Source organism: Heterocephalus glaber, unplaced genomic scaffold, assembly GCF_053883595.1.
Source record: "Heterocephalus glaber isolate CG9 unplaced genomic scaffold, H.glaber_assembly_v1.0 deba00001586, whole genome shotgun sequence".
Classification (NCBI taxonomy): Eukaryota; Metazoa; Chordata; class Mammalia; order Rodentia; family Bathyergidae; genus Heterocephalus; species Heterocephalus glaber.
The window spans coordinates 19516737-19660485 of NW_028258364.1; the positions used below are offsets into that span (position 1 = coordinate 19516737).

Here is a 143749-nt window from a genome sequence, read left to right on the forward strand (position 1 = left end):
CAAAGGCCAAGTGGCAGAGAGGAGGGCATTGCATGAGAGGGAGCATCAGCTCCAGAAAGAGCCCAAGTCTTGCTGGTCACTGACCTGAGTGTGGAGGGGAGGAGCCTACCCAGGGCAGTCCCACCAGAAAGGAGAAGGAACCCAGCCCTCATATAGCGCTGGGCAGTTTGCAGCAGTAATCAGAGAGTGAAGACAGAGCTGGGCTTGGGTGGAACCCTTGGACCACCTTAGGACCTGCCTTAACAAAACTTAAAACACCAGTCCTGAAAGAATTCATTCCAAGTAACTTCTGTGCCTGAAGAAAAATCCAATTCTGTTTATAGGAACGAAAAATGGAGCACTCAGTGTGAAATTTAAAATGCTCAGCATCCAATGAAAAATTGACCAATGTGCAGTGAAGCAGGAGAAACATCAGTTAATACAAAAAGACTCAGAAGTGACAGGGATGAGGGGGCCCATGGACAAGGATGCTAAGCAGTTGGAAAGGTGCTCCACTTGTGAAGAAAAGCCTGAGCATAGGTGTGAAATGGAAAACAAAGCAAACATTTCTGTGAGGAAAGAGCTGTCAAGCAGAGAAAGAGTGCATGTTATAAAATGGAAGAAGCTGATCTGAAAATGTTCCATACTGTCTGATTCCAACCTCATAACTTTCTAGAAAAGGCAAAGTGTGGAGACAATGAAGATATTAGTGGTTACCAAGGGTTCAGGCAGAGGCACAAATAGGCAGAGCCCCAAGGATTCTAGGAAGACAAACCTTTGCTGTCCGATGCTAACACTGGTGGATACAGGTCAGCACACATTGTGGGGACCCATACAATGCACACCACCAAGAGTGAACCTAGGGGACACTATGGGACCTGGGTAATGGTGACGGTCAGTGCAGGACACACACTTGATGTGGAGGGGCTGTGGTGGGGGCCAGCGGCTGCATGTGAACTGTCTGGTTCCAGTTCAGTTCTGCTGAGAGTGTAAAACTGCTGTAAAAATAACATCTAAACTGGGTGTGGTGGTGCGTATCTGTCATCCCAGCATTCTGGGAGGCAGAGGGAGGGGGATTCACAAGTTTGAGCCCAGCCTGGACAACTTAGGAATTTAGCAGGATCTTGTCTTAAAATAAATTTTTTAAAGGGCTGGGGATGTAGCTCAGTGCAAAGGGTTCAATCTCCAGCACACACACGTATGCACACACACATGCATACACAGAAATCTGCAGTGGGTTTTTTTTGGTACTGGGGATCGAATTCTGATCCTTGCACTTGCGCAGCAGGTGGCAAAACCACTGAGCTAAATCCCCAGCCCCAAAATCTGCGTTTTTAAAAACCATGTATCAGAGATTCCACTTCTTCCACCCAGTATTTTTTTTAATGGTAGGAAAAGAAACAAGCTCTGCAGAGTGAGTTTGGGCCAAGTAAAAGTAGGAAAAGAAGTACCCCCTATAGCATGAGGCCAGGTCATCATGCAAGAGAGAACACAGTGGCCAAAAACTCAGTATGCACTGTCCTTTTTGTATCAACCACACCTCAGGCTGATGTCAGGTCTAGGCCATCCTATTGTAAACCTGTTTGAGTTTTCACAAGCCGTCCACAGTAGGTCTTTGGGAATGCTCTCCTGGCTGGGTCGCCAAATATATTACCAGGTTTCTAGGTGCTGGAGTCTCCTTCTGGAGGTGGTTTCTAGGTTCTTTCCTGAGCAAAGAATTGGTCTAGACAAGCACAAATGGTAGCAAGTTTATTTATTTATTTTGGTACCAGGGATCGAACTCGGGTCCTTGCGCTTGCGCAGCAGGCAGTGAAACCACTGAGCTAAATCCCCGGCCTGGTAGCAAGTTTATTAAAGGTAGGAAAAGAGCCAGGTGTAGTTGGAAAGATGAGGAAGGAGGATCACAATGAGTTCAAGGCCAGCCTAGGTTAAACAGTGAGACCCTGTCTCAAAAAAAAAAAGAAAAGAAACATTATGCAAAGCAAGTAAAAGTCGGAAAAGAGAACTGCAAGGTCCCGAGTTCAATCCCCGATACCAAAAAAAAAGTAGGAAAAGAGTACAACCTATAGCAGAGGGCAGGCCACCATGCAAGAGAGAACACAGTGGCCTCCTACCCAGTTTATGTCTTCCTTCTTCCATCAATTCCAGGGCTGCCCTAACATAGCACAGCATAAACAGCAGAAACTTCTCATTTCCCAGTTCTGGAGGCTGCCAGTGTCAGCACTGATGATCCTCCACTAAATACCCATTTTCCAGCCTCCTTTACAGCTAGGAATGACATATGTCCCAGTTTTGTTTTGTTTTTTGAAACAGAGTCCCAGTACCTAGTTCAGGCAGCCCTTGTTTTATCAGTCCTCCTGCTTACCACACCCAGCTCAACAAAGTTTGTTTAAATAAGTCAGAGATAGAATGGGCATAGAGTAGGGGTTTCTACTAGCTGATTTAAGAAGAAAAACATTTATTAGAGGGTTTTGAGTAGTTTACAAAAAGTGTTTCCCTAGTATTGGGAATTAAACCCAGGAATCTTTGAGCTACATCCTCAGCACCTTTCTAAATTTTTATTTTGAGACAGGGACTTTCAGGCCTCCTGTCTCAGCCTTCCAAGTTACTGGGATGACAGGTGTGCAGATAGATAACTTGCACAACCTTTAGAAGGACATGGGGCTGAGATTTGGATTTTGTAAAGACAAGAACAACCACAGCCAGGAGAAATGCCTGAACAAACTCTGTCACTGCTGCCTCTCCACAGCACACTGACATGCACCACCTGCTGCTACCACCCTGTCCCCAGAGCTGACCGGGCCTCTGACTGCCAGCTCCTTACTCCCCTTCCAGGGGTGAGGCTGTGGGCAGCAGCAGGGCCAACTTACCACTCTGGCTGTGGAGAAGCTTTGACGCTCTGTGCAGGATTGGACACCAGGTGAAGCCCCCAGCCCTGCCCTTTGCCTGCTTCTCTTCTGGCCAAATCCCTTTTCCCTTATGCTCAGAAGCCTCCTGAGTCTTGAACCCATTTCTAGAGGCCTCATGTGGCCCTGAATGTCTGAACTGTCAGCTGTGCAGCCACCACCTTTCTTCTGAGGAGCAGTCAGATAAATTACCAGAATGCAAACTTGTCTTCCCCCTCCAACTTTTTTCTTCCTGTGTTTTCTCCAAACCTTCAGGCTCTGTTTGGGCTCCTCTTTTTCTCATCTCCGTAGTCATTAAATGCAAGCAACAACATAAACTGAATTTAGAAACAGACCTCCACCCAGTTTTATAATGAAGCATTAAATAAAACATTTCCAAAATACTCGGGAACTGTGGTGCACAGCTGTAATCTCAGCACTCAGGAGGCTGAGGCAGGAGGGTCACCTTGAGTTTAAGGACAGCCTGAGATATGTAACAAGACCTTGTCTCAAAAAAACAAAAATATTGGGCCGGGGATTTAGCTCAGTGGTTCCGCAGCCTGCATCACAAGTGCAAGGTCTTGAGTTTGATCCCAGGTAACAAACAAACAAACAAAATTACCAGAAGAGTAAAACATATTTAGTCTCATTACTTTGATTTTAAAAATGTTATCAGGAGGGCTGGGGATTTAGCTCAGTGGTTCCGCTGCCTGCCTAGCAAGCACAAGGTCATGAGTTCAATCCCTGGTACCAAAAAAAAAAAATAGCATTGTAAAAATACTATCAGGAGGTCAGGGGAAGGTATGGGGGAGGAGAATAAAGGTATGAAAGTAATTAAGGTATGTTCTATGCAAATGCCAATTCCCCAATTCGAACATCACTATCCTGTATTGCAAACTTACACTAATTATATATATGTATATAAAATGCAAATATATATGTGAGAAATAGGCTGGTGTGTGTGTGTGTGTGTGTGAATAAAGTGGCTTTTTAGGACTAACTGAAAAAGAGGTAAAATAAGAATTATTTTAAAAATTCTCGATTTTCTCTTCTCCTTTTCAATTTCTAGTGTGCTTCTGTGAATGTGGCCTTGGCTGCGGGGGAAACCACCTGTGCACACGGCGCATGCGCTGAAGGGCGTGGAGACCCTGAGTCCTCAACGTGGTGGCTGCGCATGCTCCAAAGGGCATGGAGACCCTGTTCTTCAACGTGGTGCCTGCGCCAGGGCGTGGAGCCCCTGTGTCTTCCTCACTGCGGTGGCTTGGAGGTTGTGCAACGTTGTGGCCAGGCTCCTCTGTTACATCTCCCTCCCATCCCTTGGTCCCCCTGTCTGTCACCTGTTTCCTACACGGCTGTCGTCTCCCCCAAAGCTTTTGCCATTTGAAAATCACTCCCCGCTCTTTGACAGTTTTGGCTCCAAGGACTCTTCAAGGAGAAACGCTTCATGACGCGCAGGGTGAGTCATGTTTTGTGAAAATGAGCAGTTTCTGCCCAGGACGACGCTGGGAAACAATGCACTGAGCCTGCCAGGGACGTGTGTCTTCTGAGTTTTGTTACAGGAAAGCAAGTATAATGTCACCCTGCTTTTCTCTTCCCTGCTAAGCTTAGCAAAACAGATCAGCATTTCTTCATTAAAGCGGCAGTGAACTTAAGGTGCTGAATTCATCGTCTTTTTCTCTTGCATCAGGAGGCCAAGCAAGGTCCAGCTGTGGCAGCCCCATCTCTTGTGTGCACGTGTGGTGCTAGGGATTGAACCCAGGGCCTTCACACTGTGCTATACTCCCAGCCTTTAAAAAAATTTTTATGTCGGACTGGGGATTTAGCTCAGTGGTTTTGCCGCCTTCTGCGCAAGCGCAAGGACCCAAGTTCGATCCCCGGTACCAAAAAAAAAAAAAGAAGAAGAAGAAATTGCAACTTACTGTCTAAAAACTGAATATTATGCTGACTTTTTTTTTTTTTTTTTTTTTTGGTACCAGGGATCAAACTCAGGACCTTGTGCTTAGAAGACAGGCACGGCACCAGTGAGCTAAGTCCCCAGCCCTGTGCTGACATTATTAACTGAGAAATGTTAGCATTCATAAAAACAGTAATGACATTTGAAAACAATTGGTGGTGAACTAGTTTCTTTCCCTTCAAGAATTCCCAAGCATGAGCCATACTTTCTGAGAAACTGATTACAACTTAGATGGTTTGGTTGTAGCTAAATCTTTTCAGAGGCAAAGTTATTTTTTTTGTTTTTTATTTTGGTACCGGGGATCGAACTCAGAACCTTGTGCTTGTGCAGCAGGCAGCGAAACCAGAGCTAAATCCCAGGCCCATAAAAACCTCTTTTAAAGAGGTTTCAGAGGGGATTTAGCTCAGTGGTTTCACCGCTTGCTGCGCAAGCGCAAGGACCCGAGTTCGATCCCCAGCACCAAAAAAAAAAAAAGCGGTTTCAGAAAAACTTTACTATACTGTGGGTACATTTTAATAATGTTCAATCTTCTTGCCCAAAAATATATTTTATTTTATTTGTTTTTGTTTTGGTACCGGGGATCAAACTCGGGTCCTTGCGCTTGCGAGGCAGGCGACGGAACCACTGGGTTAAATCCCTGGCTCTATTTTATTTTATTTATTGTCTTGGTACCGAGGATTGAACTCATTCATAACCTTGCACTTGTGAGGAAGGCACGGTACTGCTGAGCTAAATCTCCAGCCCTTGCCCAACAGTATAAACCTTTACATTTATTTAGGTTTTCTTTAATGTCTTTCAGTGAAGTTTTGTTTTATTTTGAGACAGTCTCATTGATATAGGAGGAATAGATGTATTTCCCAAATGTGCTCCATATCTGAAACGTGAGTTTGTATTCTCTAAAATCGAAGAATGTATTCTAGGAACAATGGAGTTTAAGAGTAAGAAACATTTTATTTTTATTTTTATATTATTTTTAATTTTTTTTTGTACTGGGGATCAAACTCAGGACCTTGGACTTGCCAGGCAGGTGCGGTGCCACTGAGCTAAATCCCCAGCCCCAAGAGTAAGAAAAATTTATTGAGAGAAGGATAGCTGCTGTTTAAGAGAGACAGACGAGGGACCCGGAAAGTGCATTACCCACCCACCCTGCTTCTCAAAGCTGTTTTATGGACAAAGCCACAAGGTGAGGTGGGTTCAAGGTGGGACAAAGCTATAGTCAACTAGTAAGATTCCAAGTTCAGGGCCGGGGATTTAGCTCAGTGGTGCCACTGCCTGCTTCGAAAGCGCAAGGTCCTGAGTTTGATCTCCAGTACAAAAAAAAAAAAAGATTCCAAGTGCAATCCCTTAGGTAGTATTGATCCAATGGGAGGGGAATATTGATCCAATGGGAAATCACAAGGTAGGACAAAAACTGTTCAATCAATAAGATTACGAAAAGTACAGTCGTTTTAGGTAATATTGATTAAATGGGGAGCCAATGGGGAGGCAAGTCACGTAGCAAGCATACAAGGAATGAACAAAGATTTCTGGTAAGGGATGGGACAGGGACCTTTCCTGGAAGGGGTGGGTTAAAATCTCAGTCCCCACCCAGGTGATTGATACCTATTTAGAATGGCAATCACTGCTCTTCACCCCTAGGGGAAACACACTTCTGGTAGTTTCTCTTACAATGCTGGCCTTCAGTGAAAGTGTCTCAACTCTCCTCCAGGTTGGCTCCTTGAGGGCCAGCCCTAACTGCCTACAATATATCTAATTGCCTCATCACACTGGGCCTGATGTCCAACCTTTTCTTAAAGATGACAGTATTTTCTACTCCTCTGGGTCTCTTTCAGATACAACTGTCCCTGCATTTTGAGGGGCATTAAGTTGGCTCCCAGGCCTCTTCCTGGAGGCCCTCCGGGTACCGTGCAGGCTTGTCTCAGCCTTGTCTTTCTCACCGCACCTCTCCTTTAGCTCTAGAAGGCAGAATGTCACAGGGAAGCCACATTTATTCACTCAACACACACAGACAGAGCAGCCCTGCAGCCCAGGCACCTCCAGGGCCCCCCTGGCAGTGGACTGGACAGAGCTGCTCCACAAGGGCTTGGGGACCCAGCTGCGAGGACACAGGCAGACTGAGGACATAGTGACACAGGGAGGAGCACCACTGAGGCAGGGTGGTCAGGAGGCCGAGGCAGGACCAGGGAGGGGAGAGGCTGGTGATAAGCAGGAGTCATGGCCCAGCCAGGAAGGCGGGGGACAGAGGGTCTGGTGGGGCACAGCATGTGTGCCAGGGACGCTGAATGGGACCGGAGAAGGGTGGGGGAGGTGGCCTGGTTCAGCCTCCTAACTGAAGGGGGAGCCACTGAGGGGCTGGCAGGCAAGGATGGGACCAGCTTTACGCCTTGACACTGTGCCACATCCAGTGTGATTTTTTTTTTTTGAGACCTAGTCCCGCTGAGTTACCCAGGCTGGCCTGGAACACACATTCCTCCTGCCTCAGCCTCCCAAGCAGCTGGGAGCATGCAACATCATGTATGGTAGCACTGTGACTACTCAGTACCTGAACTGACAGGGGCTGGAGACCGGGTGTGTGGGGGGGTGCTCCTTACACCAGGTAGCCTGTTTTCACAGTGGAGAGAAGCTCCATCGGCAGCTTCGAGGTCCATTCATTCTCAGTGGGTGACAGTATGGCTTCGCAGAGTCTGGTTAAGTGGGTCTTAACGGTAAAAGTTATCTCTTAAGTGGTGAGCTCTTTTCTCTTTGGTACTAGGAATTGAGCCTAAGTTGCTCAGATTGTTGGGGCAAAGGGAGTCGAAATGATCTTTCAGAAACAGGAAAGTTGGGTAAAACAAAAAAAGTTTATTGCCAGGCAATGGCCAACCTCAGGAAATGAGTCCTTACAGGCTGACCACGAGTTAAGACAGTGTCTCCTTTTTATACCTTTTACAGGGCAGCTTAACTTGTGGTTACACACCAGAATGTGGCAAGGGCATGAGAAAGCAGCATTAGGTGGCAAGGGCAGCATAAGTTGCAATCACAGAATGTAGCAAGGGTGTAGTACAGCAGCATTAGGTACGGGGTACTTAGATAGACACACTTCAAGGCTAACTCTAATCTCTCTGGGAGCAGGCTGCCTCCACAAGAGGGAGGAGGTCCACCCAGAGTTTCCAAGCAGGGACAATTTCACACAAGTTTCACACACAAGTTTCAAACAGGGTTTTAGCACAGAGTTCATTAACAAATATTTTATAATAATTATCTATTCCAAATTATGTTTGGTAGCTCTTTCTGCCTCAAGGTAAGGCTCCATTTTGCGATCCTCCTGCTTCAGCCTCCCTCAGAGCTGGAATTCTGGGCAGGCACTACCTGTGACTTTAAATGTAAACTCTGTAATTCTTTGTAATGAGGTGGGGGGTGTCAGTGAAATTCCACTTAGAAACAATGCTTCCTAACACTATCTCAGTCTCCTGCATATGCTGTGTATAAATGGCATCCCTTCCTTCCTTCCTGTGCTACTGGAGATTGAACCCAGTCCTGCACATGTTAGGCGAGCACCCTACCACTGAACTACACCCCCCCCCTTTAATTTTTTTTTTTTTTTGGTACCGGGGATCAAACTCAGGACCTTGTGCTTGGGAGGCAGGCAATGGAAACACTAAATCCCCGGCCCTACATTTTCTTTTTAAAAGAACTTTTTAGTGTGGAGGTTATGAAAGCACAGGGTATAAGGTAGTGAGCAGGCCCACTCTGGTTTTATTTATACCCCAAGGGCTTCCCCACTTCCTCTACTACTTTGAAGAAATCCCAAGCTCACTGATTGTTTTTAAGGTACTTTATCTCATCAGGCCCTGCAGGTTTGAGCACCACTTCTTTCTTTCTTTCTGTGGTGACTTTGGTAACTGCCGATTCTCAGGGACACGGGTGCCACTGCCTCTGTGCCAGGCCCAGATTTGCATATGTGTCTCTCTTCTCAGGAGACCAGATCTGGATCCAGAAGGAGTGGCACTCAGGAACCTGCCAGTCCTCTACCCCGAGGCTGGAGAAGCAACTGGTGGTGGGAACAGTTTCAGATTAGTAAGGTAAAGTTGGGCTTGGCCTTGGGGCCCTCCTGCCTCAGCCTCCTAGGAGTGCTGGGATGACAGGGATGTGCTGCGCCTGGATGGGAGAGGAGACTTGTAGAAAACCACATGCATTTTTCTAACACTTCCTGCCCCTGCTGGCTCTGCTTTGACAGCGGCTGTGTCAGGAGAAAGTGTACAGATTGCCAAGTGCCCAGAGTCCTGGTTCCCTGACTTCAGGCTGTGCCACTTGGCTGTGGGTGCTGGGAGTCCTACCTAGGTGACCGTGTCCTGTGCATCTCACACACTCATGCACGCCGAGTGCTCCAGTAGCTTTAATGCGTAAAGAAATCCCTACAAACTTTTTAACATCTCCATCCCAGGGGATCTTTTCAGGATGAATTTTGGGTGCCCTGGGACAGAGCTGGGTCCCCCATGTACATCCCGGTCATGAGGAGAGCTTGAGCATGACTGACTGACTTTTTTCCCTTTCCTTTCCTTTCCTTTCTTCTTTCTTTCTTTCTTTCTTTCTTTCTTTCTTTCTTTCTTTCTTTCTTTCTTTTTTGAGACAGGATCTCAAGATGTAGTTCAGGCTGGCCCTGAATCCATTGGGTAGCCCAGGCTGGCCTCGAACTTGTAGCAATCCTGCTGCCTCAGCCTCCCAAGTGGTAGGGTTACAGGCATGCACAACCATGCCCGGCTTGAATATGAATTTTGAACTCAACCTCCGTTTCCAGGTCCTCAAGACTTTCCTGTCTTGGAGACATTTTCTCCGTCTGCTGCAGATGGTGCAGATGGGAGATGGGTCTAAGAACCTAGAAGAAACTCCGAAGCTGTCAGCTGGTGAGTCTACACCCACTTCCCCTTGCTCCACCTAGTTCTGCACGTCTGAGCGTGGTTAACTGGGAGGCAGCTACCTCTGGGGAGCTGTGGTTTTCTCCACACCAGAGTGACTCATTAGAGAGAGAGGGAGACAGGTCACAGAGGGACAGGTCACCCTGCTGTAGGACTAATGATTCCAGAAGCTGTGGTCTAGTGGACAGATGCTAAAGAGAACTACATAAAGCTCTTTGGCTTGTTTTGAAAGCTAAACCAGTGTGTGAAACGTAGTTTCCCCCAGACTCCAAACACACTATTAGCCCTCTTGAAATGTGGGCTTAGTTTAAAAATTCAGAAGCCCAGAAGGGGCTGGGGGCGTGCTCAGTGGTAGAGCACTGGCCTATGACACGAAGGCCCTGGGTTCAGTTGTCAGCTCCGACAAAAGAAACCTAAAAAATAAATAAAAACCAAACCCCTGGGAATGGTGAAGCGGTGTCTCCATTCAGCTATTCATAGTTCCGCCTGACAAGAGGAAAGTACATGAGGATTTGTGTTGGGTGGTGTTGGGGAAGGAACCCGGCCTTGCACACGCTAAACACTGCTTCCCTTCACCCCTAGTCCCTTGCCAAGTTTTCATGTTCCTCTAAAAAATATTTTAGAACCGGGGATTTAGCTCAGTGGTTTCGCCACCTGCTGCGCAAGCGCAAGGACCCAAGTTCGATTCCCGGTACCACAAAAATAAAAAATTTATTTAAAAAAATATACAAAGTCACCTATTCTCCACAGCTCTGTTTTGTCATCAGAAAGTGTAAGAATAAATCCTCACCAGGAGAGGGCGCTGGACCACAAAGAAACTCGGATTGTTTTGGAGACAAAACCTGGTGTCAGCGTCAGTATCTCAGGGGCGAATGTTAGCTGCTTTCACTGTGATTCCGGTGCCCTTTGGCTGCTCGGCCCAAGGACCGCAGATTTCACCGTCAGCTCCTCAGGTGTGAAGGTGCACTCCTCCCCTGGTGTGGGGTGGAGCCCGGGGCTCACACTCGGCAGCCGAGCGCTATCCCCGCCTAGAGCGGTCACACAGCCTAAGGACGCACCTCGCACTCAGCCACTGCTCCGCGCCTCGGCCTCTGTCCGCCCCGCCACCCGAGCCCCCCACGCTTCCCGCTGAAGGGCTGATGGCACCTGTCCTTGGGACCTGCAGGGAACCTCACTGAACAAACACAACTTGGTGAGGTCGAGGCAGGAGGCCTTGAGTTCTAATCCCGCCTGGGCAATGTAATGAACGCTTGTTTCAAAATAAACACTAAAAAGGGCTGGGGATGTAGCTACCACACACAGGCACGCACGCACGCACGCACACACACGCACTCACACGGGGCTTTTTAAAAAATTAACTTTGTTATCAAACACACACACAAAATTAAAACCACTCAAAGAAGAACAATGCAAGGGGAAAAAACCTACAATAATATTCAAATACAGTAGAACTCAACCAAAACAAAACTGAAAAGTACTTAAACATTTTTCCATACAACTTAAAAAAGCATCTCAAGCACCAACAAGACACCAGAGGATGTGATTTGTTTCAGAAAGGTCCCCCAAACCAACATTGAACAAATAATGATCTGGAAAAAAAAAAACCCCAGCAGACTCCACATAAGCCAAACTTCTCCACAGGGTTTAGTTTTAGAAACAAATAATAGCACTTTTACTTCCTTTTTGACTTTTTTTTTTTCTGGTACCGGGGATCGAACTTGGGACTTTGCACTTGGGGAGGCAGGCGGTGGAACCACTGAGCGAAATCCCCCGCCCCCTTTTTGACTTTCTGTCGCACTCCAAGTTCAAGTCTGGCTTCCGTGTGGTCCGAATGCACCCACTGAAGGTCCTCCTGCCCGAGATCTCCCTGTGTCCCTGATTTCCTGCCTCCCTGGTGACCCCAGACCCAGCCCTGCCCCTGCGCCCTCTCCCTGGCCGCACCTGCTCGGTATCACCGGTATCACCGGCAATTTGTCCCGTGGCTGGGGAGCTGGACGGTAACGCTTCGGAGACACGAGCTGGATGGAGAACAAACTGAGAACATGATTCTGAAAACTAGGACCGGTGCTCTAGGTCCCCGACCCCCCCTACTCAGGGGCCTGTCCCCCAGCGTCCCCCGGCGGAGCCGGCGCGGTGAGAGGACACCGGAAGGGTGGGCGGGCAGTGCCACCTCCCTGCACAGGGCCCTTCCCGGGACTCCTTGGCAGGTGGCAGGCTGTGGCCATGCCCAGGAAGGGGGGACCCCAGAGGACAAGGAAGGGACATGCTCGCGAGCCCACTCCATGGGTCCAACGTCCAGTCTTTACTTTCTCCCCGGCAGGTATCACTGTAAGGAAACTGAGGCAATCCCTTCTCGGCCTTTTGGCTAAGATCAAGTGTAGGAAACTGAGGCACAGTGACGTTAGGCCATGCAGTTAGGAAACAAGGGGCCAGGACATCAACCGGGGATGGCTCTGGAAGCTCCCCTACCATTCCAACCTGAGACTCCAGTTCACTCCTTCGTGCATCCACTCGTCCATTCTCCATGTATTTCTTGAGTGCTTACCATGTGCCAGAAGCTGAGTGCATATTAATGAACAGAGCAGACCAAAGCCACTGTCCGTTCTGGACAGAGGAGGAAGACAACAAAAAATAAACCTGCTACCCTTTGCTTTGGCAGCATGTATCTTAAAGTGCAACAATATGCTCGTGTGGTTTGGATTGTTAGTTTTTCTGTACTGGGACTGAACCCTAGGGCCTTGCATATGCTAGGCAAGTGCTCTCCCACTGAACCGCCTCCCCAGCCCTTTGTAATTTTTACCTTGAGACAGGGTCTCAGGAAGTTAGCACTGAATTGTTGAGGCTGTCTTCAGACATGTGATCCTCCTGCCTTTGCTTCCTGTGTAGTTGTGATTACAAGTGTGTGCCACCACACCTAAGTTTGGATCTTAAATGTTCCCCAAAAGCTCACATGTTGAAACCACAGTTCCCAGTTGATGTCACCATCAGGAGGCGGTGGGAACCTTCTGAGGGTGTGTTTGTCCCAGGTCCCTCCTCTCTCTCCCGTCCACCATGAGGTGAGCAATCTTTTCACCACACCATCCTTCTAGCATGATGTCCTTGTCTTGGTGCCAGTTTACCATGGACTGAAACCTCTGAACCATAAGCCAAGTGGACCTTTCTTCCTTTAAATTGTTTGTCTCAGGTATATTGTCACAGTGGTGAAAAGCTGACTAACACAGACACAAAGGTTAGCAGGGACCTTCTTCAGGGAGGACACACAGATGGCTGCAGTGTTCCATATTTATAACATTTTTAAAATAAGCTGGACTTGGTGGCCCACACCTATAATCCCAGCACTTGGGAGGCTGAGGCAGGAGGATTGCTTTGAGTTCAAGGCTAGCTTGGGCTACATAATGACTTCAAGGTCAGCCTGAACTGCATACTGAGACCCTGTCAAAAAACCAGAAAGGGCTGGGGATTTAGCTCAGTGGTGCTCTGCCTGCCTCGAAGACCCAAGGTCCTGAGTTCGATCCCTGGAACTGAAAAAAAAAAAAAGAAAAAGAAAAAAACACATTAGGTAACCAACTTTCACAGTATGTTAGAGCATAAAAAGTAGTAAGGTAAAGGCCAAGAGGCCGGCTAAACTGGCTTGGGGATGCTGGGGGTGGAGAGGGTTGCATTTCAAGCAGGGCGATCAGTGAAGTCCTCATTTCAGTGAAAACCTCAAGGAGGGAGGTGTTTGGGCACCTGGGCCTTAAATTCCAGATCCTCCTGCCTCAGCCTCCCAAGTGCTGGGATTTAGGGATGCACCATCACACCCAGCTGCTACTTCCTAGTTCTCTGGCTGTGTTAAAGAAAGGTCCTTCACATTTCTGTGCCTCAAATTTCCCCCCTGTAAAACGGGTAGATAACAGCACCTATGCTCTATGGCTGCTGAGAAGATGAAATGGGTAACCTAAAGCACGTAAACTCAGGCAAGAAATCACGTTTGTGGAACCTCCTTCACAGCCTCCACTGGCAAGTCCTCTGCATGGGCTGGAATTCATCCAGAGCCCACTTATTTGGCTTATTTGAGGGGACTAACCTGCCTTCTTTGAAGCAGGCTGGGATGTATCCCTGGGTAGAACTGTGCAGGCATGCGAGAGGCCCTGGGTTTGGTCCCTAGCACACACCCTCTGTCCCGCCTCCCAAGAAGGAGAAAGAATAAAATCCAGGATGCAGATGAGGAGACACCAGTGATGAGCAGAGTGTGTTTCCTCTTTCTTCCCTGCTGGGGGAGCCCTGCCTTTGTTCAGGCCCTTTTTCCTCCCCACAGCCAGACGCTCACTCACATAATCTGGTCCCCTGTGGTCCTTGCCAACGACTGGCTTAAGCGTCCTTTGTGACGGGGCCCATGGAAGACTTTCCTTTTCACTGGCTGCCCACTGCCCCATGTGGCTGTAATGGGTGGATCGAGGCAGCCATGCAGCCACGTTGTGGCTGTGAGGTGAGCTGACCCCAGGGGCAAACCTGACAAGCTGAGAATTGCAGAACAGAAAGATGGAAAGAACTTGGTTGAGGTGCTGACTTAACTAACTGTAGGGCCAGCTAACACCTCTTCTTATGTGAGACACTGAAATTTTATCACTTAAGCCAAGTGAATTGGGTTTTTATATTTCTTGCAGCTGGAAGCATTCTGATACTTGCAGAAGTACAAGTGTGGTCGCAATGGAGAGGACTCCATGAGTCTCTTTCTCTGGACTGTACACTATAAAGGTGAAGTTCTGAGTTCAAAACCCTGGCTTTTGGTTTTCACAAAGAAACAAAACTTCAGGAATAGCCGACTGGGGGTGTAGCTCAGTGCAAAGACCTGGGGTTCCAGCTCCAGTATCAGAAAAACAAAGTGGTGGTGGGGGAGTCATTTTCTGCAAGATTTTGGAGCAGAACCTTTTTATTGAACAAGCCTGAACTGAAAGTAGATGTCCATATTGTGGCTTGAATGTGTCCCTGAATGTCATGTGTTGGAAACAATCCCCAAGTTCATACACTGATGGCCACTGAAGGTGACTTGGCTTAGGGTCACCAGGGTGGGGGCCTCATGATGAGACTGGTAGCTTTATGATAGGAAGAAACTGCGGTTCAATTCCACACACACACACACACACGACCGCGGTGCACACCTGTAAGCTCAGCATTCTGGGAGGCTGAGGCAGGAGGATCTAGAGTTCAAACCCAGTTTGAGTAACTTAGTGACTTAGGGGGATCCTGTCTCAAAATGAAAGATAAAGAAATGCGGGGGGAGAATGTGAGTAGCTCAATGGGAAGGTTCTAGGTTCAATCCCCAGTACCGGCAAGAAAGGAAAAGCCCTGAGCTGACCTGCACTTGCTGTCTCCCTGTGGCAGGAGGTGCAGCCAGAGCAGCCACCAACACCGTGCACTTCCACCTCCCAGCTTCCAGAACTGCCAGCCAAACATGCTGGCATTATTTTTTAATTTTTCATTTTTTTGGTACTGGGGATCAAACTCAGGACCTTGCTGTTGTGAGGCAGGTGGTGAAACCACTGAGCTAAATCCCTGGCCCCATGCTGGCATTATTTTTAAAACTGTATTCTCACTGGGTGTGGTGGTGCGTGCTTGCAATCCCACCACTCGAGAGGCTGAGGCAGGAGGATTGCCATGAGTTTGAGGCCACCCTGAGCTACATAATGAGACCCTGTCTAAAAAAAAACAAAAAGCAAAAAACTGTATTCTTAATAAATTACCAGGTCTTACAAATTTTGTCATAGCAAAATAAAAAGGATTAAAATAATCAGCCCTCTTGAATGGCTGCTACCGAGTTCTACAGGTGACCGAGGGAATCATCTCACACATATTAACAATCAGGCTGGGCAATGCAGAGAGACCCAAAGCCAGGGGGTGGTAGCAAGCATATTGTGATGACTCCTGAGACTAAGGTCTTCCGTGGGAGCTTTCTCTACAACTCTTGGGGCCACACCATCAGCTCAGCCTGTGAAAGCTGCCTGATCCTTCACTCTAGGGAGTTGAGCTTATTTATTTATTTAGTTTGGTGAGACAGGGTCTCCCCATGTAGTACAGGCTGGCCTTGAACTCATGGCGATCCTCCTGCCTCAGCCTCCTGAGTGCTGGGATCACAGGTGTGCACCACCACACCTGGCTCACTTTTGAGTTTAGCTTTTTAATTATTATCTCAGTTTGTATTAATTTGTTAATCCTGCCCCCTCTTCCCCACAAGGAAGAGGAATATTGATGTTGTACCCTGACCCCTGCCTGGACCACAGAGCTGCCTTTGAACATCTCTGTGCACGCCGGGGAGCTGCCCAACACCAGATTGGATTCTAATAATCACACTCGCGTTGGTTTCCTTCCTTGCTCAGAAGAAGTGTGGTTTGACTCAGGCCTGGGCGGCAGAGGACCTAAAATAACCCTAAGGTGGACTTGCAGCCTGCTCCTTGCTGAGGCCTCGCTCGGCCCAGTTCCCGCCCTGGCACCCGGGCACCCGGGCACCCGGCCACAGTGAGGTACTGTTTAACTCCCTGCCACTGGCCTTGGTGCCCTGGAGGGAGGGCTGGGAACCGTGGCTGTGATGTGGGGAGAGTAAGAGGTCCCCGGTTTCCTCAGCCCAGACATCTCCAACACTCCCCACATCTACCTGGTGTCTCCCAAGCTCCTCCATTTTCTTTCCACTGTGTTGGCGTTGCCTTTGCACTTGTGTATTCAGCCAGACACTCCTGGCGATGTGGGCCTTGGCAGAGTCCTGTCAGACACACAGCCAGGCCCTCGGCGTATTCGGCCCCTCCGCCGGTCTGGAATGTTCTGGAAACAGTCGCAGCTGCTACGGTTGCACGTCCTACAGGGCAGCGTGCAGTGATTCAGGTCTACAGGGAGGCACAATGGAAAAGGACCCTTACTGCTTTTCGGCCCCAGGTGACCAAAGAAAGACAGTGGCAGGTGATTGTGTATTTTGTTTAATACTCGCATTGTTTCTAGAGCGCAATTATAGCAATCTTTAAATTTACTTTTCATTACAAATATTTGTCAAGTTTTGTTTCAGAAACATTTTTCCTACTCTCTTGCACATGCACCCAGACACACTACAAAAAATTCATTCATAACACAGTAAGGGCAAACATCACTCATGTAAACGTCTTCCATTAATTTCCCATAATTAAAAAAATCATAGACTTATAGATATTGAATAAGGCTCATAGATTTAGCTCAAATTCCACAAAAGACCAAGGATGCTTGTTGACTCTGTCAGGGTTCACTTTTGGTTCTAATGAATGCCGAAAGCGGAACCCTGGCTTCCACTCCTGAAACGTAACCTCTCAACCCAGTAAATGCATTGCAGGATAAAAAGAACACAGAAAACCCAGGAGGAAGAACTTGTGGTAGGGAGCTTCGAATCATGGACGTAACTTTCTTGTGTGATAAGCAGCCATTCCGTGGTTCCTGTAGTTTCTCCATACGCAAATCAAGATTAATTCTAGTGTTACCCAAAATGTAACCGCCTAGGTTGCTTAGGATACACTGGCGTGTGTGTTCATATTGCTAGAATACACAGTGAAAATCTGTCATCATATTCACCATTTCATTATATCCAGGACCAAAGTGAAAAAAACAAAACAAAACAACTTGCTCAAGTCAAATATCATTAGAAAGGAACTTTTTTTTTTTCCCAAGAACACAAGTCAGGAGAGTTGGGAGGTATGTCGTAGGGACGCGATGGTGTTCAAATGACTTCAGGCTGTGTGTCCAGTCACTGGCAGAGGCAGCGGGGCTCTGGGACCCGAGGACGTCTCTCTCTCTCTGGTTGGAAGTCAGGTGCCTAGGTGCGTGGTCATCCAGAGCAGAGACAGGAAGTGTGCTGAGGGCGGGCCCTGGACAGCAAGCAGCTGCTCCTCCTTCCCCCTCTCTGGAGGCAGAGGGTGGTGGGCAGAGGTGGCTGGCAAGACCGTTAAGTCCCCCCCAGGTCTGGACCCCCACTCCACCGAGGGCAGCCTCCCTGCCGCATGGCTGGGCAGGAGGGTGGCAGGTGATGGTGGCCGGGGACCCAGCTCCAAGGGTCACGGCCAAGTCTGGCTTCTGATTCTGCTGCCCTGCAAAGAAATTGTGCTCCGGATAACTGCACCGGGTCTCGCACGCCTCGGATCCACTCCCAGGCCCCGGGCCTTGGGGAGATCCAGAAAGGCGAGCGCGCGCCTCCGTTAGCACCGAGCTGACTACCGGGAAGCGGCTGAGGCACTGGGGAAGCCTACGCTCTCTCCACCGGGATTGCCACCAGTCAGAGGGACTTGTAGGCTTTGATTTTTAAAAATCAGAATTGATCTGCATTGTATCTCAATAGACTCAGAGAATTCTCACCAAAAATTTTTGTGATGTGTTTAAATAGCACTGGAGTAATTCAACTTCATTTAAATATATTCATTCTACCATGAAAATATTTCATACAAACATCTATTTACATACAAACACATTAAAATTTGTGAAAAGGATTTCCACCCCTGTGGTTTGTATGGCTTGAAATAGTTTGATTGCTCTGTATATGTACGCACACAATTTGGCCAAAGAAAAGTTTGAAAATTTAGTATTTTAAAAATTAAAGCCAGGGATTTAGCTCAGTGGTTCCGCTGCCTACTTTGCAAGTGCAAGGCCCCGAGTTGGATCCCCGGTACCAAAAAAAAAAAATTAAAAACAAAACCTGACATCGCGGCTTCAAATTTCTCAAGGGGAAAAAAAATCCGAGAAAAAAAAAATCTATCCAGGTTTACCTCAAGTAGATATAAATTTAATATATTTTATGAACCTTTGATCTGTGGCAAATAAACATTATAACTATCCGTCTTGCAACATAGTTTTGCTTGTTTTTCTAAAACAAAAGATGTCTGGATTCTAAATCACTACTCAAGACAGAAACTTGAGGCAACTGATAAAAGTAGAGAACTCTATCTTCTTCAAAGATTTTAAATGCATTTTGCAGTGAGTGGTTTAAAGTTTTATTTTTTTTTAAATGACAGTTACTAAATGTGCCACATACTGTCTCACTAAGACAACCCTTTACTCACTGTTCACAATTAATGCAATTTTATTTTACTTGTGCTGCTGGAGTTCAAACCTAGGGCCTGATGCCTGCAAGGTGAGTGTGCTGCCACTGGTTATGTCCCAGCCCAGTGCAGTTTAATTGTCACAATTCAACGTCCCAGATGGTTACATTTGGCCGTGTTGGTGCTTTTTAGTTTTTTGGTGATAAGGAAATAGTTACTCAAGTGTGGTGAACTCCGGAGGACAAAGAGTTTAACTCTGGCCCCGGAGGGGTTCAAAAAGGTCTTAAAAAAGGAATTTCCTTTTTCGTTGCTCAGGGAGCCCAGGGATGAAGCAGGTTAAAATAAGAATAGGTACTACAAGACCCAAGTCCTCCTCATCGCCTATTGCCTTTTAATTTTTCATTCATTTTTGTCAGAAATTCAGTCCCTTCAGTTGTTCTGTTAGTCCCTACGAAAGCCCATCTGGGGACATGCTCTTGCCATTTAGTTCCTATTCCTAACTCTAACACAAGATAATATTTCATCATAGAAAAGATGCTAAGGAAAGATCTAGTCATGCAGGGGTCGGACTGGGACAGCTCTGTAGGAGTCCACTGGAGCCCAGGCTCTGGCTCTTCTGGGGGACAGCATAAAGTCATCTGTTTGTTCCCCACCACTGGGAATCTGCCACATCTCAGTTGTGGTTGTGATGCTGTTGAGCTGGTGCCACTGCTCAGCTGAGGGGGATGACGGTCATTCACTTTGGGACACACTGACAGCACCTATTGGAACCTACACCTGGAGACAACCCCTATCTGTCACAGTTTACAGAGCGGTCTCTTTCTACAGAATAGGAGCGATCCTATCCTGGTGCCTTTTAATCCCAATACTCTATTGAGTTCCTTTTGTGGGAGATCTGTCCGGAAGCCCTGACAACTTCCTTTCCCGGGCAGACGATCCCCTTAAGCTTTCAGGCGGGGATCTGACCGCCACCCAGCTCCAGAGCACACGGTCAGGGAGTCCTGGAAGGATGGCCTTGGAAGCAGGCGAGGGTGGCACAGTCAGGGCCCAGAGGACTGAATCTGGTCTGGAAGCTTTGAGCAGCCCTGGATCGATCCAGCACTTTCCTCAGAAAGCCTTTTAAGAGCAGTGGGCAACCGAGAAATGGCACGCTTCCCTCTGCCTGGCTTGTTCTCTTTCCCGCTCCCAGCAGGCCCTCTCCACCGTCTGCTCTGCTGCCGCGGGGAAGGCTTTTGCTTTCACGAGCAAATTGACACAGGCGACAGGTGGCACTGCCAACAGCTGCAGCGCAGAGCAAACGCTGCCCCCAGAGCTTCTGGCCCTCATGCACAAGTGGTGAGGTGAGAAGACAAAAACCATGGGCTGTGGTGAGGGTGCTCATGAAAACCCCCAAATCTCAGAACTCATTCAGAGCAATCCCAGTGATGTCACGACCTAGTATGCTAAACTAAAAACAGGGGTTTTCTCCTTATTCTGCAGCTGTGATTCTACATGGCTTGCAAAATGGCTGAAATGCTACCTGTGCTGTTGCTCTTAAACTATGCAGGTGTGAACGTTTAGCTTACAATGCTCTGCGCAGGTAAGTACTCTGAAATTACAATGATGAAGAGTGTCAGCATTAAGGTTTGATTTGTACCTAGTGATCAGTATGTTTGCCTTTATGGTATTGATTTAACAGAAATTTTTGCATTCTGCACTAGAATTCAGTTTGCTATCTGACTTGTGAATTCAATGCACTGCAGGCAAACAAGCTGGACCGCGCTAGGTTATGTACATTTAAAGTGTATCCAAGGGGAAGAAGTTACTAGCACTATTGAAGATACTGCAAAATTGCCACAGTGACTGCTGAGAAATACTAATTTTCCTCTCTTCTTTCTTCAGGTATATATTACAACTCTTCCATAACTTAATGCAGACAAAGGAAATTCATTTCTTCTCACATAGGAAAGCAAAGGTACCTTTGTTTACATGCGAGAATAATAGTTCTACAATAATATGCCGGCCCTAGGAGCCAGTACTGTATCTTAGGACACAATAATGAAATAATGAGATAGAAAGAACCGGAGAGGCCTCACAGTGCCACAGATGGAGAATCCATGGGGAGGTTTTCTCTTGTACAAGATACCTAAGGTAGGGAACAGGATCGACGAAATGACTCGAAAGTGAATTTGTGTTCACTGACGAAAAAACAAAGCCATTCTATTGCAAGATACAGATCAAAGGTTAAAAGGCAAATTATACTATACTTAGAGAATAAAGATGTAGTAGTTCTCTGCCCCGAGACGGCCCATATGCAAGTGTGATAGCCCAGTTTGCAACGGCCATAGGAAAATCATCATGGAAAAACCACCGATGAAAAATGACGGAAAAGCCCATTTCCCTTTTTCAGTCTGTCATTTGGCATCTCTGAATGCGGTACAGATTAGATGCAAATCACCAGAGAACATCACGCTGTCTGTGTCCAGGGCTCAACAACGCCTCCTGGCAGGCCGAGATTGCAAGGCTAGCTAATTGTACATCCGGTATGAGTAACGCAGTCAGACCTGTTAGTACGCGAGCAGGTGAGAAGAAGTGACGTCACAGCACGAGCAGTCCCTGGTTGCCCCGTCAGCGGGTGAATGGAGTGCATAGATCCGAGTTTCCGTTCCAGCTGTGTGGAGCCCCGGCCAGGCCTTTCACTTCTGCTGGGCGGCCTGGAAGGCCTTCAGCTCCAGCAGGTACCACTCGGGGGCTTCGGGCGCATTCTTCCCTGGGGGGCTGTGATCATAGCCATAGGCAACGGTGAGCTCCTCGTCGGCCTCCACAGCTCGCAAGGTGCGGATGCTTTTGATGGGCCCAAAACGGGGGTGGACAAACCTAGACATCAAGGTGACAAGGTCATTCCAGGGCTAGACCAGCAGGCTAGAGGTGAAGGCCAGCGAGAGGCCGGAGCAGGGGTCTCGCCTGTGTGGGTGCAGGTCCATCAGCATCACTCACTGGGAGCTGCTACACCTGGGTGCCCCGGATCCACTGGGCTGGACCCTGTACACCCCAGGTGACCGACTGGCAGGGTCAAGTTTGAAAAGCACTGCTTTTAATTTTTTTGGCAGCACTGGGGATTGAACCTAGGTCTTTCACTCGGAGCTACCTCCCCAGCCCTTTTTTATTCTGAGACCAGGGTCTCATTAAGTTGCTAAGTTGCCCAGGCTCCTCCTGCATCAGCCTCCCAGAGTGCTGAGATCACAGATTCGAACCACCGCATCTATCATGTGCTGTCTTTTTTTGAGCGTATATGGCACTCTATGTTTATAAAGCAACAATCAGGGTCAACAACAAAAACCCGTGCTTAGAGAAACCAGAACTCCTGTAGGCATCGTCACCTAGCCTCAGGGAGGTGACACCAGACTGCTTTTGGAATTATATGACAGAGCCTTGTGGACAACAGCAAAAAACTGCAATGCACTCTCGCTGTGTAAAGGAAACATTTTCTAGCAGGAAAGAAGATGAGGGCACCCTGCCGACCTGCTTCCTTCAGGCTCCCAGGGAAGCACCTAGGAAGGGAGACTGGGTCTGCACACAAGACCGTCAAGCGCCAAGGAGCGAGACCTGGGACAGCGCACTGGCCAGAAAAGAACCCACCTTGTTTTTATGCACCCCTGGCCAAATCCCTTTAGTTCATTTACAGTCATGTGTGGGGCGAAGGGCGGGTGTGGCACCGGAGGGGAAGTTACGGTGTACATATGTGTCTGTGTAAGCATGTACACATGTGTCTGTGTAAGCATGTACACGTGTGTGCCTACGTGTGTGCATGTAAGGGCACAGCATTATCAGACTGTGTCCCATAGAAAGGAAGATGCCTGTACCAGGGATTCGGGTATTCTTTCTTAAAAATCACAATTTTGTCTTTGAATCCAAATGTTTCATCATGATTTCCATCATAGTACATTATTGCCATATGAAAAAACAGTACTCCTGGCATGAGCTCTGCTAACCTTCTGATGTGTGGAAGCAATCCTGCATTGGATTCTGGGCCTAAGGCGTTTTTTGGGGGTACCGGGATTGAACTCTGGTCCTCGCGCTTGAAGGCAGGTGGCGGAACCACTGAGCTAAATCCCCGGACCCCTATGGTGTCTTCTGTCCTCTCCTACATCCATTCTCCTGCCCGTCATGATTGTTTTCAGAGAGGAGATGGTGGGTGGATTGAAAATAAAGAACCTCCACTTCCAGCGTGGAGGCCAGCAGAGGACAGGGAGGCGCAGTGGTGAAGTATGGGCCTGGTGTCCTTGCCGGGACAGTGAGTCTCAGCCTCGTGGGTTTCCGCGGGATTGGACAAGGTAACCAGAGCACCCCTGGGTGCAGCTCACAAGCAGAGCATGAGTGGCTTGGGGGAGTGTTGTTTGATTTAGGTTGAAACGTACAGAACAACACCAGTGTTTGAGAAACAAGTAAGTGCCACGAATTGGCATCTGAGTTTTATTTTTGGTTATTAGTCGAGTAGTTTTCTCATCATCCCAAACAACTAAGAATTGGTCAACTAAGGTTTGGGCTTGCAAAATGATGACAACACAAAAACAAAAACAAAAACAAAAACAAAAATCAAAGCCTGCAGAGTAGAGGCTTGAGAAGCTCTCTCGTCTCCTTGTGCGCTTCCTTGTGGTGAGGAAGGTCCTGTGTTTGCAGTGAGTCTGCAGAACAGCTCGTTTTAAAGGAGGCCAAGCAGCATTTCCGACAGTCTACAGGGCTGCCGAGCATGCGAGCCTGGAGAGCTGTGGCCCTGGAAGCCCTGTCATTAACAACACATCACTTTCACTTCATGTGACACATGGCCTCTGCCATCTCTCCCCACCCTTTAAGCGGAAGTTGCAGCTCCAGCGGTTGTTCTTAGCTGCCAAGGAGAGCAAGTTGCTCGCTGCCAGAATGACTCTGAAGCATCCCAGGGAAGCAAGAGGGAGCATTCCCAAGGAACCGCCAAGACTTGCTCCTGTTTATCCTACCGAGCGGGGTGATGATGGCCCGCGAGCAAGGCGACACAGAGCTCTCTCGGCCCTGAGCTGGTGCACTCTGGCCAAGCTGAGGGATGATGTGGAGTAGACACCCAACTGCATCCTCTAGAACCAGAGTTGAGACACTGAGCTTTGGGAAGGAGATTCCAGGGGCGCAGGAAAACTACTGAAATACTTGTAAGTAGCAGTGTAGAAGACTGAGTGCACAGGACAGAGAGAAAGAAGGTGCAGAGCTGGGTGTTACAGGGAAACCACCTGGGCTCAATAAGAGTACTTTCTAGGCCAGCATGGTGTGCATTCCCAGAATCCCAGCACTCTGGGAGGCTGAGGCAGTAGGACTGCAAGTTCAAGCCCAGCCTGGGCAACTCGTGACTTAGTGGAACCCTGTCTCAAAACTTAAAAAAGGGGCTGGAGATGTACCTCAGTGGAAAGGCCCTGGATTGAATCCCCAGTATTGCAAAGCCAAACAAACCCACAAAAACAAAACAAAGAAAAAACCCTCAAAACCTTGTAGGTGTCACAGCCTAAAAGCAAATTTCATATCTCTTTCAGCTGTGTTTGTGGGGGACAGGAAGTTCCCCACAATAGAGGTTTACAAGAAGAAATTTGATGAGCAGGTGGAAGGGGAGGCTCAAATCCCCAGAAGGGGTGGGAACATTTAGTATTTTTTCATAACAGCTTTGCTAAGGTGTAACTCGTACATCACCAAATTCACCTTTCTAAAGCGGACAATTCAGTGTTTTTAACATAGTCACAAAGTTGTACAGCTGTCACCATCATCGACCTTTAGAACGCGTTAATCACCCACAATGCAAGCCCACACCCATGAGCAGCCACTTCCCGAGGCCCCTCCAGCCCTGCACACCCACTGATTTACCTTGTCTCCGAGTTTCCCACTTGGGGTGTGTCACGGAAGTGCAGTCTCGTGACTGGATATCGCCCACTTAGCACAATGCTTCCAGCCCTCACCCATGCTGTACCAGGAACTGCGCTTTTATAGGTCTCTTCCAACACTCAGACCTCAGGCCCTTGGCTTCGGATTTTATGTTTCTCTTTTTTCATATTATAAAAGCATTTTCTAGTATTCCCTATTGTTTTTTGTTTTGGGTTTTTTTTTTTTTGGTACTGGGGATCAAACTCAGGTCCTTCTGCTTGTGAGGCAGGCACCAGAACCACTGAGCTAAATCCCTGATCCTTGTTTTGGTTTTTTGAGACTGGGTCTTGTTTTGTAATTCACGCTGAGCTTGAACTCACTATGCAGCCCAGGCTGGCCTTGACCTCATGGCAATCCTCCTGCCTCAGCCTCCAAAGTGCTGGGATTACAGCTGTGCACCACCCTGCTGGGTCTAATATTCTCCACTGTGCAGAGTAATTTCAATTTTGGGGGCATGAGGGTAACTAGGGATTGAGCCCAGGGCTTAACATATGCTAGGCAAGTGCTCTACACTGAGGTATCCTCAGTTCTTTAAAAAAATTTTTTATTTTGAGACAGGGTCTCATTAAACTGATCAGGCTAGCCTGGAACTTACAATCTTCCTGCCTCAGCCTTGCAAGTGCTGGGATGACAGGTTATCTGCCACCACTCCTGGCTCCAATTTTTACTACTATTTCAACAATGTGTCTGTCCCCCTGGGCTCGAGAGGTGGGAGCCTGGCCCCCAAGCCATCAGTGTAAGAGGTGGCGCTTTGGGAAATGGCTGGACAGGAGAGCTCTAACCCCATGGGTGAGTCTATAGTTAATGGCTCACTGGCAACAGGATTAACTGGATGAGGCTGGTCACTGAGTGTGGCTTTGAAGGTATATTTTGTCCCCAGATCCCTCCTGGCTCCCTACTCTCTCTGCTTCCTGGCTGCCCTGAGGTGAGCAGCTTTCCTCGGCCACGCCCTTCTGCCATGTTGTTTCCACTTCACCACAGGCCTAAGAGCAATGGAGTCAGCTGACCATGGACTGAAAGCTTGAAATTGTGAGCTAAAATAAATTCTTCCTCCTTTAAGTTGTTTTGCCTAGGTATTTTTTCAAGCAATGAAAAAAATGACTAACAAAACCTTCTTGCTTTGCTTCTTTCAGTGCTGGGGATTAAACCCAGGACTTCGTTCACACTGGCCAGTTGCTCTGCCCCTGAGCTATACCCCTAGCCCCAGTGCTACCAGTAAATAAGGAAACTAGGGTCAGGGATTTAGCTCAGTGGTTTCGCTGCCCACTGCGCAAGCACAAGGACCCAAGTTCGATCCCTGGTACCAAAAAAAATAAAAAATAAATAAGGAAACTAAAAGGCAACAATGGCAGCAATAAAACAGCAAGGACTAAGGATGCTACTTCACTGCCTTTCCACTCTGAAGCACATTCAGTGCCTTAGTTTGCCAAGGCCTGGAGGGGCAAAGGGGCTGTGCAGATTTTGAGTTTTAAGTTGAAACCTGGCGGCCCATGGCAGAGAAGGCCCCCAATTACTCCCGAGGAGCAGCCTTTATCCCAGGCTTAGGGACACATTTACCTGCCCCGCTGTGTCCCAGGGCCCAAGGCCCAGCCCCACCCAGTACCCGTGTCCTACTCACATGTCGTAGACGCAGTTTGGAGTGAAGCAGTGATTCGCCTTGTGTCCCAAGGAGGCACAGTACTTGGACACGCGGTTGTAGGGCTCAGGCACATCAATGACTGTGTCCTCGTCCAGGGACAGGGTGTTCCCATTCAGGGCCCAATCCCTGTTGTCAACCTGTAGGAAAGCAGAGCAGACACTGGAGGACTCGCTCTCAAAAGCTCCAAGGAGGCCAGAGACAGCCAATCATGAATCCTTAAAACTGTGGTTTGAGCACCCCGGCCATAAAAGAGACCCAGGACTCCTCTCCACTCTGGAAAGTGGAGGGTGACAGCTCAACTTCCTGTTGATTGATTTTTCCTTATTTTAAATAGGAAAAAGGATTTTGGCCTCATAAAGATACACACAAATGTGACAGATAACTTGAATTAAAAGTAGATGAAGGCTGGGGATTTAGCTCAGTGGTTCTGTCACCTGCCTTGCAAGCGCAAGGACCCGAGTTCGATCTCCGGTACCAAAAAAAACCCCCAAAAAACAAAAAACAAAAAAAAAATAGATGAGCGGGGATGTGGCTCAGTGGTACAGCATCTGCCTGGCAAGTATGAGGCCCTGAGTTTGATCCCTGGTACAAAAAAAAAAAAGGAGATGAAGCCGGGTGTGGCAGTGCACACTTGTCATCCCAGCGTTGTGGGAGGCCGAGGCAGGAGGATTACTAGTTGGATCTTAGCTTGGGTAATTTAGTGAGTGCCTGTCTCAAATTAAAAAATTAAAGGAGGGCTGGGGATGTAGCTCAGTGTGAGGGCATGGGTTCAATCCCCATGCTGCACACAGCACCACTACAACCAACAAAGAAGGGAGCAAAGGCCTGAAGGCCATGCTTTTGCTGGTGACCCCCAGCAGCCCCCGCCTGGGGTGGTGTCCTGACAGGACTCAGTCCACAGCGTCACCAGCGGGCTCCCCTCTCCAGGACACTCCCAACAGCCCCGGGTCTGACGAGGCCAGTGGAATACACGTTTGGAGCAGAAAGATCACACTGTCAGACAAACCTGTTGACAGGTATATCAACTTTCCCACCCGTACACTGCCACTGCGCTTCTATTTGTGTGTGACAGTCACGCAACAGGTACTAGGTGGTCACCCTGTGCAGGGCACTGTGCAGGGGACACAGCAGCGACCAAAAGCGAGAAAAATCCTTCGTGAGTGGGTCCTTCCCTTCCCCTCTCTCCCTTTTACTGTACTGGGGCTTGAACCCTGGGCCTTGCACTGAGCTGTGTCCCTAGCCCTTTTATTATTATTTTAAATTATTATTTATTTATTTATTTTTGAGACAGGGCCTCACTTTGTAGTTCAGGCTGGCCCTGAACTTACTGTGTAGCCCAGGCTGGCCTCGAACTCGTGGCGATTCTCCTGCCTCAGCCTCCCAAGTCCTGTGATCACAGATGTGTGCCACCACGCCCAGCTTTTACTTACTATTTTGAGACAGGGTGTTACGTGACACTGACATATGGTACTTGGTGCCATCCACCTTATGTTGCCATTGGCAGCTGTATATTTTTCACATATCGCAAACAAAAATCTAAAGCTAAATCTAAATCTGAATTTCACAAGGGTAAGGAGCGAGGCTCATTCATTGATACAACGCTGACTGTGAGTTTCAGCACGGAGCTGGAGTCCACTACTCCAAATCTTGCTTGAGCTCTGCCATTTATTGTGTTTGGGGCCTTGGGTGAATTGTTTCACCTCTCTGGACTTCAGTTTCCTCATCTGCAAAATATTAAAAAATAAATAAATCGAGCATCCCTAATCAGAAAATCTGAAATCCAAAATGCTCCAACGGTCAAAATTTTGAGGGCTGACGTGACGACTGGCAAGTGTAACACCTGACCTCATGTGACAGGTCTCAGTCAAAATAGAGTTGCACTAAAAACACTGCCAAAAAGCTACCTTCCAGGCTGGGCATCATGGTGCACACCTGTGATCCCAGCACTTGGGAGGCTGAGGCAGGAGAATTGCCATGAGTTCCAGGCCAGCCTGAGCTACATAGTGAGTTTGAGGCCACCCTGAACTACACAGTGAGACCTTGTCTCCAAAGCGGGGGTGGGGGGGGTGGCACGTGGGGATTTAGCTCAGTGGTTTCATTGCCTGCTGCACAAGCACAAGGACCTGAGTTCGATCCCCAGTACCAAAAAAAAAAAAAAAAAGCTTCAAACTTTTGTCCTTGGGCAGATGCTTAGCAGTTAATTGTAAAGCAAATAAATAAACAAGCAAAAACCTTACATGAAGTTTTGGAAATATGTCCCAGACTGTGTCTAAAAGGCCAGCAGTGATTCAACTCTTTATTGTTTTTTTGGCTCTTGAAGTCTTCCTAATAAGACAAAAGCCCTGGGATTGGTGGTGCACGCCTACAATCCCAGCACTTGGGAGGCTAAGGCAGGAGAATCACGAGTTCGAGGCCAGCCTGGGCTACATAATAAGTTCAGGGCCAGCCTGAACTACAAAGGGAGACCCTGCCTCAAAACACAAAAACAAACAAAAAACCAAACAAGACAAAAGCTTTCATGTGGCTTTTGCACCAACGGAAGTAGGGAGACTTCATATACCGCACCCGGTCCACGATCATTAATTACCTACAGACAACCTGATTGGCCCTCAGCTTTTCACAGTAGTGGCTGTGCGGTAGGACGCAGTCCCTGTCTCTCAGATGCACCGTCCCACTTTGTGTGAAGTAGTCGTGGAACCTGAGAGGGAGCTTGTTTGAAACCAATCACACAGGTTTTCACTTCTTCAACACTCACCTCCTGGTGTGTAATTCGGACTCCATTGTAAAAAGACACAACAGTGTTAGGTTCCATGGCCACCTTGGAAAACAGTCCTTCCCCAGCATTGGGAATGAGAGACTCAGAAACATACACCCTAGGTGGAAAGAAGCCAAGCAAGGACTTCAGTGTGACACATCTTTCCTTACACAACATCAAAATATTATGCTTTCTTCCTGTATCAAATATTAGTTCCTAATAATCCAACAAAGAAGGGAGGAAGAAGTTAAACTACAATATTTTAGCATAGGAAATGGAAGAAATGGTAGTTTTGTGTCTTTTAAGAGTGGTGTTCAGGATTGATTCTCTGATAAGGAGATGATGGTTATAGTATTTTCATAAAGCTACTCAGTAGTTAACACAACCTCTTTTTGGTAGGAGTGTATATAGCTAATGGTAACTTCTAGTCTTACTGGACAGGTCAAACCCTTCAAAGTTAAAGCCACACCTGCATTTGACAAAGTCTGAAAGGAAGGGAAGACTGCTTTTGTTAAACCCCATGAATCTTACATGAATAAGTGGTGAGCAGCAAGATATAACCAACAAATGCTTCTTAACAGAAGGGCTAACAAAGGCTCTGAGGCTCAAATCTGTCTTTGGCTCATTTTTGTAAATTAAATTTTCTTTGGTTTGGTTTGATAAGTCAGTCTCACTATGTAGTCCAGGCTGGCCTCGAACTCACAATGCTCCTGCCTCAGCCTTCTGAGTGCTGGGATCACAGGTGTGTGCCACCATTCCCAGCTTTGTAAATTATGTGTATGGGACACAGCCACCCGACCTAGTCAGTACTATCTAAGACTGCTTCAGTACTACAAAGGCAAAGCTAAGTAGTTGTGACAGAGGTCGGATGGCCTGCAAAGCCTGAAACATGTACTGTGTGGTCCTTTGCCAAAAAAAATTGCCAATCACTGGTTTATAAGAAGAGAAAACAGCACTCATGATTATGGATTGGATTTCACAGCAGAGCACACATTCATTTCTTCAACAAAGCTCTCAGTTCTTTGGACACCATGGCAGAAGACCCTGCAGGATCTGGTCACCTGAAACGTTCATTATGTAGAATTCATGCTTATCTCATGGATGAATTACCACTTCCCACTCTAGTCCTTCGCTATGACAGAATTATACACCCTGCCATTCTGCCACGCAGCCTTGTGATGCCTCCCTCAGAGTGGTGGCGCCTACCTCCCTGTTACGGTTTGGATCTGAAATGTCCCCCCAAAGCTCATCTGTGCAAGGCTTGGTCCTTAAGGCAGCAGTGTTTGGGGGTGGGGGCTTTGGAAGGTGACGGGTCATGGGGCACTAGCCTTATCAATAGATTAGTCCACTGATGGACTCATAATTCAATGGGTCATTGGGAGGTGGTGAGAACTTAGGAGGTGGGGCCTAACTGCAGGAAATAGGCCCTTGGGGGAGGGGCTGCCCTCCAAGGCTCTATGTTGTCTCCAGTCCTTTCCTCTTTTCCTGTCTCTCTGCTTCCTGGCCACCATGAGGTGGGCAGCTTTGCTCCACCTTGCACACCCCACTATGACATTCTGTCTCACTGCAGGCTAAGACACAATGCAACCCAAGTGACCATGGACTGCAACCTCTGAGACTGAGCCAACATAAATTTTTCTGTAAGTTGCTCTTCTCAGGTGTTTGGTCACAGTGACGAGAAGCTAATGAGCACAGTCGCTGCACTCCTGGCTTTGCTTGTGGCCTCAGGACGTGCTCTGCTAGCAGCCCCTGGGCAGAGCTGAATGCACACTGAGTCTTAGGAGTTATGCTCCTGCCAGCCTCTTCCAGAATGTCCACCAGCAGAGCAGTGAGCCGGGGCTCCCATGAGGCAGGCTTGGCATGAAGACACCTGAAATAGACCTGAACCCAACTTGAAGCCTGGAGTCTGGCCCAGTCTAGCGGGGCCTAGTCGATCTCATTCAAAAGTGGCTGAACCTCAGCCAAGCCACAGAGCCACGAGGGTAAAATAAAATGTTTGCTTTTGTAAATTGCTGATTACCTTGAGGACACTGCTATGCAGAATCATCACAATAACAATACCAGACAAGGCTGATCCACACAGCTCAGACACTTGAGTTTTGGGGCTAACAAAGAGACTCAACCCTCTCCTTTGTAACCAGGCTGGAAACTTCTGTCAAAAAAGGGGCTATTTATTCCTTGTGACATTGTGGGGCCAGCCCTGTTGGTCGGGCCAGGGAAGACGCCTGTTTCCTAGATAGGAACAGAAATAGCCTGGGAGCAAAGAGTGAGGCAAAGGGTGTCCAACCTCAGATGGCATCCTTACTCTAAGAAGACCAAGAGCGGAGGACAGAGTACTGTCACCACACTCAGGGGTCAGAAGGGAAATGGAACAGGACTTGACACTCTGGAAGTGAGACTGCAGAATCAGAGCTGGGTCACTGATAGGCTGGGATGTTTTTGTGCTTTTCCTACTTCCTTTGTTTCCTCCTGTTGTCCCTGAATGAATGAAATCACCTCATGTTCCAGGTGTCATGAGCCAGCCTGGGGAGAGATGCAGAGAGTGAAGTGCCCCCTGGAGGATAGCAAGTGATTACAGCACCAAGGGTGGCACCAGAGTCCGAAGAAAGGGGACACAGCAGGGGCCTGGCTGCCTGGCCTAGTGGTCTCTCTACCTAGACTTCATTCCAGGTCTCATTCATGAGCCGTTCTGTGCTTTCCTGTCCCTCACAGGGAGACTCTGTACAAGAATAAAAGCGCTCTTCCTCCACAGTGGGTATTTACTTGGAGGGTTTGCAAAGGAAAAGGGTGCCTCAGGGAGCAGCCTGGACCCAGGAGGTGCCCAGCCCGGGCAGAGAGGAGCAACAGGTCCCCACCAGGGTTGTAAACCTCACCTAAGCAGCGCAATTCAGACCACAAAGCAAGCATTACCTCTCAGCTTCATAAGGGTCTGGCAGAAGGGCGCTGGTAGAGATGCAAGATGAAGTCGACTTATCAAAGTGGTACACGGGACCTGGAAATTAAACCAAACGTCAGAGCAGGGGCAGAGGCAGCAAGAAGCATTTAAAGTATTTCTTTCTATTTGTGGGACAGAAAGAACTAAACGACTGACTACACGTGTTATTCTAGTTATACCAATGAAGTCTCATTGTTAGCGCTCCCATTTAGCTAGACGGTTGTGAGATTTACTCTTTGGTTTTATTGTCTGTTTGTTTTGATTTTTTGAAATACGGTATTTCCATGTAGTCAAGGCTGGCCATGTTGTCCTGGCTGGCCTTGAAGTGGCAATTGTCCTGCCTCAGCCTCCAGAGTGCTGCAATTACAGGCATGTACCACCGTGCCTAGCAGTTTTATTTCCAAGTGTTAATGAACAGCCATCAGATCTGTTTCTTACAATTCCCATGCTCTTGACTTTTCTTTCTTCAAATATTTTAAAAGATGTTTGGGTATTTAACATTTTTTTTTTTGGTACCGGGGATTGAACTGGGGACCTTGCGCTTGCGAGGCAGGCACTGGAACCACTGAGCTAAATCCCCGGCCCAGTACTTAACATTTTTAATCAAGACAATGCTTTGTCTCTTCCATATGGCCAAGCTCCAGGCAAACAGGGCACACCTTTGCTTCTTTGAATTTTCCGATCTTTCTGCTTGGGTCAAATTGAATGATGGTTTTAAAATTCTCTCTTGCTTTTCTTCATGCCAGACCCAGTCTGCAAATCTAAGAGTGCTGGCATTGGCTCCTTCCCTAAGAGTAACATTCAGCCTCACCAGAGTCAGGGAGAACAGCGCTGCTTGTGATTAAGCATTAACAAAGTGGTTTTATTTCTATTAACAGCGCTTCAGAACCCAACCAGTAATTTATTCCAGAAACTGAGGTCTGTGACCGACCTACAATTACTGTTGGCCCTAAGCAAAGGATTAGCCTTGAGAATCCTCCCAGAGCACAATGAAGACATACGATGTTCTGAAGGATAATAAGTAAAGAAATAAAATTTGGAACTGGAGGGCTTACTCCTGCAAAGTCAATTATTTGAGATATCACTAATAATCCTACTAAGCAATTCTTCAGTGGTTGCCAATGGTTACCAGGTCTGTCTTTTTGTACAACCTGTGCCTGAATTAATGCCTCAAAGTAAAAGAAAAGTCCCACTTGGCCTGTATCTAACCAGGAAATAGACCACTGAAGTATTTCAAAGACAGAGAATTTAACTCAAGGAATTGGTTATATAGGGGACGGAAGAATGGAGAAGCCAAACAGGAAGTTGTACTAGGCGGGAACAGGAAGCTGCCACCCTTGGGGGTGGGGTGGTGGTGGCAGCGCCTGCGCTTGCGCTCTGGAGCTGGGGTGGCCAGCGATGGCCAGCTTTCCTGGTGGGAGATGGAATCAGGGTGACAGCCAGGTCTTCTCTCTGCTTGCTTCCCCAACTTAGATCCATCCAGGGCCTCCCTCTGGCCGAAGATACACAAAAGCAGGCTTCTTCAGAGGCCACTTGCAATAGAAGCAGGCAGAGAAAGAGTGAGGAAGAGATCTGAGAGAGCAAATCAGTAATGGACCAGCCACAAAAGGAATTTGGTTCAAAAAAGAAAAAAAAATTTTTTTTGTACCAGGAATCAAACTTGGGACCGTGTGCTTGCAAGGCAGGCGACGGAACCACTGAGCTAAATCCCCAGCCCAAGAAAAAAACATTTTTAACTAACTTTTTTCCTCCAAGGCCTGTGCATGATAAGCTAGCACTTTACCACTGAGCTACATCCCCAGTCCTAAACCAAACCTTTGTAAGGAATCTACATTCTACTGAGTGGAAATTCTCCTATGAACTTCCAGGTTCTCTTTCCTCACAAATGCACACCGAGCGCCAACCGCGTCAAGGGGCACCTCAGGCCCGGTGCCAACACCGGTGGGCCACGGCTGGCCTGCACTGCAGCGGTGTGGTGCACCTTTCCTGATGTGTCCTGCACTCCCTTCCACTTGCCCGAGCTACAGCCAAACAGGGTGCACCTTTGCGTCCACTCTAGTTTGTTCTGTGACTTTTCCTCAGAAACTCTATTTATTTTCCCCCTGGTACCGGAGATCGAACTCAGGACCTTGAGCTTGTCAGGCAGGCTCCAGCACCACTGAGCTAAATCCCTGGCTGTTCTGTGACCTTTGATTAGAATGTGTTCATTCACTCAGCAAGCATTAGCCGTAAGGGGAGAGCCAAGACATGAAGACAGACTGGGAACTAGCTGGGAAAAGGAGTTTATGTGGAGGGGGGAAGAGGAGAGAAATTCCAGCCCGAGGCATAGACGAAAAAATCAACGTGAAGGAAAGGGAGAATGAGAAGCAGCTTGTGGCTACAAGGCATGAAGAAGAGGGACTGAGGGCCGGGGATTTAGCTCAGTGATTTCGCTTCCTGCTGCATAAGCACAAGGACCCGAGTTCGATCCCCGGTACCAAAAAAAAAACAAAAAGAAGGACTGGTGGGAAGGAAGCCAGTGAGGTGGCAGGCTGGGGAGAACTTGCTGTGCCACATTTACATTATGTGTCCATCTTCTCCCAAACCTGACCCTTTGACACCTCCATGACTCATTACTAGTCAGCAGTTTAGTCATTCTAACCAAAAGAAGTGGAGGGGACACAAAGGTGGCAGAACACTAGATCTTTGGATTTTTCCAAATGCCCACCATAGCCCTGGCAACTGACCCTTTGAGGCCTATTTCCTTAAAATATCTCACCCCTGCCAGAATCTTGTCAATAAATGCACCTTTTTCTTTTCTTTTTTGCCTTGAATGAATTTGAGGAGGGTGTTCACTATGTGGAATCAGAAATTATATGAAAAATGATCATCACCTGGAGAATGATCAATTCTCAACATCTATGTCTTCTGTCTACCAACACCAACGTAATAAGAAGAATACTTTTCATTATGGTGTTTTATGGTAGGTGCAAATATTCATATTCGATAATGAATTCTGAAAATCTAAATAACAGATTCTGAAAGCTAAATAACTTGCCTAAGATAGCCCCAATATGTAAATGTTAGAATTGAAACTCAAATTAGGCAACTCTTACATTCTGTCTCTTGCCACTAAAAATGCTGTCGTTTACAAAGTTTTAAGATTTACATCACCAGGCTGAGGGTGTAGCTCAAAGGTAGAGCACTTTCGAAGCCCTGGGTGTGATCCTTGGCACAAGAATCCATCAGTCAATCAATCAATCAATCAAATTAAATTTACACCAATTAGGACCTTCTCCTGTCCTGTGTCTCATTTCTAAATATACAACACTGTTTCCTTTCAGTACAAAGGTCAAAAGCACAAACACTACAGCTTACAGTTTAAAGATTACTGCTTCCTTTTTTTAAAAGATATCTTCCATTTTAGAATAGTTTTAGACATACAAGAGTCACAATGCTACCAGAGTTCTCACTGTTGCTCCCAATGGTAGCTTTTTACATGATACAGTACATTTGTCAAAATTAGGAAACCAACACAGACACATTACTATGAACTAAATCCTAGACTTTGTTTAGATTCCACCAGCTTTTCCACTAATGTCCTTTTTGTGTTCCAGGATCCAATCCAAAATCCTAATTGCTTTTGGACTGCTTCAGTTTTTAACTTAAGAAGTAAAATTGAAGATATTTACAGCAACCTAAGTTGGATCGAAATGTAAATTTGAGAGTTCCCATTTTTGGACAATTCCCCTTGGAGATTATCCTTCAGATTCCAAGTAGCTCAGTATTATTTAGGCCTATTACTATCTATTACTATCTATTACTATTACCTTTCTGATCATTGTTCCCCTGTAACCTGCCCTGGACCAGAAATACAAGCAGATACGGTTTTCAAGGAGTCAGACTAATTTAGCTGGTTTTCTTCTGCTATGCCACTCAAAACACAAGATCTTGAGTTTTCTTGTATATTTTCCTGATTTTCTACAAAAAGTAATTTTTTTCAGTACTGGAGATTGAACTCAGGACCTCAGGCTCAGCAAGCTGCTTTGGTTGGCCTTGAACATATGATTCTCTTGCCTCAGCCTCCCAAGCAACTGGGGCTTCGAGTGAGCACCACTGTACCTGGCTAAAACAATTTTATATCTAGGGAAAAAAATGTTTTAGTGTGATGTGTTGCGCTTCTGAAAGGAAGTACGTGTTTTCTAATAAGGGCTCTGTGGGGCGCAGGCATGAGGTGAGTGTGTGCCCCGTTTGAGAGGCTGGGCTCTCAAGAGGGGTGAGCATTGTGCATTTATCTGTCGGGTCAGAGCTCGGGCCAGACCGGCTTGACAGTGTGGCCAGCCTTGGAGATTGACCCGATTTGGTTCTTTAATAACATTAAACCACAGTACAGTGTTTTAGAGCTACTAGTCAGCAGATTTGCTAGACTGCCTCTCGTTTCTTAGTTCCTGCTCCGTATTAGAATTATCTGTGTCTACGGTCACCTGCCTTTTCAGTCTCTCCCACTAACATTCATCCTGAGCTTTTTCCTCTCTCTCAGTCGCGTCTGACTTGGCTCTGTGATTTGCTTTGGCCAATGAAAGGCGGGTGACAATGACACCGTATCAGCCCCAAGGGGCGGCTTTGCAGAGCATCACAGTGAACACCAATGCTCTGACGCCTCCACGATCCACTGGGAGAAAATCTTGTCCCAAGTTGCCACCGTCTTCAGCCTCAGCTCCATTGCTGAGACTCCAGGGCAGTGGAGCCCCTGAGGCAGCCTGGATTGCAGTGGGCAGCACACCAAGCTGTGCTGTAAGTCATCCTTGGCTTGTTGTGTCTGCAGCAAAGCTGACTAGTACACCACTGAAGCGAGCCAGACAGACCAGAAAAGAGCCTCTCTCACCCGACCCCCAGTGGCAGCCGACTCAACTTACTTCCGGGCACCATTTCAAACTGAGGTCTCCCTTCCTCGATGGCCATCAGGGTGGCCAGTTTGCCTTCGGTCATCTCTCCGTCAATGAATTTCCCATAGAGTGCAGTTTTCCCATCAGGGTACACGTACGCTATCTTCTCTCCCGTCATCTCGCCCTCTTCGTTGACTTCTCCCACAAGGCTGCCGCCATCCTGATAGGAGAAACCAAAACCCAGAAAATATTATATATAGTATTTATCTATGGGGTCTGAGTTCAAGAGATTTCTCTCCTGCACAACCACTATTAATAGCACTATCAATGGGGATAATAACAGTTTAAGAACCGTGAGCTTCTGACGAGAGTAAGAATAGGATGCGCGTCAGGTGTGAAAGGAAACTATAGCGAATGCCTAAATTTTTAAAATTAGTCCAATAAAGACATTAATTCCCCTCTAGATGCTCCCCTTGCTTCCAACACACTTTTCCTATCGTTCTTGCCACTTGCTTAAGCAGGTCTGAAGTCTTCATGTTTTTAGTTGTGCTGTTGTGGCTGCCTGGTATCCTGAATCGATTCAAAACGTTCACCATAGGGCCGGGGATTTACCTCAGTGGTTCCAGCACCGGCCTTGAAAGCGCAAGTTGCCAAGTTCGATCCCCGGTACCCAAAAAACAAAACAAAACAAAAAAAAGTTCACCTTTCAAGGTCATGTTGACTTTGGGGAAGAACCAGCAGTCACACAGTGCCAGTTCCAGTGAGCAAGGTGGATGAGGACCCCTCTTAATGCTTTCAGGAGCTGCCTTTCTGTATCACACCTTGTAAAGATACTCAGGAAACGGAACTTCCAGAACAGCTACAGAAGGAGGCAAGAGCAATGGGATAAATGTGTTCGAGGTGAGGGGCAGTATTTTGAGGGGGATTCATGGAAACGTGTCTTTTACTACAGTAAGTTTTTAATTTAAACATTCACCATATATTTTTGATCAGTCCTTATGTCTCCTTGTATATGTGTCCCCCATCATGTAACCTTCTAGCCCCACACGACCACACTGCTGGAATGTTCTATCCCCCAGCATGGGAGGCTGATCTGCACTTGGTCATCCTGGCCTAGTTACTGATACTCTATTTTGGTTTATTTTCTAAGAAACCAACATGTTACATTTGGAACATTACACTATTTAAAGGAATTCAGCTAAGTGTCACTTCTGGCCAATAGCCAATGTGATGAGGAAGGAGGCAAGGTACTACCCTGCTACTCATATGCTCTCTCTGGGTGTGGTGGTGCACGCCTACAATCCCAGCACTCGGGAGGCTGGGGCAGGAGGATTGCCATGAGTTCGAGGCCAGCCTGAACTGCATAGAGAGACCCTGTCTCAAAAGCAAAACAAAACAAAACAAACAAACAAAAATCCCATGCTTTTGCTTCCCAATATTAAATTTTGGATTTCTAGCCTGTTAAGAAAATTGTTTAAATGTAGTACTTAAGGCTGTCCTAGCTTTCCACAATAGCCCATGCTGCATTTCCCAGATGCAGCGTGTACTTTATTTTTGCTTTTACCCTCTTTTTCTCTTTACTTGGCCCCAGCTGGCTCTGTAGTGCCCGTTTCTCCCACACTTTTCACTTTTACTTTCTCAAATAAACTCTGTCACTGTCTAAAAAAATATATGGTACTTAATTTGTTGCACATCAGTAAAGACAGAGTTGTCTGTACTTTCTAAGAGATAAACAAAAGGACTTCTAGGCACTATCATTCTAAGGATCCTATACCATCACCTTTTTTTGGAGTTAAGGAAACGTGAAAATGGAACTTCTTAATCCTGCCCCTCAACAGCATCTCCTCCTTCCTGCTCTCCACGGACTGCTCCTTCCAAGCTTCTTCCAGAGGCGGAGGAGGTTTGGCTTCATTCTTACGGGTCATGGAGTGCTTTAGGGCACAGGCTATCATAGAATTCTGTATCCTGACAGGTGCCAGGGACACATACATGAGTGTGTGTGTGTGTGTGTGTGTGTGTGTGTATGTGTTAGACTGGGGTTGAACCCAGGGCTTTCACACTGAACTACATCCCCAGCGTTTTAAGATTTTGAAACAGGGTCTCACTAAATTAACGAGGCTGAGGTCAAACGTGAGATCCTCTTTCCTCAGCCTCCGAGAGTGCTGGGACTATCGCTTCTTGGCCTTTTGGCTAAGATCAAGTCTAGAGTGCTAGGACTACAGGTGCGTGCCACCACACCTGGCTTGCCTACTTTTTTAATTGAACTGGGGTTATCAAAATTAATGGCTAATTTAATGTAGGGTGCCAGGGATGGTTCCTTTTTCTTCCCCCAAAAGAAGGGCCTTGAGCCGGGGATTTAGCTCAGTGGTTTTGATGCCTGCTGCACAAGCGCAAGGACCCGAGTTCGATCCCTGGTACCAAAAAACCAAACCAAACAAAACAAAAGAAGGGCCTTATGGTATGAGATTGTTCAAAAAAATCAAAGATCTTTGTGGGTTTGCTAGACTAGCAATGCTACACCTCTAAAAGTCTGGTTAATTTCCCTGACCCACAGATCAAAGTCAGTAACGTAGGGAGACTTTTGAGTGTTTCCAAATGCTGCTCACAAAGACAGCAGAAAGAAATCGAGCCACGTACTTGATTCTATGCCTCACCTTAACCTAACTGCTCCGGTGGGAAAAAGTAAATTAAAACAACCCCCCTCCCCCACAAAAAACAAGCAAATCCCAGCATGTCTACAAAAAGAAAAATACTCGGAAGCACGCTGCATGGATGGAGAGTGCAGTAGGGCTGTATTTATTGCTCTCTCCTCCCCAAGTGGAGTCTCCCTGGCCCACACGCGGGCTGACACCTTCCGTGTGGTCAGGGATGATTACAGGTGAACACAGTGGCGTATGCACGCTGTCGCTGGCCACAGACTGACACGGGCATCAGCATCACTCGTCACTTAAAACAGAAGCATTTCTCGGGCCTCACAGCTTTTTCCTGCAATGGTCTAAAATTCTGGTTTTGCAGGAAGTGAATTAATTTCTCTCATCGATAAAACCAAAATCCTTCTATTTCCAAAAAGAGGAATTTTTTATTAAAATCTTAGTACCACAGTTTGAGAGAAATCTTTGAAAGAAGCAAACTGTTCCTACAGGGAGCTTACAAGTGCTGCAGGGAGGCAGCATTACGTTTTCCTCCCTGTCCCACTTAGCCTTCAGGTCACTGCTGCCCTTTCTGCTGCATCTGGGGCGTTGGCAGGAAGCTGGGCCTTGTCCCCCGCGCGCTCGCTGGCTCCCCCTAGCGGAAGGAGGAGTCATTCGCGGGATTGGTGAGAAGGCAGACCTGACGCCCCATTCTCTATTGGGGGTCATTAACAAGATAAAGACTGCTGCATGGTTTCTTGCTTCATTTTTTGCTGGCCCTCTCCTGGGTCCCGGGACCTGGCCATACCCGTGGATGGTGGCTCTGTTCCTCGTGTCAGTGTGGAGTGGCCGCAGCTCATTTTGGCTCTTGGTCCAGGCCACTTCCAATCCAACTCTGCCACAATGAGAACCAACTACTTGATCCCTGACTCCGATGTCTTAATGGATTCAGAATCCAGACAGAGAGGGGTGTGATCACCCCCTCAACTGCCAACAGACCCACACTCAAAGCAGGAGCCACGGACCAGTGTTGGAGGCTGTAACTCCCCACAATGTCCTTCCTGAGGCAGAAACTTCTCTCGGCATTAACAAGATGATAATTAGGGCTGTGAGCTAAAATGTAGCTGCCTTTTTAGGTTTCAAAATGCAGCTGCACGGAATGAAGCGAATCCACGCACCAACCTTAGTGCATCTTTGGTCTCGTTTTGGGACTCCAGTTGATCCCAGTCATGCATGAAATGACGGGCAGAGGGAGAAGCGGGGTGTCCCTAGTGGGCTCTCCCTCACCTGTGACTCCAAGCTTCCCTGGGCTGTGGGCCTCACTGCTCAGGAAGCCGGGTCTCAGTTGCTCTAAACCACAAGTACCTCCCTCCTTCCTGTCCTGTTTGCCTACTTTGGGGCAGTAAATGAAATGACTTTTCTGAGTCACAGATGTACCAAGAAGGTATGTAGGGGCTGGGGATTTAGCTTAGTGGCACCTTGCCTGCCTCACAAGTGCAAGGTTCTAAGTTCAATCCCTGGTACCGAAGGAAAAAAAGAAGATATGTAAATAACTAGTAATTCTCTAGGAAATGTTTTACAGTGTTCTTTTTCTAGAGTATAACTAACATATTTCCTCCCTCCCTTCCTTCGTAAGAGCTGATGCCTTGCTATGTCGCTCAGGCTAGCCTTGAATTTCTGGCCCCAAGTGATCCTCCTGCCTCAGCCTCCTGAATAATGGGACTACAGGCATGTGTCGCCATACCCAGATAAACTAATTTTTTCAGAACAATTCTGTATAAGTAAATTTAGCAAAGGCTACTTTTCTTGTTACACATGTAATAATTTGGTTTATTAATATTTTTTAATCATAAGAAGGCAGGTTTCAAGTAAGCAAAAATATATTTTAAGTTCTGGTCATGATGAAATATTTCCTAAGATCTTTTTTTCCAGAAACATTTTCTGGAAATTTGCCAACAACAGATGGGATACTTAAAATGCAAACAAAGCATCAGAGCATTAATTCCCAACCATGGGTTTTGCTGTGTCTATTTGATCTAATAAACTCCAGAAATACTGTTTTCAGGGCTGGGGATTTAGCTCAGTGGCCCTGTCACCTGCCTCGCAAGTGCAAGGTCCCAAGTTCATTCCCCGATACCAAAAAAAAAAAAAAAAAAAAAAAAAAAAATACTGTTTTCAAATACTCAAGAGCAAGTCATTTAAATCACCTGAATTTAAGCAATACAAACTATAAAACACCTTCAAAATTAGTGAGATTGTAAAATCAAGCAACAATGGTGTAGTAAATCCAAAAAAAAGATAAAATGTTGCTTAATTCAATCTTACAAATGGAAAACAGAAAAAAATTAACAGCAACAGTGCTCTCCTCCTCCACCTTTTTCTATATGCTAACAGAATCAAAAGCAACATATTTTGACTTTATTACTGGTATGATAAAACCTATTTGTCCCAATCATGATTAATCTTCTTTCCCCAAATGACTGACAATTCCTGGGGTGTGAACCCAGGGCCTTGCACTGAGCTGGATATATCCCAGCCCTTTTTATTTTGAGACAGGGTCTCTGTAAGTCACTAAGTTGTTCAGGCTGGGCTTGAACTTTCCACCCTCCTGCCTCAGCCTCCCCAGACTGTTAGGATTACAGGCATGTGCCACCAGGCCCAGCTTACATTTTATTTTACTCTTTATGACAAGGAAATAAAGTCTTGTCTTAGGACATGTTCCTTCCCCAGACAGTGAACCGTCATAGGCTTACTGGGTAATAGATCCAGCACACTCCATGCCGAATGTTATCCTTGTACTGGCCCTTGAAGATCAGCCTCCCATCCGAGTCGTACTCCTGAGCCGGCCCATTCAGCTCCCCGTCTACGTAGATGCCCTGGAGGATTCCGCCGTCCTCGTAGGTGTAGATGCCCTGGCCCTGCAGAGCATCGTCCACATAGTACCCCTCCAGGGTGCTGTGTGAGAAGAGAAACACAGGGTCAGCCAGGCTCCGCTGTCTCAAAGGCAAGGACACCGTGCTTGGCTCTGTGGGCCCCGCCAGACCCAGAGTGCCTCTGCCTTCCCCAGATGGCTGGCTGGGAAATCCCAAATTCTGCCAGAGAGCTGGGTGAGACGGGCACAGGGAAGGGGACTTAGCCATTATCTCCTCAGAGCGCTTGTCCTGCTCTCTGCTGGAGGAAAGAGAAGCAAAGAGCTACAGGTGGGAGCTGAAGACAGTGTCAGCTAAATGTGACTCCAACCTGGCCACCAGGCATTCTGCATGCAGCTGCTCGTGTCTGACTTCCCTCGGAAGTGCCCAGGCCTGGTGCAGCTCAGTGGCAGAGCGCCTGCTTGGCACATGTGTGGGTTCTGTCCCCAGACTGTCCCACAATTACCTGGTGGCTCTCAAGGGTCCTTCTGATGCCCCGTATGCATGGCTGTCCAATAACACACACAGAGTTTGGAGCATGCAAGCCTCTGCAGACGTACCTGCCTGTGTACTTTAGTTCCAAGTTATGTCATCATTGGTGACAGCCATAGTTGGTGTCCACTCAGGCAAACCCCTATCTCTTCAGTGGCTATATGGGGATTTATTTAAGTGTGTGTGTGTGTGTGTGTGTGTGTGTGTGTGGGCTACACATGTAGTCATGCATCACTTAACAATGAGGGCGGGTCCTGAGAAATGGGTCAGGCTGCTTGCTATGGTGCAGATTCGCAGTGCACACACACAACACACACATCGCACAGCTACTGCACACCCAGGCTGTGACCCTCTTACGGGACCGCAGTCACATTCCTTGGCTGCCCTGCACACTGGATGGGGAAGGCAAGACACAAGCAGACCAAGCAGGAGGCACACCGGCCATGGGGACTGAGTGGCTTGCCTGACTCAGTCTGGTGGTCTCATTTTGTTGTTTTTCATTAGTGCATGATCGCAGAACACACACTTTACAGTCCTCTTGGAGTGTGGGTACAAGTACTTGATAAAACTTGCTTTTTAAAACATCGCCCTCCCCCTTCTCTTCCCTCTCCTCCTCTAACCCTCCTTTCCCCATGTTCACTCTGACTGATATTATTAACTGTAGCTCATGTTTATAGCACATGACGTCTGCGTTCAAGATCATTAGCTTCCTGCACATGGCTTATCTTTATTCTACTTACTTCCCTTCCGCTCCCCCTCACTGCTGGCCCTTGGTCTCTCGGACCCCTTCCCATTTGCAGAGAAGTCTTATGCTAATGAATGACCGGGAACAATCTATCATTATTAAATGAGAAGCACAGCCTCAGCGCCCATAGCCTCTGCTCTTGCTGTAATCACACTCTGTCCTCTCCCAAGGAGATGAACAGTTTTTCCAGCTTTTTTTGTGCTAGTGGTGACAATGAGCTGACTGAATTCATGCAGAAAATACAGTGCACTTCAGCACAGCCCCTGCATAAAAACCCAAGTCCAGGGCCAGGGATTTAGCTCAGTGGTTCCACCGCCTGCCTTGCAAGCTGAGGACCTGGGTTCTATTCCCGGGACCAAAAAAAAAAAAACCCAAGTCCAGGACCAGGAATTTAGTTCAGTGGTTCTGGCACCTGCCTTGCAAGCCCAAGGTCCCAAGTTTGATCCCCAGTGCCAAAAAAACCCCCAAAAACCCAAGTCCAAATCAGGCTGGAATTAAGGAAGCAAACCCATCTCTAGACTTCCACAAATAAAAAAAGAAAAAATAATTTTACTGAAGGGTTAGTGATCTACTGACATGTTGATGGAACATACAGTGGAAAAAACTATTTAATCCTTTATCTTCATTTTTTGGGTTGTCAGATAAAATGCAAGTTCTCAGTTAAGTTTTCAAATAAAAAACAATTCTTTAGTGTAATGTGTCCCAAATATTATTTTATTTTTTATTTTTTAGCTGTACAGGGGATTGAACTCAGGACCTTGTGCTTGCAAGGCAGGCATGGTAGCGCCACTGAGCTAAATCCCCAGGCCCCAAATATTATTATTTTTTGAGGCAAGGTCTATGTTGCTTAGGGTGGTCTTGAACTCCTAAGTTGAGCAGTTCTCCTGCCTCAGCCTCCTTCGTAGCTGAGACCAGAGGAGTGAGCCACTGTGTCCAGCCCAAATTTTGAGTGGTACAGAACATATTTTTTGTTTGTGTGTGTGTGCGCGTGCGTGCATGCATGCACATGCACACACACACACACAAGCTACCAGAGGATTGAACTCAGGGTATTTGCACTGAACTACTTCCCAGTCCTTTTAAAATTTTTTATTTTTATTTTTTGGTTTTGGTTTTTGGAGACAGGGTCTCACTATGTGGTTCAGGCTCGCCTTGAAATTACTGACTGCATAGTCCAGGCTGGCCTCAAAGTTTTGGCAATCCTCCTGCCTCAACCTTCCAAGTGCTGGGATTACATGTAGGCACCATCACACCTGGTATCAAATTTTTTATTTTGAGACAGGGTCTTGCTAAGTTGCCCAGGCTGCCCTCCAACTTGTAATCCTCCTGCCTCAGCCTCTCACAGTGCTGAGGTTACATGCGTGTGTTGCCACACCCAGCTGAATGGTACACACTTACATTAAATTTTTGGTTGTGATTTATCAGAAATTCCAATTTAACTAGATGTCCTGAATTCTTATTTGCTAATCCTGGCAACCCTATTGACTTTGGATTCTCAGCAGCATGCAAACTATTCCTGTGTATATCTGGGTAGAATTATCCTGACAAAATAGTCTAATATTGCTCAGGTTTCTGATCAACCCCACAAGGTGCAGGCCTCACAATTCACTTAAAGAATAATATGGACCTGGACATTTCCCTTGCAGTGCTCAGTGGCTCTTCCTTTCCCCAGTGAACAGAAACTGCTATTTCCCTCTCAGCCCAACTGACTTATGGTCCACAAGTGCAAATTCCTAAGGCACCAAGGAGTGAATCCTACTGCATTATTTTATGAGCCATGTGCCTGGAGACATGGCATTTTCTTGGCAGCTTTTTATGGTAACTTGGGAAGAACGTGATGATGAAAGGAGTGTTACACACTTGAGCTGGGTTCTCCAAAAAATAAAAATGCTGTCTTTGAGATCCTGTCACTGAGGAAAGGAAGGAAAGGTTCCTCACACTGGCATTCAAGGTGCCACCTTTCTTTCTCACTTCTTCCAGAGGAGGCTGGTAAATCATGCCTCTGCCTGTTCTTGTAAATAAAGCTTTATTGAAATGCAGCCTGCACATTCCTTTCTATGCTTTTTCTGTGGCTGCTTTCACACTAGGATGAGAGGATGAGAATCAGGAACTGAACAGTTACTCTCACCCCATACAGGCAAAGTTTGCTGTCTCCTGCTCTAGGATCCTCTGCTCACATTTGTTTACTCATATATCTTAGCTGCCATATTATGTTTTTCTTTGTGTTGTCCCTTAAAACATAGGTGAGGTAGGTTTTTAAATTTTTGAGGACGCATTTAGGAAAAAAACAGTTAAGGGCTACATTTTCTTCCTCCCTCCCTCTCTCCCTTCCTGGCCCTGGGATAATAATGAATATTCTTAATCCTCTGGCACTTTTCTCTTGAAAGAAAGGAACTGATGCTATTTTGTAGCCACTAAAACATTAACACGTGGTCAGATTTGAAAAGTACAGTGGGGCTGGGGATTTAGCTCAGTGGTCGCACACCTGCCTCACAAGTGCAAGTATATGGAAGTAGTTTTCTATTCTTTCTTGCAGAAACGGAAATGTATTTGCAGTGGTCTGCTCATCTCTGCCCTGTAGAGCCTCCTGGCTTCCCAAGAGCCCCACTTTCCCACGCAGCCAGCCCTGCACTGCTACAGAACAGCCAGTTCTTTGCTGATGTTCAATTATGTCCCGGGCTGGGAGTGCAACTCATAGTACAGTGCTTGCTAGCACGTGTGAGGGCCTGGGTTTGAGCCCAGCACTGCAAAAAAAATTTTTATAAGTTTAAAAAAAATTATGCTTTACTTCTGTAGTTAGAAGATCCTTTAAGGGGACAAATTAGGGCTCATACATCCACAGATCCCTATAACATATAAGCACAGCACAATATCTATTTGTATATCCTAGGCAAAGGACTGGAAATGGAAGCCCAGAGAGAACTGGGCTGGAAGGAACAATGTTACTCAAGTGTACACTGCTTGTTTCTTAGTTGAATTAGATATGCACACGGTCTGAAAGGCAGAAGGGCTTCTTAAACACTGGTGCTTCATTTGTTCAGTTGCAAAACGAGCTACTAATAGGGCTGTTACAAGGATCAAGGGTTAATTTATGGCAGAAGCTTAGGATATGGTCTGGCAGTAGTGAACACTCAAATTAATAGCTGTTGTTAAGCACACACTTCTCATGCCTAGGAAGGCAAGCTGTCCACTGAGAGCTTGGGTCTAAAAGCATTATAAGGACAGTGGTGAGACACTGGAATAGTCAAAGAAATTTACCACAGTGCTTTAAAACTGGTGTTTGTTTTAAAGCAGTAAAGACTCCTCTGTAAGAATTGGTGAGTTGGGCTGGGGATTTAGCTCAGTGGTTCTGCTGCCTGCCTCGCAAGTGTAAGGTCCCGAGTTCGATCCCCGATACCAAAAAAAAAAAAAGTAATATGTTGTTATGATGTAAATATGAAGTGTCCCCAAAGACTCATGTATTGAGGATTTGACTCCCAGTGCAGCGATGTTCAGAGGAGGCAACTACAGAGGTGCCTGGATCAGGAGAGGAACCAATCTATGGAGGACTTCAGTAGCAGAAGGGGCAGTTAGGAAGTGGCACTTAGGAAGTTTCAGGAGGGAGGTCACTGGCCACTGCCTTTGAAAGGGTGTATTTCTTCCTGGGGTCTTTCCAACCTCTGCTTCCTACCCACCATGAAGTGAGCAGCTTTCCTCTGCCATGCACTTCCGCCTTGATGTTTCTGCTTTGGAGCCACCAGATCATGGAGTGCAACCTCTGAGACTATGAGCGAAAATAAACTTCTCCTCCTTTAAACTTTGAGTGACAGGTATTTTGTCCCACCAGTGGAAAGCTAATACAAATGTGTTCATCATAAAACAAATAAAAAACAAATCAAGCACTACCAAGTTGCAGAAATTCCTAGTCTCTTAGTCAATCTGGTACATAGCATTTTAGACTTCTTCTATCTATATCTATATCATGCATTTTTCTCACCTTTTGTTTTTGTTGTTTTAATAAAAATGGGATCATTACTACATACAATGTTCTTGTATTTTCTTAAAGTCTCTTTCAACATCTTGCCAGATTTTTTAGTGTTTTAAGAAATTACAAAAATGGCCTTTCAATTGTTTGATTTTTCTGGCACAGTATCTGAATTTAAAAACTGGAAAATATAGGAGAAAATAAAACATTAGTTTTAATATAATTTCTTTCTATTCACATAAACAGACCATTTTTTTTTTACCTGTCTTGTTTCTAATAATGCATTAAATTAGGAAATCTAACTTACAGAAAAATGGAGAAATTTTACATTTGTTTACCTAAACTGATACACTTGCATTTTATTCAAATATTACTGTATTTTCATTGAAAATTTCTCTTTTAAGAAGAATTTTAAGGGCCAGGGATTTAGCTTAGTGGTGCCGCCGCCTACTTCGCAAGCACAAGGCCCCGAGTTCAATCCCCGTACCAAAAAAAAAAAAAAAAAGAAGAAGAATTTTAATGATGTTGGCTTTTCTTCATGGTATGGAAACCGATGAGTGTTGAGCTTTATCTTTTATTTATTTATTTTTTTGAGACAAGGTCTCGCCATGTAGTTCAGACCAGCTTCAAACTCACTATGTAGTCCAGGCTGGCCTTGAACTCTGGGCTATCCTCCTGCCTCAGCCTTCCGAGTGCTGGGATTACAGTGGGCTTTGTTTCTTACAGGCCCAAATCCCCTCCCTTCCTTCAATTTGTCCCCTTCCTTTGTCAGCTATAACAATCTAGGAGCCAAGAAGGAAATTAAAAAGGAATCAAATTCTACTTTAAATTCCCACCCCTAAAGAAACTGTGACTGTTAATATTAAAGCACTGTTTTAGGAATTTTTTATGACAATATGCATTATCTTAAAATACTGAAACTAAGTAATAGGACCCAATGCATTTGCTAAAGCAACTTTCAACCAGGCAGTTCAGCTTCTTCCAGGATGTGATCAGCAGACTGAGTGGAGTGACACAAGGCTTCCTTGCGCTCTCTCCAAAGTTGCTCCTTTACCTTGTAGTAGAAGATCTATGCGTCTAGACAATCTGACTATCACAAGCCTCAAAAGACTAGTAACATATTGAGGAATAATTAGTGAGTTTAGTTTTGCTTTCTAAAAAATAAAGAGAGCAGGCGTGGTGGTGCAGGCCTATAAGACTATCACTTAGTAGGCCAAGGGAAGAGGGTTGCTGCAAGTTTGGAGCCACCCTGTGCTATATACTGAGCTCAGGGCCAGCCTGAACTACGCAGTGAGCCTGAACTACGCAGTGAGATGGCCCAGTCTCAAATAAATAAATAAATAAACAAATAAATAAATAAATAAATAAATGTCCCCCCAAACACTTTCAGAAAACTTTCTGCTCTGCACTGAATGTATGTCTCTCCAAAGTTCTCCATGTTGAAATTATAACCCCAAGCCAGATGGTGTTAAGAAGTGGGGCTCTGGGGAGGTGATTAAATCAGAAGAGCGAAGATCTCCCCGAAGGGATTAACACTGTTATAAAAAGACATGAGAACCAAGCGTGGTGGTGCATGCCTGTAACCCCAGTACTCTGGGAGGCTGAGGCAGGAGGATGGCAAATTGGACCCCAACCCAGGATATTTAGTGAGACAGGGAGACCCTGGCTCGAAGTAAAAAATATAAAAGGGCTGGAGATGTACCTCAGTGCAAAGGCCCTGGGTCAATGTCCAGTACTGAAAAGAGGGGTGTGCTTTCTCTCTCCTTCCTCCGCGTGAGGGTAAAAGCAGAGGCTGCCACCATGAGGACCAGACATTGCAGGCCGGCACTCCGACCTGGACTTGCCAGGCTCCAGACAGGACGTGTTACCGCAGCCCAGACTGACTACAGTAATGTGCCATTCTGATATATTCATCACACGCCCTCCCCCAAGCAGGCTACAGAAGCGGGTTAATGTCTCTCCTCCAGGACGGGTCAGAGGAACTACTCTTCCCCAGCCTCTCTGCTTTGGATATGGCCATAAGGAAATGCCCTGCCTTCCCTGTCTGAGAGAAGGTCCTGAGACCCTCCTCATTCCAAAGGGTCCTGCCCACCCACCACAGGCCAACAGACCCAGCCCCCAGTGGTGGAGCCTACCTGTGCAGCAGGTCGCCATAGAAACCAAGGACAGCAAGGAGGGCTCCCAGACAGCTGTTCCCGCCAGGGCCTTAGAGAGCTTTGAGCCCCAAGAGGGAACAAAGCCAAGTCCCTTCCCACACCCTACACGCCTGCCCTGTTCATCTGTACCCTCTGCAGTATCCCTGAGTCCTATGCTCTGCTCAACAAACCAAGCTCACCCGAGGAGGGCCTAGTGGGAAGAATGGGTAAAACAACCAGGGGCTTGAGAATGGCATCTAAGAGGTGCTCAGTGGGAGCCAAGCATGGTGGTGCATGGTTGTAATCCTAGCACTCTGAGAGGCTGAAGCAGGAAGATCACAAGTTCAACCCCAGTTTAGGCCACTTAGCGATTTAATCGAGAACCTGTCTCAACATAAAACATTTAAAAAGGGCTGGGGATGTAGCCCAGTGCAAAGGTCCTGAGTTCAATCTCCAGTACTGCAATAAAAGAACAAGTAAAGGGGCTGGGGATTTAGCTCAGTGGTTCCAGCGCCTGCCTCAAAAGCGCAAGGTCCTGAGTTCGAACCCTGGTACCAAAAAAAAGAACAAATAAAAATAAATAACGTGTGGTGGGAGACAGACTTGGGGATCAAGCCCTCAGCCTGTGAGATCTGATGCTGTCCCCAAGTAGACAGGACCACAGTGGGTCAGAGGACCCCAGCTGGTACCTGCTGCAGAACTGCTCACTGCCTGTGAAATCCCAACACTCTCTGAGTTCACAGAAAGCTTCTGTTAACTGTTGAGTGGAAAGAAAACAAGACACAAGAAGACACTTTGTGGGCCGGGGATTTAGCTCAGTGGTTTCGCCACCTGCTGCGCAAGCGCAAGGACCCGAGTTCAATCCCCGGTACCAAAAAAAAAAAAAAAGAAAAGAAGACACTTTGTGTTTTTCCTACACAGACATTCTCTCATCCACTGCTATCAACTAATAGCAACCATCATAAAAGGTCATCATCGCCTTCATCCTCATCTTCCGCCCCTTCCTCTGAGCACCTACCAGGTGCCCTACACAGTGCAGGATTTTTCTCATCCAATCCAAACTCTGAGCAGTAGACATATTCATCTGCATTTTGCAAATGAGAAGCGGAAGTGTGGGGAGGCCCAGTACTGAGAAGAGGGCTCTTCTGATCTGAATCCTTGAGAAAACTGCATCCACCACACTCTTACCAAGATGCTAAGCTTCCTTCCAGAAAAGAGCTCGAGTCCCCCTGGGGACCTGGGAGATTTTTCACAATGACAAGTAATGAGAGACTAAAAGTGAGACAAAAGCAAGGCAGTCAGGACCATAGCAACTTTCTTGCTTCTGGTTACAGGAAGGTAGCAAATGCAGTGAAAAAGAGGGTTAGCTCTATGGGTATGGGGGCACACACCTGTGATCCTAGCACTTGGGAGGCTGAGGCAGGAGGATCGCTGCAAGTACCTGGCCAGCCTGGACTACACAATGAGACTGTCTCACCTCCCACCCCCAAAAAGGAAGCGGATTGGCTCTAAAACTGAATGTATCTTGAATTCACCTTGGCTTGACTCTCAGCACCAGCTGTGCTAGGTGACCTTGGGCAAGTTACTTAGCCACTCTGCATCTCTGCATCTGAGTTTCTTTGTAAGTAAAACAGGATTATGAAGCCTACTTCTCCGATTGTTAGGAAGGCCAGGTGCCCAGTGCTGCACGAATGGGAGATATTCAGTTACCCATTTCCTTTCCACTCCCTTTCTTTGTGCATATTGCATGATCTTTTGTCTCAGCGCCGAATGCTCTTTAGAATACAGATGAAGTATTTGCTGAGCGAAAGCTGGACGCCTCTCGGGGACAGAGCAGGGACTTTTGCCTCTCGTGGGAGGCCGGAACACATGACTTCAAGAGTCCATTTCAACTCCAGTTTCTCTGCAGTGTGAACAGGCACTTTCTAAAAACTAAGCACAAGAAACCCTGCACGGACCTGTCACCTGGAAGACATCAGGCTTCCTCAGTGGCTCCCCAGTGTCCTGACTTAGGTTACCTGGCCAGCGAGCCAGGAGCACTTTCATCTGGACGTGGCAGGGAGCAGACTGATGGACGGAAATGACTCCGGCACAGGAGAATGGAGTCAGAAAGGAGCAAAAGCTGAAGTCCAAGGGCAAGTTCAGGAGAGGCATCAGCCTGTCTACACGCATCTGCATCAACACAGACATGTGCACAGGAGGAACACCTTGACTGAATCTCAGGCCCTTGGCCAATGCCTCCCTACTAATCCACAGCCCCAAAGAAAGCCACCCCGCTCCACAATGCTCTCTTGTTCCATCATCGGAACAAGATGTGACAAGCTCTGCCTTTGGGTCTTGGCTGAACCAAGAACAATTCTGGAAAAACACATTACAATGAGCATCTGGAATTGGGGATTGCCATAAAAATTAGAACTGTTTGGCCGGGGATTTAGCTCAGTGGCGCTGCCGCCTGCCTTGCAAGCGCAAGGTCCTGAGTTTGATCCCCGGTACCAAAAAAAAAAATTAGGAGCTGTGTCTATCAAATCTCCATACTATACCCCAGGACTCCAGCCAAAGCATGGTGCTGGCCTCCTCTGGCTCTGCACTGAAAACCGGAAGGTCCCTTTTGGCTCATGACCCAGATGCCTGTCTATCAGGACCTCAGTAGATCCTAAGAAGTCTCAACTACTTAATGTGCAGCCAATTTTCTTCTTTCCTTCCAAAAGAATGAAAACGGAAAATAACAGCTGCCCGAAAAGATGATTTTTTAAAAAAAGGGTAATTTTCCCATTCCTTCCTCATTTGGGGGAAAAGCCATCTGATCAGGAGGAGTGGCCTGACTTCAGGTTTCCAACTTAATAAGCAGTTCAGGAACTTTGCTTTTCCATTTTCTACATTTTGTCACACAATGACAGAAAGGGCAAGTTTTGTTACAATCTCAAAACTGCAAAGTGCCTGAAGTAGAAAGCAGGTGGGTAGTGTGCATTCTGGCTACTGAAGCTGAGGAAGAGACAAGTCACTGTTGCTGCATTTTACTTCTACCACATGAGGTGGGGATTAAAAACACAAACAAAAACAAGGGGCTGGGGATTTAGCTCAGTGGTTTCGCCGCCGCCTGCGGCGCAAGCGCAAGGACCTGAGGTTCGATCCCTGGTACCAAAAAAAAAACACAAACAAAAACAAAAGAGCCAGGCATGGTGGGTGGATGAGGCAAGAGGATCACAAATTCAAGCCCAAACTGGGCAACTTAGAGAGATCCAGTCTTAAAGAAAAATAAACAAAAAAGAGGCAGGGGTTGTAGCTCAGTGTGAAGGCTCTGATTCCAGCCTCAGTACTGGAAAAAAAGGAAGCACTTTCACTTTTTAGTATTTGTGTATTTCTTGGTGCTTTTTATTCCACCAAGCACTTGGTACATTTGCAATTTAAAAACAAAACGAAACATTCTGCTTCTGTCTAGGAATGTGGTTAAACAATTTAACAGGGCCAATTCTCCTGGTAGCTTGGATATTTAAAATTCTTATTCAGATTTATCATAGTCCATGTCATGGTAAAAGTTGATTTTAGAATTTTCTTGTCATAATTCATATTTATTTGAATGCTTCTCTTAAATCACACACCGGATACAAGTTTAACATAAGATTAGAATGCACTGGACCGAATCTTCTGTTACTACACCTTGTGATTTTCCTTCTTCCAAACACAGGTTTCCACTCTTTTGAACAAGTCCTTTGGTGGGGATACAAACCAGCACTGTAGGGTTAAGTGACTTTCTTTAACAAAGCTTTTGTTTCTATACTTTTGTTTTAAAACCTGGATTTCAGACTTTTGGAGGAAATTTTTCCAGACCAAAGGTACCAGCTTGGCAGTGAAGGCATAGGGTTCCCATTTAATTTTATCCAATGCATCAGACAGTAACAGGGAAGAAAAATTAATAGACAAATATAAATAAAGGTGCTGCATCCTGTAAAAAAAAAAAAACCCTGCCTTTTCCACGTTCCGCTTAGAAAGACTTTTTTTTTTTTGGTACCAGGGATTGAACTCAGGACCTTGCGCTTGTGAGGCAGTTCTGGCGCCACTGAGCTAAATCCCCAGCCCAGAAAGACATATTTATGTCTTTTGCATTTGCACCCCTTTTTTTCTAGTCATAAGACCTTCTCATTAATTTTTACAGCAAATTCTTTTAGCAGATGTACCATAACATGATCGGTATTGGGCCTGTGAAAGATGACAATAACTTTCTGAGGTTCTGTCCCAGCACTGGTCCTCCTGTGTAAAGAAAGCAATAGTAGCCTCCCCACCCCAGGGAACCCCCCATAAGAGGACCAACCAGGTCATCCCCGAGACCCTCTCTACCTCCCCCATTCTCAGGTTCTTCTATTTGACCTCTGTTTCTACAGGTGCTTGAGCGACGGTGTAAAAAGTCATGAATTGATGCCTTTTCACAAAGGGGGGAAAGGACAATGGATTTATTTTCTGTGGTTCCTGGGCTTGTGCTTTGGCCTGGCCTGGGGCTTGTTCATGTCCTGACATGCGCGGATGAATGCATTTGTGTGGCACAACTGGGTAAGTGGAGGAAGCAGCCTGGACTCAGCGAGCAAGCTTGACTGAGGCAGGGAGGCACTCGGGAGGTTTCGGGATAGTCTCTGGAGTCACATGGAGCTCATTCTGGCACACTGGCTCAGAAATCCCGTCTAACCATTAACATTTGTGGGTCAGGTCTGTGAAACCTAAGGTACCCAGCACCGGATGTAACCAAATCTGCAGGGTGGTTTTCCCAAAGAGCCAATCAATTACTGGCTAAAATGATAGAACTACTAGACTTAAAGCATGAGTATATGTGCAGGGAGGAGTGTTCTGGGTGAACTGTACTCTCTTTTCCAGCTCCTGTACCCATTCAGTGAGAACTTTATTATTCTTATTTTAGAATCAAATTAAAGAAAAGTGCTATGAAGCATCATAGACGTAACAGTTAAAGATTCTGCCATTAAAGCTCTGTTCTTGAATACAATGGGGAAATAAAACTTTTTTTTTGGTACCGGGGATCGAACTCGGGTCCTTGAGCTTGCGCAGCTGGCGGCGAGACCACTGAGCTAAACCCCTGGCCCTAAAAGTTTTTTTTTTTAGAGACAGGGTCTCATTATGTAGTTCAGGATGGTCTTGAACTCATGTGTAGCCCAGGCTGGCCTCCAACTAGCAGTGATCCTCCTGCCTCAGCCTCCAGAGTGCTGGGATCACAGGCATTCACCACCACACCCAGCTTGAAATAAGGCATTTTTATGTAAATATGTATTGTTCAAGGCATAAAGGAATAATTGCAGTATGAGGTAGGAAGCAACACTTCCAGAAAGAAAAAGCTATAAATAAACTGCCATTGCAACCCTCCAGACCATTAAAGGGCTCCTGAGAGGAAGTAGTGATGCCAACACCTTCAGAGGCCTGGAGCAGGTATCCAGCAGGCACCCTCAGTAGTTCAGGGTCACATTCCAAGGCCCGTGATCACCTTGCAGCTGGCAGCTCAGCTGCTTCCTTTCGCCAGCAGGTCCTGGGTTTGTGGAGGTGGGGCCCGGTGCCAGTGTTGGGGTGTAGTGAGTGGTGCTGTCTCCTAGGCTCCTTTACCCGTTGCTATGTCCCTTTCTGTATTTCCCAACCAATGGGTCTGCAGATAGCTGACCGTGTCATGTCTTCAGATTCCTCAAACAAAGGGAGAATGCAACAGTATTTTCCCCAGGAGCTGGGCATGGTGGTGCATGCCTGTAATCCCAAAATTTGGGAGGCTGAGGTAGGAGGACTGCAAATTGAAGCCCAGCCTGGGCAATTTAGTAACTTATGAAGGAGGCCCTGTCTCAAAATAAAAAACAAAAAGGGGCCAGGGATGTAGCTCAACAAAGGCCCTAGGTTCAATCCACAGTAATAAAAAGAAAAAAAATTTTAACTAGAGAACTGTGGGGAACACTAGTCCTGACATTATCGAGGAGGTATCATATCAAAAGACCATTTGTCTGGGCTGGGGATTTAGCTCAGTGGTTTTGCCGCCTGCTGTGCAAGTGCAAGGACCCAAGTTGGATCCCCGGTAGAAACAAAAAACAAAAAAAACCCCACCATTTGTCCCAAAGACTGAGTCAGGAGCTCAGCCTCCTGCATGTACCCGTCTTGGTCAGACTGCTCGGCCTGCGATGATGTGGCCTGAGGAGCTTGGCCAAGTACTTTCTTCAGCAATCTCACGGGGGCCAGGGAACACAGTGAGGCACGCATAAAGCTGAGCAAGCAACGCAGTCGCCCCATCTTCCTTCAGGACACAGAGAAATCACAACTGGGAGAGTGGGCTGAACGCAGCGAGGTGAACCTTACACTTGGAAGAGTGTGAACCGGCCGCTATTCTCACTGAACAAACTGGTCACCAACAAAAGTGAACCCCTCTGGACGACTTCATTACAGGCACTACAGTGCTAGAACGATCAGGTGGGCTCCGTGAAGGGTAGGGTGGCCAGGGAGTGAGTTTGTGCAAACCTCCCCCACCCAGTCCACCGTGGCGGTTTATCCTCTGGACAGGCATGCACTGGCTCAGCACACCTCAGGCTGGCTTCCTGTAGCCACCAGGGTCACTTCCGGTCACCAAAGCAGTCCATGCTGTAGGCACAAAAACTGCCACCCGACTTCCTTGATTTGTAGCCATTTCCTTCACAGGAATTAGTTCGCCCCTCCCCGCAATACACAAACCAGAGCAGAACACAGCAGCATAGAAGAACACTACCTGCCGTCGAAGAAGAAGAACTTCCCACGTCCGTTCTTCTCTCCGTGAATGAAGCTGCCCTCGAATCTGTCTGTGGAGGAGTAGGTGACCGTGCAGAACCCGTGGGGTAATCCATCATCGTCCAGGTGCCCTAAGAACAAACCACAGTGAGGCTTAACACAGTCCAGCTCCCGAGCTGCCCACCAAAGGGCCCCTTCCCTGGCACAAGGCCACCGAGTGCGCAAAGCTTTCTCAGCCCCCTGTCCTGGGACAGGCACTTGATGGTTACACAGATTCGTGTACTAACAGAGCTGCACAGAGGGGCACTGACACGTTTCGGAATATGAGCTAGAAACAGGCTTGCATTTTACCTGGTACTGAAGGTTACTGTAAGATTATCTGCAGTGCTGGTTACAATGTACTGAGTACTTCCTGACATAGCACTTCTCTAACCGGAACGAATGTCCTCCATCTCCCATGCTTTACCAAACTGTGGTTCAGGATGCACAATCATAGCCTGTTGCCTGCTACTCTGTTTTGGGGATACATTATCTAACTGCTGCATTTTGCAAGTATGTGATACGACTTTATGTATCATCTACAGTAGGATGAGGAGGACTGGGAGCCAGTCTGAAAACCCCACAGTCACATGTCACACTCAGACAACAAGGGACAGAGCCACATCTCCAATACTACCACGATATTTATACACTTCATTGACTGCAAGTCCTTCTGAGCTTCAACTTAAGCTTACCTTTACTGTTTTACTTTATAAAATTGTTCAGCTTTGAATGTCTAGCAATAACCTCCTACACTGTGTGTGTGTCAGGGGGTTGGATTTTAAACGGAGCTAGAAGTGTCCTCGTAGCCACTTAAGTAGTGATCCTGAACTTCGGCAGCAGTCATAGCCCTGATCTTTCAATTGCTGGTTCTTTCTGGCTCACAGACTATACTGTAACACGCATATTTCCATCACTGTTTTGGTTCCCCATTATTCTCCACATACTTCACAAACCCCAGGAGTCACCCCATTGGTGTCTGCCCAGTCATTCCGGTGGACTGATTTTACAGAGATGGGTGAAAACCAAAGCAGCCATTACTCTACTGGTTTTTTCCTGGCTAACCACCTGGGTCATGGATGAAAAAGGGACGAAAACATTAACCACTGTGCAATGCAGGCACATTAAACACTAAAATGTGGCTTCCAGGTAGCTCACAGGCATAAAAGAAAACACAATCAGTATCACCACGATGAGTGCTTTCATCTCCTAAAATTTCTTCTAACATGATAAAAGTGCAAGGCCCAGAGTCCCATCCCTAGCACCTCAAACGAAAAAAAAATTCCAAGAATATTATCCCTTCGAAGAGATAGTGAGCACTCTTACCAAGAATAAACTCTTTATTTGTACTAGATCACAGAAATAATATAACAGCAGACAAGTACAATATTCTATTGCTACATCTGACTCCCCATAGAATGGGTTACCTTGAACACGGTGTAATAAAACGTGGCTACTTAAATACTTCACCATCTGGATAGCTCTTTTCCCCTAAATGCAAACTTTTTCTACAAGGGCCAGGAAATTAATAGTCAGAAAGAAACTAGGCCATAATTGCTTCCTTTTCATACAAAAACCAATGGTACCTAACATAATTTAGTGACACTTGAACTATATGAAATAACTTGGACCATCATTTTCTTTCTTTCTTTTTTTTTGGTACCGGAGATTGAACTTGGGACTTTGCACGTGTGAGGCAGGCGACAGAACCACTGAGCTAAACCCTCTGGCCCAAGGACCATCATTTTCTAAATATCCCCTCGTGACATTTTCATCATGAGAGATGAAACTCAGTTTTTTTCCTTTTCACAAAAAGCCACTCACTGTATAGCTAAAAGCTTTCCTTATGAAATGTTGTTGACATCAAATTAAATTTAGTCATTAACATTCCTATAGATTTAGTGTCCTACTTTTTTTTTTTTTTTTTTGGTACCAGGGATCGAACTCAGGTCCTTGAGCTTGTGAGGGAGGCGGCGGAACCACTGAGCTAAATCCCCGGCCTTGGTGTCCTACTTTTGATTTAGGTACAAATATCAGAATAATCAGGTTAGCCTAACAGGAGAGTATTCATTAATTTGTTGAAAATGCTTTCCTCATAAAAAACAGTTCACGTATTTCAGACTTGAAAAAGTTTAATGTTGACAGATTTTATTTCATTGTAGATCAAGAGCAATGTTATTGTAACCATGTGTATAAAAGAAAAAAACTACAATGTAAATTCATCCCCCCTTCCCTCTACCTTGTCCTATTTCTGAACAAATCAGTGAAGGACGGGGCTGTGGAATTAAGATAGAGAAACCGGGAGGTATCAAATAACACACTACTGATCCCAACTAAAAGCACAACAAAAATCTCAACCCTGCTCCATGAGGGATACCTGTTTCAATGCCTCTTTTTTCCCTCTTTTTTTTTTTCCTTTCAGGGGCACTGGGGCATAGCTCAGTGGTAGAGAGCTTGCCTAGTATGCAGTTAGGAAAAGGTACTTAGTATGCATGTGACCCTTTCCGGATATTTAATTTTTTTTTTTAATTTTACTTACTCCATGTTTGCAGTACGTAATAACACTCATCATGGAAAAAAATTTTTTTCTTGGCTCTAGGGATAGAACTCATGGCCTTGTGCATGCTAGGCAACTGCTCTACCACAGACCTGTATCCCCAGCCCCTTCCCTGCCACTCTTGAGGTTTTTAGATTGCTTGTGAGAGAGGTCTAAAATCTATTAAACCACAGACTTGTTTTGTTGTCTGCATCCTTAGGATGTGATCAATTAAAGGACGAAGAAATTGGAGGTCGTGATCATTCAAGACTTCTACTCTGCATATTTAATAGTCCATAGTAGTTTTCCAAACATAAGTTTATATCTAAAAAACCCTTGGGGCCGGGGATTTAGCTCAGTGGTTTCACCACCTGCTGCACAAGCGCAAGGACCTGAGTTCGATCCCCGGTACCAAAAAAAAATTTTTTAAATAAAAAATAAAAATAAAAAACCCAAGCCACACCCAAACCAGTCACCACAAAGAAATGAAGGATGAGAAGAGATGGGATCACCTACATCTCCTTACAACATAATGCTTTTCAAATACCATTTGGACAATAAGAACATGTGACGTATCACACAAGTAATAGTCAATTTAATGGAGTGGGTTACTGATACACAGAGAAGAAAAAAAATTCCTAGCTTTGAATGTTTTCCTATTATCAAATTTAAATCTCACAGTAATCTCCCAAATTTCCATTTTACAGATGAAGTCACGGATGCCACCTGACCTGCCCAAGGGACACGTGAACTACTGCTTGCGCTGATGACTGCTAAAAGCCCCTTCCCCAAATCTGTCCATTTTCTCTCTAGAGGAGGGCAAACGAGCTGAGCACCCTTTCTTTCTTGCTGAGAGTAGAATGAGGAATCTCTAAAGGATAGAATTGCGCAGAGCCCTAGCAGAGAAGTGGAAGGCAACTTTGTGGCCAAGATAATCCTCCCAGAACTGCCAAGATTTTTCCACAGCATATCCTGGTTGCAAATTCCTGTCCCTTGCCAGCGGTATCTAACTCAAAAAGAAACACCAGTCCTCCTAGCTCCGATTGAGGTCAGTTTGGAGATTTCGCCAAGTCAGGCGACAGCCTTGCCAGCCAGTTCCCTCTCGACAGGGTGAACGCCAGGCCAAACAACAGCGAAGATTGATTTGAATGGTGGCTCTTGGTTTGTAACACCGTGTCTGCATCTGGCCACATATTTATTGGACGTAGAGAATGGAAAAGAAAAAGTAACAATTTCACAAGTCTATTTTTCATTTTGTCATAAAGATCATTATCTACCGAGTGGATGGAAAGTTAAATTTTTCCCTTGAGTTACATCTGGCGAGGCTTTTCCCTCGGCGGATGGCAGCCAGGCCTACATTCTGCGTGCGCAGGAAATTCCTTCCGGATCAGGCACCTGGCGCTGGCCGCCTCGGGCTTACTCACCAGCCTCCGAGAGCCTGCGTGCGTGCTTCGCTCAGAACCAGAGTCCCTCACACACGCTGTGGGATTTGCAGACGAAGACACGGCTGAGAAGAAGAAAGATACAACAGTAACAGGCAAGCTGAGAAATGCGAAGAACACGTACGTCCTCGTGATACATTCACATGTGTGGTCAAAAATGTTTGATTTTTGAGGCTGGTTCTTCGCAGGAATTTGGCCCTTGGTAGTGAGGGCCATGGTTTTAATACGCGGTGCACGAGGAGCGGGTGCCACAATGCACTTAGTCTGTGTATGTCCTGTTACAGACCCACAGGCCTGGACACTGGCGGGGCTGTTAGTAAAAACGCTCTTACTATTTGTAGGGGTTTGGGAAAAGGAACACTGAGCTGCTTTTTCCGTCCCGGCCCCTTGTTCTGGGGATTCTGATACTTCCCTTTTTGGAGTATTTTTCCTCAGTGTCTCCTAGGGGTTTCTAGAATTTCCACTTCCGGCTTGTCCTCATCACTGCACTTCCAGCCTATCCACCACTTCCGGTCTCCACTTCCGGTCTGTCCTCGTCACTGCACTTGGGGTTGGCTGCGTCAGCCCCTCCACTGCCTTGTGCGCCATACGCACGGCCGATCCATTTTCGAGGACGTGGCGGCCAGACACCGCCCCCGCTTCCAGTATCCCTCCTGTTTCTCTCTGGAAGCCCCATGTTCCCGCAGAACTGAAGAGTTATCCTCTGCCTAACTCCAGGGCTGACCATCTGCCCTCACCAAGTCCCCTTCTCAACTCTACTGTGCCACCTCTTCTGGGAAATGTTCCCCAAGCTGCAAGGACGTGTGATTTTTTTTTTCTCAAGCAGTGGAACTCATCTATGTAGACGCAGTATATTTATTTGAACTGATATTAGGCACTTCTTTTTATTTATCTTTGTATCAATGAATAGACAAAAAAATAGATACAAAAGTAAATATTTGTTTCCAAAGGTCCTAAAGGATAACATTGGAAACTGAACATCACTTTCTACAGATCCATAAGCCTCAGATTGGTTTTTGTAGTTGTTATTGTCATTTGTTTTTTTGAGACAGGGCCTCTCTATGGCCCAGAATTCACTATGTAGTCCAGGTTGGCCTCGAACTTTCGATCCTCCTGCCACAGCCTCCTAAATTCTGGGATTACAGGTGTGTGCCACCACTCCTGGCTACTCAGACTTTTTAAAAAGCCACAGCAAGAGCTGGGTTGGAGCACACACATCTATAGTCCAGTACTCAGGAGGCTGAGGCAGGAGGATTGCTTGAGCCCAGGAGTTCCAAGCCATCCTGGACAACATGGTGAAACTATCAGGGAGAGAGAGAGGGTGTGAGAGAGAGAGAGAGAGAGAGAGAGAGAGAGAGAGAGAGAGAGAGAGAGAGAGAGAGAGAGAGAGTGATCTCAGGCCCTCTGAGGCCCAGGGCCTGCTGCCTCCCCCAAGGAGCAGGAGCAAGGCTGACACAGGTACACAGAATGTCCCCTCCTGAAACATCCTCCCCGACCCCACTTCCCCTCAGGAATTCAATCACCCTGAGTTTACAATTCCATTCCGAGAGAGATACAACACAGACAGTATATGATGTCTAAGACATTTAAACTCAAGTCCTGAAGAGGTCAATTTCTTCCCCAGTGTAAATTTCTAATAAGGAAAAGAAGAAAAAACGTGTCTGTTGTAGAGGCTGAACATTAAATCCTCTTTTCCCAAATGCCTTTTTGTGGAAGATACTGAACTCTATCAGAAACAACCTCTGAAGAGTTACACTGATAAAGAATGATGCCAGCATAATACTTCTCAACTCTGTTACCAAGTATTTCATGTACTTGACTCATCAAAGATTCCTGTCTCCCCTCCTCACTGCTTTTGGATTAGTTCTGAATGTCTCTCTGTCTCATTTCTGCAAAAATCAGGATAATATTAGTACCCATCTCATAAGACTGAATAGGTACTGTCTCCGAAACCCTTATGTAGCACAGAACCTGCACATAATAGGAACTAAACAATGATAGCGACGATAATAATAGCTGTGACAATGAAACCACTGGGAAGACAGGCTGGGTCTATGAGAGAGGTAGGTTAATACCAACATATTCAGGCTAGTTTCTCTTTGGGAAAAAATCGTAAGCGGTTTGTACCACTCCCCTGTGTGTGTTAGATATTAAACAAAGACCACTGCACAAGTGATGAAAAGGCTGAGAAGCACTAGAGAAAAGCCCATGGGTGCAATTTACTGCCTGCACACACATGTGCTCTAGGAGCTGTTCGAGTCTGAGCCTGAGGTACCGCTAAGGGTTTTTCTCTTTTGAGGCAAGGTCTCTTGTTATGCCACCCAGGCTGGCCTGGAACTCCTGGGTTCAATTAATCCTCCTGCTCAGCCTCTCAAGTTGCTGGGACTACAGGCTTGCACCACCATGCCTGGCTGTTCTAAAGACCACTAAAGATTAAGTTACTCTGGGAGGGCTGAGGATTTAGCTCAGTGGTTCTGCTGCCTGCCTCGAAAGCGCAAGGTCCTGAGTTCGATCCCCAGGACCAAAAAAAAAAAAAGTTATTCTGGGGCTGAGGGTGTAGCTCAAGGTAGAGCTCTTTCCTAGCATGTGTGAAGCCCTGGGTTCTATCCCGGGAACCATTTAATACAGAAAAATTAAAAGTTACTCTAATTGTATACTGTTAGGTACAACTGAGTGTGTGTCCCAGATTGCCCAAGACATTCCAGGCTGAAGCCAGGTGTCCTAGCATAATTATTAATAGTGCCTCTTTGTGCCCACAAGAGTGTTCTTATTTAGGACAATAATATATATATGCTCATCCTATATAACTATATAAAGAAATGTCCCTGTTTCTAATCTAATCTCAAAAACAACATGGAGAGATTTTTAAAGCTCTTCTCCACTTCTGCAAAAGAGCCAGAGAACCACGGAAAATGGTACCTTATGTTTCTAAACAGCTTCACAAAGGAAGGTGGTTTAAATCTGGGAAGCATCACCTGTAATTATATTACATGTAATCCAGAGTGTGCATGAAATTTTTACTGTATTAAATTTTTACAAGTAAAAGTAAACTTTGAGGAATGGGAGCAAACCCTAACAATTTCAGAAGAGCATTTTTTTTTTCTTTCATAACACTGCAGCCAGGAGAAATCAGTAAATTTAAAATTCAAATGCTCCCTGTGGACCAACTCGATCAATGCCTTCGGGCCTTCTAAATCTAACACCGAATTTACTTGTTACAGATTCGAGCTTAGTGAGCTCAAGACATAGTGAAAATGTTCTAAAGTTAAAACACACACTTAAATTGTCTTTGGAAGAAATATGTTTTTATATTTACATTAAGATTGGATCCCTTGTAGAGAATGCCAGAAATATTATTCTGCTTCTCGCCCTATCCCTTCAGGAGCAACGCAAAAGGAGTTATGTATGAAAACATAATTGATTCCTCCCAATATAGCACTAACGGTGCATTCTTAGGCATTTGTAAAGCATTGCCACTTTATTTTTCGTTTGTAAGAACTTGTTTATATAAATTAGATAGAAACCAAGCTAAAACTTATTTACTGAGATGCTTGGTTGAAAATATTCTAGAATAATAACCACTGGAATAATAATCACGACGCACTGTCTGGAGTAGAATCAAATACGCGAGAGTAATTGCCAGTATTCGCTGTTACAAAATCATAACATCTCAGGGTACAAACAACCAGATTGTACAACGTCTCTACAGCATGTTTCAGAACTAACAGAAAACAAAAAAAGGAAAGACGTGGAGAACTCGGCAAAACAAAGTGGCGAGAACAGCCGGGGGAGGGGCGGCAGAGGCGAAGGGGCGGAGAAAGGCGACGCCGAGGCGGTGAGATCACCGCAGCCGGAGCATGGAATTCGGAAAGTTAAGTGTCACCCGCGATCACTGCCGGGCTCGCGGCGCCCGCTCCGCACCCGTCTCAGAGGCCGGAGGGGCAGGGGCGGGGCCGCCGCGTCCGGGACCCCAGCGTGGTGCCCGGCCCCGCGGTGACTTCATCTTCTCCGGGCAGAGGCCGGGGCCGCCACGTGCCTCTCCGGCCCCCCGGGGGACCGACCGACCCGGACGCGGGGGACCGACCCGGACGCGGCCTCGGTGGCCACGGGACCCAGAAGCGAGCGGAAGGAGAGGGCTGCGGCCCGGGAGGCTCGGGGCTGCTGACCCCGGGCTGCAGCGCTGCTCCGCGGAGACGGCCGGGCACCCCCTCCCCGCCAGCGAGAAGGCCGGCGCGCGGGGCAGCTCCCGACCCCGGAGGACGCGGGCGGCCAGGCGGGGTGGAGCCGCGGCCGCGCGTCCCCAGGGCCCCATCCCCGGCCTGCGCGTCGCGCGCTCCCGGCAGCGGGGCCGGGGCTGTCCGCGGTCACCCGCGTAAGGACAGTGGCGCCCCGGGGCCGGGCCCGCGCGGGGCGCAGCCGGCGGCTCCTTCCTCCCTTGCGCGCCCGGCCCGGAGGATCGCTCGTACCTTCCACAGCCTCCTCCACTATCTCCTCGTCGCTATCCATGGCGGCTGGGGACCCGGCCGGCTCGGGGCCGCGCGCTGCCTCCCGTCGCTCCGGGCGCTCCCGGCGGCTGAGCGAGCGCTGGGGCTGAGCCCTGCTAGTCCCGAGGAGGAGGAGGAGGAGGAAGAGGAGGAGCAGCCGGGGCTGGCTCGCAGTGCCTCCCCCTGCGGCCCTTTCAATTCCACGGCCTTCAGCCGCTGCCGCAGCGGCCGAGCCCCCTCCCTTCGCCCCCGCTCCCCTCGCCCCCGGGGCTCTGGGGTGTCGGCGTGGCCACGGCAACTTTCTCCCGGAATCCCCCCTCTTTGTTATCGAGCAGCTGATCCGCTGACATCACCCCGCGCCGGTGCGTTCCCTCCCTCGCTGATTGACAGTTCCCCGTCCCTTCCCAGAAGTGCGGCTCCTTGAAACAGAAGGCGCCCAGGGCCGCCCTCGCCCCGCGTCCTAGCGTCCCCGGCCGGAGATCGGAGCCTCGGAGGGCTCGGGGCGCCAGGCCGGCAGCCGTGCGGGGGGCAACTTGCGAGTCCTTCTGCTTCCCCACCCCCACTCGGGGTTGCGGCCGATGCTCAGGGAAGCCAAGCAAGCTTTGCTGCCGCTCTGCGCCTCGACTTCCTCTCGCCCTCGCCCCCACGGCACCTGGGCCGCCACCAGTGGCGACTCGAGGGCGGCGCGCACAGGAGCGCAGGTGGCGCGCGGCGAGCGTCACCCCCGTGTGCCAGGCCCTGAGGATGCAGAAACGCGTGCAGTACCAACGGCTGCGGACGCTTTGTGAGGCCGGAAACTACAGTGCCGGGGGCTTGGCTGGTTCCTCCGCGCGCTGTGGCCGCCGAAAGGAGCTGCCGGGGAAGGGCCCGCGTCTACGCGCCTCGTCGCGCCGCTATCCCTGTAGTGTGATGTCCCCAGCTGTCTCCCTGACACCCCAAATGCCACCCACTTAACAGATTCAGCTGCGATCGAGCGGAGAAAACCCCTGGGTACCCCGGGTTCCCGGCCCAGCCACTTGAACAGTGAAACAGTGTCATGGCGCTGCCTCTTACAGGTGGCGGCAAAGGGCGGCTGCGAACAGCGGGTTAAATGGATGCAAACCCAACGTCCCGTGGAAATACGGGTCGCCGCTCTGGGCTTGTGCGTGCCAAGAACGGCTACTGGGGGGGGGGCGTGAGTGCGCGGCAGGGAGCACAGAAAGTCGTGTTGTTTCGTTTTGTTTTCTGAACAACGAATGGGTCTTGGGGATTTCAAAGTACCTGGAGCACTGGGAGAACCCTCGTTTTTGTCTGTGCTTAAATGCCGGTTTTGTTTTGCTTTTTTAAACGAGTATTTGCCACGGCCCGAGTGGTTCAAGAGTTCACGGAGTGAGAAACGATCGTGAGAGATTAAGAAATTTAAAGAATAAGACAAAGAGGACAGTAAAGTTTACATAGCTGAGGCCAGGTGAAAACTGTCCGTATGAGACAAAAATCTTGGCTTGCGTCCTCAGCACCTCTGTTTATAGTGTAGATAAGGAAACCGAAAGGGGATGCCTGATTGGAGCAGGGAGAATGGCTAGGGTCTGCTAGAGATAATGCTTGATGTTTCTCTGGCGAATGGGTAGGAAGGAAGGTAGCCCTCTTCTCGGCCAGGCCTTCACCACGCCCTCTTGTCGACTGTTCTCCGGCAGAGCCCTGCCTCGTCTATGGGAGGAAGCGAACAAGATGCATGCTCCTCGTTCCACTGGGGCCTTGCCACATCCACAGGAGGAGGTGAGTTAGGCCTGGCCATAGTGATCTACAGCGCAGTGCTCCCAGCAAGTATAGATGTGTGTTTTTTTTTTAATTCAGTTTTTTCTCTGTGAAAAAGAGGACAATGCTAGGGACATGAGTCCCACACATTGCCAGAAATTTCAGTCTCTTTTGGCAATGTTAGAAAGACGAGGGTCCCGGGCGAGGGCCAGGGCGGTGGACCTGGTGAGATTCGGAGTCCTGGTGTCACTCACCCCCAAGGGTGCCCTGGGAGGCCACGTGTGCCAGCCTGAACACGAGGGGCTTGGGCTACACTACTGTGAGTTCCTAGGCTTCGTTTACTTTGAGGACCGGTAGCGAAGGCTAGACCACTCTGGGATCCCTTGCCTCAGGCTAGACCACTCTGGTGGCCTCTGGGTAGGTCAGATCCCCCAAGCTCTTCCAGCTCTGGCGACTTCCTTGAAGTCTCTCCAGTGCAGACCCCTGGGCCCAGGCTGCAGAGAGGAGGAGAAGCCACTTCCAGTGACAATGTGTCCTAACTCAATCCTCAGAAACGGGTTTTTTTGTTGGTTTTTGGTTTTTTTGGTACCAGGAATCGAACTCAGGACCTTGCGCTTGCGAGGTAGGTGGTGGAACCACTGAGCTAAATCCCTGGCCAAAACAGGTTTTTTAAAGTCATCATTTATTGAGTTTGGTCACTCACTACTTTTGAGGGGTTTTTTTTGTTATTTTCCCCTTTTACATATTACTACTTTCCTTACCTGTTATACTAAGGCACAAAAACACTGGTATTCCTCTTTCCCTGCTTTCCAGTTTATTTTCAGGGACAAAAAACCATGCTGAAAGCCAAAGGAAGAAGCACAAATAACTTATTCCTTTCCTCAAATGGGACGAGGTAGAAGAGGGGTCGGTGGGAAGATGCAGGTTCATGGTGGGTGTGTGCGGGAGGACCGTGCCCCTCGTTCCCTGCTCTAGCTTTAGTTCAGCGCATGATATCCCCTGTCCCCTTGGTGTGTTGAGGTTTTCCCAGTGGGCACTGCACCATTCAGATCTTTCCAGGAGCTGCTTTGAGAACAGCCCTGTCACGCCTCTTCTGCACCTGCAGGGCGGGCCGGGAAGCAGCCAGGGCTTCTGGGCAGTCTGCCAGGACAGGAAGGAAAGCTGTCTGGGATCCTTCCTCACATCTGCTCAAGGGGCAGGCATGGCTAGGACAGTCACCTCTGCTTTCACCATTTATTTCACCACTTTGGCTCTGTGCCCCAAGCTTGCGCAAAATGTTTTATGGCACCCCTAAAACATACTTGCACATACCTGTCATCTCAGCTACTAGGGAGGTTGAGGCAGGAGGATGAAAAATTCAAGGGCAGCCTGGGCAACTTATGGAGACTGCCTCAAAATAAAAAATAAAACTAGGCATGGTGACACAACTCTGGGAGAGACTATCTCACAAAACAGGAGGGGAAGCTGGGGAGGTAAAGGCCCTGAGTTCAATCCCCAGTGCCAATAGATAAATAAAATAGAAAAGGGTTGGAGATGACTGGTGGTAGAGCGCCCCAGGTTTGATTCTCAATGCTGCAGACAAACAGACACACACCCCACAAAACAAAAAGCAACACACAACCACCCCCAAACAAACAAAGGCATCTTTGCTGGTTATTTTGTGCATATTCAGAGGCTCCTCCTCCTCCAGGTAGACCAATTCATGTTTCTAGTCCTAAAACCACCACAGTGCCTGGTCCAGATGTGGGCCTGAGTGCTGTCAGCGCTAATTTTGCAGATCAGAATATTCTGTTTTTGCTAAACAGTGCAGTATCTTTCTCAGATTAGGTGCTCTCCCTGTGTTTTAGCCCAAGTCTGAAGAGCATTTTGAAGTTATTCTACTTTCCTACACCTACTGGCCTGGACCTGCTTCCATCACAGCATGTTCTTCACCGAGAGCTCATTTCATAAACCCTCTTTCCCCTGGGCTTCCTGCCCTCTGTTGTACTTTGTCCCCACCAGTGTGGTCATGGGCTGGAAGATAATACAGCCCTTAGTCACATGAAGTTTGCAGCAGCAGTAGGAGCCACCCAGGGCAGTGGCAACAGGGCTCAGGTCCTACCTTGTAGAGCCCCCCAGAGGGGAAAGGACCACACGGGGTAAGGAGTGAGTTTTCCAAGCTGTCCCAAATCCCAGGACAGGTCTCATTGCTCCTTACTCAGCTTGGGACCCATTAAGTTCCCCTTCCACTTCAGCAAGCAAAATACTGAGCTGATTTGATTTATTCCGCCACCCATGTCTTTCCACAGAGAACTAACAAGACTCATCTATTTACAAGATCGATGTTACTTTTGCAATACATGTATTTTCACAAGCTTCTTGTATTTTATGCATCTTCCTACATTTAGGGAAAACAAGTCTGTCAGTTCTCTGCTGTGCTTGCTGAGTGCTTGGGAAGCTTGGTGAATGTGGGTTCACATCTTACTGACTGCACTCTGACCTGTGGGGAGAGGCTGGGGACCAGCAGCCAGGAGTCCCAAGCCAGGGCCTTGCCAGGTACTGCTAAGCTTGTGGTTGGTGCCCTGGCTCTCATTTGCAGCATTTGTTTCACACTGCCAGGAGGGGCACAAGGGTAGGGTGAGTGAGGAGACTTTTTGTGTGTGTGTGTATGTGGTACTGGGGATCAAACTCAGAACCTTGCGCTTGTGAGGCAGACGTGGTGCCACTGAGCTAAATCCCCGGCCCCTGGGCCCTAGGAGACTCTAAAATAATCGTCAAGCCCCTGTGTAGTTATTTATTTTTGGTTGTTTGAGACAGGGTCTCACTATGTAGCCCAGGCTGGCCCTGAACTCATAGCGATCCCCCTGTCGTTCACCAACACACCTGGCTTTATCAAGTCCCGTTTTAGAACTGCCCATTCCTTAATGCAACACCCCCCCTTCCCCACGTGAACACACACCAATCTGCTAGTTGGATTGAATCATCACCTGGGCTGTTTTGGTGCGGAGCCATTGTGTGAGGAAGCTGTCTAGGCCTTAGTCTTCCCCTCTGCAATGAGGAGGTCGACCTGGCACTGAGATGGGCAGGAGGCCTCGCTTTGGCCGGGGAGGGACCCCGGGTGTTTCCAGGTGCCACAGCTCCGGCGCTCTGAATCACTGAGTGGGTAATGGAGCTGCTAACTGCCTTAGGGGCCCGATGGCAGCTGGAGGGCGGGGGAGGGGATGTGACAGGGAGGGTCCGGGACCGGAACCTGAAACGCCTGGAGGGCGAGGGGAGTGCAGGCGCGCTGCTGGAAATAGACCTGGTGCAGCCCGGAGAGTACTCAGCAATCCAGGGTGACCTGATTCGGTTCCAGCAGCAGGAAGTGCAGGAGAGAGGGGTAGAATAACCTGACCCGACGAAGCGAATTAAATAATCGACAAGACACGGCAGTTGCCATGGCATTAAAACACCTCGTGCCACATGAAACTGCTTTTTTCTCTTTTGCTTGATTCTGGTGCTTGCATCCTCTTTTCATGGTTTGCAGTCTTGCCAGCAAACCGAATTTAGACCCCGGGCAGGGAGTAATGGAGGAGGTGGCCCAGATATTTTGGTTTGGGTCAATATTCCTCCACAGTGTGTTGTCTTTTGCTCTTCTCTTTACTAGATAAGAAAACCCTCCACAGGTTTGCTCGGGTGAAGCCAGTGAGTGCCATAATTTAAAAAATAGAAAAATATTGCAGGGCCAGGCATTTAGCTCAGTGGCACCGTGCCTGTCTTGCAAGTGCAAGGTCCCAAGTTCGATTCCTGGTACTGAAAAAAAAATTGGAAGCAATTTGCAGAGACAACTGCTTTTAAAATTGCTTCAGAAAAATCAACAGGAGGCAGAAATATGAACAACAAATACAATCACTATCAAAACAAATGTGCTTTGTAAATATATTTACTTTATTGCTTTTAAAAATTATTTTATTAGGGCTGGGGATTTAGCTCAGTGGTTCTGCTGCCTGCCTTGCAAGCGCAAGGTCCTTAGTTCAATCCCCGGTACCAAAAAAATTTTATTTTATTGGATTATAATTAAGGTTGTCGGGGGTAGGGGATCTAACTCAGTGGTTTCACCACCTGCCTCGTAAGCAGAAGGACCCCAGTTCGATCCCCGGTACCAAAAAAAAAAGTAATTAAGGTTGTTGGGTCTTGCATTTTGGGGTTGCAGAGGAAGGATACCTTGTATACTCTTGAAATTACCATGCACTGGATGAACAAGAGGGTAGGAATTTACACTTGATTTACACAATGTTGCACAAATGTAGCAACATTCACCAACTGGACTCACGTTGACCAGACCCCCCAGACAAGAATACTCATGTTGTCACTGCAAACAGTTTCTCTTTGTAGATAAAGGCACTCCAGAAGATAAATTCCATCCAGAAGTTTACTCAGTCAGCTGGAGTTAGAGGAAAGGAAATTAGTTGTGTAGTACACAAGAGAAAAACTCCTGACACATGAAAGAAGAGCAACCACTCATCCCACCCATTCCTGCTTAGATGGCCTGACCAGCTTCTGAGGCTTCAGACATCTTTTCTCCATGCTGTAGCTTCTTCAAAATGATTTCTCCATACAGCATTCTATACAGCCCTTCTTAACCAATTTTCACTTTTATTTATTGCCGGAGATCAAACCCAAGGCCTCACCCCGGCTAGGCGCTCACACTGCCACTGAGTTACATCCTCAGCCCAGGTTTTTACTTTTAAAGTCATAATCAAATTCTCTATATTCTGGTTATAACAGTCACGTTGCTTTAATGAGAATTTGGGTACCTCCGGTCCTTCAGTCACAAAGCCAAGCACTATCTTGTTTTACTCCCACTGAATTCTAGCTGAGTCTATTGTGTATGCGGAGTTTGCAGGTCTAAATTTCCTTCCTTCTTTCTCCCTCCCTCCCTCCCTCCCTTCTTGTACTGGCAGTTGAATACATGACCTTTGCACTGAGCTACATCCTCACCTCTTCTCAATTTATTTATTTACTTATATATTTCTTTCTTTTTTTTATGAGACAGGGTCTTGCTATGTCGCTAAATTGGCCAGGCTCAGCTCGAACCTGCAATCTTCTCGCCTTGGCCGACAAGCACTCTGAGATTTCTGGTGTGCACCGCCACACCCGCTGCCCTGGTCTGAGGGCAACTTGGCTCCCAAGTGCTTGGGGAAGCACCTCAATTTTACTTCCTGGGCCACCAACAGTGGCTTCACTTTCCTTAAGCCACCATTTTAGATAAAATAAACCAGACAGATGTATGAGCCATGTGGGTTGTCCTGTGACACTGCTCATGTTTTCCTGGTACCCAGCACGAGGCTGTGTGGGAGCAGAGAGGCTTCCCCTTCGTTTTGATGACTTGGGCAGTGCAGCTGCACCCCGAGCATGCCAGTGTCTTCTACTCTGTTGGAGATGGAGGGCTAGCGAGGTGTCCTCATGTGCAAATGGAACTCTATTTGGAAACAAAAATGTCCCCGTGGGTTCTTTACCTAGGTCACAAGCAAGGGCTGGGTGATGGGGTGTGGCTGGGGTCCTGGCAATGAAATGATACCTGTGATCTCTAGGCAGCCCACAACACGCAGAGGACCTGGATGTGAAGTCATCCCTTCCGGGCTATGCTTTGCTTCGTACCTGAGTGGCAGTCTCTTCAAATCTAGAGTATTCTTTCAGGTCACTTAAGGCCCTCCTGGTTGATCTTGGTGATGAGTCCATAGATCAATTCTCAGGGCAGAGGCTGTGGACAGCCTTTTGGAATAGACAGATTTAGAGAGCCCTGTTCAGCGGTCCTCGTGCTCCAGGCAGGGCCATGGAGAACGCAGTGCTGTGGTGGCTCCATGCTGGCTCTGCCAGGTCCCCTGAGCAGCCCATCACGCTGGTTCTTCTGCAGCCAGGCACCGAGGAACACCATCACCTCAGGCTGCCTGAGCCCTCTGCCTCCAATTCTCCACCTCTGCAGGTGTGGCAAGAGGTTGGAAAGCAGCTGAGTCCTTCACAGTTGTAGACAAGGTGAGAGAGATGAGCAAGACGATTACCTGATTACCTTTCCCCTCCCACAAATCCTGTGGGTTGTTGTTTTGTTTTGTTTTTGTACCGGGGATCGAACTCAGGTCCTTGCGCTTGTGGGGAATACGCAATAGATTTGTGTTGCTTATAGACATTCTTTATGTGAGGGACTCTTTTGATTGCCACCATCTGCTTTTTGAATATTTGGCAAGATTTTTTGGGTTTTTTTTTTTTTTTTTTTGGTACCAGGGATCGAACTCCAGACCTTCTGCTTTCGAAGCAGGTGGCAGAACCACTGAGCTAAATCCCCGGCCCTAGGCAAGATTTATCCTGAAGAGGGTAATTTGGCATCTCTAATTTGATTTATACCTTACCATGATCTCCAAGACAAGACAGGTTGGAAGACTTTCCTAGAATCTTATGACTAAAATTGGCTAAATGAGATCCAAATTAAAGCCCACTGAATCTTCCACCTAATTCCATCTCATGCAGACCATGGACAGCCTTCAGGAGAGGGGCAGGGAGGGCAGGAGAGAAGTGAGAAGAGTGACATTTAGAGACACATACTGTGTCTTACAAGTTTGATCAATCCTGAAAATGGCTTATGGACTAGGAATCTTGAGACTCTGCTTAAATGGCTTATCTGGAGTCACAGAGCTGGGAAAGTGGGATTGGAGCTGCAGCTGCCCTAATTGTAAAGAGGGAAATAGCAGCACAGGTGTGGAGAGAATGTTCTAGAACATGATCGGGTCAAGGGAAACTCCTCCCTGCTGGTGGAGGGGGAATTTTTGTTCCTGTGTGGACTTTTGAAAATCTGTCCAACTATCATGGAGTCAAAAGCCCATGGTGGGAGTGAGTAAAACCACAATGCAAATGAGATTATAATTAATTGTATCTGAGTTGGGGTCACTTGTGGTTGTTTAGGATGTCCTGCAGCGCATGAGTCCCAAGGGCTGCCGTGGTCTGTAGAAGCGGGTGCTCTCTGATTTTCAGAGCTCATCTTGGAGCCACAGAAGCCTCTAGCTCATGTGCCCTCTGGTCTTTCCCGATTATGGTCTGGCTTCATAACCCAGCACTTCCCATGTGGTCTTTGCAGAGGCAGCCTTAGGGCCCCGCCATGCAGGGATTGCTCCTATTTCCCGCTCATTTATCTAAAAATACATAGGCGTGGGTAAAACGTGCTTATAGAACACACAACAGTCTATATTTTTAAGTGAGTTCAATTATTAAGTAATATTTCATATCAATTCACTTTCCAAGTGTACACTTGATTCTGTGTATTAGAGTCCAGTGGGTGTTTGTGTGTTTGTTTTGGAACTGGGGATTGCACCCAAGGCCTTTGCACTGAACTACATCCCCAGCTCTTTTGTTTTCTTTAAAGACAGAGAGTCCTTCTATTACTAAATTACCCAGCCACCAACTGCCTCAGCCTCCTAGAGTGCTAGGATTACAAGTGTGCATCACTGTGCCCAGAGGAAAGTTCATCTTATTCTTCCATAAGTATCACACAAGACAGCCGTGGGAACAGTATTCTTAAAATTAATAATAAAAATGTAAAACAAATCTAAAATCTAGGAATGATTTCATTCATAGAAGCAGTCATACCCAAGTACCATGGCACAGACTGGTAAGCCCAGTACTAAGGAGACTGAGGCACGAGGATCAGGAGTTCAAGGCCAACCTGGACCACACACTGATTTTAAGGCCTGATGGACTAAGTAATAAGATCTTGTCTTAAAAAATCAACACCCCCCCCCCAGGAAGCAATCATGCGTGATGGAAAACAGGAGCTAATGTATTTGCATAGAACATTTAAAAAAATAAGTCAAGGCTGGGGATTTAGCTCAGTGGTTTCGCTGCCTACTGCACAAGCGCAAGGACCCAAGTTCAATCCCAGATACCAAAAAAAACCCCCCAAAACAAAAAATACATAAAAAAATAAGTCAAAATGTTAACAGTGGTTAAATCAGGCTGGTACACTCTCATTTAAAAAGGTTTGCATTAAATCGGATACAAATGTTTAAATACTGCTTTGTTTCTCTGGTGTGAGAAACCAAAAGTGGAAATCAGGACTAAAATCCATAATAGATATGGGGAAATGGGAAGAAAATCTTCAAATGGGATGGGAAACATGGGAGCAGGGAGGGAGGGAGTAGGGAAGACAAAGAAAAAAAAGTGAAAATAGAAAAAATGGAAACAGTTTTGGAAGGGAGGGGCGTTAGAGGAGGAGGGAAATGGGATAAAATAAAGTTTATTTAAAAAAAATTTTTTTAAATAAAAATGTCTTCTTATCATGACTACTACTACTACTACTGACCAATATAATTATAAAAGGGGACTATTTTAAACACTCTTCCAGAAAGCAGCGAGTTCCTTTACTTTCCTGGGCTTTGTTTTCTTTGTGCACACAGTGGACTTTTCAGTAACCTCTACCCATTCGTCCCTGAGGACTAACCAGTGTACTGCACACAGGTCAGGCTCATGGAGCCTGCACGGGATGACTGCATCAGGGTCACCTGCACTTCTGTTTCTGCCCCTGCCCATCCTCTGAGGAGCAGGAAGTGGCCTTTCGAGTCAGAGCCCACGGGTGACACTCCCTGCTACTGTCAACCTTGCTCCCAGGGACAAATCCACACTTCGGATGCTGGTGCATCTGCCCCTCACTGCGCTGCAGGCAGTAACATAGTCCAGGCATTCCAGCCACACTGAACCTTTTCCTGGGAGAGAATCAAGTCCTATCCAACCTCAGGACCTCTGCAGCCATGGCTCCCTTTACCTGGATTCTCTTCCCCTGATCTCCCCATAGCTGGTTTCGGGACTTGGCATAAAAGTGGCCTCCAAGGAGAGGTCTGCCCTGGCCACGCAGCCGAATTTCCAGCAGAACTCCTGTCACTGCCCACATGCCTCCGTTTGCTTGTTTTATTCTGTTACCCAGCGTCATCCTCTCCACAGATCTTATTTTTCCTGTCAGCCTGCCGCTGTCACTGAAACACTTTGCATAGGTCCAGCACATCTCTGGAGCTTGACACATGGTTGTTAAAGGCTGTAATTAGCTGAGGAGCTTTGTCAGATGACAGAAGGATTGAATCACCTCCTACCTGTGTTTTCTTAAGGAGCAAGAGGGCATCCGCCCTCCATTCCCACCTCCAGTTAGGGGATGCTGATTAAACAACATCTCAAAACCACCTGTTCTCGTCCCCCCAGATGCGGCTGGATTTATAGCTTTCCAGTTCCAGTTGAGATTTTTTTTCCACTTCTTTTTTACAGGCTGCTCAGATTTGAAAAGAGAACACTTGTAGGCTTTAACTCTGCTACAGGAGGCTGGACAGGCAGTCCCCCACACTACAAAGAGGTCGTGTACCCGAAATTTCTTTGTGTATGTTGTTTGTTTCCAACACAGAATGCATTTTTCACTGGAAACAATGTTCCCAGACAGCCCACAAAAGCCTATTTAACCCACAATGCTAAGTAGAAAAAAAGTCCGTTGCAATTCTAGGAAACACAACAGGGAAAATGAATAAGAAATACAATTTCAATATTTATCTTGAATAGGAGGCTTGAGGGAAAGCAGCTTCCAGCCAAGCAGGAGGAGGGAGGACCCAGGGCAGAGGGTCCCCCAGCTGTCAGGACGGCGCCCCCGGCCTGTTCTCTGGTACTGAAGCTGTGGACAGCATGGTGCTCCAGCAGGGACAGACGCCAGTGCTTCCATCCATTGAGTTCTAGAGGTGCCAGTGGACGAAGGAGGATTCTCCCAGAAAACCAAGACTTGGGCTCAAGCTACATGAGTCTCAGGAGCTTTCTCAGGGAACTTCGGCCTGTCACCTGAGTATAACCATGGTGGTTCCTACGTCTTTAAAAACAGTTGACTTTTGCTTTCATCATTTTTTTACCACCAGGCAATTTCAGGAATCCCCCCCCCCCCCCGCCCAAGTCTGATTTTTGCGCTGCTACTTTGAGATAAAAGCTTTAAACTCCTCAAAATTAGTCCTCAGGAAGCAGGGATCATATGAGAGGTCTTATAAAAATCTGTCATTTTCTTTAAATAAGAAAAGGGCTCTGAGGGCCAGGGATTTAGCTTAGTGGTTTTGCCGCCTGCCTTGAAAGCACAAGGTCCCAAGTTTGAACCCCGGTACCAAAAAGAAAGAAAGGGGCTCTGCTTGGGAAAGACCCACTCCTCTGAAACAGCTCAGTCAACCCTTGTGGAGGCTTCTAGAATGGGCCCTTGGAAGAAGTGATCAGAGGGGCAAAGACATTTAGCACAATCATCCTGAAAATAGGGACCCCCAAGGAAGTGTTTTATGGCATTGTAAATGAACTCCTAAAGATCACTTAAGAGCAACAGTAGTAAATAATTAGGCTCGTATTACTTAGATCTAAATGTAGAGGGCAAGGCTAGAGATGTAGCTCAGTGGTCAAGTGCTTAGTATGTGGGAGGCCCTAGCTTTGATCCCTAACACCTCAAAATTAATTAATTGGACAAATTTAAAAAGGAATAACATTTCCAATGACAGTGTCTTATATGGGATTTTATATCTTTTTTTTTTTTTTCAGTGGAGGGGGTCCAACTCTGGACCTTGTTCTGGCAAGGCAAGCAAGGGACCACTGAGCTAAATCCCTGGACCTTATATGGGATTGTAAATGCTTAAGCAGGAAGAGTAATGTGCTCCTGAAAATTGTTTTAGATGCTTCCAAAATGGGCTGTAATGATGATGAAGATGCTAAAATTGCACATAAATGTAGAGTTTGATTAAATTGTTTCATAAAAAGATTGAAATGAGCAATATTTCTTAATTAAGGTATTATTTTATGAAATGTGATTTAAATGTGTGACCCTAGTGAATATATTAAATATTACAGACATTCAACTTCTCTACGTAATAATAGTTTATATTATCCATATAATAGTTTATATTATCACCCTGTGGCTGACTAAGGGAGAAGGACTTCATTGAAAAATAGGGGTTACTTTACATTTGTCAGTCTCTGTTTCTGTTGTAGCAAATATAACTCACAGTGTTGCAGCTGTAGTTAGAGGCAGGTTTATTTTGCTAGCAGACTGATCAGGGATTTGTCCATAAAGTGATCAGCCTCATCTTGGGGGTGAACAGGGTTTATATAGATTTGGGAGAGGAGGGGTAAGGATACAGTGGCAAGACACTCAACATTAGTTCATTGGTTGAGGTAGATACGTTTAGTTTATACAATTAGATAGAAAGGTACCCCCTATTTACATATGGCAGGAAGCAGTGGTCATGGAAACCCTACCGAGAACAAAGGACAGGGGAGGAAAACGTGTCCTGAAAGTCTGAGTGAGAAAGGATGGACATGTTTTAGGTGCGGGAGGGGTCCTAGCTAGGAGGAGCTGTTTGTTTGCTACCCAGTTAGCTGCAGCACAGGCTCCTTCTGGTCAAAAATCATTTCCCTGTTCATTTCCTGGCATATGTGTCAGAACCTCAATACAAGTTTGTTTATAAAGGAGGCAGAACATACTGGACCAAGAATAAGGTTCAGGCTCTAGTTTGCAGTTTATTACTGAGCTGTCTCCTCTGGACTAGTCATCTCTTTTCTCTGTATCTTGGTTTAATCAGCAGGAGTAAACAAACATTCACACTTCTTACTTGACTTTTTTTTTTGGTACCAGGGATTGAACTCAGGATCTTGTGCTTGGAAGGCAGGTGGCAGAACCATTGAGCTAAATCCCCAGCTGAAGATGATTTTAAAAGTGATTAGGCTCACATTATTAATTAATTTATATTAATAGTTGGAAGCAGGGCCTGGGTAATCCCCGATGACTGTTAAAGCCATTTTAGATTTTACTTAGTAATCTGTTTACTTGCATGTTGTATCTATTTGCAGCCCTCCTTTAAACAAAATAATAATAGTAAGTCATACATATTGGCCTCTGGTTGAGTGGCTGTGTAAATTCCCTCCCAGGCTCTGTGGTTCTTCCACGGAGATTTCTCTCCACAGGATTGGCTGCTTAGGGGTCAGATGGTTCAGGATCAAATCCAAGTCCCATCCTTGTTTAGCTGTCTGATCCTGAGCAAATATGTCCATCTTACTATTACAGATAGGTAACTTAATTAGATATCTTGTAGGCAGTTAGACAGGGCCACCCCAGGAGGAGCCAACAAGGAGGACAGTGAAGACACATTCACTGAAGGCCAGAATTGTGAAAGGAGGGAAGCTATACACCCTTGTGCTTCCCCTGGGGATAAATAGCAGTGATTGATATTCTAAATAGGTGTCAGTCACCTGGGTGGGGGGTCAAGGTTTTAACCCAGCCTCTCCAGGAAATATCTCTGACCCTCACCCTTACTGAAAATCCTTGTACACCTGCTACGTGACTTGCTCCCCCACTGGACCCCCATTACCTAAGTGACTGTCCTTGTAACCTTATTGGATATTTGTGGCTGTGGCCCACATTGTACCCACGTGGGATTCACCCTATAAAACTTCTTTAAAGTGGGGTTCCCAGGCTTCCCATTCCGGACCCCCTCTTTCCCCTCAGGAGCTTTCCTATCAATAAATATCTTCCTGTTTTAACCTCAGTCATTCGGAGTATCATACAGTTAACAGGTTAGGAGATAAAACATCAACATTTCATATTTTCCACAACATTACAGTGCCTGGTTCTCCTAAAATGGGGACTATAGTAATACCCACTTTCAGCCGGGGATTTAGCTCAGTGGTTCTGCTCCTGCCTTGCAAGCCTAAGGACCCGAGTTCGATCCCCAGTACCAAAAAAAAAAAAATAATAATACCCACTTTCTTAGGTGATGACATGAGATCCCCTCCTGCATATCGATCAGCAAGAAATGGTAGCGGAGGGGCCGGGGATTTAGCTCAGTGGTTCTGCCACCTGCCTTGCAAGCGCAAGGACCCCAGTTCAATTTCCTGTACCAAAGGGAAAAAAAAAAAAAAAAAAAGCTTCGTTACAGCCAGGGATTTAGCTCAGTGGTTTCGGCTGCCTGCTGCGCAAGCGCAAGAAGGACCCGAGTTCGATCTCTGGTACCAAAAAAAAAAAAAGAAATGGCAGCGGTTACTGTTGTCGCTGCTATTATTTTAATATCTAGGCTTGTGATTACATCAGTTTCCCAAGGCTGCTGTAACCAAGTGCCACAAGCTAAACAGCTTAAAACAACACACATTATTCTCTCACAACCCCAGAGGCTGGAAGCTTGAAATCAAAAGATCAGCAGCTCCATGCTCCTTCGGAAACCCCAGGAGGGAGCCCCTCCTTTCTTCTTCTTTCTGTTGTTTTCCCTGGCTTGTATTTTTGGTACCGGGGATTGAACTCGGGACCTTGCGCTTGCAAGGCAGAGTGCCGGAACCACTAAATCTCCGGCTCAATTCTCTGGCTTGTAGATGGGGATGCGTCTTCACATCTTTCCTTGTGCATGTCTGTCTGTACCGGCATTTCCCCAGCATATGCCAGTCATGTTGGATTAAGGCCCACCTGATCACCTGATTTCACTTTGATTCCCTGTGCAAAGACCCTATTCCTGGGGTCTTGGTTTTGTTTTGCTGTTTTGAAACAGGATCTCTCTCTCTCAATAGGTAGTTTAGGGTAGTCTCAAACTCATGGCCATCCTCCTGCCTCAGCCTCCTGAGTACTGGGATTATAGGTATGCACCACCACAAAGATCCTGTTTCTAATTGAGGGCTCATTCTGAGATTCTATGGGTTATTGTGAACATATTGTTTTGAGGATACACAATTCAACCCATAGCAGTTAATGGCTCTTTCAAAAATTCTTGAGCCAAGACTAGTGATGCACATCTGGTATCTCAGTACTCAGGAGGATCACTGGGAGTTCTAGGCCAGCCTAAACTTAACAGCAAGACCCTGTCTCAAAAAAAAAAAATCTCCAAAGTAATGATGAATGTAATCGTTATATACTGAACACATGTAGCAATAAAAATAAATATTTAAAAAATTCTCCAAAGAATTACTTTGTTTTGTTTTTTGGTTCCGGGGTACCGGGGATCAAACTCGGGTCCTCGCACTTGTTTGTTTGTTTTTTGGTACCAGGGATCAAACTTGGGTCCTTGCACTTTCTAGGCAGGCGGCAGAACCACTGAGCTAAATCCCCAGCCCTCTCCCAAGAATTATTGTAAATAGGTAAATTAATTCGCTATTTTGGAGGCCGTTAGACAGGTCCAGCCGGAGAGGAGCCAACATGGAGGACAGTGAAGCATTGTAAAAGATGAGAAACTACCACACCCATGTGCTTCCCCTAGGGATGAATAGCAGTGATTGATATTCTAAATAGGCATCAATCACCTGGGTAGGGGGCCAAGGTCTTAACCCAGCTTCTCCAGTAACTATCCCTGACCCACCCTTACTGAAAATCCTTGTGTGCTAGCTACGTGACTTATTTCCCCATTGGACCCCCATTTAATCAATATTACCTAAGTGACTGTACTTGTAATCTTACTAGTTGACTATAGTTTTGTCCCACCTTGAACCCACCTCACCTCATGGCTTTGTCCCATGGAACACCTTTGAGAAGTTGGTTGAGCGAGTAACCCATTTTCTGGTCCCCTTTCTGTCTCTCTTAGATAGAGGCTATCTTTCAATAAATTTTTCCTATTCTTTTTTTTTTTGTGCCGGGGATGGAACTCAGTACCTTCTGCTTTTGAGGCAGGCGCCGGAACCACTGAGCTAAATCCCCGGCCCAGTTTTTCCTACTCTTAACATCCGTTGTTCCTAGAATTCATTCTTTGATTTTAGAGGACACGAACTCATGCTTTGTATATCTAGCAGGTTTGGGGGTTACATCTATTCCCTATATATCAGAATGATGTTTTACACCTTGCTCTGGAAAGTAAGTCTCTGAAAGATGTTACAATTACAGGGTTTGTTGCTCATCAGTAATATTCAGCTGTCTGGGCTGGGAGTGGGGCTTAGGGGTAGAGAGCCTGTTTAGGATGCATGAGGACCTCGGTTCAATCCTCAGCTTCTGTACACACACACACACACACACTCAGATATAACAACTATAAATCCTTAAGTTGGTTTTGGTTGCCAATAAATATGAAAGCAAAGACATGGCTTCATTTAGAGGAGGCATTCCTTTTGGCAGGACTGTCAAGAATAAAGTATGAATGGTCCCATTTTTAGTGAGCTGCTGCTCATCATCTTCAGTCCAGATGAGCACCAGCCAAGCTTCAAACCCTCCTGTGACAGTAAAGCTCTTCCTGTATCTGCATTTGCAAGAGTCACCAAAAGCCACCCTCATGCCTGGGCTGCAACAGGAAGCAGTGTCCTTTGATTTCACCTGTTGGAGTCAAGCGAACTGGGTTCCGATTCCATGAGAGTAGTAACTCTCATGTGTGACATTTGGAGCACCTGTCACCTGGAAGACAGCAAGTAGTGAAGCTAGGAGCCTAGAAGCACAGTATTCAGGCACCTGAGGGAACATTTTTTCTGTCCCTTATTTCAGACCTTCTGTACAAACCCTTCCGGGGGCAGAAGAGTGGACTGCACCCCATGTTAGCAGAGTAAAGCTTGAATAGCCGGAAATGTCACTTTCAAAGGAAACTGCTGTGGTCTCAGGCACCCGTCCTCCTTTCTGGTCTACCACTTTTGGGTGTGAAGTCAGTGTGGGAGAAGTAAGCTCACTGGGGAGGGAAAGTGAAGTGGAGGGTGTAGGATCCAAAACTGGGCAGATCTGGAGGACCCCAGTGCCAGCCAGAGATACTGGGTATCAGGGCAGCATGAGGGTGAGGAGAGAACCTGAAAAGCTGGGCAACGAGAAGCAGAGAACAAACAGGACAGCTATCTGCATCTTAGGGTTCTTTCCAGCTCCTTCCTGCTAGGGAGGTTTACTATTAAATTTTTAAAAATATAATAAAAAATTTTAACTGATGCATGAAATTGTACTCACATATGGGGTAACGTATGTTGTTTCAATACAATGCTAAGCAAAGCTTAATTTTTTCCCTATTCATGACTAAAGTCTACCTGGGTAGGATATTTCACTCCAAGTATCAGACTTTCGCTCTCTCTCACTCACTCTCTCTCTCTCTCTCTCTCAAACAGGCTCTCACTGTGTAGCCCTGGCTAGCCTCTAACTCATGGTGATCTGCTTGCCTCAGCCTCCCAAGTGCTGGGATTATAGGTGTGCACCACTACACCTGACTTCATTTCTTTCTTTCTTTCCGTTTTTTTCCCCCCATTAAGTTTATTGGTACATATTAGGTATAAAATACAGTTACATTCATCATGGGGATCTTGTACCTTTACATGAGTATCTTGGTTCTTATTTTTTCCCCTTCCCTTGTCCTCCCTTCCCTATTTGCAAAGACTTTATTTCCATTATTTTCCTTTTCTCATATTTTTTCTTTTCCCTTTTTTCCTTTCCCCTACCCCTCCCACTTCCCCTGCACCTTTAGACCTTTTCTTCCTGTTACACAATATCAGTTATACATTTTTAAAATTACAATATTAAGATTTAGGAGACATTACCACAGATTTTACAGAATTTAAAAGGATATAGAAAGCATATTACAAAAATCTGTTTTGAAATAAATTTGACAACTTCTAAGAAGTACCTTGGAAGACAAATTAATGAAACTAACTTTGGAGGAAATATAAAATTTGAATAGCACCTATTAAAGAAAGTATATTCCTAGCTTGAAAACCTACCTATATGACGACAGCAGGCTCGTATACATTTTAACTGATAAACGATATCAAACAATTAAAGCAGAAAAAAGAAGGAACACTTCTCCCCTCATTTTAGGAACTCAACATTGTGCTAATCCTAAAACTGGATAAAGATAATAGAAGAAAAAAGTATGAACATAGATAGAAATTTGTTTAACAAAACAAACTATTAGAAGTCAGATCTGGCAGGATGTAGAAAGTGGTTTTGTTATAGGGATGGCAGTGTTGGTTGAGCATTGGAAGATCCACCCCCAAAAGTCATCATTTTAACAGAGGAAAGGACAAAGCCATATGATCCTGTCACTAGTTGGAGAAAAAGCATTGGACTAAATTCTAGAGCTGTTCATGGTAAAAGCTATCAGGAGACTAGAAGTAGAACAGAACCTTCTCAACAGATTAAAGACATGTACTCCATACTTTCAGTGAGAACGCCTTATATGAATGGAGAAGATACAATGCTTTCTCCTTAAGGTGGGGAACAAGGGCAGATATGCTTACTCTTTATCTGTCCATTAAACTTTGAAACCTAGGCCCCACCAAAATAGTCTGGCAATAAAATGACACAATTAGGATCGGATTGGCAAGGTAGAAGCAAAATCTTTATATGTAGATGAAATGATCATCTACAGAGAAAATACTAAGAAATCTCTGGGAGCCCCTAGAACTTGTATTTGAATTTAGCAGGATTAGAAAACACAAGGTATATATAAAAATTCAGGTCTGTGTATACGTGCTGTAAATGAAGAATTGGATATTGAAATTTAAAAGTTATGTAAGAGTACAAAGGACCTAGAAAAGTTAAAAAAAAACAAAAAACAGTGTTGGAAGAAGTTTAGTACCTAATTTTAAGAATTCTTCTAAAGCTACAGTAATCAAGGCAGTGTTGGTGTAAGAAAAGATATATAGATCATTTGAATAAAACAGAGAATCTAGAACTAGAACCACACATATGTGGTCCACTGAGTTTTGAAAGATTATTTAACATTAGCATTTTATAGAATATAAACTCAATTCAACAGCCGAGGAAGAGATAGTGTTTTCAGCAAATGGCACTAGAACACCTGGTATCCATATATAAAAAATTAACCTCAACCCTTTATTTCCATACATGAAAATAACTTGAAGGGATCTATGAACCTAAATATGAAAGCCTAAAAGTATAAAACTTTAAGAAGAAATTATAAGGGAAAATGTTTATGAATTCAGGGTAGGCAAGAACTACCTAGGATATAAAAAACATGATGTATAAAAGAAAAAAATTGATAAATGAGATTCCATCAAAATTAAAACTTTAAATAACATTATTAAAATGAAAACTAGTCCTTAAACAGACCACATTTACAATGCATATAACCTATGACCAGAATATATAAAGAACTCTTACAGCTCATTAATAGATAACCCAATTAAAAAGTAGACATAAGAAGATGATAAATAGCCAGTAGAGCACAAGGAAAGGTGTGCAACACTAGAATCAGAAAAATACTAATCAGTACAGTAACAAGATTGAATTATACACTCATTACGGAGATGAAGTTAAAAGCTTTAAAAGCCTTCTCATGACTTTTTCTTTTTGTTGGATTCTCCCGCTTTGCGTTTAATTTGTCACACCCAATGGATTCATTCTGCTGGGTTTCCTGGGGTTGTGATCCTCATTGTCTTTTCCTAGGATATTGTCTAAAATTTTTTGGAGTGCCAGTTTGATATTCATGAAGTTCCTGAGGTGCTCTTTATCATGAAAGTATCTTATTTCTCTATCAATTTTGAAAGATAGTTTTGCAGGGTACATCAATCTGGGTCAGAGGCTGTTTTCCTTTAGGGCTTGAAATACATCACTCCAAGCTCTTCTTGCCTTGAGGGTTTGCATTGAGAAGTCTGCTGTGATTCTGATGGGCTTTCCTTTGTGTATGATTTGTTTCTTTTCTCTCACTGCTTGTAGAATTTTGTTCTTCTGTTGGATTTCTGGAATCCTATTGTAAGACCGAGGGCCTTACCAAACGCTCCGAGGAGCTGACTGCAGCGATGAACAACCGGGAAGGAACACACCGGACAAGTTGGAAAATAAAACAGACCTTTATTAGTCTGGCCAGACGGCACTCCCAAAGCAAAATAGCTTCGAGAGGCAACTGGCTCAGAGTCCGAGGCTGTTTTATAGGGGCTTGAGGGGGAGGTTAACATGTAGATTTACGAAAAAAACAAAACAAAAACAAAACAAAGGTTAGTGGTCGACTGTCACATACCGATGGTCAGCAGACACACACAGTAATGGTCACGACCATATGGTCACTACCGTCACGTACCGATGGTCGGCAGACACATTGATGGATTGTTTTACCGACAGTGGGCCCGGGAACATTCTTTCTCCGGACAAACAAGCGGTTGAGCAATTTTACTTAGGAACTCTGTTTCGTTACAGATTCTATTATCCCAGAACTAACAAGCACATTTTAACCATTAATTTACAAGTACAATAGAGGCTAGGGGAATAATTGATTTTGGAATCATGCAGTCCCACACTATTATATGCCTATGTGTAGATTTTTTTTTTATCAAGGCTATTCGGAGTCCTATATGCCTCACTTATCTGTATGTCAAGTTCTTTTCCCCTCCTTGGGAAGTTTTCTGCCATCACTTCTGTGAACAGTTTTTTCATGTCATCTGCACGCTCTCCTGTTTCTTCATTGACTCCAGTCAGTCTTATGTTATTCTTCTTTTCATCGTCTAGCAGCTGCTGGATTGATTTCTTGTGTTCCTTTACAATTTTAAAGCAATTTTTCTTTTCCTGGCCACTAATTGCAATCTTTTCTTCTATATCTGAAATTCTATCCTCACATTGGTTCATTCTGCTACATAGACTTTCGATGGAGTTTTTAATCTCCTGGAAATCTGTTTGCATCTGTTTTATGGATTCCATTTGTTTCCTATGTTGGGATTCCATCATGTTCCTCAGATCCTCTATTTTTTTTACCTGTGTCCTCTCTAGATTTATTAATCATGTCTTGCACCATGAGCAAAATCTTTGCTGTTATCTGAGTAATTATTTCTGATTTCATTTTTCTCAGATCCTCTTTGTTGCCAGTTCCGAGAGTCCAGGTGGTTGAGTATCAGATTGTTCCATCTTGTTTCCCTTTGGAGTTGCTGTAGGTGAACCAGAAGTCTGTTTTTGAGGCTTGTTTACATGTCTTCTCATTTCCCCGAGGGGGGAGGGGGGTGCTTCTGGTGTTCGTGTGGCTCACCTTCTCTGCCCTAGGAGTGTGGGATGGCAGCAGGGGAGCTTCCTTCCTGGCTTTTTTTTTTTTTTTTTTTGACACAGGGTCTTACTCTGTAATTCAGGCTGGCCTTGAATTCACTGTGGCCCAGCCTGGCCTCAAACACAAGGTGATCCTCCTGCCTCAGCTTCCCAAGTACTGGGATTACAGGCTTGTACCACTGATAGGAGGAAGAGTGCAACTCCCAAACCTATTAGATATCCAAAATGCGAGTTCTCTAAAGTCGAAGAATGAATTTTAGGAACAACAGACATTAAGAGTAGGAAAAATTTATTGAGAGAAAGAAAGCTTCTATGTAAGAGAGACAAAAGGGAGCCCATAAAGTGGGTTGCCTGCTCACTCCACTTTGCAAAGCCATGTGGTGAGGTGGATACAAAGTGGGATGAAACTATAAGACCCAATGGAAATTTACAAGGTGGGCAATGAGGTGGGACAAAATCATGATCAACCAGTAAGATTACAAGTACAGGCTGAGGATTTAGCTCAATGGTTCTGCAGCCTGCCTTGCAAGCGCAAGGTCCAGAGTTCAATCCCTGGTACAAAAACAAAACAAAGCAATACAAGTACAGTCACCCAGGTAATACTGACTAAATGGTAAGGGTGGGGGTCAGGGATAGTTACTGGAGAGGCTGGGTTAAGACCTTGGCCCCCCACCCAGGTGATTGATACCTATTTAGAATATCAATCACTGTTATTGTCCTGCATGGGTGTGGTAGTTTCTCTCCTTTTACTATGCTGGCCTTCAGTGAATGTGTCTTCACTCTCTTCCATGTTGGCTCCTTGTGATCTGGCCCTGTCTAACTGCCTACAAGATATCTAATTAACCTACCTATCTGCAATACCACCATGCCCGGCTGGTTCTCACTTCTTTTATCCTACCTCAGAACAACTAAAACACATATAGAGACCCTTGAGGCAAGCCAACTCTTCCCTCCCCTGAAGCTATGAAAGGATGGTCTGCAAATGCAAAGGACTCAGCTGCTCTGTGAGGAGCCAAGTTGTCCAGCCCTACTGTCAAAAGCTTTATCTTTTGCCCTTTGGGTTGCAGCTGAATCAACTGAGTTGTAGTTGCAGAAGAATATATGTTGAACTGTGTGTGAATATGCTCTTCAATCCTGGAAGATGTTATTTATATCCCAAATCCATGATTTGCTTCTGAAGGTTCCTAGGATCTTTAATATAGCCATTGTTACTCATTAACTTATCAACCACGACTTTTCTAGACCAAGTGTAGATCCAGGTCATTCTGTCTCTCTGAGGATTGATTTGCTGAGTCAAAGAAGGTTGTAGGAGCAAAGGATGTCCGGATTGTGATAAAATCCTTCATCCCTGAAGGGATGGCCTCAGGCAGTGCAAGGTGGGCAGTAACACAGCATGTGAGAGGGGCTGTCCCTCAAAGGGGGAAGAATTAATCCATTCACTCTTTTATCTTTCATTCAACAAAAGAGTACTAGATGCCTGAAGGAATAGAGGAGAAGCATCTGAGTTGGCAAGGAGCTCCCTGTATGGGAGGCAGGGCGGACCCCAAGGCCAGGATCTGGGAAGGGTTGGTGTGGGGAGATTGTCCAGCAAGGACAAGATCACAACCTGTGCCCTTTGGTTTCAAAAATCCTGCCTGGTTACTCCAGAAGGAGCCTTTGTTAGGTTATGTATTCTTATTTGGATCCAAAAACATTGCTCAGGGTTGCCATGGGATAATGGAGAATCATGATAAAGCACACTTTACCTCCCTGCACATCCCAAAGTCAAAGGAGCAAACCAAGGGCCTAGAAGGCCCAGTTTTCCTTGATTGGCATGATGTTAATGATATAGAGAAAATGTAACTCCCATCCTGCTAGATATCAGATGTGCCCAAGTTCATGTCCCATGAAATTGAAGAATGAATTCCAAGGAGCAATGGAGATTAAGAGAAGGAGAGGTTTGTTGAGAAATAGTCCTGAGAGACTATTATTGGTATCACCCTGTCCATTAAATCTAGATATGCATCAGACACCTGGATGGGTGGCCCAAACACCAGGGCCTACTGGTCACAAAAATGTTCCTGTTTTAGAAGTCATAGATAAGCCAAGGTTAATGATGCTAGCCAGATACCCTTGCTATGTGACTCGTTTCCCTATTGGACCAATATTAGCTAAGTAGCTATACTTGTAATCCTATAGGTTGACTGTAATTTGACCTACATTGTACCCACATTGTGACTTTTCAGTATAAATTACCCCTGATAAAGGGCCTCAGTGGTAACCAACTTCTGGGACCCTTCCTGTCTCTAAGGAGCTATTCCTATTCCCCAAAAAACCTGTTAACCTCCTTTGTCCTTTGGAATTCATTCTTTGATTTCTGGAGACAGGAGCTCAGCACATCTCACATCTAGCAGGTTGGGAGTTATATTTTTCCTATATCACCATTATAGTGTTTGGAGTTGAAGTTGGCAGACTTCATCACTTTCAACTCTAACAGAGTCAAACACAAGCTCTGGTGGCCGATGAGCCTGTCACCCATCTTTGACTGAGAGTTGGGGTCAGCTGAGTGGACAGGCCCTGGGAGAATGTGGCTGAACCTCTGAGCACACCAAGGCCATGGCTTTGGCTTTTCATTTCTCACGTGAGATCTGCTTCTTTTTGAGTGAAATTCAATTTTTTAATGATTTCTTTGAAAATTGTCCACTTCACTCAGATTTTCATAACATTAGCATGTTGTTATGGCTTGTGTCTAAATGTCCCCCCAAAGCTTCATGCAGTCATAGGTGGGGCTTTTCAGAGGTGGCTGGATCTACAGTGTGTGATGCTGGGATTAATTCATGATACAATGATACATGGTATCATTGTATGATCATGGTATCATTAATTCATGGTACAATGATAGATTAAGGGTGTGAGTGGGGGCAGGTTGCCTGGATACAATATAAGAGACAGAAAGAGGATTGTTGCTTGTAGCTTGGTGCCTTCTGCCTGCCATGAACTGTTTCTCCTCTCCAATGCCCCTCTGTCATGCCACTCTGCCTTAGAGCCAGCCAACTATGAACTGAAACCTCTACAAACTGTGGGCTAAATAAACCTTTCCTCCTTTAATTCTGGGTGTCAGGTATTGTGTCTCAGCAAGGAGAAAGATAACTAAGACACACATATTTCTTTTTTTTTTTATTGGTACCGGGGATTGAACTTGGGTCCTTGCACCTGCAGAGCAGGCGGTGGAACCACTAAGCTAAATCTCCGGCCCTGACACACATATTTCTGCAAATTATTCTTTTTATAAGACCCATAGTTTTCTGCATATGTGTGTTAATGCATTTTCTAATTCTCAACTTTATTTATTTCCCTCTTTTTTATTAATTAGGCTAATGAATTGATTATTTCTTCTAATTTGATATTTTGTTGTTGTTGGTGTTGTAGAAAAGTAAAATAAAAATCCTTTGCTCTTAAAAACAGACCTGAATAAATTATTTTGGGCCACACATCCTGTGACTGAAATTTGCTTTTGTCACTGGACCTGTTTGCCCCATACTGATCATGTCACCAGCGCTGTCTACTCCATTCCAAAAATAATCTATTGTTCAGTCTTGCTGAATATCACAACCTCTGTGACCCCTGACTTTGGTCTGCAGCTACATAAAGCATGTCTCTCAAGTCCTTTTGTGTGATCCCCTCTCGACTGCCTCTGCATCTCTCACAGCATGGGCCTCAGTACAGCTGTGTCTGTACTGATTTTACTCTTGGTAAACTCTTACCATCCACATCACCTGCTTTCTGCATACTGTCTCACATGGCAGTTGTTTTGTTCTTTCAACGAACCAGCTCTTAGATTTCATTATTGATATATAGAACTCCAAAAGGCATGAGTTTGTCTCCTTCTTGTAGTCTTATAAATTAGTCTTCAAGCCGAATTCACAAGAATCCTAGGTCAGTGACAGCAGCAGAATTAGCATTTACACTGGGTATGGAGCTCCAGTTCCCTCAGGTTGACACATAAAGTCCACATGGTGGCTGCCCACAGGGTGGTTTAAAGAAAAGAAATCTGAATCCTAAACTGAGAGAACTGGAATCTTTTATAGTGGGCAGTAAGAAGGTAGGCCTTGGGCTGGGGATTTAGCTCAGTGGTTCCAGCGCCTGCCTTGCAAGCACAAGGTCCCGAGTTCGATCCCCCGTACCAAAAAAAAAAGAAGGTGGGCCTTTGGTTCTGGGTAGAGGCATGTTCTTTATCTTACACAACAGTTTGCTACACAAACTTCCTTGAGAAGACAGTTCAGGAGCTGGGGGCTTGGTCAGTAGTAGTTGGCTGTGCAGAATTAGAGGTGGAATTTATTGAAAAGTAGATATATAGAGAGTTATGCCTCCAAGTGGGAAGGCAGGCAGTGCCATGAAGGCATCTGAACCAAGTCCCAAGTTTGGATACCTTTCTATGCACCCAAGAGTTACTCCTGGGGTCCCAGGATCTAGGGTAATTATGATGCTTATCAACTTATTTTACTTAGAAGCTACTTAGGAATTGCAAAACTCCTGTCCTTTCTCAGTGTTTCCTCAGGGACTTGAATCATGTAAGAAACTTACAAAAAATAAGTTCCTAATGTAATCCAGGTCTCACCCTAAGACAGAACATGTCCTTTCCTGATATCACTGGGCTATGGGCTATGGCAGCCAGGAATGCTGTGTGCCTTGTTCTGTGAAGGCCAGGTGGCCAGATATCAGAAGAATGTCATTCTTCTTAAAATGTCACTGTGCTCTGTAGATAGCTTTAGATCTGAACCTAAGAAATGATTATAAATGTATCATACATTGAAGTCTTTATTTTACTGGCAGTGCATGCTATTTTGGACCCCTTCTTATTTGTCCCTCAAGCCTGCTAAGGTCGGTCTACCTAACACTTGGCGGCGGGGACCGGGGTTGGGGGGGCTCATTTCCTTCATTTTGCAGTGAAACAGAAGTTAGTTTGAAGGGATGACAGGCTAGTGCTGGAGGGGGCGCTCTAGACCCTTCCCTTTCTCAAGACTCGGTCACTACAACTTGCAGATGTTCCTGTGCTTGTTTCTCTGTACATAGGTGAAGCTGAAAACTGTGAGGACCGAGGACAGACCACTCTTAAGATGAAGATAAGAGCAAAAAGTAGCTTTGAATGCCGGTGCCTCAGCGAGTGACTCCTGTCAGTCTCGAGAGCCCCAAATAGAAGTTTGCGCTTCCTTATATACCTCTTTTTACATCTATGAAGCTTAATTCCATTGGAGTTTCCCTGGGAATATAGCAGGCAGGATTTACACAAAGGGGTGGGGGAGCAAAGATTTCTGGCAGTATTGTAGATAGGTAAATTAATTAGATATTTTGTAGGCAGTTAGGCAGGGCCTCCCTTAAGGCCCCAGCCCTCCAGGAGCCAACACTGCAAGGAGCCAACATGGACTACAATTGAGGCACATTCACTGGTTAGCATTATAAAAAGAGGAGGTACTACTTCCCCTGGGGCTAGATAGCAGTGATTGCTAAATGAAAAATTCCTGGTGTGTGACTTGCTCCCGCATTTTACTCCCATTTAATCAATATTACCCAGGTGTAGGCCGGGGATTTAGCTCAGTGGTTCCACCGCCTGCTTCGCAAGCACAAGGACTGGAGTTCGATCCCTGGAACAAAAACAACAACAAAAAATTACCCAGGTAACTGTACTTGTAATCTTACTGGTTAGTCATGGTTTTGTCCCACCTCATGCCCACCTTGTAAATTTCCATTGGGTCTTACAGTTTTGTCCCACTTTGTACCTGCCTCACCACATGGCTTTGCTGTATAAAACATCTTTGAAAAGTGGCGTGAGCAGGCAACCCACTTTCTGGTCCCCCTCTGTCTCTCTTAGACAGAAGCTTTCTTTCTCTCAATAAATTTTTCTTACTCTTGTTAAAAAATATATAAATAAATAAATAAATAAATTTTTCTTACTCTTAACCTCCATTGTTCCTAGAATTCATTGTTTGATTTTAGAGAATGTGAACGCACGTTTTGTGTATCTAACAGGTTTGGGAGTTACATCTCTTCGTCCTAGATCAGCAGGACTTTCTGAGACCATTACACTCCTTTGGTGACAGATTACAGAAGTTGTCATGGCTGCTCAAGTACATTCTACAAAAAGCATAGTTACCTAGCTAACCCATAGTTGTCTAATAACATGGTTAACTCTTAGTTGCCCAATTCTATATGGAGGGGTGGTCTCCTCTCTCATCGGTATAGCTATAGGACAGGGGTCTTCTCTTGGGATCTTCCTAAATCATATTTCAGATTTGCACCACAAGCACTGTTAATATGTGCATTCCTCTCCTTTGCACAACCTATAGATAAGCATGATTTGGCATGCTTTATATACATTACTTCATTTAATCCACCTAGCAAATGAGGTAGTTATATATTCTCCAATTTACAAATGGAGAGAAATGAAAAGAAAACTTAAGGAATTTGGCCAAATTGTTGGAAGAGATAGAGGTAGAGGTTGCATCCAAATTGCTTGGTTTCCAGGCCTATGATTTTAATTCTCAGAGGGCACAGTACTGCTGTAGTCACATTCTAGACAGGTTTCCTGTAGGTGGTGCTAAAGGGTGTGGTTCAAACAAAATCAGTAGAAGGGATTGTAGAATGGCAATTTTTCAATAGAAGGTACGGTATAAGGCACACTTTTTCTAACTTGTCCAAAACTACTGTCTGGAGTAGCAGCAGTTCTGATGTAATACCGCTGTGTCATAGGAAGCAATGAATACATGGGGATGAACGTGGATGTTTCTGAAACAATGTTTCATTCAAGACACATTCAGTACCCATGGGGAGGTGAAGCTCACTAAGGGGTGGAGGTAGGGTGGGGATGAAGGGCAGTGCCTGAACCCATACCTTGATCTTGGAGGTCCTAGCAGGGAGCGCTGGAGATAACCACAGCTTCCCACCCTTTCCCTGGTGCTCTGTTGATGCTTGTTTCCCAAGTCTGGTGGGGGAAATTAGCAGGAACTTGGGGTCTGTGAGAATTCCACAGCATCGCTGCCTGCAGGAAATCACTTCTTGTTCTGTTGTTGATGTGGAAGCCCATGGTTAGGGACTAGTATTTTAAAGGCAGATAGGGGAAAAAACTTCATTTTAAAGAAATTAGCTGTATTATCTTTTATGAGCTAACAATGACCCTTTGGATCCACAGCACCTCAGAGCCAGATGGGGCTGTGGAGACCCCTTACCTTCCTCACAGTGCTCTCTTACAAAGTAGCCTTTAATTCCTCTCCAGAAGGCTCAAATGTCCTACTTCAGCATGGTATTTTCAGTTTTTGTTAGCAAAATACCCTTCCGAGATTCTACAGCACTTGTGTTAACCTGCTCCTTTCTCCTCTCCAGAGCTCAGGAAGGGATGTATTCTCTGGGTCCAGGTGAGGCCCAGCCTTCTAGATTCTCCCTTGACTAAACTCCCATTTGGCTTAAATATATGACCACTTCAGGGCAGCCAGAAGCCCTCTCCCTGGAGGATCTGTGATAGTGAATACACAGACAACTACTTTCAACACCCAGCATGCACATCTGAGGACCCAGTGCCTGGATATAAGCCTCAACAGAGAGATGAATGCTTATATGGGCTTGTGCAGTTAGGTGTAGGACTTCATTCTAACACTCCCAATCCATACACCTAAACCCCATTCATGGAAATGAGTCATACAGAAACTCGTGCATACGTCCATAGAGACATAGACGTTACTAAAAGAAAGCAGATGCACCTATGAGTGCCTTCCTGGGAGAGGGATATGTAAGCCTTCATAGGCTCCTGAGTTTAAAGGATACCAGGAACTAGAAGAAAGGTGACATAGGCACAAGCTCATAAAGAAGATAGATGCCGGGCCGGGGATTTAGCTCAGTGGTTTCACTGTCTGCTGCGCAAGCACAAGGACCTGAGTTTGATCCCCGGTACAAAAAAAAAAAAAAAAGAAGAAGAAGATAGATGCTCTCATGAGAATAAGTTCATGGACAGCCAAAAGCAAATAATATGGCCCTGGAATGTCATAGAAATGCAGTTTCCACTTTGGAACCTAGGAAAAGGAGTAATTCCAATAATATGATTTTCTGGGGTTCCCCAGCACAATCCAAATAATCAGAGAGCTTTGCATATAAATGTCCCAAATAGGAAAGTGGTTTTAAAAATTCATTTAAGTATTAATTTATTTTGGTGGGTTTTTTTGAAACAAAATCTATGTAGTTTAGGTTGACCTTAAAGTCAGCATGTAGCCCAGGCTGACCTTGAATTTGTGCACTACCATGCCCAGCATTTAAAATATTTAAAAAATTTTTTATTTGTACATGTTTGCTGTACATAATGATTACATTCACTGTGGGGCATGGGTACATATACATAACACATCCCAATTCTTTTTACTTCCCCTTCCCTCCCTTTCCCCTCTCTCCATCTCTGTCCCCTCCTCATTTGCAAAAGACCTATCTTCCTGTGGTCTGTTCTCTTTAATTTTGCTCTTTAAATTAATTTAGGCTGGGGATTTAGCTCAGTGCTTCCACTACCTGCCTCGCAAGCCCAAGGACCCAAGTTCGATCCCCAGTAGCAAAAACCAAACAAACAAATTATTTATACTTTGGATTTCTTATGGAAAGTGGTTTCATGTCAGTGTACGAATGACGTATATGAATGTTCCTTAAATATATTTATTTACCATTTTACTGAGTCCAGAGTCTTTTGAATTAGCTTTCTGATAATTAATTTGGCTCCCTGGGAAGTCTCTCAGTGCTGCTCATCTCAGCAGAATTGCAGTAATACTGAAAGTGGGTTCACTTGGCATTTTTTGGAATGCTCCATAGGGAGACATTAAACCAGGGATATTTCCTGATATAAAATTATAAATGTTTTCTAGTGTGTAATTAGTCTCCTGAGAATTTGGTTAATATAAATTCATTCAGTAGAATTTGAACTACGAAAATTTAGTTTATCTTTAACAGCAGTTCTTTAGGAAATCTATCTCTAAGCACTCAGAAATAATCTCATAGCATTTATTCATCCATTCATCAAATATTTGTTTAGCACCTAATATGTACAACTACTCATTTCTAGTACATTAGTGAACAAAATAAACTCATATGGTTCTTATATTCTAGTAGAGATGGCACCTTGAAGCTTTGCATGGTGTATTCATTTGTGTGACTTAAAAAATTTATTTTAACTGGGCCGGGGATTTAACTCAGTGGTTCCAGTGCCTACCTCGCAAGCGCAAGGTCCTGAGTTCATTTCTGGGTACCAAAAAAAAAATTTTTATTTTAACTGAACATAAAAACATTAAAATTGTACTTCTTAATGGGGTACCAAGTGTGATGACTTGATTGTCAGCTTTTTCCTCTTATGTAGGATCCTTTAGAGCTGAGTCAGTTTTCCAAACCTTTGTAGATCTGGCATTCACACAGTGCCAACTCATAAGAGACACTCAAATATTTGACAAATGAATAACTTAATAGATTCTCGATGCTCCATAATGGGGCTCCGGAATTTCAAGCAACTGATTCTAAAGCCTTAGAACCGATAACAAGTGTGCCTACTTGGAAATGACTAATGGACATTTCTTGGTACAAGATCTCTGACTCAGTCTTTAATGGAGCTGTAGAAAAGGAAAGCAATCTAGCAGAATTCAGCAGTGCACACTTGCAAGCCCAGCCACTCCAGAGGCTGAGGCTAGAGGGCTGCAGGGTTTATCTCAGGGGTAGAGTGCATGTATAAGGCTAGGAGAGAGAGAGAGAGAGAGAGAGAGAGAGAGAGAGAGAGAGAGAGAATATGAATCTGAGTAGGCAAAGAAAGGCCCTGACCCCTGACTTTAGTTTTCCTGCACTGGCCTGACCTTCCACTTTATGCGGTCATAGAACTCCCACTTTATGCGGTCATAGAACTCCCACTGTGGAAGCTGAATCAAGAGCTATGGTGTTATAATGGGGACTCTTGGTGAGCACCGGCTGAGTGGCCCACAGCAGGGCTTTGGGGGAACCAGTTGGCCAGCTGGAGAAAGTGGGGAGTCCTTCCATGTCCCTGTGCAGCCTCCCCTGGAGTTCTTTCTGTTCTAGTAGTTGTCACTTTCGGCACACGAGGTCAGTAAGTAGCACCAGGGCGAAGAGCACCATGGTCTAGAGACCACCAAAGCAGCCCGAAGACACTGAGGGACAAGGTCAGAGTGGGGCAGGAGGGGGCACACCCTCCACCCAGCAGTCAAGCACGCGCGCGCGTGCACACACACACACACACACACACACACACAGGCCAACCACATGCACAAGAAAAAGGCCGGACGAGTATCTGAAGTGCCAGAGTCCCCACCCTGGCATAGGAGAAAATGTTCATCAGTAAGTGAATGGGTGACAAAAGAAGAAGTCCTGACCACAGCTGCACTGGGCAGTCTGGTAGACTTTGCAGCTTGGTCACACCAGACTAGAAGAGCCTACCACTCCCGTCTTGGGAATGCAAACACAGCTCCTTCTCATCTCCTGGCCTTCTGGAACCTTCTGTTCCACTTCGGTGGAAGAACTGGCTCCACTCCATGCCAGCCAGGGACACAGGGTATGTTCCTGGAACATCTAGTAGTGATTTTAGGGGAGAAGCAAGGAGAGAAAGCCCACTTGAAAGAGGCAGCTTATTTTGTCTTGTCAGTTTTACTGGGATGTTTACCTACAATAAAATCTCAGACATCCCTTCTCATCACAGAGGCAGGAAGCAGCTGAGCCAGGATTCAAATCCAGTCTTTCTGACTCCAAAACCAATGTTGCGTTCTCTGACTCACTCAGACTGGGAAACCAAAGCCATTTCGAAGAGCATGTGGGCACAGGTGGTTTGAAGCATGTGGCTGATTTTATCTTCCACAATGGCTTAAACAAGATTCCTTCCCACATCCTCGCCTGGAACCTTTGGCACCCGATCAGAAGGTAGTCTCTCCCCTTTGATCCTGAGTGGGTCTTTGACTTCTCAGCTAGAAGAGCTGGCAGAATGATGCTCTGTGACTTCAGGGGTCAGAGGGTCAGAAAAGGCAGCACATCTATCACCTGGCTCCCTCTTGAGATCCTTGCCTGAGGAACACAGCCACCTTCTTAGAGGAAGCATGGAAAGGGGCTGTGTTGGGGCCCCTAAGTCTGATGATCGCTAGGAAGACTGGAAGGACTCTCAGATAGTTGCACTCATAAAGGCTGAGATTTATTATAGTGAAAACAGTCCAGGTGGGCTCAGTGAAGGGAAAAGACTTGAGGAGTTTAGGAAAAAAGGCACAGGCTTTAGAGAGTTCTCTCCCAGGGGAGCCAGGTGTGCTTAGTGACACAATTCCAAGGGTTTTACCCTGGTGCTAGTGGTATAAGCACCCTCTGCCTAGCACTTACAAGATTCTAGATCCCAGAAGGAGAGCACATGTTCTGAAGAAACCACTTCAATGCCCTGCAAGGGGTGTAACCACAGCAAAACTACTCTTAGGGTGGTGGGAACCCTCCCAGATCCCAATTCCCAAATGCCAGCCAAGGACCATCCTCTAACACAGGCCTCCCTCGGGTTAGAAGTCAGGCCTCCGATTGGAGTCTTCGCTCCCCAAGACCCAGAGTTGGCTCCCATGCCAACTGAGACCCCAGCAGACAGCAGTTGCCATGTGTTGTCCTTGTGAGGAAGCCATCTTCACTGCCGCTTTCGGTCTCTCTGCCCAAGGCCACATGGGGGCAGGGAAGAGCTTTCCCAGCTGGCCCTGCCCAAGAGACAGGCCTGTGAGCAGGGTAGATGATTGCTCTTGTTTTAGGCTACTTAGTTTTGGGGGTTTGTCATGTAGCAGTAGGTAAGGAGTTATTTTCCAAATTCTGACGGCTATAGTTTAGATGCTGAATGTCTCCCAGCGCCTCATGTGCCAAAGGCTTGGTGTCCAGAAGATGGGAACTTTAAGAGCGCCACCTCCTTGGGCCGGGGATTTAGCTCAGTGGTTCCACCACCTGCCTCGCAAGCTAAGGACCCGAGTTCAATACCCGGTACCAAAAAAAAAAAAAAAAAGAGCTGCGCCTCCTGGGAGGAAGGTCTTCAGGTCCCTAGGGGTGTGGCCTTGAAGGGGATTGTGGGAGCTCAGCTCCTTCTTCCTTTTTTGCTTCCTGGATATGAGGTGAACCTCCCCGGCCAACCACTGCCAGCCACTGCCATCTGGCACCAATGCCAGAGGCCTAAAGCAACAGCTCAGTCAGTCATGGACCAGAACCTCTGAAACTATGAGACAAAATAAACCTTTTCTCTTACAAGTCAGTTATCTCAGGTATTTCACTACAGTGACAGGAAGGTAGGATGACTATCTTCCATTTGTAGTCTAAAACTGAGGAGCCCCAGACCCTGGGAATAAGACTGTGCTTTCCAGAAAGACAACGTTTTCAATTGACAAAGCAAAGGTTGTGCCCACTGCTCCTGGCTCTTAACACCCCACTTTGCCCCAGCTCAGCAGTCAGAAAACTGCCTGCGAGCCAGGTGTTTAGTTTAGTGGTTCCACCGCCTGCCTCGCAAGCATAAGGACTGGGCTCACCGCACCAGTCTCTCTCCCCGGCCCTTTTCAGACTTTCCAGCAAAGTCCACTTCTGACCACCTCTTTCACCTGCCCGGAACAAAGTCGTGCCATCGCCCTAATGTGTCTTTCCAGATTTATCTCCAGCTACTCTTCCCCACAGGATGCTCCGGCCCGCCGTGATTCCCTCCCCAACCCCAGCCTGCTCCTCCAGCTCCTCTTGGCCTGCGACGTTCTGTCTTGTGGATGTCCAAAAACCCCATCCAGTGTTCACAGGAAGCCTCCTTTCCTGCTTGTCCCCATCAGCTCCCAGCAAGGGAGAAATTATCTTCAGACTAAAGACATAAAGAAGGCCCTGCTACGGCGTAGCAGAGCTCAGACATTTCTGCTTGCAGATGCCTCTGATAATTTCCTGTAACACCATGTACCCACACACATTTTAGATGCCATAAACACGCTGGGACGGTGCCCTGGACTCCGTCCTTAACGCACAGGGTCCCGCCACCCTCTTTGGTGGCTGGAGAGGTCCCTGGAAAGGGCAGACAGTGTGCCACCGGTCCGGGAGACCCGCGAAGCGCAGGGGCAGGGTCTGCAACGAGGCCCCTCGGTTCCACCTGTCACCGTGGGCTCCAGCCTGTGGCTACGTTTAAAACCCTCGCCATTCCCAAACCAGAGATCTTGTCTGCTCCTGAGATCAGGAAGATGGCTTCGCACGGCAGGAGCTGCTCAGGCAGAAGGAATCCGAAACTCCTAGACCACTGTATTGTTATCTTTGTTTCTTTTTAGGGGAAGACAGGCCTGGGGGGAAAAGGCATTACATCATCACAGCCGTCTCTCATTGGCTGGCCGTTCCCCAAGGGGCGGGCTCTCTTTCCAGTTCTTAGTTCACAGGCGTGTCCTGTCGCTTAGGCTTCCAGCATCAGGGCCTCTGATGTCGTTAGCTCAGGGCTAGAGAGGGTGGTGACAATGATGGTAAACTGTGGTTCACAGAAAGGAAGCACCTCAGAGTAACCTGCTCTGCGTACTCCTTTAAGGCTGCTGTTAAACTTTCCTTACTACATTAATTCATAATGCAATATGCACGAGGAACAGGGATAATGGAACTGTGACACTAGCTCTTCTACTCCGTGTCCCATAAAATGAGATGCAAATGAATTGGTTCTATGGGTGGATTTTATCACAGCTTGAGGTTACAGTTCCTGAGTAGTTCTGATCCTTGTGAGTTTCAGATGTCTCTCAATTTTTATTATCAGTCTCATTTCTGATTTTCTTTTCTTCTTTTTTTTTTTTCCCCCACACTGGAGATTGAGCCCAGGGCCTTTGAATCGAGCTTTATCTCCACCCCTTTTTTATTTTGAGACAAGGTTTCACCAAGTTCCTAAATTGTCCAGGATGGGCTTGGACTTGAAATCCTCCTGCCTCGGCCTCAAGGGTGCTGTGGTTACAGACACGCACTATTATATCTGGCTGTCAGTCTCATTTTTTTTTTTTTTTTTGGTACTGGGGATCGAATTCTGGCCCTTGCGCTTTTGAGGCAGGTGGCAGAATCACTGAGCTAAATCCCTGGGCCCCCAGTCTCATTTTTTGAAGGTTAATAACTGAACTGATTTCTTGTTATTTAAAAGGTCTTATACAATTATATTGAAGAAAAGGAGAAAATTGTCACTGTTGCTTTTACCAGACTTGAATTTGATACAGTATACCTCCAGCAAGTCGCAGTTCAGAGTTCCAGGCCTCAGTCATTAGTGAATTTTTCCTTAGAACCTAACTAATAATTGCTGGCGGACGCCCCCTCCACCTTTGTTGAAACCGCAAAAATCTTCCATGATTGTTTTTTTTGGTGGAAGGTTTGCAAGTAGCCAATCTGAGAGCGTTATTCAATTTTCCTTGCTGCTGATTGGCTGGGCAGATACACCAGTATTCCAAGCATTATGGTTGCTGTACCGCGTGTAACTATCTCAAGTGTTCTCGGGTTTTGTTCTTCTTAAAGCCCTAAGATCCCTGACATGCTGCCAAAATGCCCTGCACCTTCTAAGGCTTTATTAATACAGTATTTTATTAAGTTAAATTACATAGCTGCCGGAGACATAGTGTACTTAGGGTTTAAACTATGAAAATAGGCATTTGTAGACATTTTTCTGACCATAACTGAAATTCACGGCTTTTCACAATTCGTAGGTGCTCTAGGAACACAACCCCTGCAAATTTCGGGAGTCAACTGTATTCCTTTCAGATGAGAAAATACGTCATATATCTTTTGGTCATTAAAAAGCAACATAGAGGGCCGGGTATTTAGCTCAGTGGTTTCGCCGCCTGCTACGCCAGCGCAAGGACCCGAGTTCAATCCCCGGTACCAAAAAAAAAAAAAGCAACATAGAGGGCTAGGGATTTAGCTCAGTGGTTTCACCGCTTGCCTCACAAGAGCAAGGTTCCAAGTTCAATCCCTGATACCAAAAAAAAAAAAAAAAGCAACATAATTCTTTGTGTGTTTTTTTTTTTTTTTTTTATAAAAAAGCAATGTAATTTCTAAAGTGAGGCTTCACATAATCCATCAAACAGCCCCGACCATTTGATGAAAAAAAAGTAAAGAATAAAATAGTTAAGGAATTTTATTTGAAAATAGCCATTAGGCATGTACTTTAATAAAACTTTTAATGGCCTTTTTATTTTTCATTTCTGAGCTCATTTTTAGTGAAATTACTTGGTGGTAAATTGAACCAGAGTCATAGCCCAGGAGACAGAACTTGCTGGTTTCTGAAATAATAAAGTTGAATCCTCTGGTGATAGAAAGTCCTGCCCAGGGCTGGCATTTCTCTTGGGGCAGCCTTGCCTGATCTGTGGTACCCCTGGGGCTGACCATGGGGGCCACACTGCCTGTCACCATCCTGGCCTTGTAGTTGTGAGGGAGGAAGCCCTGGAAAGTGGCATGACTTTCTTCTTCGTTTTTTTTTTTTTGGTACAGGGGATCGAACTCGAGACCTTGTGCTTGCAAGGCAGGCAGCAGCACCACTGAACTAAATCCCCCTGACCTTAACTTTATCTTTTTTTTTTTTTAAATTTTATCTTTTTTATTAGTACATATGTATTATATATTGATTACACTCACCTCAGGGAATTTGTATCTGCACATAATATATCCTATTTCTTCGTTTTTTCCCCATTCCCCTCCCTCCCTCCAACTCTTCTCCCCCTCTCCATTTACAAAAGCTTTGTTTCCATTTTCCCCCTTCTATTCTCTTTTTTAAAAGTCCCTTTCTCCTTCCTTCCCTTCCTCTTCTCCCCTCCCTTGTTCCCCTTCTCATTTGAACAAGTTGTTCTTCTCAATATCTACCCTCAATTTTGCTCCTTCTTTATCCTTTGGGTTTCTCACACCAGAGAAACAATGTGATATTTAAACTTCTGTGTCTGATTTATGTCATTGAAGATAATGGTTCCGAGGTGAGATTTTTCTGAAGACACACAGCCCGGAGTCACACAAGGCTTTCTGGAACTCAGACTAAATGGCAGTGATTTCCAAAGGAACCCTTTGATCAAACCCTGTTCTGTGAGGGTTTTTCCGTTTCCAGAGAGGGTTTGGGTTGATATATTCACATTGGAATGTCAAGAGCCAGTGTAGTATTGTGATTAAAAGCTTGGGCTTTGGAGTTGGGCTTCTGGGTTCAATACTTAATAGTAGCATGGCCTTATTGATGATAAGAATTTACTTTTTACTTCAATTTACTTTGCTATTAAATTGGGATAATAAATCTACTTCATACACTTGGTTTATGGATTCAATGAGATCACACCCATATATTGTTTAGCGCTGTGCTTGGCGCATAGTAAATATTCTAAGAAATTAATTTCTTCTTCTTAACACCACTGTTGTAAAATTGACCCTTTATTGAGAAACTCTGGATCACTGAATCCTTTTCTGCCTGCAAAATAACCCAGCAGTGTGCCTCTGAGGAGGATGGAGTGGAGAACAAACATGTTTGGCCTCCACCAAAGGAGTTGCTCTCTCTTTTTTTTTTGGTACCAGCGATCAAACTCAGGGCCTTGTGCTTTCAAGACATGTGCTGGCAACACTGAGCTGAATTGCTGGCCCAGGGGTTGTTCTCTTTACTGGGGGTCGTGGAGGTAGGGTCAGGGCTGGAATAAACCATCGTGCACCCTCCCTGCCATGAGCAAACCACAGGTTTTCTCTCAGGTCCCAGGTCATCGGGGCTACTGAGAAACAGTGGGATTTCTTACAAATGGCTCTCTCACTCCTATTTCCCCTAGAATTTCTGTCTTTTGCTAGAATTGGAGATGGTTTACTGGGCTACTTTAGAGGGCAGAACATTTCCAATCCTTAAAAGCCATCTTTTTGAAGAAGCGTCTCATCTGGAGACAGTGTGGAGGCCTGGTTGAATGTGTTAATTTGGGTCGCAGCCTCTTGTCCCATCAATCTCTTCTCGGGGTGTGGGGGGGAGCCCCAGAACCTACTGACAGCCAGGCAGACTCAAGTGAAAGGGCAGAGAAAGGGCTGTTTCCAGAGCTGGCTGCTCCTCTTCAGGCAGCACGATTTTCTGCCTGAGGTGGTAAAGGGCTTTGTGTCTGAATTGAAAGAGCTTATCACTAAGCTTGTGGTTGGAGGCTCAGAAACCTGTGTTGCCAGCCCTCCAACTGAGGGAGTGTGTTCTTCTTTTTTTTCTTTTTGGTACCGGGGATCGAACTCGGGTCCTTGCGCTTGCGCAGCAGGCGGTGAAACCACTGAGCTAAATCCCCGGCCCCACTGAGGGAGTGTTCTTACTTGACAGGGAGATGAGGCTTTTCTCTCACACCAGGCTTCCGATGCGTGCTGAGCCCCATGGGCAGCAGGTGGAGCCGGTGGAGAGGTTCTGGGGGCCAGGATTGAGAGGGATCTCTACCAAACACACAACTTTAGGGACGCTGTAAATACATTCTTTGGGGATTCCCACATACACTTCAAGGAGGCAAATTTTGATGTCAAGCTGTTGGAAACTGTGAGTCATGGAGACTTGGATATTAATATTGATGAGATCACATTTGTAGTCACAGACTAAGGACATTATCTCATTATCTCATCCCTAGTGGTCTTTGTTAAGTAAATAAAGTTCCAATTCCTGTTTAATGGTTAGACACAGGTGGTTTCTGTCACTGATTACAGCCCTAAACACATGACAGTTAAGGCAGTATATCACAAGTTTGTTCAAGGATTCCCACTTTGTTCTTCAGAGCTAGGATGTTATCTATAGTGGAGCTACAGATCAAAGAAGATATAACCTTCACTTTAAACAGCAGAAGCAATGGGCTAAGGCAAGTTTTTAAAGGGATACACTACCTAGTTTGCTTCCACAACTACTTTAATAGCTAATCTATTAAACTTTAAAACTTTGTCCTATCAACAGAGTTATAAAGTGGGGGAGGTATGAGCAGTGAGTGATCGGCTCAGGCTAGGACTATTTGAGGAGAACAGTTTTGACAGAGGGAGGGTTAAGAGCATAGGTAGAAAAGGCTTGTATGTAGGGGATTTCTGACCATTTGCCATTGCACTGACAGAAGTTGTGTAAATCACACAGTATGCTAAAATTGAAAGTGCCATTTTTGGGGGATGGAAACCCATTATCTAATTTATACTGAGGCCAAACCTGATTACAATAGAAAACAAGTCTTTTTGGCTTAAAGTCTGGTCCCAACAATCCGAGGGGTTTGAGTTGTGCCAGAAGGCAGCCCGGAGGCGTTGAGGGGCGGGGTTTGGATTGTTGGGCCCCCAGGTTAGAGCGGATGAGGAGGAGGCAGCCCCTGGGGAGAAAGACAAAGGGGAGAAGTGTCCTTGTCTCCTTTGACAATCTCCGAGTGAGTCTCCCAGAGGGAGAGAACGAGAGGAGGCGGGCCGATGGGACGTCTCCCAGGGGCACGGTCCTGGGCCCAGAGGCCGTGGGGGTTTCTCTGACCAAGCGCTTGGATTTCTGAGAAGTCCCCGGAGGGAGAGAGAACGAGACAGAGAACCCGACGAGAGGGAGGCTGAACTGCCTACTCACCCAGGCATTGGTGACCGGTGTGGATGTGTAGTGTCAGCAATGGCAAAGGTAGAAAGCCCCGGAGGGTCCTGGCAATGGCAGATAGGTCTGTTGGAGATGGCCAAAAGGTCGATCAACCCCGTCCTGCGGGGGATCGTCCATTAATGGACCATCTACCATCCGAGTCACGGCACCAGAAATGTCAGGTAAAAGGGCCCAAGACCAAGACCAGACCAGGCCACAACAAGCCTTTATTAGGGGAATAGATCTGCCGGGCTGTCTCTGAACAAAGGAGAGACAAAAGCAATATGGCCGGGGCAGGGAGAGTCTTTTATAGAGACTGGGGTGGGGTTTGTAGGGGCTGAGGCGGGGTTGAGTGAGGTAGTGACTAGGGAATGGAGGAGCCGGTGATGTCACTAGGTGGTAGGAGGTGAGTATTAGGTTACTCTCTAGGTGGGAACAGGGGCATGCTGGGAAGAAGGGTTTATTCTTTGGTGGTAACAACCATCTTGGCATGATGTCACACAGGGGAAGGGGCAAGGCACCATAGGAAGAGGGCAGCTACTATACATAATAGCTGCTGAGGTGGTGGGAGACCTATCAAAGACAAATAAAATCAGAGGGTGGTTGTTTACATGGTAAAAGAATTCTTTGATTTGGAAAAGAAACCAGCGTTGACTTTCTGTAAAAAGCAGTTTGTTTATTTGACAAAATGGTTGGAGCCAGGAAATACTCAGGCTAAAATGTTCCCAGACCAACTTGATCTTTGAAGATAAATCAGAAGTTATGGTAAATTAACCCTAAAATGATTATGTAATCAGTGAGAATAAAATGGTATTCACTCGCTTCTTTCAAGGCACCTTCCAATGATACTTGAAAAACACGTTTTGGGAGCGAGGCTACCCCAGTCTGTGTTGCAATGTAGAACAGTCTGGCCAAGCAACTCACATGGAATTGGAAGACTGTGTGGCTTAGCATCAGCAAGTTCACAAGCACAGGAGATAAAGCAAATCTGTTTACAGACAGCTAGGCAAACCCATAACTTCTCATTTATAAACAGCAGGCACACAATCCTTTTATGCATATGGTTCATTAACAAGTAACAAACCTTTACTGATCACAATAAAGGTTTAAGGGCCTTGGAAAGCTCTGTAAGTCTTCAGTGATTGTCAGCAGCCACTGGGACAAATGATATCAATGATATTAAAAACCATGGCTGTCTGAGGAGAAAAGTGTGGTCACAAGCAAAACCTGAAATTTACTGTCTCACAGAAACAAAAAATCTTTACATTCGAAAGGAAATCCAGGGCCAGGGATTTAGCTCAGTGGTTTCGCTGCCTGCTGTGCAAGCACAAGGACCTGAGTTCCCCGGTACCAAAAAAAAAAAAAAGGAAATCCAAAGAACATCTGAAGATTTCAGAAGTTACATGTCTTATGAAACGTTAAAGACTTGTTAATTATACAATTTTAGTAGATTTTTTCTTAACTGTAAGGACGAAATTCAGTTTCCGCATAAACAGAAAATCCTATACAGCAGCAGGTATAACTAGATGGATGTCAATCTTCAGACTTCAGACAAGAGACAATTCCTGTCACCAGAGGGCACTAAAGCTCAGGTTGCTAGGAAAAGTGCACCGCAAGGTCACAGCACCAGGGTTAGAAATCGGGGAGAGGTCATCCCTGGGTCTGCAGGCTGGCCCGGTCTAATTATCTCAGGGCACTGGGAGCATCTCCTGCAAGGAGGAAGCTCCTAGTGTGTCTTCATTGCTCAGTCTGGTTTTTTGAGACAAGGTCTGTACTTCAGCCTTGCCTTGAAATCACTGTGCAGCTCAGGCTGGCCTCTAACTCCAGGCAATCCTTCACGAATTTCAGTCAGTGTGGGCAGGCTCAAATACAGAAGCAGCTTGGTGGAAGGACCTGGGCAGAAGGAAGCTGCTCAGGTCATGATGGCCAGGAAGCAGAGAGAGGGGAGGAGCTGCAGAGGGAGACACATCCTTCCAGGCCACGCCCCTAGTAGACTCCCTCTAGCCCCGCCCACCCCTTAACAACACACCCGGGCTGAACACTTTAGCAGATAAATTCAAGAGGAATATAGCACCTCCATGATCCAATCGCCTTCCAAAGCCTTGCCTCTGAGATATTTTAGATCTAAACCCTAAGAGATGTTCCTCTGGCAGATGAAGGTCTCCAGATCAGCCACAGGATGGGCTGTTTTCTTCAAACTGTCATAAAACCTTATGAAGCAGAATTTTTAGCATCAAAAATTATACAAAATGGTTGATCAAGCAATCCAATCAATTGTGCAATAAATGAATGCAATCTTATCATGACAAACATCTGCAAAGCAGTCAATACTGTTGTTTGTATAAAGACAGTCCCTGAAAAAAATCAATGACTTCAGAGCTGAATGGTTTTTGCATTATAAACTATAATCTGTAGGATCCATTCCTTGACTCTTTATCCTAAGTGGGAATAATACTGAGTTGGCAAAATTTCTACTTTATTTTTTGTTTATTTATTTTTTTAAATTTCTACTTTAAACGCCACAGTTAAACTTCATTATCCATTTCTTAGTGGAAATGGATCATAGCTGACCACAACAGCTTTTAATATTCTTCTTTTTTTTTTTTTCTTTTAATATTCTTATAGGGTCCTGTGGTATTTCCTTTGACAAAGCAGGACAGGACCACAAGCAAGTCATACAAGTGATTTCTAGAAGCTAGAAAAGGAAAGAAAACAGATTCTACTCCAGGACTTTGAAAAGGAATGCAGCTCTGTCAACACCTTGATGTTAGAACATCTGACCTCTAGAACTGTAAGAGAATAAATTGAAGGGCCGGGGATTTAGTTCAGTGGTTTCACCACCTGCTGTGCAAGCCCAAGGACCCAAGTTCAATCCCCGGTACCAAAAAAAAAAAAAGAGAATAAATTGATATTGTTTAAGCCACTAAATTTCTGATGATTTGTTATAATAGTGCATGACATTGATGGATATACTTCTGTCAGAACTACTCAACTCTGCTGGTCCAGCAAAAGCAGCTATTGACAACATCTAAGAAAATGGATGTGGCTGTGTTGCAATAAAACTTTATTGACAAAGCCAGTAGACAGGGGCTGGTGATATAACATAGTGGCAGAGTGCTTGCCTAGCATGTGCCAGGCCCTAGGTTCTGTCTTCAGTACCATTAAAAAACAAACACAAAGCATCTTGAATACAAGGATAGGTTAGCTTATAATAAAAATAAGTTTATCAAGAACAAATTCCAGGGCTGGGGATTTAGCTCAATGGCATAGTGCCCGCCTCGAAAGTACAAGGTCCTGAGTTTGATCCCTGGTACCAAAACTAAACAAACAAAAGAACAAATTCCAGAAATATTGTTCTTTCAAGTCTCTGGACAGTTGATGGGAAAATTAGTTTGGTGGGTTTGGTCCATGGACAATAGTTTTCCTATCCCTAAATTATAAACTCACATATGTATCACATGTTATATAATCTCCAATTTTGAAATGTTGGTTTGTCTCCATTTTAAAAAATCACTGGACATGGTGGCACATAACTATTATCCCAGCACTTGGGAGGCTGAGGCAAGAAGATCGTCACCAGTTTGAGCCAGCCTGGGATACGTAGTGAGTTCAAGGCCAGCAAGAATTATATAGTGAGACACTATCTCAAAAAACCAAACTAAACCAAAACAACAACCAAAATCCATTTTTAAAAAATCAAAATAAATAATGTCTATTGAATATTCTTATGTGTGATTCATTGGACCTATTTCAGGTTGCATGTCCAGAATAAATTCTAGAAATGGAATATCTAGGAAAAGTGTGACCATCCTCTCCCTACACTGACCTCTGGCAAAGCCAATACAATCCATGTTCCTGGGGGAGCACAGGGTGGTCTGCTGTCCCACCTGCCCCAGTATCTTAGTTTCATTGCTGAGACAAAATACCTGATACATAGATAAAGGAGGAAAGGTTTATTTAGCTCACAGTTTGTAGAGATTTCAGTTCATAGTTGCCTGGCTCCAAGGCAGGGTTTCATGGCAAACGGGCATCACCCAGAAGAAACAGTCTCCAAGGCAGGGTTTCATGGCAAACGGGCATCACCCAGAAGAAACAGTTCATGGTGGGCAGAAAGCAACAAAACAGTGAAGTAGCCAAAAAGCAATAAGTGACAAGTGATAAGCAGTGACCCTCTTCTTTCCCTTATATATTATCCAGGCTACTCACCCTTATGGCAGGTAGCACTCACAGCCTAAATCTTAGCATCACACCATGAATCAATCCCAGCATCACATCTTAGATCTCAGCATCACTCACCCTGTTGCAGAAATCTCGGAAAGAAATACACAGAGACACAGAATTTGGATAAAATAATAAAATTTCTTCTCGCGAGCAGACGGGAATGCCAGAAACCAGTCTGGTCAATATCCGGGCCCTTCGTTCAGCATTTCCCTTTTTATATCCTTTTTAGCCATTATCTCATCCCTAGTGGTCTTTGATATGTAAATACAATTCCAGTTCCTATTTACAAGTCACAGACACAAGATAGGCCATGTACATTGTAAATTCACCCTGGCATGGTAACTTTGTTAGGTTAATGAAGTTACTGGTTAGAGTCAGATAATCCTCACCTTAGACAAGGAGTTACAGGAAAAGCAAATCTTAAAAGAACACATTACTTATTTTGTTTCTACAACTACCTTAATATTCAATCTATTAATTTTCCGTATCAACCCTAGATCCACTCACCTCTGAAAAGCCCCACTTATGACCGCATGAGGCTTTGGGGAGACATCTAGACACAAGCCATAACACCCAGTGTGGTCAACTCCTAGTAAGCAGTTGTACAGACTGAACTAAATGCTGGAAAAATGGCTCATGTTCATCTTTTATACATGGATTTTAAATTTTGCAGCAAGTTATCACTGGTATCCCTGTCATTGGGCTATTCATTGTGTTCTTTAAATATGGGCTCCAGAAAACAAACTATAAAGTCTATGAAGATGGCGTCATGTGGCCCTTTCCTCATGTGGCAGAGAGCTGATCACTGTGTGCTCAATGGGTAGAAAGCAGAAAGGTAAAGGCCTAGCTAGTTCCCTGAACCCTTTTTCAAGGATGCTCATCCAATTCATGAGGGTGGGGACTTATTCACCTCCCAAAGGTCCTCTTAATACTGTGACCTTTGAGTTTAAGATTTAACACACACTGAGATGTAGGAGTTACAGGTACTACTTCTAGTTCATAACCATATTGTTTCTTTGGAGTGGATAGGTGGATGGTATACGATATAGGGAAGATATAGCCACCAAATGCCCATCATATTAAAATATTAATTAAATGTTAATTAATTAAATATTAAAATAGAAAGGCGATGAGTTTTCTCTATTCCATGGTAGGATCAAGAGGTCTGATTTTTCTGCTTAATCTGATGGAAACCGGCAGCCAAGAGCTGCACAATTTGGCTTTTCACTGATAACATTTGCTATTTAACTTAAATTTGTATAAAGTCTCCAAATATCTATTGTAGCCTCAATGGCCATTAGAGTCACAGAGGAGAAAAAAATCTTCAAAAAACAGGGCATGAGTAACAGCAGTCAGACATGTTCCCGGTTATGGCCCACTCGTGTATTTCTGAAATATAGGTCAGATCTAGAGGAAGTGAAAGAAGCTTCCTGTTGAATTTTCATTTATACCATGTGTCTGGAAATCTCTAAATGCAATTTCTTGGTGTAAAATAAACTGCAGAAATCTGGGATGTGTCAGTCTGCTTTAAAGTGTTGTAAAATTATATAGTGGAGTGAACAGCTACAATTAGCTTAACAGACATGACCCTATTCCTCAACTGAGAAGCTGTCAACACTTCAGCAATCACATACAGAAAAGATCCAAGAGAGTTCCATAAGATTCTGCCTCTTAGGAAGAACAATGTTTCCCTTTGATTGCTATACAACTCTTCATGAATTTTTACTACTTTCTATCTTCTTTTTTGTGGTTTGAAAAAGCACTGGCCAAGGAGAAATAACTACAAATAATGTTTTAAAAGTTTTGAACTGGTTGGGTCAGACAATCTGGAAGTTTCGATGATCCCAACCAAGCCCTCACCATTAAAATGGGTTTGGGTAAAGCTATAAAAACCTCATCAATATGGTGTGGCAGGCATCGCCAATCTACCCAATTGGCAGTCTACTTTGACTTTGGATTTTACTTCTGAATTAAGATGCAATTCCAAACTCAAAGTAGACTGCTGATCAGATAGATTGGCAATGCCTGCCATACTGTATGGAACCAATTGTGGCAATTTCATTTTCCTTCTCAGTGGTTAAGGGCAGGCTCTGACCTACTAAAACATGATCAGAAGTCTCCTGGGAGGCCGCTGGATCTAGGAAGAGCATCTGGCCATCTTGTGACCCTGTCACGAGATGCTGGCACAGCGAGGAAGGCAGAGCAGAGATGGAAAGAATACATTTTACCCTAAGATACAGAATGAGCTCATAGCTTATGAATGTGCATTTCTTCCTAAGACAATGAATAGTGGGGCCTCTCTCTGCTCCAAGAAGTGGAGCCAACAGGCCACTTGTAAAGGGTTGATTTGAAAAGGAGGGCTTCTCCAGCATGCATCTTCGAAGGAGGCCTCCTCTTCTTCTTGCAAGGATCCTGTCACCTCTGAAATAGGTGACCTTTCTTCTTCCTTTCCCTTCCTCCACTTCCACTCCCTCCCCTCTCCCCATGGGAGCCACAGGTTCCAGAATTTGCCTAGAGTTTGTGATGGTTTGCAGAAAGCCAGCCATAGAACCAGGCTGTGTAGAAATACTGATGTGTGTGGTGGTGCACACCTATAATCCCAGCACTCGGGATGCTGAGGTAGGAGGATTGCCAGAAGTTTGCGGCCAGCCTGGGTATACAGTGAGTTCCAGACCAGCCTGAATTACAGAGAGAGTCCCTGTCTCAAAAAACCAACACCAAAGCCAAAACAACCCCTGCCCAAAGAAATACTACTGTTCACTCTATTCTAGACTTATAACCTTATAAATACAAACAAAACAAGAAGTGTAGCAATTGTGTAGAGCAAAGAAGCTAATAAATATTAAATTCTAAACCAGAACTGAGATAGAGAAGAAATAAAGATAGGTAAAAAGGACACTAGGAAAATTGTAACTTTAAAATTGTACTTTTAAGAACAATTAGAACTGCAGCTTCATTCCAGGTGTGGTGGTGTATGCCTGCAGTCCCAGCATTCTGGAGGCTGAGGCAGGAGGATTGCTGCCAGGCCAGTCTGGGCTACAAAGTGAGTTCAAGGGCCAGTCTGAACTACATAGCTAGACTCTGTCTCAAAAAAAAAAAAAAAGAAAAAAAAAGAAAGAACTGCAGCTTCAGGACACAAAATTGCCAAAGGTTACAATGCTTTTTTCCTTTTCAGGAAATTCACTCCAAAAAAAAAAGATACAATGAGTCTGTAAAATGAGCTTTTTACCTACACACTGCCCCTATGCTTTTTTGGTACCAGGGATCGAACTTGGGTCTTTGAGCTTACATATCAGGCAGCGAAACCACTGAGCTAAATCCCCGGCCCCTGGCCCCTAGCCCTATTCTTAAAAGTCAAATACATGCAAGTGTTTGCATTCTAACCTAGCCTACCTGAGACAGGAGGTAGGGCACAGTTTAGACTGGCTAGGAAGAGAGGGGTGAGGGGAACCTAGGATCTACCCAGTATCCCTCTCAGGTCCCGTATGTAGTTCTCATGGATTCTCACCAGACGTGGAAGGCGGAAGAGGATACAGACCCCATGAAGACCTTGCTACTGTGCCTTCCCTCATGGTGTCTACCCTGTGTCCTCCAGGTCTACCTTTTCTTTTACTCCACCCAGAGCCAGAGAGAACTCACCCTCCCTCACCCTTCACTTATATTTTTTCAAATAAACTTTGTCACCATTTTTTTTTGCTTGTTTCATTCAATTCTTTGTGATGAGAAGAACGTGGAAATCAACTCCAGAAGGGGATATGGGCACCCAAAACCTGTTAAAGTTTATATGGCAAGCTACATCTAAAGGAGCTACCTGATATCACACCCAGTGAGTGACCTGACAGTAGGAATACACATTCCAGATCTCCACCCTGAGGACACCCCAAGATCACAACACTCCCCATAACCCAGACCATAAAGCCTTTCACACTTGAGCACTCTGCACCCCTCTGAGTATGTACTTCTTTCTGCCTCATAAATCTTTTTATGCCTCAACACTGATACATCCTGAAAACTCTTTTTATGTGATGCCAGTCAGCCAATCTACACTGTACCCCATGAGTAAGGTAAATTTATTGTAGATAGGTAAGTTAATTAGATATCTTGGAGGGAGTTAGACAGGGCCTGCGAGGAACCAACATGGAGGACAGTCTAGGAGCCAACATGGAGGACAATCAAGAAACATTCACTGAAGGCCATCATTGTAAAAGAAGAGAAACTACCACACCCAAGTGCTTCCCCTAAGGATGAATAGCAGTGATTGATATTCTAAATAGGCATCAATCACCTGGGTGGGGGACCAAAATCTTCCAAGAAAGATCCCTGACCCACCCCTTACCACTGAAAATCCTTGCTCATTCCTTGTATGCTTGCTATGTAACTTGCTTCCCCATTAGATCCCCATTTAATCAATATTACCTAAGTGACTGTACTTGCAATCTTACTAGTTGACTGTAGTTTTGTCCCACCTTGAACCTGCCTCACGTAGTGGCTTTCTCCCATTAAACACCTTTGAGAAGCAGGGTGAGCGGGTAACCCACTTTCCAGTCCCTCTTCTGTCTCTCTTAGACAGAAGCTTTCTTTCTCTCAAAAAATTTTTCCTACTCTTAACCTTCATTGTTCCTAGAATTCATTCTTTGATTTTAGAGAACACGAACTAATGCTTCGGATATCTAGCAGGTTTGGGAGTAGCATCCATTCTCACTATATCAAATTGAACCCCTAGATCTGCTCCTTAGGGGGCCTTCTCAGACTCCATCTGGTGACAGCCCCATCCAATAGAAATGTAATGTAGAAAATAGTTTATTTAGTTAGTTTATGAGTAAGGGAGCTAGAGAAATTAAATAAGAATAGGGCCGGGGATTTAGCTCAGTGGTTTCAGAAGCACAAGGTCCCTAGTTCGATCCCCGGTACAAAAAAAAAAAAGACAGCGAACTAGGACTCTGGACCTGAATGAACTTTCTCAGGCAACACAGAATGCAGCCACTCCCTACCAAATTTATGAGCTCCAAGGAAATTATAATGCAAAATAACCAATTTCTTACTAAAATCCCAGTTTACTGTAAACACTACATGAAAGAACTGGATTAGAGAGCCGGAGTTCCAATTGGTCATTTAAAAAAATTTCTCAAAGCCACCCAAGATAGATGTCCAGTAAAAGATGCAGCAATTCTGCATCGTGTTTACCTGTGAGTGACTTTAGACTGAGGGGTCTTGGTGGCTACCCACTGAGGACTCCTGGAAATCCAGGAGCTGCTCTTTTTTGTTGTTGGTTTTTTAAAAATTATGGTCCTTGTGCTTTCGAACCAGGCGGCTGAACCACTGAGCTAAGTCTCCAGCAGTCTTCCTCTTTTTATTTCCAGTAAAAACTCTTCTAACGTCCTCTTTTGGTTTGTGACTTCATTCTTTGATGTTTGTGGAACCACAGGCCTGGTACACACAATAACAGGTGGCTGGATTTAGTGTGTGATGCTGGAATTGATTCACAGCAATGCTAGGCTCAAGGGGTCTAGGATTAAGGGTGTGAGTGCTACCTGCCCTGGGTAGTATGAACGAAATAAAAGGGACAGGAAGACATTGGTAAGGTCCCTTGTTGCTTTTGCTACAGTGTGGGCACCATGAACTGTTTCTCCTCTGGGATTTCCCTCTGCCATGTGGCACCCTACCTTGGAGCCAGCCAATTATGGACTGAAATCTCTATAAACTATGAGCTAAAAAAACCTTTCCCCCTCTAACTTCAGGTGTCAGGTGTGGGACTGCCTAACCTTTGTTCCTTTTCTCCAGCCCCATTGTGATTAAATGTGAGTTAATGGATAAAGATGCTTGTTAGTTTTGGGACACTAGATAAAAAAAATCTGTAACAGACCTAAAGTCCCAAAGTAAACTACTCAACTCCTTTTTTGCCCGGAAATGATGTTCCGGACACCACAATCTATAGAACAAGCTGCAAATGTCTGCTGACCATCAATACGTGACAGTCGACCACTAACCTTTGTCCCCTTTTCTTTAATTCTATATGTTAACTTCCCCCTCAACCCCCTATAAGAACAGCCTCGGACTCTGAGCCAGTTGCCTCTCGAAGCTATTTTGCTTTGGGAGTGCCGTCTGGCCAGACTAATAAAGGTCTGTTTTACTTTCCAACTTGTCCGGTGTGTTCCTTCCCGGGTGTTCTTCGCTGCAGTCAGCTCCTCGGAGCGTTTGGTAAGGCCCTCGGTCTTACACAGGTATTTTGTCTCAGCAATGAGAGAAAAGTAACTAGCAGTCATTCATCCATTGAGCACCTGGCAACCTGCCTTTGTATTACTCCTATTGATATAGGACTTTCAAGTGATATAGGGGAAATAATACCACTCTTAACCTGCTAGATGGCTGATACACTGAGTTCGAGCTTCCAAAATTGAAGGATTGATTCTGAGTAACAAGGGGCTTAAGAGTGGGAAAATTGGGCTGGTGAATGGGTTGCTGTAGACCCCACTTTCCAGAGCAAAATCACATGGTGGGTACAACGTGGGACAAAACTATGAACAACCAATAAGATTACAAATATAGCTGCTTAGGTAATAGTCATCCAAACAGGAAGCAAGTCATGTAGCAGGAGTACATGGAATGAACAAGGACCTTTTTTGGAAAGGATGAGTCAGGAGGTCCTGGTCATCCACCCAGGTGACTGATGCCTATCTAGACTTATTGAATTAGGTAATACTAATCATAGTACACCGTTCATCCCTCAGGGAGGCACGTAGCCTGGTCATTCCATCTTTATCTTTTTTTTTTTTTTTTTTTTTTTTTTTTTCGGTACCAGGAATCAAACTCGGGTCCTTGTGCTTGCACAGCAGGCATCGAACCCACTGAGCTAAATCCCCAGCCCCTGTTCCAACTTTATCTTGAGGCTTGACCTTCAAATAATACGCACCCAGCCACAGTTGTAATGTGTTCTTATCTTCTACACTGACTCCTTCGAGGGCCTAGCCCTGTCCGACTGCCTATGATATTTCTACCTAACTTAGCAGTCTATAATACTACGAAAGCTTTTTTTTCTTTAAAATTCATTTTTTCTTTTTCTATGCCTCTCACTATCTCCTCTCTCACTATTTCCTTCAGGACTACAGGAAGTGAGGCTAGGCAATCTTCCTTCCTAGGTTAGTCTAGGAAGGGCGTTAGGGAGCCCTACCTGGGGGCATATAAAGTTACTGAACCTGAGCCCAAAGCAGTTAATCCTGAATATTAGAGAAGGAACAAAGGATGTGAGTGGGAAGCGTGAAAGTGTTAAGCAAACACTTTCTTTCATAGGCTTTTGCAAGAGAGAGAGAAAAAAAGGCCCGTACATTTTGAAGGCTGAAGGAGAAGATGTAGTAACAAAATTGAAAACAAGCATGAACATATGGACGGCGGCTTTTCCACACAGCCCCAGTGGCTGGAAGATGGCAGTGAAATACTATTACGGCTCCCACTACAAAGGTGATGGGCTGGATGCAATTAGGGATTAATCCGAAATTCCCAATACTACCCAGCGGCGGGGGAAGCTGAGGAGGCCCGGATCTCCGAGGAGGAGAGGAGCAGCAGCTCAATGGGGCGGAGGCGTCTGCAGGACCCGCCCTAGGCAAACTGCTCATCACGGCGCTAAAGATCAGGGAGGCCCTCTTAGAGGGGAGCTGAAGTGCAGCGTCGTTCTCTTTCGTTGTGTGCACTTCAGCTGGCTTCTCCGCGGGGTGGCGACTTGTCGTGAAGGAGACGCGTTGCTAGGTAACCAGGGAGGCGGAGGGGAGCCCCTCCCCCATCCTCAGAGAGGCAGCTGCCCGGGTGCCGGGGGGCTGCAGGAAGGATTTGGATGTTGAAAAGCAGACGAAGGCAAGAGCTACCTTAAGGAGTAGCGCCTTCTCTCTCTCTCTCTCTCTCTCTCTCTCTCTCTCTCTCTCTCTCTCTCTCTCTCTCTCTCTCTCTCTCTCGGCTGATTGGAGAAGAATGCTGTGACTTGGAGGTGGAAGGAGAGATGGAAGGAAAGGGAGGAAGGCCAGAGAGTAAAGGAGAGGGAGTAGATTATGGGAAAGAAAACATCTCTATCAGCTCTGGAAATGCCCCTGTTATGAGATAGAGTAATAGGATATTGAAATTAGGTTGATGGAAGAAATAAAGATAAGTTGAAAGGAAAATCATGATTTTTAAATTATACTTTTAAAAACCTGCGATTTCAAGGCACAATAGAGTTACCCGGGGTTGCAATGCCTGTTTTCCTTCCAGGAATCTCAAAAAACATGTCCAAGATACCATAAGCTGTAAATAGGGCCCCTACCTTTCACCTGTGAACTGAGCCTGTGGGTTCCCTCCCACAGAACTCCATGGTCAGAGGCAGCAAAGTCTTCTAGAGCGGGGTTATTCCTAAGCTTCAGACAGGTGCACCTGGCTGCATGCTGACCGACCCCGAATGAGTACCCTGTCGGACGCTAGGAATACACATCCTACCTCACTGGTCTTGAGGACAACCCCAAGACTGTTACCAGGTTTGGGGGTGATGGAAGCTCCTCCTGGAGGTGGTTTCTAGGTTCTTTCTGTCCTGAGCAAAGACTTGGTCAACACACACACAAACGGCAGCAAAGTTTTATTAAAGCAGGGAAAGAATCGAGCTCTGCAGAGCGAGTTGGGGCCAAGTAAAAGTAGGAAAAGAAGTACCCGCTACAGCGTGAGGGGGCCACCACGCAGGAGCAACGCAGTGGCAAAAGCTCAGTGTGCACTGTCCTTGTTACATGGCCCACTCCTCAGGCTGGCGTCAGGTCCAGGGAAACCTGCTGAGTCCTCGCGAGAAGTCCACGTGCAGGGCTTTGGGAACTATTCTGCGCATGTGTCCTGGGATCTTGTCACCCGTTTTTCCCAGCTAATTTTAGCCATGCCCTACCTTCCTCTCACCAGACCACATAAAAACTCCCAACCCAGCCTAGGGTGCTGGTGCACACCTGTAAACCCAGCATTCTAAGAGGCTGAGGTGGGAGGATTGCAAATTTGAATGCAGACTAGGCAATTTAGCGAGTCCCTGTCTTAAAAAAAAATTTTTTTTTAAAAAGGCTGGACATATAGCTTCAATACTCAGTACTACAAAAAGTAAGCAAACAAATGCCAAAAGCCCAGTAGCAGACAATAACAACTCTCTCCCTGAGTGTAAACTTCTTTAACTCTGCCAAATAAACCTTTTAAGGCCTCTCACCCAGGCCCTGAAATTTTTTTCTGTGATGGAAGTCAGTGAACCTACCGCCTACCTCATGGTGTGTGTCGGGGGGTACCTCCTTGGACTCCATCTGGTGACATATTAACTGGCTGGGCCTCAGAGGGCTGAGACAATCTGCACTAAAGATAGGCTACGGGGGTTCTCAGAGTGTGGTCTCTGGGCCAGCCTTATCTCACTCGGAAACCTGCTGGATGTTGATTCCCAGGCTCCAGCCCAGGTTGCTGCTCCTGAGATGGTCACTGCCCACCAGGTGACACAAGCACAGTGAAGTGTGTGGGCCACTGCTGCAAAGAAATTGAGGTCGAAAAAATGAAAGCTAAACGGAAAGAGATAAAGAAATCAAGATTTAAAAATTGTACTAAAAAAAAAAAGTAAAAACATTGCAGCTTCAGGACACAAAAGTCACTCCACTGGTTTTCCCTTCGAGGAAACAAAAAAAAATCCTAAAGGCTGTAAAGACACAATGATCCTCTCTGATAAGGGCTGTGGGACAGTCCTTTTCACCTGTCAATTGCACTTCCTCCATCCTCCAGAAGCAGGAATATTAGTGGGGAGCAGATCTCAACTTCAGACCCTTGTGAATGGTGAATGGCTTATTCTTTTTCTTTTTTTTTTTTGTACCAGGGATTGAACTTGGGTCCTTGTGCTTGTGAGGCAAGCGGCAGAACCACTGAGCTAAATCCCTGGCCCTGTGAATGGCTTATTCTGACACAGCCTGCCAGATGGGTAACCTGACAGACAGTAGGAATACACATCCTAGATCACCCATCTTGAAGACACACCTAAGGTCAAGAAATATACTGAGGGTCGGCTCATAACGTGTCTCATTTCTCTGAGCACCTGCTCTTCACTCTCGAGCCCTAAAATCTCTTCCTAACAGACCCTTCCCACACCTCTAACTGACGTGTCCTGAAAATTATTTTCTGAGCTGGGAATCAGCAAACCATCGAGATTATTCTATGAAAAGGTAGGTTAAGTTACTTAGTTCAGCCTCAGGGACTTCTCAGACCCAGCTCAGTGACAAGGAGACTGCTTTTCGAGGCATGAGAGGGGTGTGTCCAAGCAAAAACTGCACTGGACAACCACAAACAGGCAAGAAAGCCTATTCAAGGATATGGCAGTGGCAGAGAGGCATCGGAAATTTGGGGTGAACTCAGCTCCTCAGAGCGGGAGGGCAAGAGGGGTTGAAAGCGGTGGAGTGAACTAGCGCAGAAGCCCTGGACGATGTGAGGCCAGAGGGCATGGGTCATGGGGGTTTGCTTTGCATATCTGTATGACAATATTATAGGCAGCTAAATTAGATAGAAATTAATATGCAGTCAGAGAGGGATTGAGCCCTCAAGGAAGTCAGCACAAAAACAGAGACATCAACCAAGATGCATTATATAAAGGTACAATTCCCAATGAGAAATGTAATTGTGTTGTATACCTACAATGTACCAATAAAAGAATTTAATACAAAAAAAAAAAAACCAGAAACATCAGAACTGTGTCTGGAGGCGAATCTGAAGAGAGCCAGGCCTCAGGATGGAAATGCAATAGCCAGGCTTTTGAGCCTCCCTGGAGATGAACAGCAGCTGGAGATTGTTCTGCGATCAGCACCCTGGTCCAGTGGGTCCAGGCAAGCATCAGACACATAGGTGGGGACCAGAACACCTGCACCCATACTCCCCTCCCTTTCCAAGAATCCCTTTGTTCTTTCCATGTGCCCTTGTTACATAACTTGTTTCCCTATTGCAGTGATGGTGAACCTTTTAGAGCTTTCAATGATACAAACAGCGCCCCGTGATACATGTGCTGTAGTTTCGCCACCATTGCCCTATTGGATCAGTATTAGCTAAGCAGCTATACTTGTAATCCTATAGGTTGATTGTAGTTTGACCCACCTTGTACCTATGCTGTGATTTTGCTGTATAAATTACCTCAGATCCTCAGTGGCTACCCATTCAGGACTCCTCCTGTCTTTCAGGAGCTTTCTCTTAAACCTTTCCTATTCTTAACCTCTTTTGTTCCCTGGAATTCATTCTTCAATATCTAGGGCACACGAACCCAGCATTATATCAACAGGAGGGTAATCTTAGGAGCTAGAACCCGTGTCCTTGAAAAGTTAGGATCCCCCAGAGACTGGGAGGTAGAGAGCTATCTTATTTGATGGTGACATTCCCAAGGGAAGAGGCTTTTAAAAAGATTACATCTCAAAAGAGGCAGAGAAAGAATTTACAGTGACAAGTCTTCCAAAGAAAACGCTATCAGAAAAGGGAGGTGAGGGGAATCCTGTCTAACGCACAGCCAGGCTGAGAGGAATGGTAAGACGTCTTGGCCGGGGATAGGGGCCCTTGGTACCGTCAGGCAAATGTTGTTCCCTCTTTGCTAGAGTCCTGCTGCTTCTCTTTGTAATCTGAATCCAGCCCCTCACTGCCTCCTGTAGGACCACACTGGAGGTGGCAGGGGTGAAAGACAACTCACTCCAGGAGGGGACTTCCCTTCAGAGTGCTGGATGGGACTTGGAGAGAGTGGAGTGGGAAAGCAGAGAAACATATCAGCGTAGAACCTCCTGTCTCCCAGCCCTAGCTGGTTTCTTGTCCTTTGTGGGAAAACAGCCCAGGACCTGCAGAAGGGGAGGGTGACTTGGGTGCATTTGCAGTGATTCTAGAAGGCTTTCTGAGAGGCAGATAACGTCCTCTAGAGCAGAGGCAGCTGTGGTTTAGGTAAGAAGGCCTTGCTGCCCTAGCCAGTTTAAGCCAGATCTTTTTGGTCACCCTAACAATTGCCACACCCACATTTCTGAGGGATGTGCCCAAGACAAGTGCTCCCCAAGGATAAGACCCTTGGGTTTTCTTGGGGCTTCACCCCTCCACAGTGGAGTTGCTGGGGTATGGCCATCTGATCTAGCCATTAGAATCCTTTGCTGCATCTCTGTGGTCTGCTCCAGCCGTGCCTCTTCCACATGGCTGGTGACGAAGCATGCAGCGCTGATCAGGGATGGACTGTTCCAAGGGACAAACTGGCATCTGCCCAGTGCCCTTTTAGATAACTGAACCCCCCTTTTTTTGAAGGGGGAGCCTTTTTCTTGGCAAGGTAAGGAAGAGGCTATTCTAGGAAACCCAGCCAACAGACCTGGCACTGGTCTTGGCTAATGTTATGTGGGGCTGCAACTCCCTACTTGTCATGCTCCCGAGCACCTCTGCCTGCTCCCCGACCCCTGCCAGGAGGCCTGAAGCTGCAGGCCTCATGCTTCCTCCAGGCTTCTCTGAAAGTCAATGTCTTTGGCAGCCCATCTGGCACCTGACAGCTCAGCGCCAACCCAGTGAGGAGTCTAACAAATCAAAAGCTATGGAAATGCCCACCATTCTCACCACACCTTGTGATCTTTGGCTTATATATTTCCCTAGAGCATGGGCTTCTCAAAAGCAGGCCAAATCTGCCCAATAAGTGCTTGTGCTGGTGTATGAACCAAAAGCCCAGAAAAGCCCTTTTTTTTCTCTTTTTGGGTACCAGGGATCGAACTCGGGACCTTGCACTTGTGAGGCAGGCGGCGGAACCACTGAGCTAAATCTCCATCCCCTGTTTTGTTTTGTTTTTCAAAGGAGTATCCACAAAAGTGTTTCTGAGCTTGAGACAAGAAGCTGCCCATCCTTCACCATGCTCAGGAGCAGGAGGGTCGCTGCTGGGAGAACTGTCAGATGTTGGCGTCTTGTGATGTTTGTAGGTTTTAATCTAATGAGAAGCTAAGTTAACCAGAGAAGAATGTGGTCTGGCACAGGGAAAACACCCATCTGTGAATAATATTTACAAAATGGCCAGAGCAACATTTTAGAGTGTGAACTGAAGTCCAAGGTAAAAGATTAATGTCACTGTGCCATAAATAATTTGCCAAGGGAATTATTTACTGAGTGCTTACTGAGTGCCTGGCAGGCACCTGGCCAGACCCAGAAGTGCTGAAGCCCAGCTGACCTCCTGCTGGTCTCTGCTAGCAAAGTCACTTAATGATGAACAGAAGCCTGAGGAGTCTGGAATTGTGCACATAAAAATTACATTTCCAGGCCATATAATTTTAAGAGATCCACTTAAAAGACACTGTTTTAAATACAACCAAAACCACACAACACTACATGGTTCCCATTTAAAATTGGTCACCCGTAGAATAAAGTAATGTTTCCTTATGATATAAATGCTGAACACACCAAAACCAAAGGATGGGGTTTTTTTGGGGGTTTTTTTTTTTTTTTTTTTTTTTGGTACTGGGGATTAAACTCAGGACCTTGCGCTTGCAAGCCAGGCGCTGGAACCACTGAGCTAAATCCCCGTCCCCTTTTAAATTTTTTTACATATTATTTTTGAGACAGTGTCTCACTAAGTTGGTAAGTTGTCCAGGGCTAGGCTCAAACTTTCTATCCTTCTGCCTCTGCCTCCCAGAATGGGAATACAAGTGTGTACCGGCACACCTGGTTACAACTAGGTAGTTTTTTTTGTTTTGTTTTGTTTGGTACTCGGGATTGAACTCGGGTACTTGCGCTTGCAAGGCAGGCTGCGAAACCACTGAGCTAAATCCCCGGCCCAAAACTAGGTAGTTTTGATAGGAGTTAGGATACAGGCCAGCAGTTACGGCTGTGTCCCAGGGAAGGAATTATGCAAGCCTAATGTGCTCCAAGCAAACAACTCCTCCCTGTGGTCTGTCAAGGAATTTGGCAATACTGAGCAACAGGCCTGTTGAACTCTGCATCAGGAGGAGGCCCTGAGTCCTAACTGGTCTGTGTAAACCTGTAGGGTCACTTGTGATAGGTACCTGCCAAACACGGAGCAAAGTCCCACACCCTGCTGCACAAACAACTTTCCCGATAACGTCCTGTCCTTTCAGTTTCCCTCCCAGATAGTGGGAGTTTTTCCTTTCTACTTGCAGCTTGCTTCTGTGCTCCTTGATTTCATTCTTTGGCTTGAGAGACACCAACTTGGCCTTTCAGTAACAGTTTCAACTGCAGAATTTTATTTTCTCACAGCTCTGGAGGCTGCAAGTCCAAGATCAATGTGCTACAGGGTTGGTTCCTGGTGAGGCTTTTTTTTTTTTTTTTTTTTTTCTTTAGTATCTGGGATCGAACTTGGGATGTTGCGCTTTCGAGGCAGGCACCGGAACCACTGAGCTAACTCCCCGGCCCCTGGTGAGGCTTCTTTTCCTGGCTTGCAGATGGCCACCCTCCTGTAGTGTCCTCATGTGACCTCTTTTCTTCACGTCTCTTCCCCTTTTTGTAAGGACACTTATAAACCCAATTGGATTAGGGCTCTGTTCTTACAACTGCATTTAAATTTTAACTTCACTGAAGGCTTAATCTCCCAATAGAGTCACACTGGAGACTAGGGGCTCAACATAGGGATCTGAGGGGGCAAATTTCATCCATAATACATCTGCTCCCTCTTTTCTTCATTTTTTCCAGCCTGTCCTTTTCACTACAAAAATGCTCAGGCAGGAAAGCACTTATCTGGCACTGTGCAAAGCATAAGGGGGATGAAGAGCTAGATGCTCTTAGGGTCTCTGTTAGAAGAGAAGATGAATATAAAACAACTAGACTGTGAAGTGTGGGTTGAGCTGTGAAGGCTGGGATTAAGTGGTAACTATGCTGTCTTTCTTCTTTTTTTTGGTACCGGGGACTGAACTTGGGACCCTGCACTTGCAAGGCAGACAACAGAACCACTGAGCTAAATCTCTGGGCCATCTTCTTTTCTTTTATTTTTTTCACTATTGCAGATTGAATCCAAGTCCTTGGCAGCAAGCTTCACCCCCAGCCCTTATTTATTTATTGATTGATTGATTGATTGGTACCGGGGATCGAACTCAGATACTTGCGCTTGCGAGGCAGGCGGCAGAACCACTGAGCTAAATCCCAGGCCCTTCTTTATTGTTTATTTTGAGATAGTGTTTTACTAAGTCACTAAGTTGCCCTGGCTGGGCTCCAACTTTCAGTCTCCCAGGGTTACAGGAATGTATCACCATGCCTGACCAGTCTTTCTCCTTTTCACGCCAGGGTGTAGAAGAAGAAAGGCACACTTAAGTTCTCTATCTTCTTACTCCCATCTGCTCTCCTCCAACCTGGGCTTCTACTACAATCCAAAATTTTTGTTTTGTTTTGTTGTTTTGTGTTTTGCAGTGCTGGAGAGGGAATCTAGGGCCTTAGCCATACTAGGGGACTGCTCTACCCCTGAGCTACATGCCTGGCCTGGGATACTTGCCTCCTTAAACATCTCTGGTGTCTCACCCTGTGCACACCTCACTTATGCAAGCCTGTATTCAGCTGAGCCTTGTGTTTAGCCACAATCCAGTCTCCCCAAGTTTGCATACAAATGCATCATTTGTTCTTGGGTCATCTTCTAACTAGATTGGGTTGTGGGGTTCTCTCTCTCTCTCTCTCTCTCTCTCTCTCTCTCTCTCTCTCTCTCGATACAAGGTCTTGCTATGTAGTCCAGGCTGGCCTCAAACTTGCGGCAATCCTTCTGGCTCAGCTTCCTGAGTGCTGGAATTACAGGTGTGCACCACCATGCCCGGCTATTTTTCTCTTTTTATACTTGAATTATAAGAGTGCTTTTCAGATTTCAAGCACTGTTACCTACATGATTTTATTTTGTCTTGAATAACAGGAAGGCAATGAAGTTGCTTTATCAAAGTAAGTCCATGGTGGTTGTACTTCTGCGTTTTTGAGATAGAGCAGACTTTATAATAGAGATTGATGACTCTTTTACTTATGAAAATACCTAGGAAAGGCCTTTTGGAAATAGAGGTGGGACTCCATGGGGTCAGGGGGGCTGGAAAGAGAACGGGATATACCAAGCACCCACTCACTGGGCATGGAATAAGAACACTGTCCTGAAGGCTTGCAAGAGAGGGCTGAGGGACCAGATGTCCTGCACAGGAGAAAAAGTGGAGAGTTTCTGTAGAGAAAGGTGACGAGAATAAGGTCAGGAGAAGCCAGGCACCGCAGTGCGTGCTGTAATCCCAGCACTCTGGGAGGCTGAGGCAGGAGGACCACAAATTTGAGCCCAGCCTGGGCCACTTAGTGACTTAGTAAGACTATCTCAAAATAAACATAAAAAGGGGGCAGGGATGTTGTTTAGTGCTGGGTCCAATCCTCAGTAACACACACACACACACACACACACACACACACACACACACACACACGGTGGGAACCTAAGCGGTCCTTGAGAAATCCCGTGAAGGACCCAGGACATTATGTGGGATGTTCAGTTTTATTTCTGGTCTTGTGCTGAGTTGTGGTCTCTCTCTTCCCCGCAGATATTTGGTAAATGTCTGTTACACACCAGTAACTGCTTGCATGCATGGAGCCTGTGGGCGGAGGTGTGGCCTGGCTGTGTACGGAGGTGAAGACTGGGGAGAGGAGGACAGAGACCCAAGCGCCCCCACTTCCCAGGGCCGCATCAGCCGAGCAGCGTCCCCGTAGAGGACCTGTTCGGCGCTCAGCCTCTCCGTCCTGCCAGCCCCTGGTGTCCTCAGTCCTGTCCTCCTCCCTGGATCAGCCTCTGACAGTCACGCTGTCATCACGCATCTCGCGCCTCTTCCCAAAACTTTGCTTGGGCCGGGGATTTAGCTCAGTGGTTCTGGCGCCTGCCTCGCAAGCGCAAGGTCCCGAGTTCGATCCCTGGTACCAAAAAACCCCACAAAACTTTGCTTTCAGGCATCCGAATCCCTGACCACATTCACAGACCTTCTCCGCTTGCTCCCTGGAGCACCCCCCTCCAGCGATGGTCCACCCCGTGGGAGTTTGTCACCTTCTGACTCCCTCGGCATCGCTGTTCACCCTTTCACAGCTGTCTCCTAACTGAGCCAAGGGTCCTGGGCCATCCTTCACCTTCAGCTTCTTCCCCACCTCAGACTTTCCTGGCCAAACTCCAGCCCTAGGCAGCCCAACTGTCCACCTACCCTAGGCCTGCATCTGAGGCATCACTGGGACAAGTCACGAGGCATTCTCATTCGTCTTGCTCAAAGCTGGTGTCACACATCTGTAATCTAAGCCCCATGGGAGGCTGAGGCAGGAGGATCACCAGTCGAGTTCTGTCTGGGCAACTTAGTGACTTAGTGAGACCATGTAATAAAATAAAAACTACAAAAGGGCTGGGGATATAGCTCAGCATGAAGGACCTGGGTTCAGTCCCCATTACCGTAAAAGAAAAAAAAGGCTCAAATTTTAAGTGGGCTGTGTCAGGCCAGATGTGACTAGCCAAAGAGAAACTGCTCTAAGTGTCTCAAAGTGTGGGGTGTTGTTCAGGGACCTGGTTATACACGCGATGGATGGGCTGAGGGGTCAAAGCAGCTGTGACACAACTCAAACACACAGCAGCACGAGGCTGCTGCTTCCTAGCTGGAGGGACAGAAACAGAAACAGCAGTGTGGCAGCCCAGGAGCAGTCAGGGATGAGGTCAGAGCCAGGGCCAGCTGGGGGAGAGACACTGGGCCAGGCAGGATGCGATCCTGGGAACTTCGGGCTGTCCCTCACACCTGCCTCTCACTGGGGTTTCCCAGCAGCCACACCAAGCAGAAGCCACCTGGACAAGGAGCCCCAGCTGTGAGGCCCAGGTGTCAGTCCCTGCAATACAAGCAGACTAGGGAAGGGTGAAGGACAGAGCGGAGGGTAAAGAGGCCAAGCCCAGGCCTAGCCCTTCCCTTTGGGCATCCATGTCTACCTTCTTGCCTGTGTCAGAGTTCAGGTGGAGAGACCGAAGGAGTCCCCCCCATGGACGTGTTCTTGCACACACACGTACACACACACACACACACACACACACACACAAACACACATTCTCATACTGCATCCATGTCTTTGTAGAAAAGGATGCTTCATGGGCCGGGGATTTAGCTCAGTGGTGCTGCCACCTGCCTCGTAAGTGCAAGGTCCCAAGTTCGATACCCAGTACCAAAAAAAAAAAAAAAAAAAAAAAAGAAAGAAAGAAAGAAAGGAAAAGGATGCTTCGTGGCAGGGGACCTGGGCAATTACAGGTATGGGTCGTTGTTTCTTTGTGGCCCTTGCTCCTGCTGCCAGGGCCCAGGGTCAGTGAGTGGGCAGCTGGGAAGGGGTGGAGTTTGCCCTGGAGCCTCCCATGGGTCCCTCAAGGGTGGACTGAAGCCCAGGTGCTTCTCTCATCTCTGTCACCCACTGCAGTGATAGGGGGTGATCAGCAGCAGAGTTGGGTGCCCTTCATCACCGGATGAGCAGACACCGGGCCCAGAGACGAGGACCCCGAGACCGGAAGTCGGCTGCAGCTGACCCACCCCACGAGCACCCAGGAGGCTGGGGCGTCACCCAAGACAGCACCTAGGGTCCATGTTGATCTGAGTATAAAAAGGAGCTAATTGCTGCTGTGCTTCTGCCTTCCAAATCCCAAATGCAGTGTCTCTCGTGGCCCAGATTAACCTGCAGCTACTTTCGAAGCAAACTCAGGACTTCCATTCCAGCTGAGCTAAGTCGCCATGCTACAGACTCACCAGAGGACACATCACCGTGGGACCTGTGCACACCTTTAATTACATTTTGATTTCCTTCCCAATAAAGAAGGTAGCAAAGTAATGTTTTAGCTGGTTTTCTGTCACCATAACAGATACCTGAGATAATGAACTTATAAAGAGAAAAGGTTCATTTTGACTCAAGGTTTTCGAGGTTCCAGTTCGAGATCTTGCAGACCATTGCTTTGTGTCACTGGTGGGCACGCAGACCTAATGAACAGGGAGCAAAGAGAGAGCCTGAATGTCTGGAGTCCCCAAATCCCCTTTGGGGCCACAGCTCCAGTGACCTCAGGATCTCACATTCGGCCCCACCTCCTGAAGTTCCCACACCTGGGCCCACGCCTCCAACACCTGGGCCCTGGGGACACTTACCTGGTCACAGCGATTCGGGGTAATAATGTCACCATCCTGCATCAGTCCAAACCATACTAAATTCCTTCCAAAGAACCCACAGCCCCTTGTCCCTCTTTGAGCAATGAATATTTGTCTTTTTGGTACCAGGGATTGAACTCAGGTCCTTGTGCTTGCGCAGCAGGTGGCGAAACCACTGTGCTAAATCCCCGGCTGAATATTTGTCTTTTAACAGAGTCACATTGTCTCATGAAATACAGTTTCATCTTCCTATGCTAGGTGGAGGGGGAAGGGAGAGAGAAACTTATGCTGCATGTGTATATTTATGCATACGTATGTATGGATTCATATCTACACATCCACACACTCACACAATTCATATTAAGGTAAGAAGCACCCATAGCTATTATAGTTTTCATTTCTTTTTTTTTATAGTTCTCATTTCTGAGACTAATTATGTGGTTATGTGATTTTTACAGCAACTTCCGTTATTTAGGCAATTTGGCTGCATAGGAGTCCTTGCCTGGTGGATGGCCTAAGGCTTCGTTGCAGAAAGGTCTGAGCCTTTGGGTCCCACTGACTTCCACCCCAGGCCTGAGAGTCCTGAGAGCCCCCAGGATTTCCTGGCCCAGACTTGTCCTTTGAGATCCCCCTGGTAGCAGCATCCATTCCTTGACCAGCCTGGCATTGCTTTCTTTGCTGAGTCAATGGTGTGTGGAGCCCTTTGTTGGTGCGTCCCCTGATGGAAGATTCCTCCCCTGAGAACTAAAATGTGTGGGTTAACAGAGCCTAATGTTGCAGGGATGGGGAGCACATACTAGTTATGGTAGAAAAAGAAACATGCCTTGCTGATTCAAAATATCATGCAAGTTGGGCACCATATCATGCAAGAGTGCCTGTAGGAGACCAGCCTGGGTAACATAGCGAAACCCTGTCTCAAAGAAAAAAATAATCATGCAAACTAGAGCACATTTCCCAAGCTCCATACAAAGCTTACTCTACTGTACAACAATGTACATATGGCCAATGATACTGTAACATTTAGATCTTTGTTAGCTAGTCCATTTCATGTTACTTTGGATCGAACTTGAGACCTTGCACTTGTGAGGCAGGCTGCAGAACCACTGAGCTAAATCCCCAGCCCTTTGAGCTCGATTCTAAAAGAGCCATTCCATCAAGCCAGTACTTTCAGAATCATGGTAAACATGAGTGGTCACCCATCAGCTGGTGACTGTTCACAAAAGATGGCTTTTATCACAAGAGCAGCACTTTGATCTCACGGAAATAGACACTTAGTCTGGACACCGGTTTGCCTTCCTGGCCCTCGATGTGTCTGCAGAACCACGATCCAAGGACTCACAGCTGCCTGCCACCGCCATAGCGAATCCCACAGAGGTCCTTTTGGAACATTCTGACAGCTCCACCCTGTCTCATAGAGCCGCTGCCTGTGCCCCAGACCCAGGGCTTCTTCCTTAGTCCCAGAGTCACAGACCTGAGTGCAGGCTGAGGAGAGCAAGCTAGGCACACGGGGCTGGCGCTTCTGGGAGGAGGGCAGGAGCCTGGCTTGCCTCTGATAGCCTGGAGTACTTAGCCTAGGCATGCGGGGCTGGGTTTCCTGCTGCAGTTCACTGGGCACTCCGTGGGTGATGACATTTATTTGGGGAAACAGAAGGACTCTGAGCACACGACTAGTCACCTCTTCCCACATCTCTTCTGCCAATCCGGATGTTTTCCCCAACTTCCAGCCCAGAGGTTTCCCGGCCCCAGGCTGCTACCAGTGTGTGGCCTGCTAGGAACCCAGCCACACAGCAGGGAGCAGGTAGCAGGTGGGTGGGAAGCGGTGTCATTGACTTTACAGCTATCCAAGGCTCCCATGACTGCCCAGCTGGCTTCGAGTCAGGTCAGCAGCGGCTTCTGATTCTCACAGGGTCTCAGAGCCCACTCTGAACTGGCCATGCGAGGATCCAGGCTGGGCTCCTCCTGAGAACCTAACCCTCAGCTCCACCAACAGGTTTCCACCCTGTCTGTGGAAACACTGGTTCCCAAGAATCTGGCCTCTAGTGCCGAAAAGGGTGGGGACTGCTTCCTAGCCATGCTGCCTTCAGAAGTCTAGTGACCTTTCCATTCGATTGGTAGACACAGCAGGGTCAAAACACAGCTTATATTTGCCAGGGATTTAGCTCAGTGGTTTCACTGTCTGCTGCACAAGCGCAAGGACCCGAGTTCAATCCCCAGTACCAAAAGTAAAATAAATAAATAAATAAACTGTAACACACTAAAAACACAGCTTATATTCTTGCTCCAAATCTACTCCTTTCCCACACTCTCCATCGCCTCAGTCACTGTAGGCAAATCTATGAAATCGTGTCTACATCCCTCTTCCACACACAGCGAGACCCTCCCACATATGTGTTAATGCAGTCTCTCCTCAGTGGTCTCACTAGGACCATTGCAGTAGCCACCACCCGACCTGGCTATGTCCCACGCTGGCCTGAACTCATGTCACGACTCTCCGACTCTGACTCTCCGAGGGAAACACACGCTCTCCCTGAGGCTCTTCTGGCTGCTCCCCGCTCTTCAGAGCCTCACCCGTACACTGTTCACCCTTCAAAACCCTTGGCCACTGGTCACCTCGGCAAAGCCCACCCTGATCTTTCCCAGAATTAACTACTTCCTCCTCGGACAGTTCTGCATCCTATCCAGCCTTTTGTTCTTGCCCTGGCTATATTCCTGTTAAATTTAATTGCATGCTGCCTCTTCCAGCGGACTGTTGCCTCTGCATTTCCAGCACCCGGCACGAATGTGAGGCAGGCCTGCAGTATATGTGTGTGAACTGTTTAATCAAAATCTCAAGCACTCAGTAGAACTGACTGAGAACCAAATTTCTCCTTTACGGAGAGTTTTCGGGGATGCGGCCCTTGCTGTTTATCTGTCCCTGCCCCAGAGCTGTGAGGCCAAGCTCACCGAGGTTCTGCCCCTAGCTGCGGCTCCAAGGCAGTGTTGCACAAGTCTCCCTGACCATGGCAGAGCCATGCATGCAGAGGTCACATGTGTCTCAGAAACCCAGCTGTCCCAGAGGGTCTGTCAGGCAGGGTGGGGCTCGGGAGCCACTTGCTCAGCAGGCTTGGGATGGGGCAGAGTGGTGGAGGACAAAGCAGGTCTAGAGGTCCTTGGGGGCCAAAACGACCTCACTACCCCTTCCCAGTTTGGAGGAATCCAGACCCAACCCCCAGGCCTGTGAGCCACACATTCTTTGGCTTTCTTATCATTTCCTATGGTTTTCTTCTGAGGAGACCCCACATAGCCTGGCCGGGGACTCTCCTTGCTTGAGCAGACTGTGCCCTGGGCTTTGAAGCAGAGGACAGCTCTGCCACCCAGGAGCCATCTAAGCACCATCTTAAGCACGGGTGAGGGTTCTATGGCCCCGGGCTGCCCTGCTCTGAAGGACATTTGCGGGAGAGAGCACGGGGACAGTGCTTTCACAGGCCGATGGACACTGCTCAGTGCCAGGCAGCACAGAGCCCACCCAGACCTCAGCAGGCTGCGAGCGCCGGGCAGGCAGCCAGTCGCTTGGGTGACTCTCATGCCGTGCAGTTCATGGCGTTCATAAGGGGGTGAACGTGGTCTACTCTAAGACTTCACCTGCGGTCTCCTGAGGCCAAGCACCTTCATGAAGCGCACCCTTCGGCCTACTACTCAGAATTTTAAAAAATAAGTGTCTGGGGGTCCTGTTATGGACCGAATTGTGCCTTCCTTCATTCATGTGTCCAAGTCCTCACCCTCAGGACTGCAGAATGTGACTCTCAGGAGACAGGGACCTGACAGAGGTGATGGAGTTAAAATGAGGCTGCTCGGATGAGCTCTCACTCGAGCTCAGAGGTGGCCTTAAAAGAAGGGATATTCTGTCCCACAGGGAGACAGAGGAAAGACTGTCTGAGGACAGAGAACAAACCCCTTACCGCTTTGCTCTTGAAGACTTCTGTTGCTTAAACCACCCAGGGGTGATGCTTTGTTAGGGCAGCCGGAGCTAAGACAGGGCCCTTCGATGGGCACGCGCGTGCTGCGGCGTGTGCGTGTGTGTGCTGGGTAAGTGGGCAGCAAGAGATCTGCTCGGGAACAGGCCTCCAGGAGCTACCGGGGAGAACTGCAGCCCTGATTCTCCCCCCAGCCAGCTGCCTGCGGCCTCTGCTTCAGGACAGCGCCCCGGGTGGGGGGCGGGACTCCAGCCGAGTCCGGGATGGAGAGAAAATAGAACCAGAGATGTGGGTTAGCAGTAGGATGCGGAAGAAAGGAGCTAATTCATTTATAGCCTGGCGAGAGCCAACCAAGGATCTCAGCGGGAGACTGGGCAGGCAGAAGGCTCCACTTTCCTAAATAGAACTCTGTTTTGACGTTCTGCTTGCAGCTGTTCTCCCCACGCCTGTCTGTCTCTCCAAGTGCACGCGTGAAAAGCAGCGGGATTTTAGCCTCTCGAGGCGCCACCTGGTGGCCATCGAGGAGAGGTGCATTGGCTCGGGTGCTCACAGGCGGGTCTGCCCCAAATTTAGAACAATCTTTCCATGTCTTTCTTGGAGCAATCTCTTCTCTCTTTCTCCCCTCCCCTCCCTCTCCCTCTCCCCTTTCTGTCTGTCTTTTCTTTTCCTGAGACAGGGTCTTGCTATGTAGCCCAGGCTGGTCTCAAATTCCCAGCGATCCTCCTGCCTCAGCTTCCTGAGTGCTGGAATTACAGGCATGTGCCACCACACCCAGCTACTATGAGTCTGTAACTAAAGCATATTAATACGGACACCAGTCAAAGGCACCGGTTATCACATAGTGCAAAACACGCTAGCAGTACGCATGTGTAGCATTTGTGGTTTGGGTTGAAGGTAAGATGGAGGAGAAGAAGGGAGAGCCACATATTAAGAAATGACGCTAACATATTGGGAAATTTAAATATTTTCCCTTATAGTTTTTTTCTTTTTGAAGAAATACATCTGATGAGAGCTGTCCTGACAGCACTGGATGCACACCAAATGTTTGTATATGGCAGTTCTTTCCCGGGGCACCTCTGCCTTCTTGAACGCATTGTTCTTTTGTTTTTGTGGCACTGGGGATTGACCCCAGGGCCTCTCTACTGAGCTACACCCTCAGCACTTTTTGTTGTTGCTGTTAATTTTTGGTTTTTGGAGACAGGCTCTCACTATGTAGTTCAGGTTAACTTCAACTCATGGTGATGCTCCTGCCTCAGCCTCCTGAATGCTGTGATTACAGGTGTGCACCACCACACCCACCATCTATCTATCATTTATCTATCCCCAGTGCTTTCTAAATTTTATTTTGAGACTGGGTCTCACTAAGTTGCTAAATTGCTCGGCCTGGGCTGAAACTTGGGATCCTTTTCCCTCAGCCTCCCAGAGTGTTGGAATTACAGGTGGTGTCACCACGCCCAGCGCAACACAGTGTTCACCAAATATGAGATTCAGCTGGGGAAGAGTCCCAGCCTCACATGTGGAAAGTATTCATGCAGGCAAGAAAAATCAGGAGCAGACCCTTCCATCTTCCTGGGGCCCTATGGCCTTAAGATCAGGGACCACGGCCAGCTTCCGTGGCCTGGCTTCCGTTCCCAGCCAGCACTGAGGCGCTCGAAGCCTCTGCCCGGTGCGCTGCCTCCCTGGGTGTCCTTCTGTCCTAGCAGCCCTCCCTCCTGCTGCCACTCCTCGCTTTTTCAGACCCAAGGCCACTGCGTCCAGTGTTCTTGACCTTGTCTCTGCCCTGACCCCTCAGCTGGTGCCCTGCCTGGCTCCCCGCAGGGTCTGCCTTTCCGCCTCCAGGACACCAGCCCTCCTCCCTCCTCCCTTCTGGTGTTAACCGAGCCGTTCACTTTTTAATGAGGTGGTTCCAGTGACTACTCACCTGCAACAAATTACCCCAACGTCCAGGGCTTTCAAACAGCCCTTTTAATTGGCTGTTTTAATTATGTGGGTCAGTGGGGCACAGCAGGACTGGCCCCTCTGCTCCTCAGTGTGGCGCTTCAGGCTGACGATGCCGGGTGCCTGCGACAGACTCGGTGGTCGTGGGCTGGAATCACCAGATGCTGTCTCCACTTGGTTCTAGCGGTTGGTGCTGCTATTGGTGACCTCACTGGAGCTGTCGCCCTAGCGCCTCAGCCACTCCTGCTGCTCAGAGATGCTCCACCACAAGCTGTTCCCAGTCCAGCTGATTGGTTCTTTTTCCTCAGAGCTGGGGATTGAACCCAGGGCCTCTGCACTGTGCTACTTCCCCAGGCCTTTTTAAATTTTTTTTTATTTTTTATTTTTTTTTTGGTACTGGGGATGGAACTCAGGACCTTGTACTTGCGAGGCAGGTGCCAGAACCACTGAGCTAAATCCCCAGCCCAAGCCTTTTTTATTTTGAAGCAGATCTCACTGAGTCCCTACGTTGTCCAGGCTGGGCTAGAACTTGTGATCCTCTTGCCTCAGCCTCCTAGAGTGCACCAGGCCTGGTTAAGGGGATCTTTCTTCATGGTGTGTCATCCTGAGTGACGGAGGATATGGAGCAGCACCCTTGGTCTCCGCCCACTAGGTGCCAGTAGCAGCCCACACCCTGACTATGAGAAGCAAAAATGTCCCCAGTGTGGCCTAAGTCCTGCGGGGAGGGTGTCCCCAGGTTGAGCGGCTCCGGTACAAAGTGATGCTCTCAGTGTGGCCCTGAGTGGCTGCCTGGCTCCCCAGACACTATGTTGTCCCGGGGCTCTGGAAAGCAGTGGTGCTGGACTTGGCTCAGGGTGCTGTGACCGAGCCCTGTCCTTTCCCTCTCCAGGCCTTTCCTGCCGTTGCTCCACCTGGAGCTTTCCCTTCCCCTTCCTGTCTACTACCCAGGGGTTGCAGAATTGAGAGTCCGTGCTGTCAGGTGCACAACCAAAAATTTGGGAGAAGGAGTGGGTGGAAGGAATCAGGTTTATTATTGAAAGCCAGCCCTGAGGAAGGTGGAGGGGACTTTTCACCCTAATCTCTATCTCGAGCGGACTCAGAGGGCTTTTACGAAGGAAGGTGGGATGGTAAGGCACAGGTAGGAGCTTTGGCAGCCGGGGACTGTGTTTTCTGCACACTGAAAGGCTTGGACCTCCCATGGCTCGCCATTAAGGAAGGGCCTTAGGGACACAAAGGCCACCTGCTGAGCTAGCACCTTATTCCCATGATGGGGTCTCTCAGTTCCTGGATGGAGTGGATGAAGGTTCCTGACATGGGTCCGGGCACCCAGGACCTCACACAACCCTCGAGAACTAATGAGCTATCGTCGAATTCACTGTAAGCCTCAGGGTTTAGGGCTGGGCACTTGGGATGCACTCAAAGCATTTCATGGACGAATGGATGCATGAACGAGTGGACCAGTGCTGCTCGTGTGCATCCTGAGTGTCTTTGAGTCCCTCCCTCTCCTTGCTGGGGCTTCTCCCCTGTCCCTGTGAAGCAGGACCCTCCAGCCAGCTGGAGTGAAGGCAGATGTGCTGATGTTCTGCCAACCAAACTCTTGTGTGATCCTGAGAACCTTGCCAGCTGCCACCCAGCTCTCTGGCCTCCCTTTCCAGAGGCTTTAGGCAAAGCACAACCCGCAGTAGTTTTCTTTAAAACCCAAGTTGTGCATTCAAGGGTCAAGCCAAAGCCCGGGCCGAAGCATCCAATTCTGCAGACCCTTTGGAAGGAGTTGGGTTGCCCCTTGCCACCTGTCCCTGGGGCGGGGCTGCTTTGTGTTTTCTGATGTCTCTCTCGAAGTTTCCAGGGGGGCCACCAAGTCCCAGTGTCCTTTTCTGAAAGTGCTGCTCTCCAGGAGACGGAGTCTCAGCTGTTCCGGTTGCATCTTATTCTGGGTGGGCCACGCCTGAAGTTTAAACCCTGGTATTTTTTACATTTTTGCCCCTGTGACTTTTGAGCAGTTGTCTGTGTTTCCTGGTGTCAAGACTCTTGCTAGTTTGATCTCTGAAAAACTGCATTTTTTATAGGACACCGTTGAGAAATGACTTTGGTAGACTCTTTGCCCCCGACTTGTTCCAGTTTTGGAAACCCTGGGAAGCATCAGGAGGAACACAGAGGGCAGCTTTGCCTCTAGCTACAGCTGCCTCACTGGTGATAAATCCTCGGAGGTCTGGCAACCCTGGGACTTATGCCCCCTTGTGGCTCAACAAGATGTCAGTTATTTTTGTAGAAAGGATGGAAGACAGTTCTGAGCATTCCTAGGGTACTTTGCTACCAAAGCCTCAGAGACAAAGGGGAGAACTAAGTGCTAACATAAAGAAAGAAAAAAGAAGAGCAAGGATCCAGTCTGTGAAGTCCATTGTGTGTGTGTGTGTGTGTGTGTGTGTGTGTGTGTGTTACCTGAGATTAAACCTCGGGAGCATTGAGCTACATCCCCAGCCCCTTTTTACTTTGAGTCAGGGTTTTGCTAACTTGTCCAGGCTGGACTCGAACCTGCAGTCTTCCTGCCTCAGCCTGCTGAGTGTGGGCCTCCACTCCTTGCTAGTCCTTTATCATCTTGCTAAAGCCCTGGACAGTGTACCTGCAGGTCTTCGTGCCTCATCTACACCAGGGCTCTCCTCTCTGCTTATGTTTCCCGAGTCCTGGCCACAGGTGCATGCCATTTGGTAGTTTTGTCCCGGGGCGTGCAGCCTGGGGGAGTGGGAGCCAGCTGCCTTTAACAGTCTGCTCTCCATCTGCCAGCCGTGCGTGTTTCTCATGAAGACAGGGATAGTTCGCCCTCCTCCTTCTCCCTTAATGAGCCCCGGAGAGACACGGATGAACCACAGCACCCTGTGTTCTCTCTGGTAGCCCAGTTGCATGACCATCCATGTGAGGTAGATTCTTTACTGTCTGCAGGCCATGGCTAATGAGGGGACCAGGTGGTGTGCCAGTTGGTGGGAGGAAGTGACATTTAAGCCCAGTGCGCACTGCAGAGCAGTTGTTTTAGGTTCGGGGAAATGGGCTCGAAAGTTCTGAGGCAGGAACTGGGCATCCTGGTGTCTCGAACACGAGAGATGTTTCGTTCACACCGGAGTTTATTTCAGTGGTGTCCTTGGTGACTGTAACGTGAGGACCACTAACCTGGATGCCGTCAGAGCCAGCTGGTGGGAAAGGACTGGTGGCCGTTAGCTATGATGCTGCCTCCTGCCGCACTTACCCTGGAGCCCAGAGACCCTTTTCCTCAGTTCAGTGGAGGGAGACGGGTCCCCAAGGAGCTGGCAGAGCTGCCTGGTCCTCACCTCTGGTGACAGGAGGGAGTGATGTGGGCTCCATTGGCAGCTGTTGGTGAGGACAGTGGTTCTCTACTCGGCTATGCCCCTGCCATCCTTGGAGCTTCGAGAAAGTTCGGCTGCCCAGGTAGAACCTGAGCCGATTAGATGAGAAATTCTGTGCTTGCAGATATAAGGGTGCGTCTGTGTTGCTAACAGCCCCCGTCATTCCAGTGTGCGGCCAGGCAGAGGCTTTGGGGGAAGAGGACTGGCTTGGCTGACCCTGGGCTGGCTCTGTGTGTCCACCAGAAACACAGGAATCAAATAGGCACTTCACTGAGTATGCAGATTGGTTGTGGTGATTCCATGCAGGCTTGGTCCAGGCCTGTGCACGGGCTTCTGCTGAGTGATTGGTGCCTCAGGGTGGACATCAGGGGCCCCTCAGACCGACCTCCTCTCAGCTGCCCAGGGCATCCTGAGCCAGGCTCTCTCTCCGGTCTCCCAGTGCTCTGGACCTGGCAGACTTATGAGTCAGGCTCAGGTGATGGCCTGTAGGGGCACAAGGTTCATGTCAACAGCCTTGTTCTACAGCATTTAATCCAAAACACTACTGCGAGGAACCGAGTTCGATCCCCGGTACCAAAAAATAAAAAAATAAAAAACAACAAAAAAAATCCAAAACACTATTCAGTTGAAACATTAGTAATGATTTGATGAAAGAGACAAATCAATAACATTACTTCCTTTCATCATTGCTGAATTGCCAATATGCAGTATGTTACCTAATTTATGGCTAAATTTTTGTTTCATGTGTGGTAACCTGGAAATACGGCCACCATTTATAACATTATCTCTGCGAAAGTGTGGGTTCTGAAGCCTAAACATTCAGCTTACAAATTCTCTGTCTCTCTATTTTTTTTAGAGAAGGTCTTACTGTGTGGTACAAGCTGACCTTTTTTTTTTTGTACCAGGGATCAAACTCAGGACCTAATGCTTGCCAGGCAGGTGCTGCGCTGCTGAGCTAAATCCCCCGCCCAGAGGCTGGCCTTGAACTCACTGTGTAGCCCAGGCTAGACTTGAACTCAAGACAATCCTCCTGCTTCAGTCTCCTGAGTGCTAGGATTACAGGCATGTGGCATCATGCCAGGCATAACTTTCTTTTTGGCCCCTGAATGTTTATAGTGTAAGTGTGTGGTTGTGTACCAGTCAGGGTTTACTAGAGAAACAGATACAATACAAGATATACAAATATATAAGGATTACAGATTGGCTTATGATGGCCACCCACAGAGTCAGGTGTGGAGGAGTGCAAAGGGTCAGCCTGCACACCGGGGATTCGAAGGATCCAGTTGAAGGCCTGGAGCCCACTGTAGTGTCCCATGGGAGTCCGTATCAGGGGGTGAAGGGTCTTCGATGGAAGGCTGCAGTGTTGGTGCTGCAGGCTGAAGAGTCTGCAGCTGGAAGCCAGGAAATGACGTCTGAGGTGAAGGCGAAGCCTGGAGCTCCTCAGAAGAAGCAGGAGTGAGCCTTCCTGCGTTTCCCTCTTACACCATTCTGGTGACAGTCCTCCCTAGGGTGGGGCCTCCACACCCAGCCCTGTGCTGAGCAGGTCTAGTTGGGCGTTTCTTAATCAACCGATCACCACAGGGTGTGTGGATGAGTTGTGTGCCTGTGTGCAGGCGTGTGTGTTTTGAGAGTGTGAGTGTGTAAACAGCATGGTTGTATGAGTGTGACAGGGTGAGTGTTTGGCTGTGTCAGGAGCTGCTGAGGGTGTGTGTGTGAATCTGGGTGTGTGTGTTGGTGTGTGGCTTCAGTGGAGGCCTTCGAGGCCAGGGCTTGTCAGGGAGGAGGATTTCTGTTTCTCCTCAGCAGCCTCCAGATTCTGCTCTCTTTCATCCTCCCTAATCCTTATGTAAACTTAGGACGATGCAGGCTGAGACCTCCTATTACTGTCAAAAGCCGTGTTGAAGCCATTCAAACACTCTGTATCCTTCCTTCTGGGAAATCTGTACAGCCTGGAAATTATACCGGTGTTGGCAGGCCTTCTGTTTTCCTCTGCTGCTGCGTAACGTGGCTTTATTGGCAAACAGGGCTGCTCTCTTCGGAGCCCTCAGGGGCCAGGGGGCAGGCAGGGTGGCAGGCAGGGAGACAGGGTGAGAACTGTGGACACTCTGTCACAGGCCAGCTTCTGTGTTCTTTGCTTCTTTGTGTTATTGCATGTACTCATCAGAGGAACCCTCTAAGGTCAGAATTATCATTTCCCTTTGAAGGAAAGATGTCCGGGGAAGTACAGCAACCAGCCCATGAAACAAGCTTAGGTCACTCACTCCAATCTTGTACACTGAGAACTCATCTCTATTTCTATACATCTTGCCCTTCCTTTGTCTCTATCTATCGCTAAGCTTTGATCAGACTTTTTTGGCGCTGGATGTCAGGCAGGTTCTGCTAAGACTTGTTGGAATCCAATTGTATCTCTTCCCTGTGCCCAGGACAAATACCTCCTCCATCTCCTTTGCCCTCCTTAGCTTGGTTTTTCACAACTGTGAGGTTACAGAGTAAAGTGCTCTGGTTTCTGACAGGGGAGAGGATATTCTGTAAGACTACTGCAGTTCTCTAAGCATTTGCCACATGCAGCAAAATGGGGCATCATTTCAGATTTCATTTATCTGAGCTTTGCTTACAAACTTGCTGTGTTGTTACAGGGTTATTCAACTCCTCACAACTTCCAGCAAGATAATATAATAAACTCTAGGCAAGAGGAGACCCTTCTCTGGTCTGTTTTCAATCAAGAGCATTGTGGTCATTGATACCATCATTACCCTGATTATTTCTGGGCTTTGCAGGGAGGAGTTGTGTTTTCTGTCTCTCTCTCTCTGTCACTCGCCTTTTGGCAGAGGGGACAGCCCTGCTGCAGGAACGGTAGGAGAGAGGAGATAAGGTGGAGCCAGAGAATGATTTGGGGGGATGCAATAGGGAATGCTTCTGAGAGGAACCATTTCTGTCATACTGTGTACCATTTCTATTTATTTATTTATTTTTTCCATTTCTTTTTATTGATAACCACTGTTACACAGAAATAGTTACATTTAGTTTGTAGCTCGTAAATGTAAACGTAGTTCTTTTATATGGTTCAGTGTTATTTTTATATCACTCAAATTGACTTTTCTGATTTATCTTACCTAGGGTGCAATTCTGGTAATAAACGGACTATTATAAAACTAAATTCAGATTTTTTAGTTTATATACTTTTTTTTTTGCCTATTCAGGATTGAATCTAGGGTGCTGAGATGGATTCTCAGCCTGTTTTTATTTTTTATTTTGAGACAGGGTCTTGCTAAGCCACTAAGTTGTGCAGGTGGGCCTTGAACTTGTCATCGTCCTGCCTCAGCCTCCCAGAGTGCTGAGATGACAGGTTTATGTCACCATGCCTGGCTGAGATAATGTATATGTTAAAAACATTTTACTATCATTACCAATATGGTGTTTGCTCTCTAATTTTCCTTTGCCTACAGGAGTGTAAGAAATGGTTGGGCATGTGGCTCAGTGACAGAGCATGTGCTTAGCATCCACAAGGCCCTAGGTTCAGCACACACACACACACACACACACACACACACACACACATGCACTAAGAGAGGAAACACATACTAGAAGTGTTTGCATTTACTATATTCAGGGAGAATGCCTTTACTCTTTAGTCAATCCAGGGGCAATGTCAGAAACTCTAATTTTCATTGGTTTTGTTAGTGGTGTGGTAGTATTTCAATAGTGAGATCACAGGAAATCCAGTCCCTGTAGAAGGAATAAACTTTCCATTATCCAAAGTTCCACTGTTGTTCCCAGAGGCAGAAACTACCTCTACCAATAATCAGGCTCTCTTATGGCAGATATGAGGGGGTTCAAAGCACTTTTGAAGCTTTTTTAGCTTTGTACAGACTACCTCTCATGAGCTGGGTTTGGGGACTGACTAGGCTGGGCTGGGAGAAGTTGGTAGAGAGCCTCAGGATTTGTCAGGAGACTGGGAAGATTATAATCCAGGGGAAGCACAAGAAGGTTGTTGCTCTGGAGTTGTTTTAAGTTGAGCTCACTAGTCAGGTGTGCCCTGGTCACAGAAGTGACACGCCTCCCAAGGCTGTAGCCATTGGTCAGGCCACTTGTGCCTGCTCAGCCCCTCCTCCTGCTGCCCCTGCCAATGTTCTCTGACTCTGTGAGCCTTCTGGCCCAGGCTCATCCTGACCTCCCCTTCAAGGGCTGTCCTTTTGGGAGGTTATTTAAGTACCTGATGGTGCATGCACAGAGCAGCTGGTTTGCAGTTTAGAGTTCCTGTCATGCGCTGGAAGGCCAGAAGCATTAAATTGAATGCACAAGAAAGTCTCGGAGGTGCCCTGGGTTTCTTGATCTGCCTTCTTACATGGTCTTCACTGTGACAAGTGGTGCAAAAATAAGACCACCCAAGCAGGCTTGTGTGAAGGCAACCTGGCACAAAGTTTATTCTACCTGGATGCAGGGAGACTGAGAGCAACAAAGCTATCAGCCCTGAAACAAAGAAAGACAGGGAGTTTTTTAGGATCTGAAAAGAGGAGCAGTCACATAGTGGGGTCAAGGCAAACATCTGTGGTCAAAGTTATGAGAATTGCTGATGCAGATGTAGAAATGTTATCAGACTCTCTGGTTCTGGTACTCTGTTTCAGCTCTTCTTTATAACATCCCATTCTGTTTGTCCAGGGACAGTTTCCAGTCATTTGCTGAGGGTTACATGTTTGCTAGAAACTGCAGTTTGCTGGAAACATAATGTTTACTGGGAAAGTCATGCCCAGGTTGAGCCTGAAGTTCTCATTTTTCTGATATGATTGGGAAAGGGGAAATTGGGGAGAGGGGTGATGTTTCTCATGACTATTTCCTCTGTGACACAAGGGCTGCATGGATGACCTAGTGGGAAGAAAAATTTTGAGAAACTGCTATTCCTCAGGAGTTAAAAACCAACATCTGTTGATTAGTGATTGCTTGATTGCAGTTTTATAAGAACTGTGTCCAGAGTCTGCGAATGCAGGGCCTGAAAAGAGGAAGGAGAATAATACAGACAAGAGGTCTTGCTAAAGGAAGGAGCTATGGGGCCCAGCCCCAGACATTGCTCCAAGAATCCAATATACATTTTCTAATTTATGAGGCCTTTTTGCTGCATCCCACACTATGCCTGATTGATTAGTATAAAAGCAACATTCTTCTCCCAGAAAAGAGCCTTGGCCACCCTTTTCAGCTATCAGGAGATCTAAGCCTCTATGATTCTGAAGGGTTACTACTGCCAGGGAATCTATTTGAGTCTGTAAAGCAACAATGGATTTCACTATTTCTTCAAGGCTACGAGAGATCCTGGGAGAAGGAATTGATAATAGAAGAGGGAGGTTTTGAGGCCTACTATTCCTGTCCCCATTAGAAGCAGTGATACCCAAGCTGATGAGCAAAGGAATCAACTGAATGGCCTTGAGCTGTCGAACTTGGGCCTTACCCACAACAGGCAGACTGGTTTCCTGGGACTATATCTATCTTTGGGGTGAGACATACCAATGTATAGATCTCTGTGCAATTGGCAGGGAGGCACAGGTAGGTGGAGGTCCCACAGACTAAGAAAACATGTTGGCTAGGTGAACAGAATTGATTATGGATGCTAAAGAGATATTTGAATTTTTGGTCTTCCATATCTCAGACATTTAATGTGTCTGACAAGACAGCACCTGTTAATGGTTGAAAAGGCTCTCTAACTTCTGGGATCTGATGAGTAGTTCAGTTTTCCCAATGGGGGAAAAAATCTCTTGGTGTCTACTAGCAGCCATTCTAAGGAATGGTCATGAGTAGGTAAAAGGGACAGTCAGAGTGGGTAGGAAGCAGAGGACAGGTGCTTCATGAATACATAGTTGCACATGGGAGGTGGTGGCCCTGACAGAAACCTGAATGTTTATTAAGCAGTGGAGTAGCAATGATATGGGGGTGAGCAGAGAAATAGTCTGTCATTATGGAGTATCCTGATTTATCTGGTAATCTGTATGATCAGTGGAGGCCAGAAGGACTAAGGTGTAATTGCAGTGATGGGGAGATAGGTGTCCAAGTGTTGATCCAGAGGACGTGT

General features: G+C 46.4%; 1 protein-coding gene and 1 long non-coding RNA gene across 3 annotated transcripts; one reads left to right on the top strand and one right to left on the bottom strand.

Moving 5' to 3' along the window:
- Positions 1-16644: 16644 nt before the first annotated feature.
- On the bottom strand, positions 16645-65268 carry Setd7 (SET domain containing 7, histone lysine methyltransferase). Of its 2 annotated transcripts, XM_004854991.4 has the most exons (8): positions 64937-65268; positions 56455-56584; positions 42230-42431; positions 36877-37066; positions 31957-32038; positions 29047-29164; positions 26271-26428; positions 16645-21592 (listed from the first exon to the last, which is right to left on the bottom strand). In XM_004854991.4, the coding sequence occupies exons 1-8, from the start codon at positions 64974-64976 to the stop codon at positions 21412-21414; spliced, it is 1101 nt and encodes a 366-aa protein (XP_004855048.1). In that variant the 5' UTR covers positions 64977-65268; the 3' UTR covers positions 16645-21411. The 2 variants fall into 2 exon arrangements, with proteins under 2 accessions (XP_004855048.1, XP_087049426.1); XM_087193300.1 differs by lacking the exons at positions 16645-21592; positions 26271-26428 and adding an exon at positions 27636-28015 and having other exon boundaries at positions 64937-65150.
- A 488-nt stretch (positions 65269-65756) lies between these two features.
- Positions 65757-108194, top strand: LOC147823429 (uncharacterized). The gene is made up of 2 exons (XR_015443927.1): positions 65757-66709; positions 107758-108194. It is a non-coding gene; the product is annotated as an uncharacterized LOC147823429 (long non-coding RNA).
- The last annotated feature ends 35555 nt before the right edge of the window (positions 108195-143749 follow it).

What these genes read in the sequence shown, in the direction of transcription:
- Setd7 (XM_004854991.4), bottom strand. Translation starts at nt 64,976, where the DNA reads ATGGATAGCGACGAGGAGATAGTGGAGGAGGCTGTGGAAG. An exon ending in TTCTTCTTCTTCGACGGCAG is followed by an intron (nt 42,432 to 56,454) that starts GTAGTGTTCTTC and finishes CTTCTCACACAG; the next exon opens with CACCCTGGAGGGGTACTATG. An exon ending in TCCGAATTACACACCAGGAG is followed by an intron (nt 26,429 to 29,046) that starts GTGAGTGTTGAA and finishes GCTTTCCTACAG; the next exon opens with GTTGACAACAGGGATTGGGC.